Source organism: Cucurbita pepo, chromosome LG01 (assembly GCF_002806865.2).
Source record: "Cucurbita pepo subsp. pepo cultivar mu-cu-16 chromosome LG01, ASM280686v2, whole genome shotgun sequence".
Lineage (NCBI taxonomy): Eukaryota > Viridiplantae > Streptophyta > Magnoliopsida > Cucurbitales > Cucurbitaceae > Cucurbita > Cucurbita pepo.
Window position 1 is genome coordinate 15787813 of NC_036638.1, and position 104987 is coordinate 15892799.

General features: G+C 35.3%; 6 protein-coding genes across 10 annotated transcripts; 2 read left to right on the forward strand and 4 right to left on the reverse strand.

The window, feature by feature from the left end:
* Nucleotides 1–3921: 3921 nt before the first annotated feature.
* On the forward strand, nt 3922–6516 carry LOC111793287 (G-type lectin S-receptor-like serine/threonine-protein kinase At1g34300). The gene has a single exon (XM_023675149.1). The coding sequence runs from the start codon at nt 3987–3989 to the stop codon at nt 6453–6455; it is 2469 nt and encodes an 822-aa protein (XP_023530917.1). The 5' UTR covers nt 3922–3986; the 3' UTR covers nt 6456–6516.
* Nucleotides 6517–13571: 7055 nt separating this feature from the next.
* On the forward strand, nt 13572–15625 carry LOC111804538. The gene is made up of 4 exons (XM_023689389.1): nt 13572–13793; nt 14185–14451; nt 14997–15155; nt 15241–15625. Exons 1-4 carry the CDS (start codon nt 13791–13793, stop codon nt 15484–15486), a joined length of 675 nt encoding a protein of 224 aa, XP_023545157.1. The 5' UTR covers nt 13572–13790; the 3' UTR covers nt 15487–15625.
* Nucleotides 15626–16743: 1118 nt separating this feature from the next.
* Nucleotides 16744–52276, reverse strand: LOC111809366 (THO complex subunit 2-like). 2 transcript variants are annotated; one of them, XM_023695823.1, is made up of 32 exons: nt 51902–52276; nt 51578–51703; nt 50599–50640; nt 44789–44848; nt 44530–44592; nt 44006–44086; nt 40063–40134; nt 39865–39912; nt 39670–39738; nt 39436–39569; nt 37205–37280; nt 33229–33422; nt 29183–29263; nt 28899–29100; nt 28572–28817; nt 28352–28432; nt 28147–28266; nt 27998–28057; nt 27775–27902; nt 24236–24332; nt 23983–24111; nt 23409–23512; nt 22901–23081; nt 22531–22709; nt 21431–22037; nt 21182–21286; nt 20448–20603; nt 20293–20373; nt 19769–20221; nt 18517–19683; nt 17449–17759; nt 16744–17298 (listed from the first exon to the last, which is right to left on the reverse strand). In XM_023695823.1, the coding sequence occupies exons 1-32, from the start codon at nt 52034–52036 to the stop codon at nt 17229–17231; spliced, it is 5658 nt and encodes a 1885-aa protein (XP_023551591.1). In that variant the 5' UTR covers nt 52037–52276; the 3' UTR covers nt 16744–17228. The 2 variants fall into 2 exon arrangements, with proteins under 2 accessions (XP_023551591.1, XP_023551585.1); XM_023695817.1 differs by having other exon boundaries at nt 18517–19686.
* A 2483-nt stretch (nt 52277–54759) lies between these two features.
* LOC111800578 (receptor protein kinase TMK1-like) lies at nt 54760–58466 on the reverse strand. The gene is made up of 2 exons (XM_023684335.1): nt 55770–58466; nt 54760–55606 (listed from the first exon to the last, which is right to left on the reverse strand). Exons 1-2 carry the CDS (start codon nt 58060–58062, stop codon nt 55077–55079), a joined length of 2823 nt encoding a protein of 940 aa, XP_023540103.1. The 5' UTR covers nt 58063–58466; the 3' UTR covers nt 54760–55076.
* A 2938-nt stretch (nt 58467–61404) lies between these two features.
* On the reverse strand, nt 61405–69885 carry LOC111779000 (histidine kinase 4-like). 4 transcript variants are annotated; one of them, XM_023659030.1, is made up of 12 exons: nt 69290–69885; nt 68212–68666; nt 67807–68040; nt 67523–67692; nt 66922–67140; nt 66648–66834; nt 66001–66052; nt 65670–65899; nt 65455–65553; nt 64011–64720; nt 62556–63056; nt 61405–62091 (listed from the first exon to the last, which is right to left on the reverse strand). In XM_023659030.1, exons 2-12 carry the CDS (start codon nt 68548–68550, stop codon nt 61869–61871), a joined length of 2964 nt encoding a protein of 987 aa, XP_023514798.1. In that variant the 5' UTR covers nt 68551–68666; nt 69290–69885; the 3' UTR covers nt 61405–61868. The 4 variants fall into 4 exon arrangements, with proteins under 4 accessions (XP_023514798.1, XP_023514820.1, XP_023514812.1 ...); XM_023659052.1 differs by having other exon boundaries at nt 61869–62091; nt 68212–68589; XM_023659044.1 differs by having other exon boundaries at nt 61869–62091; nt 68212–68598.
* A 7434-nt stretch (nt 69886–77319) lies between these two features.
* LOC111801285 lies at nt 77320–83449 on the reverse strand. The gene is given in 8 exon segments (XM_023685279.1): nt 77320–77343; nt 77672–78463; nt 78596–79077; nt 79827–80121; nt 80257–80894; nt 81272–81515; nt 81900–82810; nt 82813–83449. Coding segments are annotated over 8 exon segments (4023 nt in total).
* Between the last annotated feature and the right edge of the window lie 21538 nt (nt 83450–104987).

Consider the following 104987-nt stretch of genomic DNA (forward strand, 5'->3'; position numbering starts at 1 on the left):
TCGAGCTAGATGACCCTAATTTGGATTAGGTCAGGACCAAATGACCCTTCTATTTTAAAAGAAAATGAAATTGGTCCGTTGTTTTCTAAAATTTTACTACGCATATGAGTATTTTCAATATTTACAGAAGATATAAACGTTATTTGCCTTTGGGCTTTGACTAATGAACATCCCAGGCCCAGGCCCAAACTCAGTTAATTAAAGCCCATTAAGTGAACAAGGGAATTTTATTTATTCTCCATTCTTTTATTTTTCATTTGGTCCATAAGAAAATGACACTTCTTTTCTTAATTTCCATGTTTTATGAAATAGATTGAAAATGTCCGTCAAATATATATATTAATCTATCGTCAGAGAATATGCAAAAATACAATTAATATTTTCAATATCATTGTCAATTAATATATAATAGAAATATTAACTAACTTGAGGTTGCTTTATCATTCTTTTATTTTAATGTTTGAATTTGTTACAAATATTTTATCCGTTTAATAAAATTTTCAATTATAAATTGATGTTCGGTATCTTTATAGATACGATACAACAAGTAAACTCTTATTTTAATTCAAATAAATTTCATTAATTTTTATAATTTCTATAATATTTTTTTTTTAAGGTTTTGTCAACATTCACATGAATATCAATATTTTCATTAAATATTTATTTTGTAAAGAGTGGTACAGGTGACATTTGGCCATAAAGACAAACATATATTACAAGAAAAATCAAAAACTAAATTAATGAAAGAAAAAAAAAAAAAAAACAAAACAAAACAAAGAAGAGAAAAATAATCCTATTTCTTTTTTATTTAATTCGAAAAGGAATTTCTTCTCAATTAAATTTTATAATTGATATGATAAGTTAAATGTGTAATCATGGCAAAATTTTGGCAACCATTATTAAAAAAATTAATTATAGTTTAATTAAGCGATTCATTTACTAATTTAAACAAAACATTTATATCTCATCTAATTCAGTAACTGATTTCCATTTTTACAAATAAATTAGGAATTTAAAACCTATTTTAAATAAATTACTATATCTTATTCTAATAATTAAAACACGTTAGACTAATTTTTTTTATTTCTTAATAAACTATTTAACGGACAATGTGAATATAATCTCCCTCGAGTTAAAAAGGATATAAATTATTAATGAATTTTAGTATTTCACTAATATATTTTTTTTAAGATTTAAGTTTATATTTTAAGAAGTTGCAGAGTTGTCTCACGTGCATGTTATTATTTGTAAACAAGACTTGAAAAATGCAGTAAGGAGAACATTTGTGCTTTGTTTTAGTCAAAAGTTAAATTTATGTGCAAGTTTAGAATCATTCAAGATTAATATGATCAATTTTACTTGTAAAGTGATTCTGTAACGGTCCAAGCCGCAGATATTGTTTCTTTGGGTTTTTACTTGTGGAGTGATTGTGTAACGGCCCAAGCCCACTACTAACAGATATTGTCCTCTTTGGGATTTCTCTTTCGGAGTTCCCGAAGGTTTTTAAAACACGTCTGCTAGTGAGATATTTCCACATATTTATTGGAGTGCTTCCGTTTTCCTCCCCAACCGATGTGAGATCTTATAGATTCAAATCAAATTTCTTAGAGTTGCAATAATTTAAAACGAAATCAAATTGATTTAGAAATTTTAGCATTTGTGAACTAAAGATGAGTTGAATTTATTTGTATGAAAGGTGGAGTTTCCTTGTGAGCGTGTATATATATAATATATTGGTAGTTGGTTTAAAATAAGGAAAAAAAGAACTCAACTAAACAATATCTAATAATGACCCATTTCAATAATAGGCCATCAATTTGTAATTGTTTATTAATAAAATAGATCACAGTTATTCCTCAACTTTTTATTTTAATTTTCAAACTCTTCTTTTTACAGAAAATTTCAAAGTTTGTCGCATTTACGACATAATAATTATAATAATAAATATGTATAATATACTAAGTTTGAATTTTGCAGCAATTAAATCCTTTGAATTTTTAAATTATTATTCTTTGAGTTTGTAATAAAAGATACACTTTTTTTTTTAAAAAAATAAAATAAAATAGACATATTTAAGCTCATTAATAAAAATACACATAAATAAACTTTAAAAAATTTCAATATTCTTAAACTTTAAAAAAAAAAAAAAAATCTAAAAAAATACACTTACGGTTATCGATAGAAATAGTTATTACTTTATTTTAAAAATACTCTCGAACTTTTAATAATGTTTAAAATGTAGCAACTTGATATTTTTTACTTAATTTAAAGTTATACATATCATGAACATTGAATGCAAAAATACTTCATTTAAACTTTCATAAAACGTCATCTTCATCTTAAAATATAGTCATGGACTTACGTGTTTCGAAAACACCTTTAAAAATGACATAACAAAAGACTAAATAAGATAAGTAAATGTTTAAGTTTAAAACATCATATTCTAGCCGAAGTCTACGAAAATAAATACGACTGCCTTATGCATGTGACATGGTCTCGAGTTGCGATGTCGTTGTCGGCTGTATAGGAATGTCTTGTCTTAACATGAAATAGAGGTAACACGTGGCCTAAGTATTTAAAAAAATACTTAGTAAGTGACTCCATTATTAGAGATTAAATACAAGAATATGCGAATGCAATGATTGGACCTATTATATCGGTCCTTTTCCTACGACACTATCCTAACGGACAGCTTGGATGTGTATCATATACTCTATACATAGCCTGTGCGTGCGAGTATGGGCTCACCAGATAGTTCGCACAACATTGGGTCTCTTTTCTTGTCGGACGAGCCTTATTTGGTAACTCCTTATGTCACTTCACTTGCATAGTGTTGTATGCATCCATACCCTCGTTATGGAATAGGGGTATCCCCAATGCATGAGCACATAATGTATGAAGTCTCAATATTTTTTCATTTTCTACATTATTAAATATAATATTAGTATCGCTTCTTTACTGGTTTGTATATACAATATTTTTATTTTCTATTTTGTTTTTGTTTTTTTCTTTCAAAAACCATCATTTTAGGGTTGAGAAGAGATAAGTAGGGAAATGATGAGAGGTTAGTGGATAGAGAGGTGGGTTAGGATTGTTTTATTTATTTATTAATTTTTTTTTTAAAAGTAATTTTTTTATATATAATTTTATTTATTTATTTATGTATTTATTTGGGTTTTTACATTAAAAAAAAAAAAACTACTCTTTAAATTTTTAAAAAATTTCAAAAAAACCCTTAAATTTTAATTTAAAAAATTGGACTATTATTTTCATACTTTTTAATGTTAATTTTTTAAAGTTTATGAATATTTTTAAAATGTAATACTGTAAAACTATTTTAAGTTGGAAGGTATTTTTTAAAATTAAAAAAAAAAATTGAAAAATATTAATGAAAGATTAGAAAATTTAATTGTATTTTGAAACTTCTTTTTTTAAATCTAAATTAATGATAAAAAATATATTTTTTGAAATGTAATGGTATTATTAAAATTCCTCAAAATTTAATAATACTTTTAAGAAAAAGGTAAAAGTAAAAGATATTTTATTAATGTCTTTTTTTTCTTCTTCGAGTTCGTTAAACAGGGAAGAAAATATGAAAAAATAAAAAATGATATAAAATATTAAAGTAATAAATAAATGTAGGCGCTGCGGCCAAGGTTGAAAGCCTACTCGTCACTCGAGGGAGCTGCGGCGAAGGCCTGCTCGACGAAGCTGCCGTGAAGGCCTGTGAATGGATGAGAGAGAGACACGAACAGATGAGAGAGAGACACGAACAGATGAGAGAGAAACTCGTGTTTCCCCACATGCTCCATTTTTCAGTCATTCCATCATCACAACTTCAAAAACCGCCGGCGGCGTTGTGTGATTCTAATTCTTCTTCAAAATTATTAACAAATCCTTAGTTGACCATACGTATTTCTTCTATCTTCTTCAACCTCCAATTAAATCTCTCTGCTTTTTACTCGCTGATTGCTCAACCCTTAACAATGTCTCTCCTTCTCGCCCTCTCTGCTCTTTTCCTTCTCTTCTTCACATCTCCGGCTGCTTCCCAGTCGCCGCCGAATCCCCGCAATTTCTCCGCCTTCTCAATCTCTCAATCCCCATGGCGTCCAACCCAAAATCTCCTTCTTCTTTCCCCCAATTCCCTTTTCGCCGCCGGCTTCCGGCAACTCCCAAAAAACTCCAATCTCTTCCTCTTCTCTGTTTGGTACTTCAACATCTCGACAGACGCTGTCGTTTGGTCTGCCAATCGTCTTTCTCCTGTCAACCGTTCGGCGTCTCTCACCATCTCCGCTTCAGGCCAGCTCCGTCTTGATGACGGCTCCGGCCGCAATCTCTGGCCTTCAAACGCTGTTTCAGTGAATTCAAATTCGACCCAATTAATCCTTCGCAATGATGGTGATTTGATTTATGCTACATGGGAAAGCTTCCAATTCCCTACCAACACCATTTTGCCCAATCAGACATTGAACGGAACCACCATAGTCTCCAACAACGGCAAATATGCGTTTGAGAAATCCGTGAATTTGACGTTTGATAAATTGATGTACTGGAATTCCGGCAACCCCTTTAAGGATTTTGAAAAGAATGGCAAAATCAACAGAGACAATCAAAACGCGATTTACCCAAATGATTATAACACGACCCGGCTGAGGAAATTGGTTGTCGACGATGACGGGAACCTCAAGATTTTCAGCTTCAACCCGATTCCCCGGCGGTGGGATGTGGTTTGGCAAGCGCACGTAGAGTTGTGTCAGATCTATGGTACTTGTGGCTCAAATTCTATCTGTATGAGTAGTGGCAGTTACAATTCCACCTACTGCGTCTGCGCTCCCGGATTCAGCCCTGATCCTCGTGGCGGAGCACGGCGAGGATGCCGTCGGAAACTCAACATATCGAAGAAAGTTAAGTTTCTTCCGCTCGATTTTGTAAATTTCAGAGGTGGGGTTCAACAAATCTCCCTGCAAACCCCAAATATTTCAGTCTGTGAAGCGAATTGCTTGAAGAATTCGAGCTGCGTGGGGTATACATTCACCTACGACGGCAGCTCCCAGTGTGGACTTCAGCTAGACAATTTGTCGAACGGGTTGTGGTCGCCAGGAATGAAGATAGCTGCCTTTGTAAAGGTCGACAATTCGGAAACAGATCGGTCAAATTTCACTGGAATGATGTACAAACTCCAATCGACATGCCCAATCCGCATCAGCCTCCGGCCGCCGCCGGACAACACAGACAACACCACCAGAAACATATGGATAATCGTCACCATATTCATCGCGGAACTAATTTCCGGAGCGGTTTTCTTCTGTGCATTCTTGAAGAGATTTATAAAATACAGAGACATGGCTCGCACGCTTGGTCTAGAATCACTCCCCGCCGGTGGGCCGAAACGGTTCACTTACGACGAGCTGAAAACAGCCACCAACGACTTCTCGAACAGCGTCGGAAAAGGGGGATTTGGCGAAGTCTTCAAAGGGGAGTTGCCGGACAAACGTGTCATCGCCGTTAAGTGCTTGAAGAACATCACTGGCGGCGATGGCGACTTTTGGTCAGAAGTCACCATCATCGCCAGAATGCACCATCTCAATTTGCTTCGATTGTGGGGATTCTGCGCCGAGAAGGGTCAAAGAATGTTAGTCTATGAGTACATCCCCAATGGATCCCTCGACAAATTCCTCTTCACCAAGCCTCCACCGTCCGATTCGACCGATACAGAGCAAGAAACGGTATCTCTCGATTGGGGTATCCGATACCGAATCGCCATTGGAGTCGCCAGAGCAATCGCATACCTACACGAGGAATGTCTCGAATGGGTGCTACACCGAGACATAAAACCCGAAAACATCCTTCTAGACAACGATTTCTGCCCGAAATTATCCGATTTCGGGCTGTCTAAACTGAGGAAAAACGACGAGACGGCGGTGAGTATGTCTCGAATCAGAGGGACGCCCGGTTACGTGGCGCCAGAGCTCGTGAAATTGGGTTCGCATTCGATCACGCCAAAGGCGGATGTGTACAGTTTCGGAATGGTGCTACTCGAGATTATCAGTGGGACCAGAAATTTCGATACGAAAGGATTAGCGGTGGAGAGCGCATTTTGGTACTTCCCGAGTTGGGCGTTCGAGAAAGCGTTCGTGGAAGAGAAAATCGAGGAAGTTTTGGACAGTCGGATTAGGAATCAGTACGACAGTGGAGCCCATTTCGGCATTGTTAATCGTATGGTGCAGACAGCGATGTGGTGCCTTCATAACCAGCCCGAGATGAGGCCGCCGATGGGGAAGGTCGTCAAGATGTTGGAAGGGAAGTTGGAGATTCCACTTCCAGAAAAGCCCTCAATTTACTTTCTTTCAGAAGGGCTGGAAGGTCATAAACAGCCTATGGGCGATGTGGTCCAGTCGGTCAATTCAATAGATCGCACCGAACTTGAATATAGTTCAACTAGTCAAAGCTTCTGATAAATCTTAGTAAACGTGAATGTTGTATCAATTTGTGATTATAAAATGTTTAATAAATATAGATTTATGATTAAAATTTTGTCCTAAGATTAGAGGGGTCGTTGTCTTTTTTGTTTGACTTCTTGCATTAAAAATAAATATAAGTTAGCTCGATCAACACCTCTTTCTTTTGGATGTTAAATGTGTGCCAATCAACCGATAAATTAGCTTCTACACGTACTTGTTGTGTGCAAGATGATCCCCATACCATTTGAACCATGTTTTTTTTTACTGCTTAAACTTGTCTAAGATAAAAGAAGAATTTACCTCTTTAAATCTTTTTCAATTTTAAATAAAACTGTTATTATTTTATTTCTTTCACGAACACAAATAATAAATTTTGAAAAATTTGCAAATCTCTTTCAAATAAATATGAATTAAGTTCTTTCATACAAATAGTTCAATTGTTACCAAATAAAATTATGAGTAGAAAAACATTACCTTCTCGGCCGGTAACATTTATTGGGACCACACAAGAGGATAGGTCTCCTTTGACTATATTATTGATGGTCACATCAAATGCAATAATCACATTAATATTTTTTTTTAATTATGTTTATTAATGTAAAATTAAATAGAGCGGTTTTTTTATATTTTTTTTAATTAATTAGAATGTTGTAGTTAAATAATATGTCATCAGAATTAAACTGTATTTTATTTATTTATTTATTCAAATTTTTATACCTGAAAAAAATTTAATACCTCGATTAAAAAAAAATTAAATGAATTTTAAAAGAAGTAAAATGTTAAAATTTAAATTTTTATAGAAAACAGGTAATAGTGATAAAAGAATCCCGATTTTCAAAATAAAATCTATTTAATTAGATAATGTTATTTATTTTATTTTAAAATATTATTTTTGTAAGAGACTAAACTAAAATTCACACCGAGTTAAAATTAACTAAACACGCCGGAACAAACTCGATTCTCTTCTTATTCTCCCAAATATGATTCGATAAAAAATAATGGACGATAGAAAAAAGTAATTTAGATATCATATATTAATTATATCAATTTCTAGTTATCGTTATCACAAATATAGCAGGAAAAAAAAATCATGAAAATCAATTTGGATAACAGGGTTGTAGAGAGCCTAAGTCAACTTGAGTTCCAAACCAATCTTTTTACGAGTTAAAAACAAAATAGATAATGTTCAATATTTTTTTCTAATATAAAAAAGGACAATATTATTTATTGGAGGCATTTCCATATGGAATCTTGTAGTGATCCTAATTTACTTATGAAATAGAGCTACTATCATATGCATGACGTGATCTTTTTAGGCGAAACATTCATTTAAAATCATTTANTTTTATAGAAAACAGGTAATAGTGATAAAAGAATCCCGATTTTCAAAATAAAATCTATTTAATTAGATAATATTATTTATTTTATTTTAAAATAATATTTTTGTAAGAGACTAAACTAAAATTCACACCGAGTTAAAATTAACTAAACACGCCAGAACAAACTCGATTCTCTTTTTATTCTCCCAAATATGATTCGATAAAAAATAATGGACGATAGAAAAAAGTAATTTAGATATCATATATTAATTATATCAATTTCTAGTTATCGTTATCACAAATATAGCAGGAAAAAAAATCATGAAAATCAATTTGGATAACAAGGTTGTAGAGAGCCTAAGTCAACTTCAGTTCCAAACCATTCAATATTTTTTTCTATATAAAAAAGGACAGTATTATTTATTGGAGGCATTTCCGTATGGAATCTTGTAGTGATCCTAATTTACTTAGGCGAAACATTCATTTAAAATCATTTATAAAACGATATCATGAACTTAAACGTTCGCATTCAAAGCCTTAAAACAAAATAACAAAAAGTATTCGATGTAAAATATAAATAAAATCAAAGAAAAGATTAAAACAATGTCTTAGTCTAACCTAAGATCTAAGAAATAAAAATGTCATTACCCTATCATAGGTTCCATGATCTTCAATACCGGTGCCTTGCCTTGTCTTTGCCTGAAATAATAGCATAAGACTTGAGTATTTTAACAAATATTAAGTAAGTGACTCAACTATTTGGTTACGAAATACAAACACATGCAAAATGGTGAGAACTATTATTTAAAATCGTTTATCTTAGGTGGATTTCCAGTCGGAGCAAATTGGATGTGTAGTGCTACTCTACACATGACCCACACATGTGAGCATGGGCCCATCAGATGGGCTCGCACACTCTTTGGATTTGTTGGTCATGCTAGCTCTCTAGTGTTGTTGTTGGACACCAGGAGGGAATAACGACTGTCATAGCATCATGATAAATATGATGATCATTTCCATCTCATAATGTACACGTTCATACTCATCATAAATGAGAAGTATCCCAATGCACGTGAACATACAATTATGTCTGAGGTCCCGCAAGACAATTTCATTCGTTACTTACATATTATACTTAGTAATATGCGTGCATAAACTCTTATAAAATCATTTCATTCATAGTATAACTTTTAATTCATAGCTTAGGGATTGTGCATCGTAAAATTTCTTATTTCAAAACACATCATAGCATGTCATAACATATCAAGGCCTAACATAATAATATCATAGTACATCATGGCATCTCATAACATAATTTGACATTTTCATTTATACCATATCTTGGCATGTCATAGTGACACATATCAAAACATCAAACATATCAACATATCACACACGTGTGATGTGCAGGGCCACAAGGCACGTGTCATCATACATAAAGCAATTATTCCAACTAAACCGACAGTAGAGCTAATTATTTGATTGGCTTAGGCTAAAATTACTAATTATTCTTTACACCGACCTTAATTTGCTCCTCAAGTTCCAATTCGACTTAAGATCCATTGTCTCAATGACATCCATCAAAATAAAATGACCATAAAGATTAGCCATCTTGTAGTCTAATTATTGAGGGTAAAGAAATATATATTTGTAATAATGTTCTACGAAACTATTTCTTTTTCTAAATTTATTTTCAGATAACTTGAAACTATTTCTTTATACAAATTTTTAGAAAAATATATATTTGTAATAATGTTCTAAAAATGAAACTATTTTTTTTTTCCAAATTTATTTTCAGATAACTATCATCTTATTAGTTGAGTGTAATTCTACAATTCTCTGTCTACCTCCACGTAAGTATTTGTCCATATCCAAGTAAGTCCTGCTAGTATAAATATTGACATTTAATTTCTAACTAAAATCTATTTGGGGAGAGGTTGGACCGATGAGAAAATCCATTTTTTAAATTAATTAATTAAAAGACTGATTTTACAGCAATAATTTGGACAACCAAGAAAATTTAAAAAAACAAGTATCATGACTTGTCCCACAATAATTGGTCCTCTGTTTGTTGGTACCCTACAAATTAGGGCAACTCAAGAAATTTGACCATCACCCACTGTTTTATGAAAATAAATAAATTCAATAAATAAATCAATAAATAAATAAAAATGAACTAATAATGAAATCTTTGTTTATATTTTCTGCCAACCAAACATAATTTAATCCCTTCCGCCCTGTCACAAATCATCAATAAAAAAGAAAAAAAATTCATTTCCTAATTTATTGCAATCATACCCTTTAAACTTTTAAATTTGAAAAATAGACCTCCTAATTTTACTCAAAATTAACTATGTGGATGAAAATTATGTTCAAACTTCATTCATAAATTTCTATAGCTACTTCCATCAAATTCACTCGGTAAAATTCCCTAGTCAATTCATATGAGGACGAGGGGTGAGACAAAGAAAGTTGCACAGTTGCGTGACAAATGCATGAAAAGCTCGGTTAGAAAAAAAGAAAAAAAGAAAAAGAAATCGTAAAACTTTAATTTTTAAACTTTTAAAATAGAATAATTTAGTTTTTATACTTTCAAATATATAACAATTTTAATCCCTATGTAAAAAAAAAAAAAATAATAAATTAAAGGATGATTTTATTACTTGATAAGTTGTAATTATATTGGATTGACGTTCTAGTGATTTTTATAGAATAATCATTTAAACTCTAATAATACTGAAGTGATTCTATTGTTAGCTTGGTTGGCGAATTATACGATGTATGATGGTGCATACCTCGTGATCCTTGCACGTATCATAACTATGATTGCAATGCTTTGTTATGTTATATTATGTTGTGCTATGCCATGTTTGTAATCTATGCTATAATGTGATTATGTCATGTCCTAGAATCATGTTTATGGTGTTGATAATCTATGATGCATAAACCTCAATACACTGTGTCATATAAGCTATGTAAGTACGAAAGGTTTGACAAGAATATGTATGCATGATTCGTAGGCTCGTTATGTTATTAATTAATAGAGGTATGACTTGCATCATAAGCCTATGTCATGATTTTAAGTTATTGAGACCTTATGCATTATTGTGTATCATATGCATCGTGCTACTTCCCTGTTATGATTAGTACGAACGCGTACCTTACAACATTTATATTCACCATGATGCCATGTGAATCCTTTTCTTTTGTGGTTTTTGATAGGTCCATGTGTGCGTGTATGGACCATGTGGAGAGAAGTACTACCAAACTGAGAAGTAACCTAAGGGGTCATGCCATGCCATGATGTTTTTATAAAAGGATAGGTCCCTCCATATCGCATGTATTACCGGACCCATACGAAATATTTTTAAATGCTCAAAGTCATAATATTTGGTATGTAATTCAATTAATATAATTTTGACTGTTGTACTTTTTTAGAAAAAAGGTTTTTGTTTTTTTTATGTATCTATTTACTTTATAGTTAAATATATTACCAAACACATTTTAAATAATTATATGTTTTTCCATCCTTCTCTTAATTTCTCTCTCCTATTTTGAATTTTATTTTTAAACCATTAATAAATAAAATTTGTATGAATAATATTTTAGAGAGGTTAAATGCTTTCTTTAATATTAGCAATTTTCATTTATTTCTTCTTCGATTTATTTTTCATACTTTTTAAAGAATGCGATAAGAAATTACTCCAAGAAAAAAATAAGATTCGGGTTATCTCATTGGTCGAATATCATAAGATAAAATCACTTGCTTGAAATTCGAATCACTCCATAAATCAGATTGATTAAGTCAAGCTTGAATAATTTTAAATATACCGCCTAAACGATAGTCAGAAATTTAGTCATTGTCGAAGAGAAAGCACAAGTATTATTTTTTCTGGGTAAAATTTGGAGCGAATATTCTCATCCATTTATGCTTTCTTAAAAGAAAAAAAAAAAAATTAAATAAACGATTTTTTTTCTAATTAACTTTCATCTAATATTTATTTAAATGGTTAATTCCTATAAGTTAATTAAATGGATAATTTGATATTTTAAAACAAAATAATATAACCTATCAAAATTATAAATTTGGATATTCAACCATTCAAAAATCTCAAATTATGTAATTCTTTATAAAAATTTTAAATTTAACATTAAAAAATGTAATTGAGGTAGGGGCAGGGATGGAGACCAAAAATATTTTCCAAACTCTCGAGTATTTTGTTTTCACTCTCTCTCTCCTTTCCCGCCTATGCCAACCACGTCCGAAAAACAGACATTATAATGTGGCATCAATGTCACATCAAAAAAGTTGTATGAAAAAAAGATAGGATTATATATATTTCCCGTATCTCATTTTAAATTTATTCAAAAAAGAAATTCGAACAGTAAATCATCCCATTACATTGGTATACGACAAGAAAAATTCTTGTACAAATTAGGCAAGTCATGACAATTGAAATTAGACAAGTCATGAGATTTGAGTACCATGGAGCGAGGTGTAAAAATAGTTGTCTACATAGATCAATAATACACGAGGTCTCAAAGATATTAATTGTTAGGGGCCGAAAACTTATGCGATAGAAAATAAAGAATTAAATAATAAGGATAATGTTTGTGATTAAGAGTTATTATTGTTTGTGTGTAGGAATATTATCAAACTTTTATTATACCCAATAATGATGTGTGGCAAATAGTCTACTCATCCTCTCAACTAACTTTTACTTAATACCAATATTTAATAATAATAAAGATAATAATAATGAAAGAAGAACAATAAAACTATGATATTCTTTTTATTTAATCATTGGTCATCATATAAAAAGCCGTTTATAAATATAGCAGGGAATTTTGTTTTTTAAATAATATTTTAAAGTAAATTAAAAAAAAAATAATGATTTAATTTGTGTTTAGTATAATAAAGTATTTTTAAAATTTCATATGAAAAAGTTTTAAAGTTGTTTTTGAAGAAAATGTTGAGGGTTAAATTATTTAAAATTGATTTTTAAGAGCTTTAATTTCAAATATTTTGAAATATATTTAAATTTTAATGTACTTCATATTTAATTTTTATGGTTAAATTTTTTAGATTTATGTAGTATTTTGGTTTAAATTACTTTTTTAATTTTAAAAATTTTAAAATAGGAAAAAAATAGCTAATAAGTATATTTTTAATAAAAAAAATTAGTGTTTTTTTTTTTTTTTTGAAAAATTATATATATTAATTTAAAAACTCTTAAGTTTTAAATTTTGATGGATATGAGAAATTAACATAATTAGAGTATATTAATTTTAAAACCAACGTTTCATAAATCAGATCAACAAAAATTGAAAACTTGGAAGGTACGATGATAAGATAATTGAAATAAATAAGAAAAGAAAAGAAAAAAAAAAAGGAACTTTTATGGTAAGTTGATAATTAAAAAATAAAAAACAAAAAAGTTGAAATACTTAAATTTGATTGGTGGATAAATATATATATGGTTGTAAAATTTAATTTTGGAAATGATAAATTTATAATAAAGAGGAAGAACGGCGATCGCGTAAATCTCGGATATTTCGGCGAAACGAATTTATTTGTCGTATCGGACCCCACACAATCCAACTCCCATCATTAACCTCGAAAAGATTACAATATCTCTACCGTCCGATCAACTTCCCATCCAACGGTCCAAAGCCCTTCGTCTTTCCCGCCGTTTGCACACTGTTTCCTTTTACTCTAATGGCTCTACTGGTCTCGCAGTGGCTTCCAAAAACATTTCACCTTCCATTTTCTACTNTATTATTATTATTATTATTATTATTATTTTATTATTATTTTTATTATTCAGTTTTCACTCTGCAGCCGCATAAACAGTCAGTCTCTATTGTCTCTTCATTTTTCTTCTCTATCTGATTTCTCTTCTCCCCTTCCCTTTTTCCCAATATATTGAAGAAATTTCCCAGAAATTCATTGTTTTTTATCGGTTTTTCGACGACCCAGAAGTGGGATTTGCTTCGATTTGAATTGTATATGGTGAGATTTGAGTTTCCTCTGTATTTTGCTGTCTTGGGGATGTTTTTCTCCAGGGGTTTTCCTTTTAATTTCTTCTTTGTCTTGTTCATCATCGAATGTTGTTTTTGGGTGTTATTGGATCACTTTGTTTGAGCCTTTCTTACAGTTTTCCGATTATTGAGGAACATGTTTGGCTGTAATCGTTGGATTTATAATTTTGTGTTTTGTGTTTTAGATGCTTCAAGTATCGTATAATTTTGGAATTAGGAGTTTAGTTGTTTGATTGTGACTGATTTGAGAGTATAATCTATTGTTTTTATTCAAACAATTGCCAGACCCTAATGATGTTTAAATTGATGATGTTTGATTTGATGATGTTTAATTTGGATTGTTTGGATTTGCATTTTGGCAGGCAGGATGCAAGATTTATCTGAAGAAAAGGAAAGCAGATTGGCTTAGTTCTCTATTGCAAAGCAAATTTTTTGGTTCTTGTGTTCATCATCAAAACAATAGAAAAAATGAAAAGAATGTGTTTTGCATAGATTGTGGTATTGCCATCTGCAGGCATTGCTTGATATCTCATTGCATTCATCGGCGTTTACAGATCTGCAAGTATGTTTATCAGTATGTCGTTCGTGTTCCCGACTTGCAGAATCATCTTGATTGTTGCAATATTCAGGTATTCCTTTGTTACCTCCTTAAATTATACAAACTTCTTGTCCTAAAGCTGTCTTTTGTCTTGTTAGCTGTTGCTTCTGGTTGCATGTTTTGATCAAATGAATAAGAAGCATTATAAACCATTTTGAAAGCCAAGGAACCATTGAATTCAACCATAAAACAGCACTGTTTTGTGTTTGGGACATTGGAATTTCTATTAGCCAATGATTAGGTTTGTCAGCGATGCGTTAGTACAAGTAAGAACGAACTACCTACCGTAGGTTGACCTAGTGATCGAGAAGAGATACGTAAACAATAAAGAGCTTAGAGCAAATATGTACGAGTCACAATGACTAACCGTGTAGGATCTAATGTCCTGTGAATTATCTTGGCAATCAAATATAGTAAGGTCAGTTAGTTGTCTGATAAGAACATTCGAGTTGCAGACACTCGATTTATAAGATGAGATAACAATGATTTAACTTGCTCATCTAAATGTATAGTTTCTTATATCCATCCCCTCCACCTAAGTTGATTATGTTAAAGTTTGGGACTTTGATTCACCAGACTTATAAGATAAATGGGGAGAAGGCTGTTCATCTGAGTCCCCGGCCACAATCGAAAGACTCGAAACCATCGACAAAATTGAAGTTTGGAGGTACTTGTGAAGCTTGTGGGAGATACATACAAGACTTGCCAAACCGCTTCTGTTCGATCGCTTGCAAAGTAAATAAAACTTTCTTTAACTTGTAGACTCTCATTCACTTGCACATAAATGACATGAAGATGTGCCATTGATGAACTTTTTCAGGTCTCTATGGTTCCAGTGGAACTCAACAATCAAAGCTGTAGATGCATCACATCAAAGTCGGATCCGAACGAGATTTCATGGAAGGAGAATCACAATGTAGAACCCAACACGAGCGAAATGAAATCGTCCATATCAATGGCTGAATCAACTGAAGAGATCAAAGCATGGCAAGTGAAGTCAGGGTTGAATCCAAGGAAGCTTTTGCATAAAAGGAAGGGCATCCCACATCGATCGCCTTTAAAGTAATACCGAAACACTAATCGTGATATCATTATGATGATCTTTAATACCCCTTTTGCTCCCAAACCCACATTTTTTGATATATGAAAGTCCTATAAGCATATAGTTATAGATATCTATATATAATAACATATATTTCACCTCTTGCATTGGCTCTATATTGGATTAGTTGNTTTTTTTTTTTCCTGTCAATTTTTTGGAGGTTGTATAGAGAAGGATTGATTGTGTTGGTTGTTGAAACAATAATCAAATTATCAACCTTTTGGATTATATCCTTTTGGTTAATCTGATCATCATGTGCTGCTGTCTTGTTTGCTGAGCATGCTGTTGAAGACATTATGATTGATTTGGGCTCTCTCTCTCTCTCTCTCAGCTTTAGTTGTCCTTATAAGCTCCATCTTTCCAGTTTGTTTCTGTTCCCTTTTTGGGCCGCCATTTTTTTTTTTGTCTGTGGCCTAATTTGATCTGTGATGGTTGTTATTTGGGGCCATCTTCTACTTTACATAAAGGCACCAATCTTTCATTTTTGTCCAAATAAGAATGTGGCCGACAAAAGGATACTCATAGGGCAATGAACTTTAAGGGGCTTCCACACTTTGGTCAATAAAATACAAAACATAACATCTCGAAGTTGAAAATAGACCAATTGGACTTTTCTTGGTAGCGAATTCGGATTTGGCGATTGTGTGATACTCACTCTTAGTATTGAGTGAGTCAAGTCATGCCAACCTATACTCAAGTCTTTGGCCCCTGTTGTAAGAAAGGTTTTTGAAAATGGGAGAGATTTTGAAAGAGAGTTCGAAAGGAAAATTGAGACAAATTAAAAACAATGTTATGACTACAAGTAAAAAAACAACACCAATGTAGCTGGGTGTATGTAAAATAAGGATTGAATATGTGATTGGGCAAAATGGAAGGGGCCGGAGCAGATCAGATCACCATCTTGGATGGGCAGAAACGGTGTTTGAAGGCCGGAGCAGGCCACCGGTTGAGTGGACAAAGATGATCGTCAGGCGCAACGAGGTGTGTTGAGATGGTGAAGTACCGAACAGAGAAGAGGAAGAGGCTGGAGCTGTATACAAGTGGGTCGGGCAGTTGCTATCTGATGTTCCAAAATTATGGGCGTGCCCATTATTCCAATCCCAATTCCTTTATCTATTATTTATTTTGTAGTGTTTATAAGAGTTTGAAGTGTTTTTAAGAGTGAGTCTTTCCATTTGAATCTAAACACCCATTTTTAACCATATTTTATTCTCACTCATGTGAGTATGAAACTCGCGAGAGATTTGATTCAATAGCACCCTCGTCTAAATTAGGGGTGAAAATTTTCTAGCAAACAGAACAGGGAAACTACAAGGAAACATGTAGGGAAAAGGCCCCATAATCACACTTATTGAAGAACTCTCATACTCACTAATGGCTTACACAAATGTACTCAGTGTGGGGCTAAGAATGTAATACAACTTTTTCCTAACCTGAGTTTTAAACAAGTTACAATAGTTCTCAGCAGCAGAAATCCACTCCAATGTCCCATCCCGTTCAATTATGAGTTGGTCGTCACTACAGGAGGACCGGGCGTTTGTCCCCTCTACTACAACAGTCTCCCTTCTCGTTTATGAATCAGTTTTTACAAGATGATCGGATGAATGTTCCCCTCCCTGTGGGCAGCTTAGATATCATGTTTGCAGTTTTACTTCATGATGAGTAGAACGATCAACTGTATGCTAGTTAGAAGGCGCTGATCGAGCTTATTTCCGGTGCCTCCGCTTTTGGTCCGCCCTCATTCTTTTATCATCATCCCATTCCCGATCGTACATTCTAAGTCCTGATTAAGGAATCAACAGGATATAGATGAAACTTAATGTAATGCATCAATTTCCAAGGCCATATTTAGATGAATGCACAAAATTTATAACTACGAATATTAATGATGAATCATGATGCAAGGAAATATGATATAAAGGATACAAATCGGCTTCACGTCTGGTCATCTTGTTGACAACTTCTTTACCATGAATTCTCAAGCCTGGATCATCCAAGTAACTGGCACGTTGCATCATTACACCCTTCCTGTCTCCTCTTTCTCGTCCATCATAAGATTGAGACACGCCACCACCAACCAGAGATGGCGGTGCGCCAACAGGAGAATACTCACCAGCCTCTGCCAATGACAGATGCTCCCTTTTAAGTTTTCGCCTCTTGGAGGCAGCAGCAGCGTCCATGTCCTCCTTCAAAAGGTTTGCCTTGTCCCTCTCCCTTTCCCTCTCCCTATCATCCACCTACACGAACAAAAGATACGATCTTCAAATCTGAAACTTGCATTATGATCTTCAAATGGTATCTGCAAGCACAGCCATTGAGGTAGGATGGAACCCGAATAAATGTACAAATAAAATGTAGGTTGATCTGAACCTTCTCTGTTCTTGACAACAATTTTTGTCAGATGGAGCATCCCTATGAAATTTGAATACGCCAACAATCATAATTTACATGACCTAAACTACGCAGTTCCATGATCAATTCCATGTTCGCAGACCTAGGTACATTTGTCAACCTAATTTTTAAACAAAAGAAACCAAAACCATCTCTAGCGAAAATCAAAGCACCTATAATTCAGAAATAGAAATGTTCACCATCTTGAGACATATTATGATAAGTTTTAAAAAGGTAAAGCTGCTTAGTTTAGTTCTCCTACACTGGCTACATCTTTTAGGCTTGGTCACACATGCAGAACTTCAGGTTAATAAAACATAACTTGCCATTGATAAATAGACCAAATATCCTTATCATGACGAGAATATTTTAAATCACTGTGGTGAGACAAAAAAAGATAGATGTATCATGGTACTACTGAGAGTTTGGGCGTTCCTCTATTCGATCAACTTTCTGAAGGAAAATGCATAAACTTATCACATTTGTAGGGATGTCAAAGTTCTTCTTTCAACCAGAGTATGGAATAACGTAACTAAATTTGCAGGCGTACAAAAAGGTACATGACGTATCAAATAAATTGCATTGAATTTGAGCAAGCATTACCTTCAATGATATCCCCACCTCTCTCTCTTCTCTCTTTCTTTCTCGAAATTCCTCCTCTCTTCTGCGTTTTGTATCATCCTGTGAAATTAAATTTTCCTCTGATTGTCTCCGTTCCTTCTCTTCGTGTCTAGGAGAAAGCCTTTGACTGTGTCTAGTAGTTCCAAACCTTCTATCTGCATCTTCTTCTCTTCTCCCACTATTAACAGATTGAGGGACCGCGTGAGGAGGCAAGGGAGGGGGAGGAGGCAAGCTCTGTCTGTGGAACCGATCATCAACATGAGACTTTTCTGTAGCTGTATCATTATATCGTAACTTACTCCTATCATCTTTATCTCTTTCATCCTTAGATTTGTCAGGATACCTATCAGAAACTCTTTCCACTTTCTCAACCGAGCGTTCTCTTCCATATCTTTCTATTGATCTGTCTCTTGTTTTTTCTACTGATGGATCATCTCCACGGGATTTCTCAGAACGCTCTGCCCGATCTTTGTAGTCCCTATCGTATCTTTCATTTACCTTATCTTTTGTTCTATCCAGAGGTTTATCTGAACCTCTGTAACCACTTTGTTCATCCATTCCTATTTTATCAGCATCTACAGATCGTGTGTCTATGGATCTATCTTTGTCAGGGTTACGAAAATCCCCATCTACATCTCTACTTTCACCATCTCCTTTCCGACGTTTACCTTGTCTGTCTGGTTCTTCAGCAGGACTAGCTCTTTTAGGCAGTTTATCACTAGACCTAGAACCACTAGCAGAATTATCATGTCTGGGAGAATGAGCAAGTCTGGAAGAAGAGGATTTTGCAACTTCAAGAGCTTCAGTACCATTTTCCTTTACTGACGAAGCCCTACTATCAGAAGTCCTCCCTACTCCACTCTCTGCCTTCAATTCAATAGCGTGACCATCTGAAGCTTTTAATGATGAGGACAAGCCTCTAGTTAATGAACTTTGCGTATAGTCATTTGGCATAACTGAAGAAGTTTTATAAGAACTTCCATGCCTACCACCATCCGTTGCATGAATTGGAAGATCCCGATCACTTGTGGAAGACCCATGATTCTTGCTAGCAGCTTTTCCAGATCTAATCTCATCTTTCGTGGTATCTTGTTTTGGTGCTTTACTAAGAATCCCAGCAGGTGCGTTTCGTTTTGCTGAAACTCTCAACTGCTAACATAGCAATATAAAAAGTCATAATTCAACATGCACACACACAATCAAATGCTGACTAAAAACTATTATGTAATACTACCTCGGATTCAGAAGAGGTCTTGAAAATAACTTTTGATGAGCCTTCATTCGAAGTCCTACTTAAGTCATCACCTGGTTTTTGACCTTCCACAACTCTTGACGATCCTGAATGCACAGAAGTTGAGGGCACAAGTGATTGGGAATCTGGTCCGTTCAATGAAGTGCCTTTGAGTTTCCCATGCCCTAGTTCAGATTTTGGAACAGAAAAACCATCTATTTTATCCGTCCTCACGTCGGAAGTTCGTGACCTCAATGAATGGTCTTTGGCCATATTTCCAGAATCTGAACTTGGGACGGCAGTAGGCTTTCCTCCACCATGTTCATTTTGGGAAGAATAAATGGAATTACTTTGGCTGGCAGCTAAATTACTAGCTGAAGACTTTGATGCAAGAGAAGGTGCAGTCTTTAATTCAAGATAACCCATGCCAAATTCTTCATCTGTAACCCATGAAGGCTGCAGAAAAAAGAACATCAATTGACCAATTAACACTGAGAATAAGAACACACTTAAAAAATGCAACAAACCTTTCTAGCAGCCAAGGCTGCGGCAACACCAGTAGCTAACACCTTCAGATCTTCTCTTTCATCACTTTTGATCTTAGCGACCTACATGAAGAGAAGAAATTCTTAGTTGACATTAACAAAATGAAATTCAATAAGAGGCATTGAAAATGTCCTACCCTTTTCTCAAGGTTGATTCCGCTTTTTCTTGTGACGGGAAAAACGTTGGAAATTTTTGTCAACATTATAAGAGCATTTCTAATTTCCATGTACTCTGTAGATTCCAAGCATTGTATGAGTAATCGTGTAATTCTTTGACTCCACTTCCAATGAACCTATAAGCAAAAACAAAAACTTAGATGAAGTGATAGAAATATAATACTACTGTACATGGAAAATCAAACAAAAACTTAGATGAAGTGATAGAAATATAATACTACTGTACATGGAAAATCAAACAAAAATTTTAACTTGCATGGCAAACAGTATTCTCAATACAGGTTGAAAATTGAACGAAAGAAGATTAAATTGAAAGCCTGCCTTCTCTATGAAAACAATTAAAAGCTCAAGACCTATATAATCAGAGACACAGAATAAAGACAACTCCTGAGAAACGAAGCCAAAGAAGATAAATTTGCATTTCCTATCTATCAAGAGATATATACATAACCTACAAAGAAGATTGGGAAGACAGCTTGTACACCATGACAAATTGATGTATTAGGTATTTTGTTTTTCTCCACAATGCATTTCCTATCTATCAAGAGATATCCGGTCATAAAACAACTTAATCTTAGACATAGAATTGGAAAAACCCACATATTTCAGGCAATCTATTATCACTCTTCATTACAATGCACATAGTAAATGAAAAAACAATTTAAGATAAAAAGAGCAGAAATTCAAAAAGTACCTTGATGAACTGGCCGTACGTTACTCTTTGACTGTTTGGATACCTATAATAGACAGCGAATCCAGGCATATTTCCACATTCACGTTCATAAATGGATTCATCACTCTGACAAAATGATTGATCAACATGAACAACTTGAGATAGGGGAGAACGCAGTAACAGAATTCAAGCACTTTTCCGAATGATGTTTAACTTTTGAAGCTGATTTGGTCTTCAGCATGATTAAAGAAAGATAAAGCGATCAATTACCTTCCAATAATAAGCTATCTTTAGTGTCTCATATAAAAACCTTCCAAGCCTGCCTGCTTCGTATTCCGTGCAGCAGCATATCATGGGTTGCAAGGTTTTACATATCAAAACATCAATATGGTTGACTGTATTGAAAAATGGTGTTCCAAGGGAATGAAGAGTGTGCACAAACATAGCACAATAGACAGCATCAGGCATACTGAATGTACAGCGGGGAAAAATACATCGCTGAAGGAACTCCATGTTAATTTTCAAAGTATCAGGGCAGGAGCTCAACCATTTATCCTTTTCACGAGAAAGTCGTCTGCGTACAGAAGCAACATTTTCTTCATGCTTATTTAGTTCATTGGACAAGCGATCAAGAGATTCTTGAATTCTTTCTTTGTCTTTCTTCCTTTTATTGATTGCAGAACTTGAGTTATCAGAAAGCTCTTCTAAAGCTTTAAGAGCAGAATGCTGCTTAGCAATTTCAGATTCATATCTACTCTGAGGAACATAAAGATCATAGAGCGTGAGACCCCAAAATGTAGTATAGAGATCTGGAGACAAGCTATTCCAAGCTTTTGGAGGTAACATAGACTTTACAGCATCGAGGAGATCTGACCACCTAAGGAAAATAGAGGTTAAGAAAATTAGCAACTGTAAATAACATTAAAATCATTAACTGTGAACACCCTATTATGCATAAGAAAGGGTGTGACTACAAGTATCAGGCTAGTGTGGCGTTTTATTACATAAATGTTTCCGAGTAACTTACACATTCATTATGTAATGACAACCTACTAGGTAATAAAAGAACAGTTAACAAAAATTAACTAGACCGTTCTGCAGAATCAACAGCCTGTATGATTTCTCTGAATGCAACAAAAAAACAAAGGCAGGAGAGATTAAACTTCTCAAAAGCCTCTTTATTCTGGGCCAAATAATTGAATACAATTCATTTTGATCCTAAACTCAGATCCTATCATAGTATTAAGGTCCTATGATTCATCAAAAGCCTAAATTCACAAAATTTCATCAAAATATCGAATGAAGAACTGAAAGTGTGTAAAAAAAGAGGGAGCTTCAAAAAAAGAAAAAAAAAAGAACAAATGTCTTACCTCACAGGTTTCCGTGAAGAACCAAGTTCCAAAACAACGTCTGCAGAACATTCTGCTGATTCCGAATCAGAATTATTGCTTGCAACATTTGCATCATTGCCATCCAGTGGCCAGAAGATATCTGAACCACCTTGACACTTAAATAACCTCATTATTGGTCGATATATCAGGAAAGCAACCTACAAAAAGGAAAGAGTCATATCAGTACTTCAATGGCGGCAAAGGAACTTCAAGGGAGAATGAGTTCTGAGAATTAACATCTCATAAAATGAGGGCAAACAAATATTAATGGTTCAATGATGACACCAACCAGACATAAAAACAGAGACCCAAGAACACAGAACAATGACACACACATACACAGACAGACCTCGGGATCTAGGTGATAAAGCTGGGCAAGCTCATTGAGAGAGGGAATCAACTGAGCATAAGCTGATGCAGGCGTAACTGCACTACTAAGAAATTCCACATATTGAAGCAGAGTTCCATGACATCTATCAAATTGTTCACTGACCATCTTAATATAAGGAGCATTTGCATTTATGACAACCCTGAAGGAAACAATAATTAGTCCACATATTTCAAAACATTAAGATACAACTAAGAGCTTGCGGCAAGACAAAAGACGAATAAAACAAATTATAGTAGCGTAGCATGCATTAAAAGCAGGCTAGTAGCAGGTAAATACATCAATGGACTGTCTCAAGCCGTTGAATTATGATACTCTTAGAGCAATAGCAGTGATAATGGAAATCATAATTGAATAGCAGTGACAGCCCAATCAGGAGTTAACTGGTTCTAGGACCCTTCTTGTTATCAAGCAGAGACATACAATGTCCTTGAAGTTTGCATACTACAAAGAAAGTAATAAAGCATACACTGAACGGTGTTGAGAAATAAGTAGCAAGAGAGGGACTGCCAATTTTGGTTCATCCTTAGAAAGCAAGGAGTCACGCAGTCTGTTGCTTGACTTGATCAACGCCTGCATTATTTTTTTAAACAAGAAACGAAACTTGTAATTAAAAAAACTAATATTTAAAAGGTACAAACTCCAAAAGGAGTGAAAGACGGTTATTCTTTTCTGACGGTTATTCTTTTCTACTGACAGAAAAAGGATTGACAGCAGATCATAATAGATTAAGTAAAAATAGAATGATACAATAATTCAAAATTAATCAACCAACCCTCATGCTCTGTAGTAGAAATGGTAAATAACTTTCAGATAACAGAGTGAAATTACAACTAGAACACAAGAAGTACCCGGTTCAAATATCTATACATATGCATTAATCTGATACGATGTCTAGACCACATCAGTATTTCTTTTAAAATGACATGCTAAAGTACATAGCTCTTTGGAGCTTAGGTCAAATATCTATGTTTGTATCTTCAATAGTGATCAGTTTCGAATTAAGAAAGGGGAAGAAATTATATTGTCCATCAACACAACACCTTGTTATTTCGAGTAACCCCAAAAGAAGTTGCTTGATAACGAAGTGTCTCACTTCCTGCCATAGCATCCAACTGTTCCTCAGTTAGGTTTTCTGTGTATTGGACATTGGCCATTTGTTGAACAAGTTCCTGATTATGTTACAAAAAGATATCCAAGTACTTTTAGTCAAGTAACAACCATTGAAGCGGTAAAATATCTAAATGCTGGGCCACATGACTAATACAAAGCACCCCTTCCAGATCTGAGAAGTACCTGCAGGAGAACAAGTTCAATTCCTTGACCTTTTTTCAACTGATTAATGAGATACTGAAACAAACCCCTTAGCTCCATAGATGGGTACTTCTTACACCTACCAGCAGAAAATTTACAAAAAAACTAAGCAGTAAATTATGGCATCTATAGGAGACAAAAGAACAAAGTATCTGATGATAAAAAGAAGCAAAAATATATAGAGAATTACTTTTCCTTAAAAAAAATGACACAGTTTGCACATCTAAAAATCCAATTTTACATTTTACAATGTTCGTAAGAATCCCAATAAATAATGCTACATTATATACAAGCATGAAAATTTAAAACCAAAGAAAAAATTAATAACAATAGAATACATGAAAATATTTCAGAACTGAGAGAGGTAAGAAAACATAAAACCTCCTTATTGATATATATGAAATTTACAAAGGAGCTATGGATATCTCCAATTACTCTACATAGAAGCAATGGAGTAATTACAACACAGATTTGACCTAATATACCAACATATCACACCCTGGGTTTAGTCAACAGTAAACTTAAACATCATTAAAAATAATTCTTCTGCATTCTAGCAAAACTTCTCCAAGGACAGAACAAAACCCTTCACCCAATTGCTCAATCCTATCTTTGAAACTGGGCTCATGGCTCTCTTTGTTTAATGCCAAATAAGACTTTTCACTAATGGATAAAAAGAAAGAAAAAAGGTTCAAGAATCCAAACTCCAAAGGGAGAGAATGGAACAAGAAACCAAAACGATTAAGAGACCTAAAAATTACAAAGTCTTGGAGGTGGAAGGAAAAGGGAATCAAATATAAAATAGGCTAACCCATTGAGTCAGTGCCACCGGAAAGAAGGCACAAATTATCCAAATATGGCAGTTCTTAGATTCTTTCTTTTTCATTTGTAAACATCATACTAGATAGAGTAAGGGCAAATCCTGCTGTTTCCTCAGGTTTTTCGGTTTTATGATTATCTATACACAAGAACAAATACTTTATCTTTTCAAGGGATTTTCAACCTCCACAGTTCCTTACATAACGAGGGAAGGACAAGATCACCTAGAAAGAGTTGACTAGAAATGGAAATGCACCGAGAATAAAAGATCACTCTTGTCCTTTCCTAAATAATAAAAACGTTGTGCTAATTCATACATCCACCTCCATAATAACAACAGGGTCTTCTAAAGATGCACATAAACAAAAGCTCCATTTTTATTTAAGAACAAAGGTTCCACATTTTCAATGATAAAAATCAAAGTTCTACAATATACTAAAGAAAAGAAAAGGCAACAGGCGAATCATATCAGTCCAATATAAATAGAATGAAACTAGTAACATGCAACTCAAAAATACATTCAAAACTCTGGAAACCAACTTCACATTACTCAAATGAATGTAGTAACAACATCACTGGAACATTTTACAGAATACTCAATGCATATACTGACAAGGAAACATGAATTTTAAGTTATCTGCATCATGCATACGTAGCACAAATATACAAAACCAAGGAATTTGATCAAATGGATAGCTTCTTTCTATGAATATTCTAGTAGGAATGTTAACATTTTTCTAGTGTGTAATAAAAGGAAATAGTTAGGAACTACTTGCACAAAGAAAATCAGAGAGATCTCATTTCAAACGTGAGCCAAATCGTAGTCTCTAAAGTTTACTATATATATCCAGATTGAACATTAATTGAAGAAATTAGAAGCAATGAATGTGCAAAGTGTCCAAAAAACTTAAATAATTTTTCTTCCTCCAGAACAAGCACATATGTTAAGTTAAAAAAATTTGTAAACGATAAAGAGGATAAGGTACTCTCAACAAAACATGATAAATCTAAAGGATATGACAAATAATCCATAATTTGACTAGTTGACAAAAATTCTACAGGCTGGTTGCAGTCAAGACTACTTTTATATATAGTGCAATCATATGTTTTTCTTTTGTTAATATTATGTATGTACATAATTACCTAGGCAGTAAAAGAAAAAGAAAGCAAAGTTCACGTCCCATTTAAACAATCCTCATTCCTTGGACGTCTGACCAGCCTCAATCTTTCAAGAAGATTTCAATAAGAGCTCAAATAAAAAATAGCAGCACAGAACTTCCCAATTGACTCTACTCAGTTTCTGTTTTACGTCAGTAGATCCTCCAATCCCTTTTTATATGTTCCATACACTATTCATCAGAAAGCATTGCATACATTGAATGTACAACTATGAAACCCATTACATCCCGACTTGGCATAAAGCTGCAACCAATGCAGGCAAATAGACAAGATATTCCTTGAAGAACGTCTTCTTTGGAAAAGAATTGCATGCTTCGAGTGCCTAGCTGATATGTGAAGTTTTCTACCGGTATAGCCATGTCAAAGTTTCAAAATCCTCAAAGAAATTGACAACTCAGAAAGTTGAAGCAATCAAAACTGATAAAAGATCTTCAAGATGACTAATCCAATTGAAAATTTACAACTCCAGGTGAAACTAGCATCTTCATGTGATTAAATATAATTAAGGAACTCCAAAGCCCCCGACCCTAATCAATTTCTGAAGGTCATGACAATATTCTTCACAAGAGCAGTTAATAGCACCTCTCTTTCCAATTTAAACGACTCTGGAGACAATGCAGTCAACAAAATAGCAATTCACCTTCATTCTCACTGAATTAGTTATGACCTAAACCCATTTGACATATTAGGTCATATAAATTACTCCCTTCCACACAAATAGAATCTGTGACCTCGTTACTTTGTTTCTCTACACATTTTTTATCAATATGTTGATAACTTGAAATATCTCAGCAGATCTTGAACAAAGGCAGCATAAGAGAATGGCTTGAAATACGAACTTCAACCTATCACACCCCATGTCTTGAGCAAAAACCAGGTTCCTTCCCCTCCCAAACTACCATATCATGAACTTGAAAGGGAAATTGAAACCCAATTTCAGTCTCGATGATCCAGCGACTAGTCATATAACCCAATTTAAATATTTCATCATACAGCGGCGGCCCAAAAAATGCCATGCATGTAGTTCACAGAGCATATCCCAGGAAGCAAGCGTAAGTAGTTGGAACAGATCTGAAATAGCTAATCAAGATACAAAAGTTGAGTTGTTCACAACACCATCTGTTTAACTGATCAACATTTGCAGGGGGTGTATGCAGCAACCGGGATATTGAATTGGCATTCCAGGAATAACCAAGGACAAATAACATGAAAAAACACAGACTGCAATGCATGTCAAAGCAACAGTTGAAAATGATAACTGATTAAATAATCACTTAAAGCAGAAAAGGATTAGAACACGCAAAACTCAAAAATATCATTAACAACCTAAAGTTTCAACTAGCATTCCGCAAATTAGTGTGGAACGTTTCCTAGACCAAAGCCAAGTAGACAAATCAATATTTGAAATTCATCTTTTACAAAATTGATTGCAAGTGTCCTAAAAAGAGCAAAACACATCCAAAGCAGCAGAAATCAGCATAAAAAACTCGAAGCATCATATGAGAGAGAAAGGAGAAACATACAGGTGACCCCAAAATGAAGCTAATGACTGGAGCCAATCTGACAGATTAAGGCCATCATCCTTCAACTTATCACGCCCTCCTTGCACCAAACGTTCAATCACAACATATTCTAATATGTCATACTCAAGCTGCATAAATCCAATAAAACGAAAAATATTAGTAAAAAAAGTCTTGAAAATTATATTTACCAAATGTATCCACGGAAAAAGAGAATTATACATACCTGAGTCAGATACTTGAATGCATCTACTACAGGAGTAATCATATCCCTATATGCCTCAATCTGCAGAATGTCATTTTCATCATGATCTCTACTCTAAAAAACAGGAAAAAGAGATGTATCTATTTGCATGTAGCTAACTCAAACAACACCTGGTGTAATATAGTGCGAAGGACAGTCAACGGATTGGCATGAGCAAGTTTTGCAACCATCCTACCCAATTGCTTCAAATTTTCCTTAGCCAACCGCTTCAAAATCCTCCGTGTGTCCAACTGAGAAGTAGTAGTTGATCGGGGTTTACCTGATTCTGAACAATTATAGAGGAAAATTAAAAAGAAAATATTAACTAACGAATACCTTTGCGGTTTGCCTTGCAGCCAAAACCATTGGAATCTTCTCATCATCTTTCTCCCATTCACCATATAAACGATACCGCACCTAGTAATGCAAAATATTTTAGATCAAAAGCAATATGATTGGATTATAATACAAAAGAGAGGAACAATCATTCAAGGTTTTCGATTATAAATGAACAAATCCTTCGTTAGAAGCAAATGGTACTGACACAATGGTATACCTCATACGGAAGAAGATTCATTACTTCCCATATTCCTTGACCAACAGCTGGATTGGCAGGTATCAACTGTAACGAAGGAAGTATACACATTCCTAAAGCTTCCTCAATTTTCAATCTAGCTTCCTTCAAGTGAAGATGAGGAACCCGGCTACCAGCTTGCAGAACAAATTCAGGATTTGAACCACTTTCCACACTGTTGACAAACTCAATTGCCGACATATAATAACCTCTCAGCACCCTACAGACCTGCCAAAAAAAATCATGTTGGAAATTATTTGAGAAGGATAATGAGAGGTGAAAGGAGAAAAAAATGGACAAACAAGTTACCTTCTGCAGCAAAATTGTATCACGGTAGAGATAAGGTCCAGCAGCTGCAAGCATCTGAAAAAGTTCCCTAGGAAGATCTATAAAAGAACCACCAACCGGAAAATTCCTGGTATCAATGCTAGCTCCCGAAGAGGTCCCAAAGCTCTGATAATAATGTTGACGAACAATAGAGTACGCAGAGGAGATCGATTCTTCAATGAACCTAACACACCAAAGAAAACGATACTGGAATCCAGACTCATGTGCATGTGTATCAATATACACTAGCAAGAAATCAGAATTACCTAAACAAACAGTTACAGATTGGAAGGTGTTCCACTGGATTGAGAGGTAAAAGCCGATTAAACAGTACATGTGCATGATACCTGACAGGGAAAAAGAATAAACCAGATGAAGCTACATTCTGCTTGGTTAAGAGGTGAGAGCTCCAATTTTTCTTTTATAGGATATGAAATTTGTATTATAGACTAAATGATGTAGGATTTTTGTGATCTTTGTTCTTTCTTGATCCTTTTCTTCAACCGTGTGTGGTTAATTGTTTTTCCACACTTCTCTTATTATAAAAATGTTTATATCTTGACAAGCTTCTAACATGTGGTAAAAGGCTTTAGTTATTGGGTTAGTTTGTTAGTTTAGTGAGGTCATTTTTCCGGCCTATATATTCGGCTGCTGTAATCATTTTTTGAGGTTAATGAAACATTTTTTTAGGTTTATTTCTTCAGCATCAAGTTTCCAAAGAATTCACAAATGTTCCACTAAGCTAAAAAATGATTACAGCAGCCAAACATGTAGGCAGTAAAAATAACCCCACTGAAATAAACAAACTAACTGAATAACGGAAGCCTACCACATGTAAAAGCTCGATAAGAAATAAGCATCTTTAAATTAAAAGAAGAGTGGTAAAACAATAACCACACACGGTTAAAGGCAATCCTACATCACTCATGTCATGCAAAAATATGATTACAAAAAAAAAAAAAAATCCTAATTGGCATAAATGTGCCACAAATCAAAATTGCAACACACTTTAAAAGCACCAAGTTAAATCACGGAGTTCCACAATATCCCCAGAAACAGTCGCAAGCAGAATGCATTTCAAATCGTTGAAGGTGAATATTAGAATATGCTAGATAGTAACAGAACTTGAAGCAAAATTTCTAAAAAAGGAGCATCCAATAATCGATTCAAATGTTGGTTTTATCATTCAAGCATAGTAAAGCATCTCTTTTTTTGCAAGACCGTTGGCTAGGAAGTTCAGTCCTGGCTCTATCTTATCCAGAATTATATCCTCTCTCAAAATTTTCAAGCTTCACAGCGTAAAAATGCGGGATCAATCTTCATCTTCATGGATTCTGGGCTTTTGCAAATATTTAAAGGAGGATGAAACAATAGAACAGGCTTTCTTCTTCTTTTGTTCTCCAGGAGGTGGTACGCTCACAGTACGATTGTCTCGAATGGGGCGGAAGGAGTTATTAACGAGAGCTTTGAAGTTGGAATTGTTCCTGGCCCATCTTCAATTTGTTGACGATATTATTTTATTTTGCTCAGGTAAGGAGTCTTTCTTCTACTGAATCACATAGGAACCTCAATTGCAACCCTGGTAAGGTAAGTAGATGGGTTAATTTTGTAGGTTGAGGTGGGTCTTTTCCTTCCTCTTATCTAGGCCTCCCCCTTAGCATTATCCAAGAACCATCCCTTTCTGAAAAGACTTGCCTCTTGAAAAAGGAAGTTTTTCCTCCCCCTTTAGTCCTAAGCCGCATCCTGACTTATTTCTTCTCTCTCTTTAGAGCCTCTCATGTCAATTGTAACTCCCTAGAGAAGCTTACGATGGATTTCCTTTGGGAAGGGGTTGATGAAGGGAGAAGTGCACACTTCGTGGGTTTGGAAACTGTGGGAAAGCCCATAACACGAGGAGTTAGAAATAGGGAACTTATGGAACCGAAACAAAGCCTTATTGGCCAAATGGCTAAGGCGGTTTCCCCCTGAGGCTAGTAATCATTGGCATTGGATTGTTGTGAGTAAAAGCGGTTGTCGTCCTTTCAAGTGATGGTCCAGTGGGGTGAAAGGTTCTAATAGAAATCAATGGAAAGAAAGTTCTTTTGAGCTCCCCGCTTTCTCTTGTTTGATTGTACTTAAGACGGGACAAAAGGGATGTTCACTTTTGGAGTTTAAACCCCTTTGGGGTTTCTTTTGTAGTTTGTTCTTTCATTGTTTGGCAGATCCCTCTCTGACTTGAGAGTGGGTTTTTCGAGTCTATGGAAGGTGAAAGTTTCAAAGAAGATTTAGATAAATGGAAGGGTTAACACCTTAGATAGACTCTCAAAATTTTCATCTCAGTTGGCAAGGACTTCTTGTTGAATTCTTTGTTGGAAGGCAGAGGAGAGTCTTGATCATTCCCTACAGAGTTGTGACTTGGCTCAGTTGGTTTTTAACTTCTATTTTGATGTGTTTGATATTCTGTCTGTCAGGCATAGAGGTGTTAGGGAGATGATTGGGAAGTTATTTCTCCATCCGCCTTTTAGCGAGAAGGGGCGTTTCTTATGGACTGCAGTGGTTATGGGAGGAGAGAAATAATAAAATCTTTTGAAGGAGTAAAAGGTCCCCTTGTGATATTTGGTCCCTTATCAGATTCTATGTTTTCTTCTCACCTTCCGTGACAAAGGTCTTTTATGATCAAATTGAGGTCTTTTGTGATTATTTCGTAGGTCCTATTTTACTTTATTGGAACCCCTAACTTTGGTTGGGTTCTTTTGTGGACTTAGTTTTTCTATATTCCCTTGTATTGTAACATTTTTTCTTGATGAAAGCTCGGTTTCTTATCAAAAGAAAAAGAAAAAAAAAAAGGCTTCACTTTCCAGTTTACTCTTTGTGGTGATTTTTAAAGATGTAATTGATACTCAAACAGGGCCTTTGGAATCTTCAGGGAGGTTTCGGTAGACAAGCATCAATGAAGAATGTCTTATCATTGTCTTTGACCACAAGGGTGTGTTAGGTATAAACCAAACTCAGAATCATCCTATCATATTTTTATTGATTGTCCTTGTGCTAAAAACTACTGGAATATGATCCTGGAAGCCTTGGGTTGGTCCTCGGTCATGCCAAGTAATATTCATGATCTTATCTCAATCTTTGGAGGGGAATCCCTTCAAAGGGGTCAAGCAGCTGATATGGTGTGCCATCAACAGTGCCTTTGGATATTTGGGCGTGAACAAAATTCTCGGGTTATCAATAATGTGGAATCTCCATTCACTGTATTATGGATCACATTCTTTCTATAGCTTTTTATTGGTGCAAGTGTCCACCACATTTTTCTAGTTACACTCTTACCTCTCTAGTCTCAATTTTGGAGATCTTTTTCTGGAACCACATTGGGTGGATGAAAGTTTCCTGCTTCTCTTTGCAACTTCATTGTTTTAAAATACCCATGTGTGCCCAGGTCGAATAACTTTAGTATATATCCTTAATAATAACAACATGTTAATCTTTGTAAATGATTGAATTAAACTCCCTAACACAATTTGTAAGGTACTCCCGACTATTTCTAGCTATAAGAAGGTACATCGCACATAATAGATCTTGTACCAATCCCTCATGCTAATAAAATTGACCAGTCCATTCTTCAAACATTACCAAGAACTTCTTTCTAGACTATTAGTATCAAGAAGGAATATGGCAACAATTTAATTTGGATGCACCAAAAAGTGAACTGAACAATAAGAAAATATGACATCTTAAAACTGATCCCACACTTGGGGGTACTTTGCCCCAACAAAGAAAACAGATGGAGCGTATATCAAAAGACACATCGAGAACAAGCGGAGGCGAAATGAACAGCTCAAATGTGGACTCACACCAGAGTATGGTACTGATATGATACTTTTGGCAATGAATGAGGCTCATGTGTGACTCGTTCCAACAACCATAGGTGGTGAAATCAACAAACAGAGACACCAAAGCAGTTACCCAAATTTCAAATTCTAGCCTGAATACCTAAACGACCTGTTAATTCCTCAACAATTTCACTTTTCAACACATGCCATTTGGCTTAATGTCAGGAGAAAATGCTCCATTTCATTTCACTCGCACATGTATAATTGGGGAAAATAATTAATACGTAACCAAATACAGAACGGAGAGAAAGAACGTTCCACTATCGCACGCATAGATGTTTCTTTGTAACTCATGCACAGATGCTGATTAAAAGAAGTGGAGTCCAACAGGTAACCAAAGCAACATCAAAGCTGGCATTTCATTGTTACAAATATACAGACAGACGGAAGACAAACATATATAACACCATGCAAAGTGAAGAAAATAAAATTTTACATACCAGTCACCCACAGAAAGAAATCCTGTAAGCAAGCCCAATGTTTGATTATTTTCCAGCTCTGGAGACCTTTCATTGACTGCCTCACTTTCCATATCAAGAGCAGCAAAAAGATCAATGCTTACATCTCCTTGCTTCTCATCATCCATTAGATCTTTTCCCGTTGCCGCAAGATTTATTTTACCTATTCTGTTAGCCTGTAGACATTAATTCAAGTTCACGACAATACATTAACATAAAAAAGAAGTAAGCCGTGGGGAAAAGGGGAACATAATATTAATTAACTTAACTGCTTAGTCTAAGCTTCTAACTCACTATAAATACTGGAATCAAATTCCATTTACAAAGGCATACATTCTAGTGTATAGAAACTGGCATGTAGCCATCAAGCTACCTGCCTTAGTAACTAGCTAGTAAACTGTACAACTAGTTAACTACTGGAAACAATGTGACAACAAGCCATTTATAAGTTCAGCACTCCTGCTCTTTTAAAGAACAGTTCATGAGTTTAAAATGCACCGTGAAACCTTTAAAACTGCCAATAAATAACTTCAAGCCAAAATTCAAAAGAACTTTTCGTTTGAAAACAATGCATTCAAGAAAAATAATCTCTCAAAACGAAAAATGAAAACAGTAACAAGACTCATTGTATACCTTGCACGATTTTGGTATCCTATTGAGTGCAAATCACAAATAAAGCCATAACAAATGAACCCAGCGCAATGACATTCTACTGTAAAGACATTTTTAAGTAACCAATTAGGAGGAACATTAATTTTATGAGAACAGTAACCAAAACTGTGAACCCAGCATAATGTGTATTCAAATTTACGAAAAATGACAGCCTATGCAACAAACTTGAAGTTCCAAATATAAATACGTATCCCTTTGACGCAATTCTCATTGCCCCTGCACAATGGCCATTGTTTCCTTCGGGAACCCACAAACATCCACCACAATGTTACTATTGAAGGATTTAACACAAAGCCAATCTAAAACCTCTTCTCCACCTCTTCTTTAATTCTAAACCATGCCACAGCCCCATTCAATCTCCCGACAACGACCGCCAAAGAATGATTGAAAGTAAAATCCACCAATGAATCAAAAACTGACACAACCTCCCCCAAAGTCTTACTTGGTCCAACAACCATATGCCCAACTTTCTTTGCTCCTGATAGAGGGGCAGTAGGAAGAAACTTCGTCAAGGCCAAAGACAACCCATGCCAATCCCTACAATTATGACCTTCTAGAATGAAAACCACACTTCTCTTCCCTTCAGATATTTTTTACCTGAACTTGCCCTTCTTATTCGAAATGAAGAAAAAGATAATCAGCAAATCCGACCTTCTCCACGCACTAAGTTTGCTAGGCTAGTGATATCCCAAAGACAATTCCCCAACCATGCCACCCTTACCACCTCCAATTCTAGACTTTTCACCTGTCTTCGCCCATTTTCTTCTACGATCACCTTCCACCCACAACTACTTTTCCAAAGGATAAATGCTTTCCAGTCTATACTAACCTCCTCCTTGTCTCTTAACCTAACACCTCGAGTGACAAAGTAATATCTTTCCTTAGAGAAATCATTGTTGAAAACTCNTTTTTTTTTTTTTTTTTTTTTTTTGGTGAAGGTTAGATTGGAAAAAAAAAATAACGAGAAACAACTTTTCATTGAAATAATAAAAAGGAAAACATGTTCAAGGATTACAAACGTTCAAAGGAAGTGATAATAAAAGAAAAAAAATACAAAATAAAGAACTTAAAAACAATAATAATCTTCTTGAAAACGGAGGAAATTTTGGACTAACCATTAAGGCCACTAAAAAACTGGAATAAGTTATGGATATGCAAAGAATCTTCCGAGAAAAGCTTTTGAAACTTGAACCAACAAAATAAATGTTGACAAACAATAAAAACCATAAAAACCTCACAATCTTCAAAGACAACTACCTCAAACAGAGACAAAAAAAAAAAAAGGCTTCTTCCAAAAAACCATTTGAAATTCAAATAAATTTTGACAAACCAACGCCTTGACCCTCACAATTCTTCAAAGACAACTACCTCAAACAGAGACAAAAAAGAAAAGGCTTCTTCCAAGAAACAATTTGAAATTCAAATAAATTTTGACAAACCAACGGCTTGACAAGAGAGATTGGTGGAAAAAAAAACTATTTAATTACAAAATACACGATGAGAGAGGAATCAACAAAATAAATGTCAACAACTTAATGAGAGAGAATTATTAATATCCGACAAATCTTCAACAGAAACAACTTAGACTTCAAAACATAGACTTGAATAAAACAATTTTCAAAGAAATATTCTCAAGGATTGGATAAAATGAAGAATGTCCCTTTTTTTGGGAATAAGACAAAACATAGACATCAATAAAACAATTTTCAACTCATTAACACCTAGGCTTCGTGAAGTCTGTAAGGGAAGCTTCAAAAATTGGTTCAAAATCCACAAAGATGCCTCGTTTGAAGATTTCTTTGGAGATGGTTAATTTCTATATTCAATGAGATTGAAGCTAAAAGTTTTAATTGATAATTTTATTGTTTTTGAAGATAAGCTTTTTATTGACAATTCTTTGGGCTTGCGACTTGAAGATGGCTATATGCAGCGATTATCCCAGTCCTTTTAATCTTGAAGAGGATCCATTGGATTCATTTGATCTATCAAATTATCCAAGTTGTTTTTATCAACATAGCGACCAACTTTTAGTTTTGGATTATGAGAGGACAAGATGATCTTAGCTACGTTTCATTTTCTTTGGGTGTTTGGTTTTGAACTCCTTATTTACTTATTTTTTTGTTAGGTTTAATTTGAAGGTGTTTGGCACGCTTTCTCATTCGGTTTTGGATTGGTGTTGGTCGTTTTGGCCCTTTTTTCTAGGGCTTGCAGTGGGTTTTTGCTTCTCTCCTTTTCAAGATGGTTTCCCTGATGATTTTGTGTCTTTTCACCTACTAATGAAAGTTGATCTTGTTCAAAAAAAATATAATGTTGAGAGGTTAGAAAGTTCTTCCTTGTTTCGAATGAAAAATAAAAGGCCTTCGATTGTGAATTGAAAATGGTTTAGATGTATGTCATCTCTACTTATAACAAAAGCTTCAAGCAGCCCCTTCTCCACAACTTTGGACAACAAGCAGCTGCAATTGGAAACTATAGCAAACAGAATGGGAGATAAGAGTCCATTAATGAATGCCTCTTATTTTCCATCAAAAATGTGAAAATACATCTGTATATAGGAGTGTTAACAAAGCGGGATAGGGATGACATGCCTTCCCCATCCTAGTTCCCTTATCCTAAATCATTCCCGATCCCCTCCCCTGAAATCATTCTCCATCCCATGCAATTTCTCTTTTAATTTTACGTGGATTTTCCCCATTAACAATTCTTTTTTAAAAAAATGAGAAAAGATTAAAATATATATTTACAATTTCACTTGAAAAGAGAAAAAATGAGGCTAAGAGAATGAGAGAAAATAAAAATAAATATTTAAGATTTTTTACTTTATTTTCTATAAAAATAAGTATGTGTGCAGGAACAACAACTACAACCTGATCAGAAACGAGGAATACCCACCCCTCAAATGTAAACAAGAACAAATTCCGACCGCCTGATTCATTGCAAGAAGAAGCACCAATTGGCACTTCTATCTTTCTTTTTCCCGCGTACAAAGTTACATTCAGCTTTATCATGTCTGACTTGAAAATAAGAATTCAATTTTACTTCTCCTCCCCCATCGACCAACTCATCATCAAAAAAGACATTAAGGGTTTTGTGCCAAGAAGAGTGACAAAAATAAGTATCTAATTGGTTCAAATAAAAAGAGGCCACAAACTCAGTACACAAAGTAGCCTACCAAGATGCAAGAAAAACTAACTAGGTCATAAAGTCCTAATCAAAGTGAATTTATATGACAGACTAAAGAATAAAGTAACGAATATGCTAACTAGAATTTACTCAATCGCAGTACCTCATCAAGTCGTTTGGAAGAAAAGGACTCATAGTGCTCAAATGCCTCCTCCTCCTTAGGAAGTAGATGTGCATATCTACAGAAATAAAAATCCAAATGAACAAAAAGTAGAGAAGTATATGATTCAAAATTGTTTTTTATTAAGATACAACTTTATGATTAAAACACCAGATGATGCAGGACAAGCGAGATAAAGAAATAGTGGATGAGAGGTCAGGTGGAATAATAACTTGTTTTCACAAGAATACTTGGGATTTATTCCAGAAGTAGCAAAAGGAAATACAAGGAATCTATCCAATTTTGTTTCATTTTGTTAAATTAAAATATGTATAATATAAAATATTAAAATCATATAGTTTTGTAATTTTTTTATGATATCCATGAGCATCCAGGCTGGCTTGCGTGCACATCAACTATTATCGCGGGACAACAACCTGAGCCTACTACATTTGGTTGTAGCTCATAGCATTTTAAATCCTAAGTATTAGGTGGCCACCAAGCTTGAATTCATTCTCTATTAGCACTTTATTATTATTTACGTAGTCGCTTTTGACCACCAAGCCAACCCATGGTGGTTTGATATTGTAAAATAATAATCATACAAAATTTATAACATAACACATGTTCCTAAATTAATAAATCATATTTAATTTGAAATTAGAACTACTTTTATGATTTAAAAATATATTATTGAACATATTTGGAACCATTGTTCAAATTAGAATCCAATTTCCAAACACATCCAAAAACATTGAAAACATGAGATACAACTTTGTTTTTCTCTGAATCTCTATTGAGGTTTGTTTTTAGATCATTAACCAAATGCATCTTAGACTTCCTGACACTATATCTATGTGTCTAACAACCTTCAAAATATAGTCATAAAAATCCTCCACCATAATCCTTATCATCACCTCAATGCCCACACCCAAAGGACAGACACATGCAGTTGGCTCCTTAACCAAAAGTCACCCATATTCTATATGGCCGACTCCACACTTCTTTTACGCACCTTGACCCAAGCTATCCTTATTAGTAAAATTGTGGTGGCCAACAATCAACTAGTACCACATCTTGGCTTGCTTAAGCCTTCCTTTCATATTCACCATTCTAAGCATTATAAGCATCACTTGCATATTTGATTCTACTACACCTCTTCCATCGGTCACACCTTTGATTAATCTTCATGATCCATTTAATAGTACCTTTTCCTTGTAGTTTTTTCATCAATAACCACTGTAAATTGCCTGTCGATTAAAATAGGGTGCTTTCTACATCTACATTCGTTTTAACTTAAATACCAACATTGATATACCATTCCTCCCAGGATATTATGTATGCTAACAAAGCATCGTAAGACAACATCACGTCTCCACTTCAAGAGTGAACATGTATCATCATAATGTTTCAACTATTGTCACGTCTACATTTATCATGACGATGAATACATAATTCCAACTAAGGAAGCCATCAATATATGGGGGCCCTCTCATTGGACTGAAGTGTGCTCCAAATAGTGATAATCCGAGTCCTGATCTCTATTCATGTCATGGGCCTTCGTCTAAGGGATCTTGAGGCCCCAGTGTAGGCCATATAACATTGGCCTGCCTGTTCATGGGTTGATGACACCATTAGATTTACGCCAATACAATACTGATGCAATGGTTCTTTTTTGTAATTCTAAGAGATATGTTCATCCTAACTTCTTTTACAGCTAGCTAACCTTTTGATGTGTAACAGAAGTAACTATGGAACTACTGGCTGTTATACCAGTCGAAGGCTACAAAAAGAATAAATGTGAGCCCCAGGCATAACTGTAATCTGATTAGACATTTAAAACGAAAAGGCTGTTAGATTTCTAAAAGATTCACTTCAACTAACTCAGCATCAGCCCCCCCACCCTAATAATAATAGTATAATTATCACTATGGGATTGCTTCAAGATTCGCATCAGCACATTACAGGACTTTCCAAAAATGAACTCCCTGCAACACATGCTCCCTACTAAAAAACGCATGCCCAAAATCAATCAGTACTGGACATTTCAAATCTACTCCACCTTAAGTTTTCACGATGAAACAACGTTCTCCATAAAGCTTTCCAAGGGCACTTCAAACGTGTTCAAGCAATAACAGACACAAGAAAATGCAAGGCTAGATTCAGAAATAAACATAAAGAAACAAAATGATTTGTATTAAACTGAAACTAGCATTAAAGAAAAAAACACTTACATGCTATCCAGATCAATAAATTTTTCCTTCACTAGTAAAGCTGCAAGTTTATAAAGCCCAACTGGCACTGGCGAGTTCACTTCAATGCGCTGATAATATTGGAATTTGAACCCAAGGATTTGTGAAGCATGAGACTGCCGAAAATCATAACATCATGAGAAACTTTAAGAGCTCATATATCAGCAAGAGCAAGATTATCAAAGTCAACTTGTCATAACTCCTAAGCGTCTCTACCTTGGGAAATATTGGAATTAGCTCCACAAAAACACTATTTTCTGGCTGAAGTTCAAAACACTCCAAGACCTGATAGAAAGGCATCAAAATAATTTTAAAACTAGCACAGTGAACTTCTTTAAAAAAATAACAAATAAAAGGAAGAAGGTAAACAGAAAATCAAAAATCAAAAAAATGAACAAGCGAATGACTCACAATGTCAAACACACGGTTTGGGTCCAAATCAAAATGCCCAATCAATGACTGCAGAAAAGTTAAAGATCAATAAATTGGAACAGTTTTAAAATATATATATATATGCATAGAAGAAAAACAAATTTGATATCCTTGTGTGTGTGTGCGCGTTAGAGATGGAGAAAGAGAAAAGACTTGATGTGGAAGTTCACTGCCAACCTTTATAATACCAATTGTTGAACCCGGCAAATTGTTATTTGAAGCGTCAGTGACATGGCAAAGAAGTGTTACCTACAGATTAAGTCAAGCATCTCAGTAGATAAAATACGAATTCACAAGAAAAATTACAAAGAATCACTCTCTTTGTTTTAATAGGCAAACCAAAACCATGAATAAAAATGTGGAAGACAGAAGTACTGTCTCCAACTGTATCGAAGAAATAGATTTCAAAGGAACTCCACCTACTTTCTTTTTTTTTTTTTTAATAAGAGAAATTCATTGATGATCGAAATTCACAAAAAGGATGTATAATTCATAGTGTTTACAAAAGACCTTCCCAATTTGTAATGAGGGAGGTATAACCATACGAAGTAAAAATATTAGACACCACTTAAATATAAAAAAATTTGAAATAGAATAGGAGTTCTATCAAGAGGTCAAGGAGTACACTATTTCTCTCAATACAATGCTCATTCCTGGACATCCTACCAAAAATACTACACTGCTCTCGTGTCCAAATTGCAGCAATAGTCAGTATTATTGATCAGAAAATTTTGGATTTTCTTTAAAGCATTGGTCCAAGAATTAAAATAATTCAAGATTACTACCATTGTTGCAAAATTATACCCATGCAGCACTCTCCTTATGACGACATACCAGAAAAATGAAATTTACATTCTCTCTTATAAAAATGATTTTGCTATTTCAATTATTATGAATGGAACCCTAACAAAAAAAGATATATTATGAACGGAAGTTACAATCGCTTTCCCAACAAAGTAAATTTAAAAAAGATGGTAACTATTTGCATGCAAGCTTTAGATGGTTTTGAGTGTTGGAGTCTTCTGGACAATTTTCAGGAAGATAAAGGTTGTTCAAGGGTTGGGTTTATTATATTTTGTGGACCTCTATAACCCTAGAAAGCATGGACACTCCATTTCAGACACTCTATTTAGGATCAAGTGTCCATGTTGGTTGTGTGTCAAACACAAATTCATCTGGACATGATCCACTCAGACATGTGTCCAGCCCACTAAAAAAATGTCCAATATTAATTTTTTTCCTCTAATTTTGGACACGGCTTAGATATAGTTGGTCAAGGCCAGATACAGCTTGGATAGGGCAAGAGCACAACTCCAGAAAAAAATTGAGGACTTTTCCATGTAAGCCCAAACTAAAAAGGGAAGAAAAATAGAGATTTTATAACAGAGTATAATCCTTAGATGTTGATCATTCCAAAAATATTAGGAACGTGGGATCATATATGCTTCCTCTAGCTATAGCCATCCAAATCATTCTATATATTTAAGCACTTCAAATATTGTATGTTTCAGTGTCATGTATTTTGGTATTTATGCTAAATTACATGTGTTTAATCAAACTACAAGCATTACATACATTTATATTCTGCAATTCTGTAAGTAAAAAAGTGTCCCCAATGAGCTTGTGTCCTACTTTTATAGAAATAGATGTGTCGTCACCTCATATATGATTCCTCTAGCTATAGCCATCCAAATCATTCTATAAATTTAAGCACTTCAAATATTGTATGTTTCAGTGTCATGTATTTTGGTATTTATGCTAAATTACATGTGTTTAATCAACTACAAGCATTACATACATTTATATTCTGCAATTCTGTAAGTAAAAAAGTGTCCCAACAAGCTTGTGTCCTACTTTTATAGAAATAGATGTGTCGTCACCTCATACCAATGTCTTCGAAAAAAATAAAAGGTTTACGGACAAGTTCATCAAGAAATTACATATTTCTCCTTTTAGTAAGAAGATGGACTATCTCTACCCCCTCCCTTTCTTCCTCCTCAACCTCCCACCCTTTCCTTATGGCCTCTTAAGTTTCATCTTCCATGGACGACAACTCCCCAATCACCCCTCTTCAAAACTACTCCAAATTGTTCGTTGTAGCCATAGACCAAAAGAACTTTTGGATTGCTTTCAACGACCACTCTCGAGGAAAAACAAAAAGATTGGCTTTTAGAATCATGTTTGTGGACAAGTTGAGAAAAAAAAAATTGGTTTCTTGAAAACGGAGCTTCTTCTCTAAAGGTGGTGGTAGGATGACTCATTAGGTTTGTTCTTAGGATGGAATCCTGATTTACTTTTTTCCATTTTTGATGTTTTATGATTGCTTTCAATGACCACTCTCGAGGAAAAACAAAAAGATTGGTCTTTAGAATCATGTTTGTGGACAAGTTGAGGAAAAAAAATTGGCTTCTTGAAAACAGAGCTTCTTCTCTGAAGGTGGTGGGGTAGGATGACTCATTAGGTCTGTTCTTAGGATGGAATCCTGATTTACTTTTTTCCATTTTCTGTGTTCCATGTAGGGTGTGTAAGGTAACTGGGAAATTGATGCATGACTTCCTTTGGGAAGGGGTTGAAATGGGGGGAAGAACGCACCTAGTGAGTTGAGAGATGGTGGAAAAGCAAGTCTTGGTGAGTTAAGTCTTGCAAATCTTAGGGTTCATAACAGACCACTATTAGCAAATTGGCTTTTGCGGTTCCTTCTCGATACAAATTCCCCTTGGTGAAGAGTTATTATGAGTAAGCACAATCCTCATCCTTTTGAGTGGTAGTCAAGTGGGATCAAAGGCTCTTACCGGAACCCATAGAAAGAAATAGCCTTGGAGATCCCTTCTTTTTTGACTTGGTTCATTCAGCGATTGGCAATGGGGGAAGGAAACGTATTCCTAAGAAGATAAGTGGGTGGGGGAACACTTCGCTTTATGTTTCCTTGTTTGTATCATTTATTTTCTATGAGAAATAGCTTCGTGGTTGATGCCTTGTCTTTTCCTAAGAGCTCTCTCTTTTTCGTCTGAATTTCGTCGTGCATTGTTCGATAAGGAGATGACAAATATTCTGACTCCTCTCTCATTGATGGAAGAGGTTTAGCTTAGGCTTGGGAGGAAAGATCTTTTATGTCAGAGCCTTGGCCAATCTGAGGGCTTTTCTTGCAGTTCTTCTTTCATAGGTTGTTGAACAAGTCTATTTTTCTTGTACGTAGAAAGTAGAAATTCCAAAGAAGAATATTTTTTTTACTTGGCAGGTTATCCACAAAAGAATTAACACTCTTGATAGACTTGTGAAAAGGTCGTCTTTGTTGCTTTGCCTGTTTTGTTGCTTTCTTTGTAGAAAGACGGAAGAAGGCCTAGATCATTTGTTGTGGAGTTGCAATTTCACGCAAGCCATCTGGGGATTATTTCTTTGGGCAGTTTGATATCAATGTGTTAAACAAAGTTGTTGTAGGTAAATAATCAAGGAGTTCCTCTTCCATCAATCTTTGTGTGAAAATGAGAGATTTTTGTGGCAAGTTGGGTTGTGTTCTTTGTTGTTGGGCCTTTAGGGAGTGAGAAATAAAAGAGCTTTTAGGGAAGTTGAGGGACATTTCTGAAGTATGGTCCCTAGCAATGTTTAATGTTTCTCAGTGGGGTCAGTGACGGAACTTTTTTGTAATTACACTTTAAGTCTTGTTTTACTTGATTGGAGTCTCTTTCCTTAATGGGACTTCCTTTTGTGGGTCTTTTTTATGCCCTTAAATTCTTTCAAAAAAAAATTTTTTTTTTTTTTTTCTCATTGAAATTTAGACCACTCCAAAGGAAGAGCTAATATATTGGAAATAGGTAAAACCTCATCCCACACATTCTGTTAAATGGAAATCCCTCCATTGGCTAGCCTCATTCCTTAAAGCGCTTGTTATTGGATAAGCATACACCTTCCACATTGAGAGAAAGCCTTCAAATTGGCATCTAACTTTATTACATGGAGTAAAACCTAAGTAACACAAAGCTGATACATACATGCGTGTATAACATAAATATGTGTGTGGAGAGAGAGAACGAGAGTTTGCTCATGAAACTAATCGACCAAGGCAACAAACTAAGAAGAAAAACATAAGAACATAGAACAAAGTAATTAATCACTATCATACCAACTTGGCATAGCCCTCGCTTTCTTCACGCAGAAGATTAAACTTTGTTTGCTGATAAAGAAGACGAGTATTTACTCTGACCTGAAATCAATAAAATGTACATACTTACATATCACCTTTAAAGGTTTGGCTTCTATGCTAAAATTGAAGCTTTATAAGTCGTATGGTAGCATAAAAACTTGTTTAATGGAGCAAAATAGAGAAACTTCTCCATTTCATTACTTTTAAATGTAGATTAGTTTCATTCCTAGCACGATGATTGGAACATATGAATCTGTTTCCATACTACAAACATAAATCCAAAACACCATCGACTGTTCTCCAAATATCATTATAAATGGAAAAGTATTTTTGATAAATCTACAAATATTATGGGAACCTAAGATTTGAACATGTTCAAAATTTAACGATCAACTGTTACAGTTGCTAAACAAATGGAAAAGAAAAAATATATATCACATCAACACCCTGGTCCAGTTGAATCAATAACAATGTTTTAATCTCATTACACAACTATCACTCACCTCTTTGCTTTTCAATTCCTGCGCCTTAATCTTTATCATTTCAGCCTCCCATAAAAATTCTTCCTAAAATCAAGCAAATCCAGTTCAGAATTTCAATCACTAGACAAATGGTGCAACCATCATTGAGGCGCACAAATGAAAATCAAATGGTCATTATGCTTGGTAGATCACAAGAATGAAACACTGTCTCTAGGTAGAGAATTTACAGTAAGAAAAATAATGAAATCCATCCGAGAAAAAATTTATACATAAATATCACCTCACACCGTTCTTGAAAAAGCCTCAATGGAACAAATGCAGATTCAACCAGCCATTTAGCCTAGAAGGAACAGAATACAATATTCAATTGGTTTAATGAGGTATAATAATTTTTTAAAATGAAATATATGGTAAGGAGAAGCAGAATAACATATTCTCCACAACAAAAATAATGAAAGATGAATATATGTATACATAGATCAGATGATAATTGTCCAAATGTAATACGTCAAGAGGATATGCAATGAAATAGCATTAAAGACCATTACAGAATTTGGTGGAAAAATAGAGAGATCAAGTTTTCAAATTCCTTTTTCTCTACTAAGAAATCCAACTACTATATAAATATTGAAAGTAACGTTGCATTATTTGAAATTAATTTTTACAACCAGAGCCAGAACGAGATAAGGACCTCTTACCAAAGAAGGTTACAGATTAGAACTTCAATTTTTGAAAAGGTGAATAAAACAATTATAAAAGGGTTTTGTGAGTGTAATCCATTCGAAAGAAACAAAAACCACATCATGATAGTTACAAAACCCCCCTGGCTATCAATGAAGGTTGTCCAATTTCTTTTCTTCCAGATTCGATTCATCACAAGGGTTCTGGCTTTATTTTTTTAGATTACAGCTACTAAACTTTATCCAAAAAATTGCAAAGAGGGTGTTATTCAAAAGGTTGCTCATCTGTTAAAGTTGTTCCAAAAGTTTGTCGCGAACTCACAGTTTAACCTAATAAATAGAAATCAAAAGCAAAACAATCTGTTGTAAAAACCAAAGCAAATTTTGATTGAACAATGATCTTCCCTTTGATACTAACAAGGTTTCTATTTATATAACCTAAAGTTTGTTAGGACTAACAACAAAGCCAAGAAAATGACTAACCAATCTTGATTAAACCAAATTACAAAAATCAACCTCTAAAGGCTAATTTAAAACAGAGCCATAAGCTTACAAAAGGACAACCCAAGGTTATTATTAAAGAGCCTACATCACATTTGCCCCCCCCCCCCCCAAAAAAAAGCTCATTCTCGAGTGATGGTCAACACTAAGGAGCCAAAAATGAAGGAATCAAAAGCATTATAATCAAAATATCAGCCACATTGAAGATGAGATTGATTTGTAAGTCATCTCGAAGCTCAATTTGATAAGCATTGTCTCTGTATTGTTTAAGAATGTGAAATGGTCCCAGCTTTCTAGGATGGAATTTGTTAAAAGTTCCTTTAGGAAGCAGCGACTTCTGTAGGTAAATCATACTAAGTCTCCCTCCTTGAATTCTTTAGCACAACGATGTGCATCTGCTGCAACTTTGCAGTTTGAGTTAGAATGGACAAGATGATCCATTACTTCTTTATAGAGTTCCACAATACATTCAGCCATATTACCAGCTTCCTGATTAAAGTCAACAATAGTGGGAATATTGGCCAAATCTGAAGTTACCCGAGGGCCTTAGTATAAACGATGTCAAAGGAACACTAGTTTGTCAAGTGATTCTTCATGTTGTTGAAGGCAAATTCCGCTTGTGCAAGAACAAGATTCCATTGTTGTTTAGGTTTGTCACCACATAGGCATTGTATTAGGCTTCCAAGCATATAATTTGTCACTTCTGTTTGTCCATCCATTTTAGGATGGCTAGTGGTGAATTTGAGTGTGGTATCAAATGTCTTCAAAAAGGTTTCCCAAAAGTGACCAAGGAATTTAACATCCCCATCCAAAACTATGCTTTTAGGTATTTCATAAAGACAGACCACGTCCTTAAAGAAAATATTAGCCACATACACAGCATCAGATGACTTTTTACAAGGTAGAAAGTGTGACATTTTGCTGAAACAGTCCGCTACAAGCACGTAATCATATACCCATTGTATCCAAGGACAAAGTCCATAGATAAGTCTCCCCAAACGGAGGTTGGAATCTGGAGAGGTGTATACAATCCTATATTTTATCCTTGACCTTAACCTGATTGACATATAACGCATCTTTGTACAAAATTGAAGACGTCTTTTCTTAACAAAGGCCAAAAAGAAACGATTAGATAAAAAGTACAAAATTTTCTGCCCAACGCCACTAAAGAGTCCACCCAAACCTCCTGCATGACCATCCTCAAGTAATTGTTCTCTTAAAGAAGTATGGGGGATACATAGCCTGTCAGCTTTGAATAAAAAACCCATAAGCAAGATGAATATTGTTGCAATTTACTTGTGTTTTGCAAATGTACCAAATTTCATGAAAGTCCCAATCATTTTCATTAAGTAAGCCAGAGAGTCAAAAGCAAAAATTTCTACCTTTGGTAAGGCTTAAGAGAGTGGCTTTTCTACTAAGGCCATTGGTTGACAGTGACTAAGGCCAGCTTCATGCTTAATAAGAAAATCAGATTGTTGTATGAACGCCAACCATCTAGCATGTTAGGATGACAGTTTTCTAAGTTTGTAGAAATTTTTAAGAATAATGGTCAGTGAATAGTATAAACTCTTTTCCCAAGAGATAATATTCCCATTGTTTGAGAGCAGGGATTAGGTTATATAATTCTTGTTTGTATGTATTTCTCCATTTTTTGCGTGAATCACTAAGTTCTCTAAAGAATACAATGGGATGAAAGTTTTGAGAACGTACAGCCCGTGTCCCAATTCTTGAAGCATCAATAATTATTGGTTTGAGTAAAATTAGGAAGTGCTAAGACAGGTGCATAGCCTCCCTTGGCATTTAGAATACAAAAACTATTGGTTTGGTATATTCCCACTGAAACTTACCCTTTTTTAGACATTCAGTGCAACTGAAACTTTGGATAAATTTTTTGATAAGAAGAGGCAAGACCTAGGAAACATTGAATGTCTTTTACTGTTTTTGGTACAGGCCATTTCATTGATAGCTTGAATCTTAGAAGGATCTACAGAAATGCCATATTCATCGACTACATAGCATAAAAATGAATTTCAGGAGTCATGAAGGAACATTTCTTAAGATTGATGTAAAGTGCATGCTTGTGAAGTGTTTCAAAAAGCTTTCAAAGGTGAAAAATATGTTCATCACTTGATTTTCTGTAAATTAAAATATCATAAAAATAGACTATGAAAGAATGGTTCAAAAATGGTTTTAAAACCTAGATCATCAACCTCACAACGGTACTTCGTGCATTTGATAAGCCAAATGGCATAACAAGCCAATTCAAAAACCCTTTGTTAGTTTTGAAAGCAGTCTTCCATTCATCTCCTAGTTGGATTCAAATTTGATGTAGCCACATTTCAAGCCTATTTTGGAAAAAAAAAATTGAGCTACATCAATAGGTTCAAAAGATCAGATACATGGGATTGAAAATTGATACCTTATATGTTAATCTTGTTATAGCCCAGCAACACACATTCTCCATGATTCGTTTTTCTTTTTAGGTGTTGGAAGTGCTCGAACAGGATATGGACTCATACTAGGTCTAATATGTCCCTTTTCCGCAACTCATTTATTTGATCATGTAAAATTGAGTACTCTTCGAGACTCATTCTATAATGAGGTAAATGCCAAAGAGTGAATCCAGGAAGTCAATGTGATGTTGAATGTCACATAGTAGAGGTAATTCACTTGGTGTTTCTAAAAGAGCAGGAAAGTCAGTATGCAACAATTGGATTTCTTCATGTACAGCCTCAAATTGCTGTGTCGAAGGAGGTTATCCCTTTAAAACAAAAGCAAAACAATACAGTTCTCTTCTGTTATAAAGTTTTTGTCTTTGACTATAGTAAATAGTTGTTTCACTGCCTTGGAATCATCTTTGGGTCCTTTTTTGTCATTAGTGTTTGTAGAGGGCAGCAACACAATTTTCCTTCCCGTCCATAAGAATTCATAAGGATTGCCCCTCCCTTCGTGAGAGTCTGGAGATCATACTGCCATGGCCTTCCTAGTAGAATGTGACAAACATCCATTTCCAAAATATCACAGATTATCTCTGGTCCTTATAATGATTTCCGATAGAAAGATGTACTTGGCAATGGAATTCACTGTTACTTCACCTCCCTTTTAAATCCAACTTACCTTATATGGATTTGGATGTTGATACACTTTAAGATTTAGAGCATTAACAAGTTTTTTGAGAAACAAGTTCTCCCTACTCCCTCCCACTGTCAATAATCACATTACATACTTTCCATTGATTGTGCATCATGTTTGGAATAAGCATATGTCTGTGTGGATGTGTCTCAAGTTTAGGAGTGAAACCACAATAGAAATCTGTTCTCCATTATAAGGTTCAAGGTGGGCAACATCTTCTTCCAATTGTTCTTCCCCTTATCCATTAACTTGATCATTTTCATCAATTACGGCCACTAATCTTCTCAAGTGATAAACAAATGTCCCTGCTGTCCGCAACGGAAAAAACTTCCCCAAATTAAGCCTGTGTATTGATTTTGAGTTTACTTAGCCACAACATCTGATCCTTTTAAATCTGGGACATTCGTGATTGTTTTTCTTCTTTTCCCTTTGAAATTGGGTTATTAGATGAACTGCCAACTTGGAATTCATTTGAATTGCATTTACAAGTGTTGTTCAGCCTTTCCCAAGTTATTCGTTTCTTTCTCCTTTTTTCATACTGTTTATCAAATTTTTCTGTTCACGTTACAGCTTCTGTCAAACACCCTAACGGTTACAATTCTATCCTTTTCTTGAATTTCTTTCTTCAATCCAGATATATACCTTGCACTTCGATATTTCTCCCCTTCAGCCAGATTGAGTCGAGCTCCTAAACAATTGAATTCTTCTTTGTATTACCCCACTGTTCCGGATCCTTGGTTACAGAGATGATATTGGTTAAAAAGAATATGTTTATAATCGAAAGGTTAAAAGCTTTCTTTGAGAAGTTTCCTCATTTGTAGTCAAGTCTTGAAAGTTCTTATTCCACAAGCTCGTCCCACCAAGTGAATGCTCCACTTTAGTGTTACAAACTTGACCTTTTTTTTCATCTGGAATCTCCATGCAATCAAAAAAGCTTTTGAAATTCTTGATCCAATCAAGAAATTTTCCAACATCTAAATTTCCATTAAAGCTCGGTAAATCTATCTTCATCTTACAGTCATCCCTACCCCTGGATTAATTGATTTTCATAAGCTGGCTGTTGGGAAAGTAAGAATTTTCTTCATTACTTGAAGAATGAAAATCATGATGTGTATCTTCCTGTCTAGGTGGATGACCCTGATTGATAATTTCTCTAAACCCTTCCTGATTCTGAATTCTTTCTTCTGCGGCTAGCTTGCAACAGGATTCACAATCTTGATTTGGTTGCACTTGAGGTTCAAGAGTTCTCTCTTCTCCCACTTATTGTCGCTTAAATTTCAACTCAATTCTTTCTAATTGAGTAGCTAAAGTAGCCATCATACATTGTATTCCTCCAATAGATTCTTCAACCGACAGCAAACATTGAATTGTTGATCTTGGAGATAAAGTTTGGGTTGGAATGGTGGTCTCCATTCTGAATGATTCTTTACCAGAAGTAGTGCTTTCCCCATCATAAGAGTCCCTTATTTGCAGTGCTCTGATACGAATTTAGTGTAAAAACCAAAGACTGAATTTTTACAAAACAATGATCTGCCCTTTGATAATAACAAGGGTTGCTATATATACAACCTACATTTTGTTAGGACTAACAACCAAGCCAAGAAAATGGCTAACTAATCTTGATTATGCCTAATAACAAAATTAAACTCTAAAGGCTGAATTAAAAAAACAAAACCGTAAGCTTTAAAAAGAATAAGCCAAGGATACTATTAAAGAGCCCACATAACTATCCAACAACATGAGGCAATAATCATAATCTCTTATTTTATATACTCACCAATTTTAAAAGACGAACACGATACTCTCCGGGTAATGTGATCTGCAAGTTAAGTAAATTTAGGTCAATAAATAGAAATATGGATACTCTCCTCATGTTCAAATATATTTTATTCATCAGAAACATGAATAACATTTACAATTCAAATGAAGCATAAATATAATTCTGCAAGTTAGAAACTTTCAACTAGAGAACTCTAAACTCAAGCAAAAGATGACAATTGTTTATCACATTATGTGTTTAGGATGGGGGAACTTCAAAACAAACAGCCAAATGGTACGAAACTAGTGCATTTTATGTAGATGCAGGGTAAAATAATTGAACCATGTTTTATGACGGTGTGCTTCCTCATCAAATTTAGAGTCATTCATTTTTGCTTTATTAAGGCAAGATTTGAGTATTTCGTTGAAGAGTTTGGGTTCTTTTTTGTTAGTTTTGTATGAGTGTGTGTGTGTGTGTGTGTGTGTAATCCCCTCTATTGGCCTGTCCTACGGCATCCTTTGTATTATTTTATTAATCAAAATAGGAGTTGGTTTCTCCTCAAATATATATAAGAACTTGAGAGTCCGCCTTTCAAATAATGAGATATTAACAATCAAAACCACTGATTTCAAAGCGCAAGGCACACTCTAGAGCGACAAAGTCTCTAGATCGCCTTAAGGAAAAAAGACGACAATAATGTGTCGCCCGAGTGACACGAGGCACACTTAATAGAATACTATAAAACATTATTTACAGACATTACATAAGGAAAAAAGATATGAATTTTTAAACCATAAAAATATTTACAAAGCTAATTAGGGGAGAAAATTGGGCGAGAATTTTTTAGATACGTTAACTGCAGGATATGCACCTCGCCATAGGCAATCGCCCAAGTGCGCCTTGAAAACACTGATTGAAACTTCTAAAATTCATCTAAGCATAAATGGAAAATGAAGCTTTGAGTTAACGAAAATATAAATAAAATTAAAATACTAACATCTTGGGCCAATTGGGTAATGACATCAGCAAAACTCGATCCTAACTCCTCCGCAGACATTTTGCCCGTGAACTCTACTGAATCCAATGCTGCTTTACACTTCTGGAACGGCAATTCACCTCGAACCTGAATTCGGTAGAATCCCATAAACAAATATATATATCGATAAAAAAATCATTGCACCACTAAAATCCCAAAAAAAAAACGCTTAATAGTTGCTAAAGAACGCAACTTCAACATATACAAACTACCAGACATATCTAAACCCAAAAATAAGTTGATAAAATATATATAATTCACACATATATCAATTAGAGTACCAACCATGGTCCAGCAAAGCTCGTAAAGGAAGCGAAGCACAGGGACAGGGTTGGGAACCCTAAAGCTCGAGTTTCCGGACTTCCATTCGCGAAGATTGCTTTCAACGACATACATACACTCAAGGGGAGGGAGAGCCATTGCCGGAAGAGGCTATGCAATCCCTTAAGAGACCCCCGGAAGAAAAATAGCTGCGTCTTGGGGGCAGGGACAGCTTCAAAAAGGAGAGTAACAGAATAGAACGATAGTCAATGGGGTTTTCATGGGGTTTTAGTATGACCGTACCAGATAAATTAGGGTTTGAGAATTTTTAAGAATTGTGGAGGAAGGAGCAGCGTACAGGGGTTAAGGAAACTGGAAATTTGGAAGAGGGAGCAATGTTGGGAGACGCAATTGATCGTTCATCCAGCGGACGGAGATCGAATGGGCTTTGGGCCCCAGATAATGGTTGTAGTTCATGGGCCTTGTTTTGCGAAGCCCATAGTTCCATTTCACTTTCTAAAATTATGAAAATAATAATAAGTTCGTTGAATTATGTTTTATGTTCTCACATCACTAAATTTCTGGAAATAACATATTTCTATTTTTAGTTTATTTAGATTTGAATTCGAAGTTTTGAAATTAAAATTTATATTTAATGGATAAAAAATTATAATTTATAAAATCATTCACTTTGTTAAAATAAATGTATTATTAGTTAAATGGTAGGTAAAATAATACATACTTTGTAAATTAATTGATAATAGTTTTGATTCCGTTTATATAAATATATTATCAAAACATACTTTCAACCATGGTTGAATTAAGTCTCGTAATGTTATCAAACGTATCAAAGGCCGCCACTAGACGGTGTGTCGCAATCATAAGATCTCACACTAGATGGAGAGAGGATCGAATCATTCCTTATAATAGTGTAGCAACCTCTCCCTAATAGATGCCTTCAAATATTATTAAGCATTTCACTTATTCTAAGCATTCCTTTACTGAACGAAAAATCCTAGTTTAGCATTTCACTAATTTTTCATCTTCTATCTCACACTCCATATGTGTTCAACCTACTTAAACTAGTTTTACTTTGTTCAATATCGTCTATACTTCGATTCACACTATATATTAAAAGTATCAAAACTCAAATTCATACATAACACAGTATTAAAATGAAAACGTGCATGAATGCATGTCATAAACAAGTAGCAAACTAAATTGATTATTTTAGTCTTACTATGAATTAGCGAGACCTTATGGACCTATAAATTAATTTTTATTCATTAACTATAGGCCACTCAATTTTAGGATTATAGACGAACTATTATGCACTATAGAACAAGTTGTATTCATCGATATAATCATTACAGACAAATTGATTTTTTACGAGTTCTTCGTAATTATAGTTAGGTTAAAAGTCTATCTTACCTCTATAATTACATATTTCACATTATGTACTACAAATTTTCTAATGAACAACTCGTTTATGATTCAACCATAAGTTAAGTTTGAGCAAATGAGGGGTAAGTGACCAATGATTACATTCATACCATAGTTATCACAATAGATAGAATGACTAAAAAAAAGTTTAAAAGAATTGAAAATGACTACTTATACCAACAATTGAGCACTTTTCTCAGTGATATCAGTTTTAGAGCACAAATCTCAACAACCTTCCCTTTTTTGTTGGGTGGTTGACTTTTTTTTTTTTATAGGTCGGTCTGTTTTTATCCCATATTTGATCTTTTTTCTGTCCTTTAGTCAATTTCCGTTAATTTACCTATTATTTTTAATAAGAAATGTAAAAGCCTCCATACTCACTAATTTCAATAGAATTATTTTTTTTAAATCAATAATATAAATTAACTTACCAAATTAAAATTACATTTTATCGTTTTTCAATAAAACGGATACGTTTGGGCGAATTACGTGAGATGAAAAAAACCGTAACTGCGGTGACGGTCAATTTTACACATCAATGACAGGCAGGGAACCAGATAAGCCCCACCTACAGTTCTTCGCCACGTGTCGCTTTGCCAAACAACTGTGACGTAACGAAACAGTGGGCGTTCCCCTGATTCTGCTAAGCTGGCGCCTCGATAGGTATATTTGTTTTTTTTTTCTAATTAATTCCTAAATTTACGCACTGTTGGGACAAAACGGAATAAAATCGTAATCGGACATTTGTGGGCCCGCTCAAATCCCTCAAACAAAATTTTCCATATTTGATTGAAAATAGTTTGTTTGACGTGGACCAATGATGTGGATGGATGACGTGGACAAATCATGAATTTTGACTCAATTTATGAGACCTGGACCATGCCAGGACATTGTCATGACTACTTTGTTTTGGTTTCTCTTGTTTTGTGTACTCTCGCCGGTTTATTTGATTTCTCTAAAAAGACTCGGTAACCATGAAAATGTCTTCTTTATAAACCTATCAACCTTTTGATTAGCCGACGTGGACTCTTTTCCAAACAACCCTCAACAATTCTTCCTCGAACAAAATACACACCATAGAGCCTCCCCTAAAGCCTACAAAGCTCTCAAACAGTCTCTCCTTAATCGAAGTTCGATTCCTCTAGAGCCCACAAACAAAGTACACCATTTGTTCAACACTCGAGTATTCTATTGACATGATTAAGTTAAAAGGTATGACTCTGATACCAAGTTAACGACCACGATTCTCCACAATGATATGATATTGTCCACATTGAGCATAAACTCCCATGGGTTTGCTTTTGGTGAAACCAAAAAACCTTGTACCCATAATCAACCCCTTAAATAGGCGACGTGCGACTCCTCTCCCAACCATCCTTAGCAGATAAATTAACTTAAATTTATGAAATTTCAATTTTGTATTCAATCACTAAACTTCATACATAAAAAATTTCTCGTTTCTTCTAAATGTCCAAGGAGTGCTGTCAAAATAATAATGAGCTTGAGCTAATACAAACACAAGGTTCAGCAGCAGAAAGGAAAAAACTCGGGCATTCTGTAAGGGAATTTCCTTCCTAAAACCTTATAGATGTGGACGACACTAAAATATCCAAGAACACGGGAAGGAAACATCACAAGCCTTACACAAAAGGTTCAACACTACTGAGGATTAAGCAACAAAGATTAGAGAGGCTAAAGAATGGACAACAGAAAGCAGCTAAGATCAATAAAAAAAAAACTCGAGTTTCTCTATAGCTCACCGTGCATCGGCAGACGTAAACGAAGTTACAAAACCAGATGGGCGGTTCGGGATGCTGGTTTGTGTGTTGTCTCTACTTGGAAGGAATGATGATGAAGACATATCCGTACCGCTATCTCCTTCGAATGCCTGCCATTTCTTAAGCGCCTGTGGCAATGACATCTCCAAATCAATTGCAAACTGCTCTTCAGATGATGGTTCTGTTGGCTTCCAGACATCAACTAGAGACGAAAGCACGTTGACTACATGACTCATGTCGGGCCGCTGGAATGGCTCCCTTGCACAGCAATGACCAGCCAAGTCTGCAACAGTGGTGATGCTGCCAAGGGTCTCCTCGTCTATGTCGATTGAAGGGTCTATGGCCTTTGGAAAAACTTCCTTGTTAATGTACATTCTGCGGAACCATGTCACGAGGTGCAAGCTCTCTTCTGGCTGACTATCGTCGAGTGCTTTTCTACCAGATATCATCTCCATCAGGATCACCCCGAAGCTATAAACGTCGACCTTGGTCGTAACTCGTCCAGTTACTGGAATAGAATGTCAGTATATAGCATTAGGAGGCGTTAGTTTCTAAAAGCCTATTGCTAAGCGAAACAAACAGGTTCAGCAACATAATCCCTTACAATAAAGACATTCTACTCAACTAAATTCACGATCTCAAACACAATCAGACAAGAGAAGAGTGCATACCTGCATATTCTGGGGCAAGATAACCAAATGTTCCTGCAAGTCTTGTTTCGACCGACGCTTTCCCTTCAGGAGCAAGACGAACCAATCCAAAGTCAGCTACTTTAGCCCGCAAATCATCTCCGAGAAGAATGTTCGATGGTTTAAGATCACGATGGATAAAGCTTTGATGTGCTAAACTATGCAAATACTCAACACCCCTGGCTACATCCAAGGCAACAATAAGCCTTCTTTGCCATTCAAAGGGTTTAAGCCCTTCTTCTTTCCAGTTAAATAAAAACCTGCTAAGAGTCCCCTGGGGCATGTACTCATAAACTAGAAGCCTCTCATTCCCATCCAAGCAATATCCAAGAAGCGCAACCAAATTTCGATGCCGAACCTTAGTAAGAACAGCAATCTCAGCCTTGAATTCATTCAAACCCTTCTCACCAATGACTCCAGACTCCATTCTCTTCACAGCAATCTTCGTACCATCGTGCAATTCCCCCTTGTAAACAGTTCCAAAACCCCCTTTCCCCAATATATTCTCGGGGCTAAAATTATTTGTTACATTCCTTAAAACTTGAATCGAGATAACCAGGTTACCTGCCTCAACCACATGGACATCACTAGGTCCAGCAGGAGGGCTGCTGGTTTCAGGCGCATCGACTCTAGCCTGCGTAAGTGTAATCTTCACTGAATTTTGGTCTCCAGAATGACTAGGATGTACCACCACTGTATTTGGACTCGGCACTCTACTACCATGTCTCTTATTTCTCATGTAAAAGAAAATCACAGTCCCAACTATTAGTAGAACAACAAGAACACCAACTATGGAACCAACAACCACCCCGGTATTACTTCTCTTATGAACTTTATCAGATACCTCACCCGAACCGGTACCAGAGGGTGATTTCCCAGTAGGAGCACTGGGGCTATCCTTCCCAATATCTGGGTTCCCCTGCGTGTTCACAATCACATTTGTCCTAAAACCAGGCACTTTACCATAAAGCTTATTATTGGAGACATCTAATTCTGTAAGATTAGGCATAGTAACAAGCTCTGTTGGTATTGTGCCAGAAAGAGAATTATTAGAGAGAAGCAGCTTTTGCACAGATGTAAGCAATGAAAAGCTAGGCGAAATAGTGCCCACAAGGTCCATATTTCTAAAGTTAATAACAGTTATGTTTCCAGGGTTGCCAGTACACATAACGCCCTTGAAATTATTACAAGGATCATTGCCTACCCAGCCCTGTGCAAATGCTGTTGGAAAACCCATTGACTGTGCAACCGATAACAAAGCAGTCACAAGGGGATTACAAGGTTCACCCGGAGAATTCGAGCAAAAATTGTTGGATCCAGGACTCATGTCCAGATGAACATTAGGATTAAATGCAGGGATGGGTCCTTGAAGCATATTATTCGTCAAATTCACAATCACAAGGGATTTCAAATTTATCAAGGATGAAGGAACAATACCCGTAAGCTGATTATCCCTCAAACTCAAGTTCTGTAATCCCTGAAGGTTTGAGAAATCCGGCAAAGGACCTGAAAATTGGTTCATATTCAACCAAATCTCCAGTAAATTTGTCATGTTTTGCAGTACGGCAATGGAACCGTTTAACTTAGAACTACTCTGTTGTCCATTTAACCAAAGTGACTGAATGGAAGAACTCGCAAAGCTCGCTGGTAATCCACCTTCAAGAAAATTACCCGCCAAATGCAAGCTTGTAAGAGTCGGAAATGTAGTGCCATCGAAAAATCCAGGGATTACACCAGTTATATTAGCGCTATTTGCTGAAAATTCCTGTAGCCCAGAAGACTCTCGAATGTTATCAGGGATTGTCCAGGCCGCGAAGGGATTGTTGTCGATGTATATCGATTGCAGCGCCGACTTATTGGCGAAGAAATCAGCCGGCATGGAAGTGAAAAGATTATCATGCGCAAGAAGTATTTGCAGTGAATCAGGAAGATTAGGAAACGGCCCACTCAGCTGGTTGCCCTGCACCTCTAATTGTACTAACGCCGAGAGGTTGAAGAGCTCCTTTGGAAGTGATCCCTTGAGTTTTTGGTTTCCAATTTGGATTTTCAGCACTCGATTCTGAGAATCGCAATTCACATACTGCCATTGACAGTAATCCGAACCAGTCCACCCAAGAGAACTCGGGGCTCCAATACTAGTCCTCAAGAGATTCATCACTGACCCATCACCACCACCGCCGGCAGCCGGCTGGCCGTAAACAGAGGAACCCAGAAACAGGATACAGAACACGAACACAAAAAGGAACACCCCAAAACCCGAATGGGGTTCCCTCATTTTTTTTTTTTTTTTGCAATCTTCGTCAAGAAACTAAGAAAGAAAAACAAAAGAGACGAAAAAGGGAAAACAATCAAAATCCTCGCTCTATGGTAACCCAGAAGAAAGAAAGAACAGGAACCCAGAACAGGGTTTTACTCAAAATGAGAAGGAGAAAAGAACCCGTACAGCCGGCATTGGATTAAAACCCTTTTCTCATCTTCATGAATTGCGTTTATTTTTGTTCTCCAGAAGGGAGGACGGAGGAAAACGCGGCGGAGATGGTGGGGAGAAGAAAATTGTGATAAATGCAAAAGCAGAGAGAGAAGAATAAGAATGAAAGAGAAGGAGGAAAGGCGTTAAGGAAATGAGTAAAGAAGAGAGAGAAACTGGGGTGTTTGGGAAGTGGGAAAATGGAAGAAAAAGAAAACGACGTGTGGGTCCAGCTCAGAAAATTCGACACTGCTAACCACAGAGAAGAAAGCATGATGCCGCCATGGAGAATGGAGAGGATAATGCTTGCCCATCCATTAATACTTTTCCTTTTAAGTCTTGTTTTAACCTAATTGGTAAGTTTTTTATTTTATTTTTTTTAATAATTAATTATATATTAAATAAGGATTTTTTTTTTCTTATAAAATTTTAATTTGTTTGATTTCTAAACTTTCAAGTCAGTGTCTTGGACCAGTAATTCCAGCACCACACTTTTTCTAGATAACCATTGTAGCATGCCTAAATGTCGATTCTCGTTCAATTTTTTCCATTTAGTTTTTGAGATTTGGCCTAAGTTTTGTTTTTAAGAACCCTGGGTAAAAAAACCCTTAATTCTCTTATCCATTTTCGGATGATTTTCGGTAGTCCGTTTAAGTGTTTAATTTACTTAAAACTAGGAATTTGGTAATCGTTAAAATTTTATTATGATATAAAGTGTATCTCTTAATAAATGGCGAGAGTCGATTAAGAGACTTCATGTATATTTATGAATGACATGCTTTCAAAAAAATTTAATTGGTAAGGTCTCTTAGAACTCCCAATCATGCACCTGACCTAATTTGTACAACTCACTCAATAAGTTAATTGTCCATATTAGCCACACAAAAATGACATGTCTTGACACATGCGATCTAGGTCCCATGTGTGCATGCTTATTGTATGTATGCATGTCTTACTTCATTAAAGGGGGTTACTTACTTATTTTTTTCCTCAAATAATGACAAGGTCGTACGTTGACAAGTCATTTGTAAATTGAGCCAAAGAGTTCATATCAACATAAATTTTCACATTTTGTCACTAAAATGGTTTCCCTTATATATTTTCAATTCCATTTCGTGTTATTCACTTCATATAATGTAATAATTTTATATTACTTCTTTTTAAAATATCGAAGTTATATATATTTTTTATAGGCTATTCATTTTAAATAATTGGTGCTATTAGGTTTAAATAATTTGGAAACCTTTTAAAAACCCTCAAATTCAATCGTAAGTATCAGTAATAAGAAACCAAATCGACCTAACAACTTACTTGACGAACACTCTCTAATTCAATCAATTTGAATTAAATATCGATCAACAAAAAGTCTCACATTAGTCCAATCGGAATAGAAATTGACAAGAATCTCAAACGATAAAAGTAGATTGAATATGAACCAAGAAGGACTATTCCGCTAAATTATTTATTTAGCAAAGTCAAATGGGTGCATCAACCTCTATAAATAATTGCTTCAAATTCGTGTAAATCTGACATTACAAAAGATCTTGTGAGAATAAAAAAATGAAATATTAAAATCTAATCTAATCATATGCAATCAAGAGTGGGGTCGTTACCAATAAATAAAGAAATCTAAACTTCATATAAAATTTATAAAACCATGTGCCATCCCTTCTACTTTACTTCAAATTTGAAATCAATATTTTAGTTAATCAAATCCGACCAATTTCGACACTTTAATCACTTTTGACTACATCTTCAAGGTTTATAATTCTTTGTTCGATATTTGAGAATTCTATTGTCATAGCAAAGTTTTTGGCATGACTCTGATACCATATTAAGAATCACAGATATCCACAATGGTACGATATTGTTCCCTTTGAACATAAGTTTTGATGGCTTTGCTTTGGGCTTCCCCAAAACGACGGATACTAATGGAGATGTATTCCTTTACTTGTAAACTCATGATCATTCTCTAAATCATTCCTAACCATTCTCGACAATAATTTCTTAAAACTTTTTTTAAAAAAACTGAGAACAATAATTAATATATTTAATTTTTAATATGAAATAAATAATTATTCAAAATTTGTGTATCATACTAGTCAAATACAGAAAATCAAATTTAATTTAAACTGCAAAATAATATTATTAATGAATATGCTTATGTATTAATTTAACCAAAAAGAAATAAAAAAAAACATTATGATTTCCAGAATGGCATTCGGATGGTTCACATGCAATTAATGAGGCGTTGCGCATTTACTTCAAACATTCAAATTACGTGTTCCAATTCACAAAATAATAATAATAATAATAATAATAACAATGTACTCCAATTCACCATTAGGTGTCAAAATAAAGATGTAGGCTGGATAAGGAAACATTCTTTGTCTCCATTTTATTTTTAATTTTCACGAAATTCTTATTTATTTTTTTGCAAATTTCTAATATCCATTTAAACTAAAACTTCTCACTCTACTCAACATTTAAAAATAAATAATAAATTTTGTAAGTATTCTCATCTTATTTAATTCATAATATAATATTAGATACGTCAAATATAGATAATAATGACATAAATTACGTATAGTATCTTTAGAGTTCTATCGAACCAAATTTTGGTATCCATTTAATATAAATATTTTTTTTTTCTCTTTCAACGGAAACTGACATCTAAAAGTAATTAATAAAAAGACGAGTGCTACCAAGAAAATAATTAAAATGTATAATAAATTAAAAATCTAAATATCAAATAATTTCGATACGAAAAGATATTTTATTTTGCGCCATATTTTGCCATTTAAAGGAATGCGTGCATTAAATTAAATATTTATAGGTCACCATATAAATAGAGTAATTTCATGATTTTTTTTTTATTTTGATAAAATATACCAATAATATAGAAGATTGAAACATTTATCATTTTAATCGATAATATATATTTTATATCAAATAAATTATGTTAATTTTGTAGTCGTAATATTCTTTCAAATGTCGTAGTACTTCTCTTGACCTTTACATGATATTGAAGTAAAAATCTATAAGAACACTGGATGAAAACTCGACAGAATAATCAATATACTTAAACTAAAATTGAAAGATAACGTAACATGTTGTCAATTTGAACATAGCTCAAGGTGTAATCGGATATTCAAATCGTCATCCTTTCACCATTAAAGACGTTACATATTTACATCCTTTGTGTTCAACAAACTTATGAATGAGCTCGTTGTAAACATTTAGCCAGAAGACAGTCCTAAGCCAACAATTTACAGTTTAGTTTCTTCCCCTTGCAACCATTTATACATCCATTAGGGGATGGATAGCTCTATTGTAGTATACAGGTTGGTACTCATATTCTCTAAATAAAAACAAAGCATTTAGTTGGTTAGAAATGGCAATGGCTAAGCCTGAATCTCAATACCAGTCGAGAATTCCCGACGCTGTCGTCAAACTCGGCTCTCCATTCACCAGCAAGAACACAGTTAGCACCAGGAATGGTGTCAAAAGTTGCTGGTATTTTCTAACCCACCAAAAGGAGGTCAGCAATGGAGCTTTTGCCTCTGGTTTTGTGCAGCTGATGATCATTTGGCATCCATGATGTCTTTGATGGGCTATGATTTTTGGAAAATCTTGGCAACTTCCTTGTATAGATTTTCTTCCTCAAAGGGTTTCGAGACGTAGCCATCCATTCCGTATTTCAGGCACTCGTCATAGGTAGCATGAATCACGTCTGCAGTCATTGCTAATATTGGTACATGCCACTCGCTTTCGGTTGTAGATGATCCTTCGTTTGCCTTGCTCTCCATCATCCTGATGAGACGAGTCGCCTCAAACCTGCAGTTTTGACAAAATATACGTATAATTTACTCGTACTTTCATGGAGAAAAGAATGAAACTGTATCAGCCCAACTCCACATCTAGCAGATATTGTCCCTTTCGGGTTTTCCCTCAAGATTTTTAAAATGCATATGCTAGGGAGAGGTTTCCAAACTCTTATAAAGAATGCTTCGTTCCACTCTCGAACCGATGTGGGATCTCACAATCCACCCCCTTCGGGGTCCAACGTCTTCACTAGTACACCGCCCAGTGTACACCTTCTTCAAGCTCAATGTCCTTGCTGACACTCGATATGGGATCTTACAGAAACAATGGCTCAAAAACTTTCTACCTAACTTTTGGTCTGAGTTCATGTTTTTTTTTTAGCTAAAACAGCAAAAGGAGAAATGAAGAACTATGCCATTCTAATGAAAGACCTGCAAGATTCAGAGAAGAAATGAAGAAAACTTGTTAGAACATACCCATCCATTTCAGGCATTTGAATATCCATGAAGCAAGCATCAAAATTGTGCGGTAGCTCAAGCAACTTCAGTGCAGCTTTCCCGCTTTCTGCACACTCAACATCTGCACCTACTTTCTTCAGAGCGCCTGCAGCGACCCTTCGGTTTACTTTATTGTCATCAACAACTAAGATTCTCTTGCCACAGAGAAGGCTCTGAAGGAAAACAGAATCATTTGGTAGGCCCCTTCCTCGCCTCTGGTTCTTAACATCAAGTACTTGTTGAAGACAGGCAGCAACCATACTCGCCCTCAATGGCTTCATGATCACAGTGTCTGCAAAACCAGCTGCCCTTGCCTTGTCTAGTTCTGCAGTGGTGATGTTTGTAGCAAGAAGTATCAGTTTCGGTAACTTAAACGAACTCGCATTCAGTTTCCAGTTCAGTTGATGAATGATACCACATTCCTCATCAGACTTCAATGTGTCTTTTTCAACTAAGATCATATCTGGAAGGAGTGTGCTTCTGCAATATTGAGATAAATAGTTCCAATAAGCTAGTTGCAATATAAATCATCTGCAGAAAGGTCCACTAAACAGACAAAAATTCTTGGTGAATCTACGCGGGGCACTAGGTAAATAGTATTAGAAACCACGAACCTCCATAATGGTATGATATTGTCCACTTTGAGCACAAACTCTCATGGCTTTGCTTTTGGTTTCTCCAAAAGGCCTCGTACCAATGAAAACGTATTCCTTACTTATAAAACCATGATTATCCCCTTAATTAGCCAACGTGGGACTCCCTCCCAACAATCCTCCCCTTGAACAAAATACACTATAGAGCCTCCCCTAAGGCCTGTGGAGCCCTCGAACAGTCTCCCCTTAATCGAGGCTCGACTCCTTCTCTGGAGCCCTTGAACAAAGTAAACCCTTTGTTCGACACTTGAGTCACTTTTGACTACACCATCGAGACTCATAACTTCTTTGTTCGACATTTGAGAATTCTATTGACATGACTAAGTTAAGGGCATGACTCTGATACCATATTAGGAACCACGAACCCCCACAACGGTATGATAATGTCTACTTTGAGCACAAACTCTCATGATTTTTCTTTTGGTTTCCACAAAATACCCCATCCCAATAGAGATGTATTCCTTCCTTATAAACCCATAATCAACCCCTTAATTAGTAAATGTGGGACTCCCTCCCAACCATCCTCAACAAATAGTTCCAAAACTTTGAGTTCTCTTTTGATAAGAAATTTATTTTCAGTTTTCAACAAACAAGAATTAAGCTTATAAACTAGCTGTTGGCTAACTTGACTTTGTTTAACAGAAGATAAACATATAAATATTATCAAAGGGATCCTCGCAGTTTTCAAGTGTTCAACTGAATGAACAAGAAAAAGCTGATCCCCCTCGTCCTCATTAGCTATGAACCTCAAAGATCTCAAGAAAAGATTACCAGGCCTTACCCTGGTGCTATGGAGCCATTTTCTTTGCATAAAGAAGCTGCCATGTTGATACTACTGGTGACTTCAACAATGATACCAAGTCTCTTCAAATGATATCTGGTTACAGAAGCTCTAACTGGTTTCCTGTCAACTATTATTGCTTTCATTCCCCTAAAACTGGGAGGAAGTTCTTCAGAGCTGGGTTTTTTCATGTCATTCATTGAATTTTTCTTGCACTTTCCTAAAACAGCAGTGAACGAAAACGTGCTACCAATCTGAGGCTGACTTACGAAGTTGATCTGACCACCCATTAGTTCAACTAAACATTTGCTGATACTCAAGCCGATGCCAGTTCCTCCGTAATTTCGAGAGGTCGAGCTATCTGCTTGCATGAAGGGCATGAAAACTCGATTTTGGGCATGTAAAAGGATCCCAATTCCAGTATCCTCCACACTTACCATCAATGTGACATGACCACAATACTCATTAGTTACTGCTGGGTTGTTTGGAGAAGCATTCGACTGAGAGTTCTCATCAGCAATTTGATGTTTAAAGTTATCCAAATTGTTCTGATTATCAGCTGCCTCACGTCCACTTAAAGTTTGAAATTCACGACCATCCGATATAAACAAGTCACTATCTGACATTCCATTGACATATTTTGTGTCGATGGAGCCTTTTGAGTGATCAGCTAGATGTACTTTAACAAATATGTGTCCCCTTTGAGTAAACTGCAGAAACAAATATATAAAAAATTATTTCAATGGTGTTTGCTACCATTTAGACAATATATTGTAGACCAAACGCACCGCTAACAGATATTGTCCGCTTTGGCCCGATACGTATCATTGTTAGCCTCACGGTTTTAAAACGCGTCTACTAGAGAGAGATTTCCACACTCACATAAGGAATGCTTCGTTCCCCTCACCAAGAGATGTAGATCTCATAATCCACTCACCTTGGGGTCCCAACGTCCTCGTTGACACACCGCTCGGTGCCTGGCTCTGATACCATTCGTAACAGCTCAAGCTCACCGCTAATAGATGTTCTCCGCTTTGGCCCATTACGTAATTGTCGTCGGCCACACGGGTTTAAAACACGACTACTGGGGAGAGGTTTCCACACCCTTATAAAGAATGTTTCGTTCCCCTCTCCAAGAGATGTGGGATCTCATAATCCACCCCCTAGGAGGTCCAACGTCCTTGCTGACACACCACCCGATGCTTGGCTTTGATACCATGTGTAACAGCTCAAGTCCACCGCTAACAGATATTGTCCGCTTTGGCCCATTACGTATCGTCGTCGGCCTCATGGTTTTAAAACACGTCTATTAGGGAGAGGTTTCCACACCCTTAAAAGAAATGCTTCGTTCCCCTCTCCAAAAGATGTGGGGTCTCACAAATACACTTCAAAGAAAGAAAAAAGGACAGCACCAGTCAGACAGAAACTTGAACAATCCACTTACCTTAACAGAGTTACCCACAAGATTTGTTATGATTTGTCTGAATCTTCCTGGGTCTCCAATTACAATTTCTGGAACTTTATCAGATACAAAAACTGCCAGCTTCATTTCCATATCATCATTGCAAAGAGCAAGAAAGTCAATACTTAACATGACATGTAAAGAAACAGCCAAAAAACATGTTTGTTTGAAAAATAAATGGTGTCCACGTGTCCTACCTCCAGACCCTTTTGTCTGGACTTCTCGGAAAATAAAGACAGGACATCATCAAGTATTGATCGAATGTCAAATGGAACTGCTTCCAGTTCTAATTTTCCAGCTTCAATTTTTGCCCGATCAAGAACCTCATTTATTAATGCTATCAGTGCCCTTCCACAAGCTTGAGCAGTCTGAGCATAATCCTTCTGAGTTGAACTTAAATCCGTGTCCAGAAGCAGAGCAAGCATTCCTGAAATTGATGCTCACGAAAGTATACAAATCTGAGTATTTGTTGTACATACAAAATCAAGCATTTCAGCAAAAGCGAAGATTGACAGGAAAATAACTCACCAAGAATGCCATTCATTGGTGTTCTAATTTCATGAGAAACAGTTGCAAGAAACTGAAACCAAAATAAAAGAGATTTAAATCAAGAGATAAAGCATCATATAGATGGGTTGACTAGGTTACAACATGCAGGTGATTCAATGCAGAATTCCATTCCTTTTTATAGATGATCGTGGAAGACCTCCAACTAACATGCAACTCGACAAATCCCACTGACATTGGCATTGAAGAACTGTTACTATGAGTCCCTCATCGATTGGAGAGGGGAATGAAACATTCTTTGTAAGGGTGTGGAAATCTCTCCGTAGCAGACACGTTTTAAAAACCTTGAGGGGAAGCCTGAAAGAGAAAGCTCAAAGAGGACAATATTTGCTAACGGTGAGCTTGGGCCGTTACAATGTTTCTGTATGATATAGAGATTTAGTTTGTGTTAGTGATTCAACCTCCTATTATGCTATTGCTTTCTGCTTCATACTAGACACTGTTATAAGCCTATTTTTTAATACAACATACTTCAACCTGAATATCAAGAGTCTGATGCAGAACTTGCACCCCAACTATCACTTACTCTACCCCCTAAATTCTGTCTGTTTCCTTCTCGCTTTAAGTCTCTTAATTTTTTAGTTCCTATTTGAACCGATTGATAGTACCTGGGATTTTGCAACATCAGCAGCCTCAGCTCGAACTTTCAGTTCCTGCATCTCATGAAAATCATCTTCAACCTTCACGATGTGAGTTGCTGCACCGTATAAAATATATCCAACTAATAACCCGATAACGAAGAATAAGAATGCAGTAGTCAGGGCAGTCCAGGATGTGGGAGCCTTCTGCTGATATCTGCTCCATATCCACATGAGAAAAGCCATAAGACACCAAGCAAATGATCCACATTAGAGTAGTAACTAATATGGCAGAATTCTTTACCTACAAATCATCAGATGCTTCCTGAATGGATCTCCGAAATCAAGGCTACTCCCATGCAAAAGAAACTTATCACCATCTTGATATTGATGACCGTACATGACGAGGGGGTCAGAAGAGTTCGTAACATCATATACGTTTACCAAAATGGCCTGATTCCCTGCAAGCTGCCCAAGCAAGTTCTCCACAAGTGACTCGACATCAAAAGCTCCACCAACGTAGCTGCGTTAAGATAAGAAACAATTTAACATATCTGGCACATATAATTTCACCTGTCAGACAATGCTCAAGCTCAAGAGATTTGAAAATTAAGGTATATTTCGATGAGAACACAAATTTCCAGGCCAAAAATTTCAGGGTAAGTATAGAGCCAATAGAAAACCAGCCTATAACATATTCAAAAGATCAAAATCAGAAAATGTGAAAACCAAACACCACTAGGGAATTGAGAGTTTGTGAAGGACATCCCACAAGAATACAACAATGGAGGCAAACTTCTAACGATATTTGGCAGGTAATTGTCTATGTTATATACATATGGATGAACAAACAAATCACATATGAACTCACATTCCTAATAAAACTACTTCTTATCCAGACTGACCCTGCTGTTGCTTCTATACGTTCTTCTTCAGTTGGTATAGATGGAAATTTGGATTTGTAAACGGGAAACGTCAAAACAACTCCAAGATGATGTGAGCCCAGCAGCCTGAAGGGGCTTGTTAAGACAGCTTTTCCTGTTGCTCTAGCCCTCAAAATATTTTCGCGGTCCTCCTGCATCATATCAGCCAGAAGAAATCTACCAAATGAGAGAGGAAAAACAATACAGATAGGCATGCCACTTTCATCCAACATATAAGCTTGAATAGCAAGCTCATTTTGCTCTACCTCTCCTGACATCATATCCAGTGATTCAATATAAGAGACTGTTTCTTGAGAAAATATAACTGGTGCATATTCATCTCGAATTGGGGAAGGTTCTCTTTTCATTGTTTTTATCATCCACCCATGTTGCTTTTCGAATATATCCCTCTCTGAATGAACCACTCTCTGTGCATACGCCACCCCACTGAGTAGAGGCCGTTCGAAAGCTGTTCTGGCTGTGTATTCTGCAAAAGTCTCCTGCATTGTCGTATTTCAGGCTCGTTAAACAAACATATCATTGAAAAGAATACAATACAATACCAGTATCTTCAAGAAAACACAGAGAAATGAACTTGTACATCATGGAGGGTTCAGATTTCCCCCAACTATAAGAAGAAAAAACCAATGTCCAAAGCTTGAAGGACAAACCTGATCAATTGCAGAAGGGGTCTTGAAGTAATGAAAGGTGGAAACAAGCACAGCCAAGGCATGAACATGGTTGACGCTAACACTGAACTGATCTTGCAACATCCTTGCCCTCTCTTCACACATGCTCCCCAACACTTCATTCCTTCTCACTTTATTATCAGCATCCATGCCATTATAGATTAACATGCTCATAAATGCCATCCCCATAATCCACAGCAGAAGATACTTACGAAGCCAAGCCCTGTTAGCTTGAACAAATGTGTAACCCTTCTTTGTTGTTCCCATTTGCTCATTCCACTTGGCCACAGAGTTGTGGTTTGGCTGCATTTTCGAACCCATCTTCCGTCTTCCTCTTTCACCTCTTGTTCTTCATTCCCCCTACCAAAACTAGGCCAACCTGAATTAGCAACATTCTTAGCTCACTTTCTTTCTGTAAATTCGTTTGACAGTTCCTTCTGCAATTAAACAGAAAAGAAAAAGGTAGACAAAAGGAAGATCGTCACAACAGCATTTGACCTGTTGAATTTAAGGCTCAGAAAGCAAAACCAAGAAAAAAAAACCCCATTTCCCTTTTTAGAGCTCACCAAAACCCATTTCTAGCCTAGGGAGGAAAGACAATCAATAAAGAGAGCCTTTCAATTCCCGGAGACAAGCCTGACTCTCACAAAAGATGGGGTGTTCTTCTTTTATGGTAAACAATAAAATAACAGCCTAGGGAGAGAGAAAGCCCACATTCCAAAGAATTCCTCGCTCATATATGCTTTCGGGTCAATGAGATCCTTGCGTAACAAGAAAGGAAACTGAAACAATAAAAATACAGAGCAGAAAGCTAATCATGTCCCTCTACGCCTCCTCCTCCTCCAGGCGTGAAGCTCAGTACCCCGTTTCATGTCCATTAACAATCAAACTTACACAGCTGAACCCCTCAGCTCCCAAGAAAAAATCACACGCGCGCAGCGTAGAACACAAGAAGAAACACAGAAACAGAGCAAAAAGAAAGCAAAAACAAAAAGAAAAGGGAAAGGGGAAGGGAAAGTGGGTTTATCGAAAGAAACAATGCTTTTGCAGATTTGCTCACCTGGGTATCAAAAAAGAGGCAAAATGTTAACAATGAAACGAATGATTCGCTTGCGGAGATGGAGGAACACGAAGAAGGTCCTCCAAAAAGCGATCCGGAATGGCTTTTAGTGTAGAATAACACATGGGGTTTTTCTGTTTCTCCCCATTTTTGTATAATTCAACAAAATGAAATGAAAACTTTAAGATTGTGAAGGATTTTCTCGGATACTGTCCTGACTTTTCTGTCTCCCTAATCGCTACCCTTCCCTATACTCTTTTACTATGTCGTCTTCTTTCTCTCTGTCACCGCCTCTATTCCTCCCTGTCTTTGTCGACTGAGTACAACTATGGCTTCAAGAGAACCCCATGAAAAAACGATGAAAATACCTTCAACCAGAATGAACCCAGAACCACAAAACTCAAAATTTATGCTCTGTTTTTCCACACTAAAATCATTATGAAGTTAAGTAAAAGAAAAATCGTCCCATTTTCAATCTCTTTCCCGCTGGGTTTTTGTTGACATTTTTATTTGCTTTCTTCTCACTGTGGGAGAGAGAATCAAATTGGTGGAAAATGGGAAGACTAAAATCTCCATCGCAAATCAAATCTGTGTGATGATGACAAGCCCACAATGCTCCGTCTTATTCCCTCTTAATTTGCTTTTAGCCCTTTTCCCCACCAATTTTTTAAACTTATAAAAATGAAACGATCTTTTATGTTATATTTGATGAATATCATCAAGCTCATCCACGTTTGAAAATGTAGATAAAAATTTAAAAGAGAGAGAATTAGGTCTCTTGAGCAATGATGTCTTTAAGCTTTTNAAAAAAAAAAAAAAAAAAAAAGAAGAAATTGAGGAGCGACAAGCAAACTAGTTTATATTTAAAATTTGTCAACGGATCTATTGGGAGATTATTGAATTAAATCTAAAATCTATCATTGGAGAAGCTCGAGTAAATAGGATTATTATCTATGGATTGTGACCATAATATATAAGTTTTGTTATTACGGTATATAGATGGTCCATTCAAGCATCACCTGTAGAGTTTGAAAATTTGTTAAATACCACGAAGTCATGACTAAGTAAATGTGAGGCATCACCGTTCTATACAAGTAAAAGTCAGAGGAACAATAAGCAACGTGGATACAAAGTGGCAACAAAGGAAGAAGTCACCAAAGAATTGCATAACGTGAGAGAGCTCAGAACAACGACAACAAGAGTTCTCAAGATGAGATATTTGAAAACATTTGTTACCGGGGCAGAAAAAAATGATCACAAGTCCAAGGCCCATTGGTCTAAGTCCATCNAAAAAAAAAAAAAAAAAAAAAAAAAAAAAAAAAAAAAAAAAAAAAAAAAAAAAAAAAAATGATGATGAATGAGATGGAGAGATACTATATGCCTTACAAGAATATGAGCTAACACTTATAGCGGTGATGAGAGAACTTATTGATTATGAGAATGACTGGATCATTGATTCAGGATGCTCAAACCACATGATTGGTGTTCAGAAAAAAGTTTTACAAGACTTGAACATTAGTGAAGAAATTCTACAATAAAGAACCGGAGAGAAAACTGTACAAATTTGTTCAAGTATTGATGTGGTTGAAAATCCAGATGACACTGATTTTGGTGACCAAGAAGTGACTGAACTAAGCAAACCAGGTGAAACGGAAATGACACCTCAAAAAATTAGTTAGTCAAAAAAGAATTCGAAGGTCAAATCCAAAGTATGCTAACACAACTATTATAGAAGATGAAGTTAAAGAGCTAGAGATGTATGAAGAAACACCACAAAACTCGGCTTGGCAAAAGACGATGTAGTAAGAAATTATAACCTTGGAGCACAAACTTGGGAACTAGTGTCAAGACTAGAAGATGTCAAACCTATCCTTTGCAAATAGGTTTACAAAATAAAGCATCCCCGGACGGATCAATCGAGAGATAAAACACCCGACTTGTAACTCGAGGATTCTCTCAACAATATGAATTAGACTAGGATGGAACGTTTAATCCAATGATGAAGATCACTCCTATACAAATCTTGCTAGTACTCGTTTCAAGTAAAGATTAAAAACTATGACAAATGGATGTGAAGAATACTTTCTTGCATGGACAGTTGGATCGGGAGATCTACATGAACCAACTAAAAGGATTTCATAATGCAGCTTGACGACTATGGTCTTTTGTACAAAAGAAGCTAAAAATGCAAGCTAGTTAGATACTATAATGTAAACTATGTAGGAGACCACGATACCCAACTATCAACGACTGGATAAGCGTTTAAACTAGGTTTAGAAATAATTTATCGGTCCAGCAAAAAATAACCAACAATATTATTGTTAACTACCAAAGCGGAATACAAAGCAGTGGCTGAAGTAGCTCAAAAAAGTACATAGTTAAAACTCTTAGCAGAAGATTTGTACTAGAAAGTTGAGTATCGATACCATTTCATTGCGACAACCAATTTGCGATCCGTCTAATAAAAGATTTGATGTTTCATGCTAGAACAAAATATATGAAGGTGTGTTACCATTTCATTAGACCGAAAGTTCTAAAAGAAGAAAATGGACGACTAAGTGGTAGATCTGTTTACCAAAAGGGTTGAATAATGTCAAATAAGAAGGTTTGACTATCAAATCAACATGGTACGACAAATGAAGATTAGTGCTGAGAGTGTATGTTAAAATATCATCACTAAATGAAACCGAGTAATGGTATAAATCCATTGTCCAAATATTTTAAGAACTATATATTTTAGGAATAAATATATTTAGATATTTTTATAAAGATTTATATATTTAGAAAAATAAAGATATTTAAATATTTGAGAACCCTACAGATTTGGAATAATAATATACTTTTTTTTTCATATTAAATTAAATGAAAATTTGAATTTTTTAATTTAAACCTAAGTCAAACCATTAATAATACATGTATGTAAATGGGTATGATTGGAGTTAGTTTGCTTTTAATGGTAATGTCTTTAATCATCCTTTGTGATTCATTAACGCCAGACATATGCTTTTTACGAGGCATTAGTGCTCATATTTTTAAACACCTAATTCCTTTAATTAAGGACAAATCATCCTTAATTAACTTACCAGTCACCATGGTATCTTTTAACTTTCCATTAATATATATATATATAGATTTATTTATTTATTTATGAATGAACAGTTACAGAGTGATTATGAGAATATGATAATTAAAATAACATAAAAATATTGAAAGTTACTATTTATATCAATGCACATTTTTTTCGGTGGTTCAATCATAAAAACTCCTAAATTAATCGTGTTTTGGTGCAATTCTATTCTAGGTAGTTTTCTGGAAATTCTTTTAGAAAGTATGTGAGTGAGAAAAAGTGAAACTAAGAGGACTCATAGCATGTGAGATAGTCTTCACTTTTAAGAGCGAGCTATCAGTAATGTGACCATGTCGCACGAGAATATTATGGCACAAAGATGCTAAATTCGAATTTCAAATCATCGGTTTAAAAACGGTCTCTGCACTTTAAAATTTTGTAAGTTTGATACAACAACTCAATTATTCAAATCCTAATTTATTTTAATTATTATCCGTTTATAGTTTATGGTAAGTGTTCCTTTTGATATGACATCTCACTATGAAAAGGACAATTCATATTAGACCTCCCAAGATTTAGAGCATTTTTTTTTTTAATTTGTTCTTCTTATTAATATTTTAAAATTTAGTTTTGAGTTATATTTTAATTATTGATTTGACATCGTTTAGGCCCACTGAAAATATTCTCTATTTTCTGTCGCTTAGCCCAATGGGCCCAAATTAAGCACCATTATGGCATTGGACTCTACCCAATTGTGAATCTCCTGATGGGAGTTCTCAAAATTGTCTATCATCTCAACTTCTTCGCGAACATAACAGTGTCACAAATTTTTCATCTTCCCAACTTTATTATATAGTTTCGATTACACTTTCGTGGGTCTTAGTGGGTCGTACGAAAATAGTGCATATACAACTATGTGTATGGACGTGATACACATCTCGAACTAAAAAGACTAGAGCCCAAAGCCATAGTTTTAGGTCCCATTAAAAAGAAATTTCATGTTTCGACCTTAATAGTGAGGCTACTTGCTATGTATTCTATAAATACTCAACCGTTCTTATAATATTTTTCTAAAAAGACATTCAATACATAGTAGCTATTGCATTTATATATTAGATTTTGGGTGTGTTTTTCTTTTCTTTAAATGTTATGAACTCACGTAAGAACTCGATATTTTCTTAATCCCGTGATTTATATAAGACTATGAATAATGTTTTACTATTTTTCTCGAGATCTTGAATCTAAATCAAGTACGTCTTCACTTATGTTCATTGATTTCACGTGTTTATAATATTAAGAACATAGAGAGTTGTGACATGCATGTAGAAGCAGTCAACATCGTTAGACAAGATTTTTTTTTATTTCAAAATGTTATGGCTTGACAACACGTTGGTTTAGCTACCTCAGACGTACATCTCGACTGCATAAAGAGCCTTTAAAGTTAAACAAATGGTCTAATAATTTATGGTGATGTTTGAAGGAAAGAGCTAAATTTGTATGAAGGTAACATGAGAATGTTGGAGTTGCATCAAGTTGTTGTTGCTCCGCGAGTAGATCCAAGATTGGTTGAGTATGAGAGTGAGGTAGATCATTAAGAGTTTGACCCTCACTAGTGACTATTTTGTCCATGTCTTTTTTGAAGGAGACATGGATTCTAATGATGACGATTGTATAATGAGTTGAATGTATTATTAGAAATTATTCAAACCACTAGGGGTGGTATCCATAATGATTTTATGATACATTTAGAAGCAGACACATTTCTTGTAACAATCCGACTTTTCTATTAAAAGTAAAGTTGTTATTGCATGACATGACTATTAAGTGTAGAAACATTCATTTAAAATAATTTCAAACGATGCCATAGATTTATGTCCGAGGTAAAACTTTAAAAACACACCAAGAAAAACGGTAAGGCCGAAAAATAAATAATATTATCAATCTAGGGTTAAGTTGATTTGTTAGGAGATTATTAAACTAAATTTCAAGTATGTCATTGGAGAAACTCGAATGAAGAGAATCATTATCCATGGATTGCGAAGAAGCTTTGTTGTTGCTGTACAAAGATGGTCGGCTCAACCAACACTGGTAGAGTTTAAAAATTTGCTAGCCAGCCAAAAATCCGTGACTAAGTAAATGGGAGACATCACGCTGAACAATGAAGAAGAAGCACTCTACACAAGCAAAAGCTGGAGCAATAATAAGCCAATGGATACAAAATGGTGACAAAGAAAGAAGCCACCAGGCACAAACTAACTTAGAGAGCTTAGAAGAACGACAACAAGAGTTCTCAAGGGAAGAGATTTGAAGGTATTTGCAACAACGACAAAAAGAAAGACCACATGTCCAAGAAAAAGTTCGTCGAGAGCAATGTGGCAACCTCCAAAAAGGAGATGAATGATTAATGGGATGCAGGGGTACTATGTGCCATAGAAGAAGACGAGCTAGCGCTCAATGCGATGATGGAAGGACATATCGATTTCGAGAATAACTAGATCACTGATTCAAGATGCTCATACTACATAACTGGCGATCAGAGCAGCAAGCTAGCCCTCATAGAAGGAATTATTACTAGATTTAGGCAAGATTAAAGAAATTCTACACAAAAGATGGAAGAACAAACTAAACACATTTGATTAAGTGTTGATGTGCCTAAAGATCCAAGTGACATTAATATAGATGAGTAACTGTGTTATTGGAGGTAATATAAGGCCACACAACTGATTGATTAATGGTAGATCTTCTACAAAGTTTACACGTTTATTCCATATAGAATCATCTATTTTGCATAGACGAAATGTTACAAGGAGATAGTTAGGTTTCATGGTATACATGTGTCGATAGTGTACGTCACGGATTTCCACAATAGTATGATATTTCCACTTTGAGTATAACCTCTCATGACTTTGCTTTTAGCTTCCTCAAAAGGCCTCGTACCAATGGAGATGTATTCCTCAAAAGGTCTATGTAGCCCTCAAACAGTCTCCTCTTAATCGAGGCTCGACTCCTTTTTCTGGAGAAATTTCTTTGTTCGACACTTGAGGATTCTATTGGCATAGCTATACTAAGGGCATGACTCTGATACCATGCTAAGAATCACGGATCTCCACAATAGTATGATACTGTCTACTTTGAGCATAAGCTCTCATAGTTTTGCTTTGGGCTCCACAAAATGCCTCATACCAATGAAGATGTATTCCTTACTTATAAACCCCGTGATCATTCTATTAATTAGCCAACATGGGACTCCCTCCCAACAATCCTCAACAATTCTTCCATTTAAGCGTGACTTAATAATTTTTCTTTTAATTTAAATCGGTTTGAGACATGTTAACCATATCTAAGTAAGAGTTATGAATGCTAGAGTTTATACGTGTATCTCGTGATATAGAACCAATAGCCTTAAAAAAAATTCAGAGTCTGTTTAAGCTACAATCAAGGCAAGCAATCATATTATTGAACACTATATGCTCGGTTCGGTGAACTTTTAATATATAATAAAATACTATTTTCTAACAAGAACCATTTTTATTATAATGCATGTACGCCAGGTATGATGTGACACGAAAAATTGATGATACTCTCAGTAATAAATAAGGAAAGTAATCTAGCCACGTAATTAATAGAAACGATTCACGAAAGAAATGATTATAATGATGCATCACGAATTATAACGTATGCTCTCTTAGCTGTGAGACCTCGTCCATATTTATGATTACGAAAAAATGAGATTGTAAAAACTTGACAATATAGCCTTGAAGAAGAGTGACAAAATGGTAGCCACGAGGAAAAGTAGCAATATGGTCACGATCATGTTTATGTGGAAATATGGTTATTTTTAGTGATACGACCGATAAAGGAAAAGTTACTTTTTTTTTTCAATTAGAGGAAAGATATCATACACAAATGATGGTGTTTGCTTCAGCGGCCATAGATAGTTCAAACAAACTTATATCGACACGATAATCCAATTATAATTAAATAACATTTTATTTGCTTTCTATAAAGCATGTATTTCTTTATATTTATATATAAAATAAAGATCCCCAAAAGAAAATTGTATGAATTAGAAGAACATATAATGGCTATCTATTTACATGACAAGACATGATTTGATGTTGTTTTGGATTTGTATAGAAATGAAAAGGTAGTGGGGATGATTTGAAGGCTTATGGCTCAAATTTTGAAAGTGGTTCACTAGTCCTGATATGGAAATCAACCCAAGGGAAAGTATGGAACGGATTACCTTGATGATCAAGATCAAGAGTAAAGAAAACTCGTTTCTAAACTCGTGATTCGAATCACTCCACAAGAGGTTTGATCAATACCACTTGAATGACTCTACATGCAAGTTCTAAACACAAGAATTTGCAAAGAAAGTTTAGCTCTCAACAAAGCTAAAATAGAAATTCTATTCTCAATTCCAAAATCTGATGTCTAATCAAAGAAAAGAAGGCTTTATATAGCCTTTACAAACCTTAACCTATGTGATACATAACTCCAAAATTAAATGGGCTAGTAAATGAGAAATACCCATAACCTCCATATTAAAATGGCTAGTTAATGGTGGAATATAGTAACCTATGTGGGTTACAATATAACCTTAACTCCTATATTTAAAACTAGCTTAAATATGAAAACAAATAGTTAAACTATAATTAAATAATGCAAATAATAAAATGGGCTTATTAGTCATCCTTGGACTATTGATAAATTCAGCGGAGTTCATTAAATGCAACTTAAAGTGCATTTAATTCATCTCTGTCTTGAAGCTCAACTTTGCATAACATATAAGGGAGGTCACCAACGTCTTCTAGAATTTCCTTTGATGAGCTCACCATAGCTTGAATATAACTGTATAAGGTTTGTTGTAGCTTCTTGGCTCTCGTCCTTGTAATCGGACCTTGAGGTATGGAAATTCCTTGGTCGTGGTTCATATCATTCTCCCCCTCTTGAGAAGGACTCATCCTCGAATCCAAGCCATCACCTACATCAAAAGGACTCAAATCAGCAACATTAAAAGTTGCACTAACACCGTACTTACCTGGTAAATCAATTTTATAAGCATTGTCATTGATGCGCTCAAGAACTTGAAAAGGTCCATCTCCTCGTGGTAAAAGCTTAGATTTTCTTTGAGTAGGAAATCTTTCTTTTCGAAAATGCACCCAAACCCAATCTCCTGGCTTGAAGATGACAATCTTACGTCCTTTATTAATTCGGGTGGCAACCTTGGAATTTTGTTTCTCAATTTGTTCTTTTACTTGCTTGTGCAATTTATGAACAAACTCAACCTTGGTATTTGCATCAAAATTCACAAATTCTTTTGACGGTATAGGTAACAAGTCAATGGGGGTTAAAGGATTAAAGCCATAAACAATTTCAAAAGGTGTGCATTTAGTAGTGCTATGAACAACCCTATTATATGCAAATTCTATAAATGGCAAACAATCCTCCCAAGTCTTAAGATTCTTATCAATAATAGCCCTAAGCATAGTAGTCATGGTTCTGTTAACAACTTCAGTTTGTCCATCCGTTTGAGGATGACAAGTAGTTGAATATACGAGCTTAGTTCCTAACTTACCCCATAAAACACGCCAAAAGTGGCTTAAAAATTTGACATCACGATCACTAACGATGCTTTTAGGAATGCCATGCAATCGTACAACTTCCCTAAAGAACAGGTCTGCAATATGTTTTGCATCATCAGTTTTGTGACAAGGAATAAAATGAGCCATTTTACTAAATCGATCAACCACAACAAAGATGCTATCATAACCTTTCCTAGTCCTAGGTAAACCTAAAACAAAATCCATTGATATATCAATCCAAGGACCATTAAGAACCGGTAATGGAGNGTTCATATCATTCTCCCCCTCTTGAGAAGGACTCATCCTCGAATCTAAGCCATCACCTACATCAAAAGGACTCAAATCAACAGCATTAAAAGCTGCACTAACACCGTACTTACATTGTAAATCAATTTTATAAGCATTGTCGTTGATGCGCTCAAGAACTTGAAAAGGTCCATCTCCTCGTGGTAAAAGCTTAGATTTTCTTTGAGTAGGAAATCTTTCTTTTCGAAAATGCACCCAAACCCAATCTCCTGGCTTGAAGATGACAATCTTACGTCCTTTATTAATTCGGGTGGCAACCTTGGAATTTTGTTTCTCAATTTGTTCTTTTACTTGCTTGTGCAATTTATGAACAAACTCAACCTTGGTATTTGCATCAAAATTCACAAATTCTTTTGACGGTATAGGTAACAAGTCAATGGGGGTTAAAGGATTAAAGCCATAAACAATTTCAAAAGGTGTGCATTTAGTAGTGCTATGAACAACCCTATTATATGCAAATTCTATAAATGGCAAACAATCCTCCCAAGTCTTAAGATTCTTATCAATAATAGCCCTAAGCATAGTAGTCATGGTTCTGTTAACAACTTCAGTTTGTCCATCCGTTTGAGGATGACAAGTAGTTGAATATACGAGCTTAGTTCCTAACTTACCCCATAAAACACGCCAAAAGTGGCTTAAAAATTTGACATCACGATCACTAACGATGCTTTTAGGAATGCCATGCAATCGTACAACTTCCCTAAAGAACAGGTCTGCAATATGTTTTGCATCATCAGTTTTGTGACAAGGAATAAAATGAGCCATTTTACTAAATCGATCAACCACAACAAAGATGCTATCATAACCTTTCCTAGTCCTAGGTAAACCTAAAACAAAATCCATTGATATATCAATCCAAGGACCATTAGGAACTGGTAATGGGGAGTATAAACCATGTGGTTGAAGCCTAGACTTAGCTTGTTTACATGCTATGCAACGAACACAAACTTTATGAACATCATGTCTCATTTTAGGCCAAAAACAAGTCAGCAAAATGTTCAAAGTGATTAAGAATTTTGTTTCTCAATTTGTTCTTTCACTTGCTTGTGCAGTTTATGAACAAACTCAACCTTGGCATTTGCATCAAAATTCACGAACTCTTTTGACGGTATGGGTAACAAGTCAATGGGGGTTAAAGGATTAAAGCCATAAACAATTTCAAAATGTGTGCATTTAGTAGTGCTATGAACAACCCTATTATATGCAAATTCTATAAATGGCAAACAATCCTCTGAAGTCTTAAGATTCTTATCGATAATAGCCTTAAGCATAGCAGTCATGGTTCTATTAACGACTTCAGTTTGTCCATCCATTTGAGGATGACAAGTAGTTGAATATACTAGCTTAGTTCCTAACTTACCCCATAAAACACGCTAAAAGTGCCTTAAAAATTTTACATCACAATCACTAACGATGCTTTTAGGAATGCCATGCAATTGTACAACTTCCCTAAAGAACAAGTCTGCAATATGTTTTGCATCATCAGTTTTGTGACAAGGAATAAAATGAGCAATTTTACTAAATCGATCAACCACAACAAAGATGCTATCATAACCTTTCCTAGTCCTAGGTAAACCTAAAACAAAATCCATTGATATATCAATCCAAGGACCATTAGGAACTGGTAATGGGGAGTATAAACCATGTGGTTGAAGCCTAGACTTAGCTTGTTTACATGCTATGCAACGAGCACAAACTTTATGAACATCATGTCTCATTTTAGGCCAAAAAAAATGTTCAGACAGCATATCATAAGTTTTAGAAACTCCATGGTGTGCCATTAAACCACCTCCATGAGCTTCCCTCACAAGTAGCTCACGTATGGAACAAGATGGTATGCAAAGTTTGCCTTTTCGGAACAAAAATCCATCTAACAACAAGTAATTATCCACAATGAGTCCTTTTTCACAAGATTCAACAAAAGGAGCAAAGAACATGTCATGTTGATACAAATCCTTTATGTGTTCAAAACCCAACAACCTAGCATTCAAAGTATTGAGGAGGACATACCTTCGTGATAAAGCATCGGCAACAATGTTCTCCTTACCTTGTTTATATCTTATGACATAAGGGAATGTTTCAATAAATTCTAACCACTTAGCATGTCGTCTGTTGAGTTTATTTTGTACTCTCAAATGCTTTAAACTTTCATGATCCGTATGAATAATGAACTCCTTAGGCCAAAGATAATGTTGCCAGGTTTGCAATGCACGAACCAAAGCATAAAGCTCTTTGTCATAAGTTGGATACCTCAAAGATGCACCAGTCAACTTCTCACTAAAGAACATTAAAGGTCTTTGATTTTGCATTAATACAGCACCTATCCCTACTCCACTTGCATCGCATTCAATTTCAAAAGTAGACTCAAAATTAGGTAATGCAAGCAAAGGAGCAGAACTCAATTTTTCTTTCAAAGTATTAAAAACAAGTTCTTGATCTTTCTCCCATATAAAGAATACATTTTTCTTAACAAGTTCATTCAAGGGTGAAGCAATTGTACTAAAATTCTTAATGAACCTATGGTAGAAACTTGCAAGACCATGAAAACTTCTTACCTCACTCACATTTTTAGGTGTAGGCCACTCTTTTATAGCCTTCACTTTCTCCTCATCAACCTCAACACCATTAGATGAAACTACAAACCCAAGAAAGTTAACTTTTTCCATGCAAAAGCTACATTTCTTTAAATTTACATACAAACATTCATTTCTTAAAGTAGTCAAAACATTGCGTACATGGGTAATATGATCATCTAAAGATTTAGAGTAAACAAGGATGTCATCAAAATAAACAACCACAAACTTACCTAAGTATTCTCGTAAGACATGGTTCATTAGTCTCATGAATGTACTAGGTGCATTAGTTAATCCAAAAGGCATAACCAACCATTCATAAAGAACCATACTGGTTTTAAAAGCTGTTTTCCACTCATCCCCAATAGACATGCGAATTTGATGATAACCCGATTTTAAATCAATCTTAGTAAAAAGACTACATCCATGAAATTCATCAAGCATATCATCTAAGAACCATCTTTCTTAGGTACAAGAATAACTGGAACAGAACAAGGACTCAAACTTTCACGTACATACCCTTTAGCAAGGAGTTCACTTACTTGCCTTTGTATCTCTTCAGCCTCCTTTGGATTAGTCCTATATGCTGGTCGGTTTGGAATGGGCGCGCCAGGAATGAAGTCAATCTTGTGTTCAATCCCTCTAAGTGGTGGCAAACTACTAGGCATCTCCTCAGAAAATAAATCTTCAAACTCTTGCAAAAGCACAACAAAATCACTAGGCAAAGAAGGGTTAAGCATGTTAGTAAAGTAACAAGACCCCTTGCACATAAGTACAAGAATAGTCTGGTTAGAGAGCAAAACATTCCTAGCCTCACTTGATCTAACATACAAGCTTACTGATTTGGCTTTTCTCTCTTTTTTTTCTCTAGGCTGAGTGTTACTCTCTTGCTTTTCACTCAAGCTCATTTTTTCACTTGATTCTTTTTCAATCTCTGCTTTTGCATCAGCCTCTTGCCTTTTCTTTTCAAGTTTGCAATGATCAATAAATACATCTTTTGGAGACAATGGAACAAGAGTAGTTTTTCTACCATTGTGAGTAAAAGAGTATCGATTTGCATACCCATCATACATTACCCGACGATCAAATTGCCATGGCCTCCCCAGTAGTAAATCTCCAACATGCATGGATACAACATCACATAAAACATCATCAACATATTTTCCAATAGTAAATGAAACAAGAGTTTGTTGAGTTACCCGTACTTCCCCACAATCATTCAACCATTGAAGCTTGTAGGGTCTTGGATGTGGTTGTGTCTTCAAATTAAGTCTTTTGACCAGAATGGAACTCACAACATTGGTGCAACTACCGCTATCAATGACAACACTACAAGGTACAGATTGAACAAGACAACGAGTTTGAAACAAGTTCTCTCTTTGGTCTAGGCCGTCCTCCTTAATGTGGGTGTTTAGAGCTCGTCGAGTAACCAAAGATATATGTGTAGGGTCCTCTTCGCTAAACTCCTCACTCTCATCAGTTTCCTCATTTATGTCGTCATGTGCCTCGTCATCCGTAACAATTTCTCCCTCCTTGATGGTCATAATTCTTGCATTTGGGCAATCTCTACTATAGTGTCGTACCCCTTGACATCTCCAACACTTTAAATCTCTATTTCGAACATTAGACTTTTCTACTTTTTCTTTCCCTGTTCTAGAACTCTCCCCTCTCTCAAATTTAGCTTGAGGTTTCTCATTAATCTCTTGATTTCTATGCTTATAATCAATGTTTTTAGTATCTTTTTTCCATTTAGAAGTAGAATTGGAAAAAGTTTTAGAAGAATACCGTTGAGACCTTCGTTGGATTTGCCTCTTGATCTTAATTGCAATGTGTAACAACTCCTCAATATTAGAATAAGGCTGTAAATCAGTCTTGTCCGCAATCTTTGTGTTTAACCCATTAAGAAACCGCGCCATGAGAGCCTCCATTTCCTCATCGAGTTCAAGTCGATCCATCAATGTATCCATCTCCTTGTAATAATCCTCACAGATTTGCGTCCTTGTTTCAATGCTTGAAGCTTTTGCGCCATGTCCCGTTGAAAATATTGTGGAACAAAACACTTCCTCATGGACTCTTTGAACTCGACCCATGAATCAATTGGTGCTTCAAGATTTCTTCTCCTACTTGACATCAATTTATCCCACCAAATTTGAGCATATTGTTTGAATTGAGCAATGCATAACAGTACCTTCTTTTCATCACTAAAATTATGACAGTTGAACACTGAGTCCACCGTTTTCTCCCATTCTGGGTACTCATCTGGATCGGTTTTGCCATAAAACTTGGGAAGTTTTAATTTGATGCTCCCCACGTTACGATCAATTCTATCATCATAAGGAACTCGTTGTTGTAAATTATGATACCTTCTTCCATGGTCTCTCCCTCGCATCAAGCCATGACCAACCGCATGTGGATTATCCTCGTGGTGATCAAAATTGTCGCCCTCATATGTATTGGTTGAGGGTGTAGGTAGTGGAGTCCTCTGTCGAGCTTGATTTTGAATCTCCAATCTTCCTATTCGATCAGTCAACTCTTCTATTCCTCGAATTAGTCTTTCCATGGTTCGTTGTTGTGCTTCTCTCAATCGTGCATCAGTAATGTTAGTATTGTCGTCTGGATTTTCCATGCTACAAAAGAAAGGTAAAAGAAAAGAAAAGGACCTCACAAGCGCTCCCTCACGTGTATTCACTCGTAAATGTAGTTCACTCGTGTTTAGCACTCAACACTCGAATCAATGTGTCACTCCCTTACAAACTCACCCTCACAATTGAGCACACACAAATCACACTCCAAAAAACAAATTGGGATGTGAGACAAGCTATGTTGTAGAGCTAAGTGCAATTCAATGTGAATGAATAGACCGCACACTCAACACATAAACAAGGGTATTGAAGGAGCAATCCGAATAACGACAAAGAAACGAATTACAGAAAGAAAATGATTAAGGACTAATTTAGACGTAGGAACATATGAGAGTTACATATAATAATCAAGAGGAAAAAAGAAAGACATTTAACATCAATATGCTTTCTTTCTTTCAATGTTTTTTTTTTTCTTCTAATTGGCAAAACCTAATCAATTTACCAACAAGAAAATTGATTTAGAAGATCTTAAAGAAGAATATAGTGTTGATAAGATCGAGATCTAACACTTTAAAGAACAGAAAAAAAAATGTATTTTTTTTTTTTTTTTATATTTTTGTGATAGAATATAAACATTCTACACAAACTGAGAAAAAAAAAATAATAAGAGAATTAAAAGAGATAAGCGCAATGAAACATATATTCGATCTTGAGCCTGAAGCTCTGATACCAAAATGATATGGAAATCAACCCAAGGGAAAGTATGGAACGGATTACCTTGATGATCAAGATCAAGAGTAAAGAAAACTCGTTTCTAAACTCGTGATTCGAATCACTCCACAAGAGGTTTGATCAATACCACTTGAATGACTCTACATGCAAGTTATAAGCACAAGAAATAGCTCTCAACAAAGCTAAAAATAGAAATTCTATTCTTAATTCCAAAATCTGATGTCTAAATCTGAANGAGAAGACTCTATGTAGCCTTTACAACCGCCTATGTGATACATAACTCCCAACATAACTCCCAAATCAAATGGGCTAATAAATAGGCTAATAAATGAGAAATACTCATACCCTCCATGTTAAAATGGCTAGTTAATAGTGAAATATAGTAACTACGTGGGTCACAATATAACCTTAACTCCTATATTTAAAACTAGCTTAAATATGAAAACAAATAGTTAAACTATAATTAAATAATGCAAATAATAAAATGGGCTTATTAGTCATCCTTGGACTATTGATAAATTCAGCGGAGTTCATTAAATGCAACTTAAAGTGCATTTAATTCATCTCTTTCTTGAAGCTCAACTTTGCACAACATATAAGGGAGGTCTCCATCGTCTTCTAAAATTTCCTTTGATGAGCTCACCATAGCTTGAATATAACTGTATAAGGTTTGTTGTAACTTCTTGGCTCTCGTCCTTGTAATTGGACCTTGAGGTACGGAAATTCCTTGGTCGTGGTTCATATCATAGGTCAATTCATTAAATACTTTGTGAGAAATAGGTTGTCTCTTTAATCACCGACATCGTTCCCTATAACTTGAATTTTAAGAAGTCTTCTCATAACAAGTGCTATTACTGAACATATTAGATGGCAAAGGTGATAAATCTAGAGAAGTTAAAGGATTAAATCCATACACAATCTTAAAAGGTGAACAATGAGTGGTGCTATGTAAAGACAATGTGGTTGTGTCTAGACTTAGTCTCCTTACATTTAAGCCAATAAAAATGTTCCCAAAACATGCTATATGTTTTAAATTCTCCAAAATGTCCTATAAGTCCTCCCCACGAGCCTCCTTCACAAGTAACTCTCGAATAGAACACTTAAGAATACAACGTTTACCCTTCCTAAAAAGCATATCATCGAACACAATATGATCTTGTACGTGTTACCTTTCTAAACATTGCATATCATATCATAAAATTTAGATTTCTCAACTTTGTACCATTCAATCATGTGTTTAAAATCAAGAAGTTTTACAGTAAGGGAAAGAAATAAAGCATACCTTCTTGATACGGCATCTGCGACCACATTATCCTTTCCCTTTTTGTAATGGATTACATAAGAAAATGTCTCAATGAATTCCACCCATTTAGCATGCCTCCTATTTAGCTTTGTTTGAATTTTGAGGTGCTTCAAGCTTTCATGATCGGTATGGATAACAAACTCTTCTCCTTCTCCTATTTAGCTTTGTTTGGCTTTTGAGGTGCTTCAAGCTTCCATGATCCGTATGGATAACAAACTATTTTGACACAAATAATGTTGCCAAACTTGCATAGCCCTCACAAGTGATTGTAACTCTTTGTCATAAGTTAGATAATTGACTTGTGCTACATTAAGGTTTTCATTAAAGAACATGATTGACCTTTTTTCCTAAACAACTCCCACTGGCATCACATTCAATTTCAAAAGTTCATCAAAGTTAGGTAAAACAAGACAAATTGCATTAGTTAATTTATCTTTTAGTTCATTGAATGCATTCTCTTGTTTTTCATTCCATTCAAATTTCACATGTTTTTTAACAAGTTCATTTAATGGTGGTGCTACGCTACTGAAATTCTTAATGAATCTCCTATAGAAACTAGCCAAACCATGAAAAGATCTTACCTCGATTGCATTTGTGGGTGTTGGCAATTCTCTGATAGCCTTTACCTTTTTTGCATCAACTTGTACTCCATTCTTTCCCACTAAGAACCTTAGGAAGTTGACTTGGTCTAGAGAAAAGCTGCACTTTTTTTTGAAGTTGGCATGAAACTTTTCTTATCTTAGTTTAAGCAAATTTTTCTTTAACATTCAAAGCTTTTTGAGTAAACAAAGATATCATCCAAGTATAAACAACAAGTTTACGAATATAGTCTCTCAAAACATGATTCATTAGCCTCATAAAAGTACTTGTGCATTTGCAAGACAAAATGGCATAACGAGTCACTCATCAAGCCCAAACTTTTTTTTGAAAGCCGTTTTCCACTCATCAATACATATATTATTTTTACTTATTCTCGAGTAATTTTTAACTGTTTGGAAGATAATTTTTTAACATCAATAAATATATTATTTTTACTTATTCTCGAGTAATTTTTAACTTTTTGGAAGATAATTTTTCATATCTTAAAAAACAAAATCCACTCATCAATACAAAAAAAATAAATAAATAAATAAAATAAATAAATAATAATAAATAGATAGTCTACCTTTTTTCAGCTGTGTGAGCTAATTACTAATAAACCAATTCTACCGTTCTTATACCAGCTCTGCTAAAGATTGAACCCAATATCTCTACCACCTTATACATTGGGCTACAGAGTCATCAATACTTATATTATTTTTATTTATTCTCTAGTCATTTGTATATGCTCTACTCTAAAATGTTTTATAGGTCATGTATCGACTTTGCTAGGGGTCGAACACTACAACAAATAATAGATACGATAGCTTACGAAAAATGCTATTATAGACTTTTTATAGCGTTTTTCGTACGTCGTGACAGCCCATGTTATTAAAAGTCTAAGACTTTTTATAGCGTTTTTTTATAGCTATAATGAATGCTATAATAGATTATAAAGCTATAGCTTATATAAGTTGTTGTGAAAACCTTTTATAGCACTTTTTTTAGAGCTATAATATGTTTAAGATAATAAAATATTATGCTATCTTTTAACTTAAATGTTATAATATAATATTTAAAACTATAATTTTATGTTATAATAATACTATTTAACCTTTAGGTTCAACAATATTTTCTTTAATACAACCTAACTCAAGAGATTTCCATTCCTAATTGAAATTTTATAATGTACACATAAGTTTTAAAAAATGGAAACATATTACTAAAATCTACAAAAGAATAGAGACAATAACAGTGTCCAAGCTCTGTTCTTCCAAATCTTTTAACATGTTGAGGAGCCGATTCCTTACTAGTGCATTATCTTTTTAGGAGCAAGCTCTGTTCTTCCAACTCTTTGAGTAGGCATAATATCCCAACTTTACCATAAAAAATATTGTTTCCAGCCGCACGTTCACTCTCTTTTATCGCTTTGTTCCTCCTATCCTGTGTACACAATCAATAATAAAGATATCAACATTGCTTTCATGTGCCTTTTGGACTTAGCTTGATTTGTTAAGAGAAGAAAATCATAATTACATTCATCCATCATAACCTCTACAAAACACACTTTTGTTATCCAATGCAGTATTATAGAAATTAGCAAGTGAAATGAAAAGAATGAAACATAAATTAAGTATCCATTTCATTATTACGAATATTGCAACAATATTTCAGAATACGGCAAAAACCAACACATTTGTACCTGAATTAGGGACTTGGAATAAAGTATGACCTAAAGATGATTTGTTCAATTGACATATTCAAGTTCTGAAACAAACTCATTTCTGGTGGAATATTGGCTTTAAAGTTGTTCCATGAAGGATTCAAGTATCGGTAGAATCTCATTTTGCCGAGAAGTTACCTTCTAATCTATTCCTTGACAGGTCCATCCTTGTGAGTTTCTCATATAGCTTGTTTGATCCTACTGAGACTAAACCAATCAGCTCGTTCTAAGACAAATTAATCTCCTTTAAACCCAGGTCATGAATGGCTGAATTGATTGCTATGCAACTTGAGCTCTTTCAGGTTATGGATAGCTTAAATCCCTTGTGGTAAATGCAATGTGTTGGGGACAAGGCTGGACCCTCTTCCGGTTCTCTCTGCTAGCCCCAACCCATCGAGGGAAAGCTCGGAAACTCCATTGATGGGGTTGCATTTGACGAACTCACTATTTTCTACCAAATTTGTTCAGGGTCTTGTGTACCGACTTATTGGGGATCGAACCTAGAATCTCTGGTTTCGTAGATCAGCGCCTTATTCATTGGGTCACAGAGTCATCAATACATATATTATTTTTATATATTCTCGAGTAATCTTGGTTTCGTAGACCAGCGCCTTATCCATTGGGCGAGCTACTCTACTACTAAACTGGATCAAACACAAAATCTCTGGTTTCGTAGACTAGCGCCTTATTCATTGGGCCACAGAGTCATCAATACATAAATTATTTTTACTTATTCTCGAGTATTTTTTTAACTATTTTGAAGATAGTTTTTCAAATCTTTTAAAAAAAAAATTGATTTGTAAATCATCAATACATAAATTATTTTTACTTATTCTCGAGTATTTTTTTAACTATTTTGAAGATAATTTTTCAAATCTTTAAAAAAAAAATTGATTTATAAATCTCAATTAAATGTTTGAAAGTCATGGTTATTTGGTAGCTTTTAGAAAGTCATGGTTATTTGGTAGCTTTTATAATGTGTGAGATATTTATTAATAAACCAATGTTATAGGTCTTGTAAAGACCCAGAATCTTTGGTTTCGTAGACCTGTGCTTTATCTATTGGGCCACCATTGGGCCACAAAGTCATCAATATATATATTATCTTTACTTATTCTGGAATAATTTTTTACTATTTTGAAGATAATTTTTCAAATCTTAAAAAAAAAAAAGAATTGATTTCTAAATCTTAATTAAATGTTTGAATATTAATGGATAGTCTACCAAATATTTTTAGCTTTTAATGTGTGAGCCAGAGCTAACTACTAATAAACTAGTTTTATGGGTCATGACCCGACTCTACTAGGGATCAAAACCCAAAATCTCTGATTTCGTAAACCAGCACCTTATCCATTGGACCATTGAGTACATTATTTTTATTTAGTTACATTTTTTATTCTATAATAATTTTTAACTATTTGGGAGATAACTTTTTAAAATATATATTGAAATTGAGCTTTTAATCTTAATTAAATGTTTGAACATAAATAGATAGATGTTTTAAAACCTCCTAGACCAACACTTTATCCATTGGATCACATAGTCATCAATACATAAATTATTTTTATTTAATTATATTTTCTTTTATTATTGTTTATTATCGAGTAATTTTTAACTATTTGGAAGATAATTTTTTAAAATGTGTAAATTTTAATTAAATGTTTGAAAATAAATAGATAGATGTTTTAAAACCCAACCCTAGTTCTTACAGATGAAAGAAGAGTGTTGATGCATATTTTGTTCGAACACTCACCATTGCAAAAAAGATGAAAATTCATGTTGAAAACATAAACAAGTGGTGATCATTCTAAAAATCTTGAGATCAATGACCTTAAGGTTTGACTACGTTCTATGTTCGATTCAACAGTCTAATAACTTAGACATCTTAACTATCAATGAATTGTAACCAGCTTGCTGGTACATGAGCAAAGATTGAATGAATGTGGAGGTGATGAACAAGCACTAGAATCGGTGAAATAGAAGACGATCGAGCTTGTAAATTTTTTCGAGGAAGAGGTAGACATTCATTCAACAAAGGTATAGTCGAGTATTATAAGTGTCATCAGTTAGGATATCTTAGATATGAGTGTTCTCAATGGGAGAAGGATTCAAATTGACAAGTTTATGTCTAGTACAATAAATCCTAAGGGAAGTGTCTTGGAGAACCAATTAAGAAACATAACAAGAACTCACGACAAGAACTCACGACAAGAACAAGAACAAGAAAAGAAAAATGTGGTACCCTAACATATCAAGGATACGATTAAGAGCCTACAAGTAAGTTGCTTACTGAATCTTGTACTCATTCTTTATTCTCCATTTTTTTTTTCAGGTAATAAGGAGCTGGTCGTCATTCAACCTTTTTGAAGCAGGTTGGGAGCAGACTTTGAAGCAGGTGCCATAGACAAACCTCACCCGTCGTCATTCAACCTTTTTGTGTCGTCCCTTAATTTGTGTTTTAACTGTCGTATTGTATTTTAAAATACTTTGTATAAACTTTATTTTGATATAAGGTATGTTTTTTTAACGGAGTCCAAGGTTAGCTAAAAGTGTAAACTCATAGATCGTGACGAACGTTGGGACTCCTATCTCTTGTCCGAATCGACTACAACTTCTTTCATGGATTATGAACGCAATCTTCTCTAGATTAACATTCTCAAATTTCATAACCTAACTCTTAATATTTTTCACATATTTAAACGAAATTCGAGAATCTAGATTCAAGAACTTTACCTTTAGATTTTTCTCATTTCTTGACGGTTTTGGACGATTCAAGAGTCAAGAATGCTTCTCCTCTAGGTTCTGTGAAGAAGGCATGGTTGGAATCGGACTTCTAGTGGCCGGAGCTGTTACCTACTTCTATTTCTCTCTAGAACTTTCTTTCTCTCTCTCTCTCTCGATATATATATATATATATGTTTCTTTTCCTTTAACGATCTGCTGCTAACCTTAATTTTAGGTGCTTAACGAGAAAGGAGGCAGATGGACCAAATTACCCCTCGAGATTGACTTGGACCATATTTCTAATTTTCTATGATTTTTCTTCTATATTTTTATAAGTTCTTTTATTTCTAAGCATTTTTCTCTTGTGCTTCATCTCAAAATTGGGTTTTTAAGACCTTCATCAAATGATTTATGAATGATGCCTCTCTAAATATAAATCTAATAGCATTGTTAACTAGGTTTTGACTCTTAAATTCGGCTCCATCAAATAGTTTATCAATGATTCATCTGTGATGTCTAAGTTTAAATTAAACGAAGTTGAAAATAGGGCTTTGATTCGTAAATTAGATTCAATCAACGGATTACCATATGCTCGTTCAAATCCAACGAGTTAAAAATAGGGTTTCAACTCCTAAATTGGTTAAATTAAAGGATTTGACATTGGTTGATCTATGATGCAGTCAAATCTTACACAAAAGAAGTGAATATTTTCAATAATTCGTAATTTATATGAATTTACATATACATGAACAAAACACTAGTTTAATAGTTTGACGTAATATATAATGTATTTATTCATAAACACTACCTAGCATACATGATACACGTACTTTCATTCTCACTACATAACATTCATGACTTTTATGTACAAATACTGTTTTCCGTACACGGAAAAAGAGAGAGAGTTATGCTTGCAAGAGAGAAGTGAGATTGGTAGAATTAAAACCTAGAGTAATTATTAGTCGCAAATCGTTTTTAGAGTTCAAATCCATTTAAGAGATCTACGAAAGATCGTAAGCTGTTTTTTTTTTTTTTTTTTTTTTTTNGAGGGAGAAGATAGTCTGACACAATAGAATCTCAGTTACTTTGTGTGAAATAGGTCCATTCATTAAAAACTTGGTGAGAAATAAGTTGTCTCTTTGATCATCAACTTCGTTTTCTATAACTTGAGTTTAAGAAGTCTTCTCGTAACAAGTGCTAAATGACTCCCATCTTCCAATTCCTCATTCTCCTCGACTTCTTTTTCAACTAGCTCATTTTGGTCATTTTCCTCACTATCTGTGACAACTTATCCATTCTTGATGATCATGGCTCTCTTGTTTGGATAATCGCAACTAATGTGACCAATTCATTGACATTTCCAACATTTTATGTCTCTATTTTTTTCTCGAACCTCCTTGTATTCATTCCACTCAGCTTTGTTCTTTTTGTAAAATTCATACTCGCCTCTAACCTTGAAATCTATCTTTTTGCATTATCTTTTCGGTATTCATTCTTTTTCCAAGTGTTGAAAGTAGTAGACTTAGAAACAGCATATATTTTGGAGTTCTCCCTCCCAATCTAGCTGCCTTCAATTTTGACAGCAAGGTGTAACAATTCTTGCATATCAAAGTACGCTTGCATATCCACTTGATGAGCAAGTTGTCGGTTTAACCCACCAAGAAATTTAGCCATTGTATCTTCCTCGTCTTCATCAATGCATGCTCTATTCATAAGGGCCTCCATTTCTTTATAATATTCTTCAACACTTTTGGATCCCTATTGTAGAGTATAGAGTTTTTGCTTGAGTACTCGAGAATAATGCTCAGGAATGTACCTTTTTCTCATTAATGTCTTCAATTCCTCCCACGTTTCAATTGATTCTTTATAATTTCTCCACCACTTTGATTTCAAAGATGTCCACCATATAATTGCGTAAACACAAAATTCAGCCACATCAAACTAACTTTCTTTCTTCAGTGATTCTGTTGCGATCAAAATTATACTCAATTTTACTCTCATATTGCGAATACTCCTCTGGATTGGATCTCCCATAGAAAGTTGGAATTTTAAGCTTTACTCCACCGACTCCTCTCTCTTCTCCTCTCTCTCAATTCTTTTTGGTGCTAAAATTTATCTACTCCTTCTTCTGCCTCTTCCTCTCTCTCGGCCGACATCTCTCCCTCCCCTATGCCTATGTCCCGCTAAAAGGGTGACATTGTCATCTTCTTAATTTTCAACTTCTTCATTAAAGAGTACTTTCCTTCCTTGAAGATTATCTAAAGCTATTTCAATTCGTTCCATTTAGCCTGTCAATGTACTGATAACTTGATTCAAATGAGTAATGCTTCTCTCCACCTAGCTTCATTGATCTCCCCTCCATTTCCTCTTTCTTGTTTCATGATTGTACAAACATTAGTTAAATATGTTTGGATCTCACACACTCAACTTACTAATTTTACACTTAGAGACACTCGTATTTATTACACACAAAGGTAGGTTGTTTGAGAAAGTGAGTAAATTATGATCAAGGTACGCTAATATTATAGATAAAACAATTTTAATAGTAGCAAACTATTAATATATAGATAAAGCAATTTTGATACTAGTAAATTATTCAAGGAAATGAAGATGTTAATTATGAAATAAGAGCAAAATAAAAAAAAATGATCAAAAAAAGAAGGACGCAAACATATTTTTGGATAGAATTAAAAAATAATTTACAAAAGAAGAAAGGTTGTTAAGATTTTGACTAAAAGAATGATCTAACATCCATTTTTACAAAATTCAAGAAAATTCAAGTGTAAATTTTATACCTATATTATGTATATTAAACACAAGGATTTTAGATTTAGATGGTTTAAAAAAGTGTGAATCGAAGTTTATTTGATGTTCGAATAAACGTACCAATGATCTAATAATGATAAGAATTTATAATAAGAATATTAAGAAACAAAATTCTTGACATTTTTTTTTCTTTTTTTCTTTTTTCAAGATCAAATTTTGATCTTTAAGAAAATAAAAAACAAATTCAAAAGACAAGAAAATAAATGGATATATTTGAAGAAAAGATAAATAAATGAAAGATAAAATCAATTATAGGGTAGGCCCAAAGATGCAACTTAGGTTCTATATCAAGTTCATAAGACAACCCTAATCCTTAACCCAAGGATCAAAGCTTTTGTTGAAGCAAAAACGCTTGAATCATAGAAATTAACCCCTCTTAATACAAAATTTGGATCAACTAACAGATCAGCTAGAGTTATATTACCTATCAAAAAAATCTAGAAGAAAGATTTGGAACCTTGTTCTAAATTAAGTCACTCCACACCATCGAGGCTTGATTGATTGACTCAATGCAATCTACACAAGAATGACATGAAACTTAGAAATGACAAAAAGAATGATGCTCAAATGTCTGACGGTGAAATTCTCAATTTGAGCTAAATTTCATATCAAAATTTGTCTTTTTGCATAATAATTTGTGGTTATTTATAGTTTCTCCACAAAACAAACTTCCCATAACTGAGTGGCTCTCATTTACTCCTACCACTCTTCAAATTTAATATATTAAAGTAATAAATAAAGTTTTCTAACAAATTATAAATCAATTCAAATTTACAGTAACTTCATTAGCTACCGGTGCAAATATTCACTCCTGAAGTTCTAAATGGTCATTCATCAATCGAATCAGCTTGTAACACATGAAATAATGGTTTAACCGAGCCTATCAAATTTTGTAGATGAAGAATGAAGACTAGATTCGTGTAATAGGTGCATGTGTTCCTTATCCTTCATTGTCATGAATTGCATTATTAGAACATCAAAATGAGTTTTTTTTTTTTTTTTTTTTTTTTTAAATTCTTTTTGTCTTTTTTTTTTTTTTCATTAATAATCTTTTTTAAAATAATTACATAATTGGGGAAAAGTGGGAGTTATTTTCAAAAATTCCAAAATTCAATCTCAAATTGTGTGATCTTTTTTAATATCTTTTTATGGTTCTAACTAATATTATTTAAATCAAACCCATTGGGAAGGAAGAATCTAAGCACTTTTCTTTAATATATTGGAAAAATTAGGATAACATAATTACCGCATTAAATTTTTGTTGCATTTTTTATTGATATTTTCATATACGCATAAATTTGATATCGACATAAGACGATAATTCTAGTATATCGTAATTTTTTTTTTATGAAACATATAAAATAAATAGCAAATGTTACTGGTGTGAATATAATATAAATTATAGACATTTTAATTTGTTTAAAAATGATTAAAAGTTAAATTATAAGTTTAGTAATTGAAGTTTGAAGTTGGTATCGGATAAGTTTCTAATTTTTTAATGTCCAATAAATTTTGAAAAAAAAAATAAAAAGGTTAAAAGTTAATAGTGCTATTATATATAAATTTTAATTTTAGGTTTAATAGAGCCCTAAACTTTTAATGGTCTCTGTTAAACTTTAAAAAAATTAAAAAACATTTATAATCTAAATTTATAATTTTAAAAGTTAAGAGAAGTTAAGATGCTTACAAAGTTCAAAAATTAAATTTATAATTTAATAGAAAAGAAAAAAACTTAAAAAAATTCTAAATTTATCCACATCATTATTTTTCTATTTTTCTAATAGATATAAAGATTTGAAATTACTATATTTTTAACAATGGTTCAAAATTGGTTTGAAATTATATATTTATAAACCGTACAAGTACCGACTAAATATTAAGTTCAATATAAATTATTATTAATCAACTTTAAACGTGTTTTGTGTTATTTATTTATTATTATTTTTTTTTTGTATAATTATTATTTTACAATATCATATAATTTATAATATTTTATATTTATAACTAAAAATGGTTTTAATTTTTATAATATAAATCTATAATTAAAATTTAGAAATTCAAAATTGGGATACAATAAAACATTAAAAAACGTGTTATTCTATTACAGGCAATTTTACAAACGGAGAATAAAAGAAAAAAAGGATTTCATTGTCAACCACAGCAACGATAATGACACAACTCAAACAACAAAATCGCTCCTTCGAGTTTACCTTAATGGCCCTACCTTTAATGTGGAATTTAAATTAAATGGCTCTTACCGTAAATGCAACATCAATTTGTCATTCATTATCGGGTGAAAAAACGAATACAAAGGAAAGAAAGGAAAAACAATTATGAATTAAATATCTTATACTAACCTATGCTTTATTAATGCGATTACAATTCAACCTTTACTAGGCATGCAAATGAAATTCAACCTATAATAACTTATGCTACGGATGGAAAACAAACTATCCTATGCATGTGTCACGGTCACGGGCTGTGCAATGTTGTTATCGGTCTCACATGGGTGTCCTACCTTTATCTGAAAATGTAGTAGCACAAGGCTTGAGTATTTCTGAAATACTCAGTAAGTGACCCCTTATCGGGGTTATGCAACAATCACATGCAATGAGATGACCGGACCTATCCTTCAATCTATCTTCCTACAGTGCTATCCTAATGGGTAATTTGGATGTGTACCATATACTCTACACACAACCCATAGGTGCAAGTATGGACTCACTAGTCAGTTCGCATGCCGCTGGACCACTTTCCTTGTCGGGCGAGCATACTCTAGGAGCTCATTAGGCCGAACACCCGTTAGAACTAGTAACCGTCATGGCAGCGTTATGTAAAACATAACGATCGTTCTCCTACCCTTGGGTGTACGCGTCCGTACCCTTGTGATGGATAGGGGTATCCCTCCAATGCATGAGGTCCCCAATACTTCTACTTTTATCATTAGTAAATATAACCCCGCTATCAATTTCATTCATATCATAATATCTTTCATTTTTCAGTTTTCCTATCATGCATAATTCTAAAGAAGTTATATTTCATGCTATAGTTCGTAATTTCATGTCACACATAGCATACTGTTTTACATACAATTTAGGAAGCATAACATCACATCATACTAAATCACACGTAAAATCAACACTAAAACAACATACATTCACATTTTACAAGCTTATATATTAAAGCATATCAGTCTAACATACAATTTAATGACACGTGCGAATCCACGAGCATGTGCCAACATACAGTATACAAATACGTAACCTACGATAGGAGAGTCACTTACTTGGTAGGCCTTAGTCGACGTACTCCCCAAAATATATATGTAAGCTCCTAACTCCTCGTATACGTCCTACGCTTTCGTTGGTGGTTGGTTCGTATTGGATCATTCGACATCTTCGTTAGTATTTCACAAACATAATTAATTTTCCAATGTGAATTTGTGAAATACGATCTTATTTTACGTTAAATGGGGTCAAAATCATGCCCGTGAGGGCCGGAATAGTACCAAAAAGGTTGGAAATGGGTTTTTCGAGCCGTACAAGTCGTCAGAGCCGAGGAGGTGTCGCGCTGCAGACGCGACACATGGCAAAACCAGAGAACGACGCGTGNCTAATGTGAATTTGTGAAATACGACCTTATTTTACGTTAAATGGGGTCAAAATCATGCCCGAGAGGGCCGGAATAGTACCAAAAAGGTTGGAAATGGGTTTTTCGAGCCGTACAAGTCGTCAGAGCCGAGGAGGTGTCACGCTGCAGACGCGACACATGGCAAAACCAGAGAACGACGCGTGTGCAGGAGGTTTTGGGTTGAGGCGCGGGTTATCGGGCAGGTCGGACTTCGGTCACGGGTTCTGGTTGCCATGGGCTACTGGATGTTGGTTGCAGGTGGGCTGGGTTGTCAGCATTGGGTTTTTGGGCTATCGGTTTGGGTTTGGTTTGTGTATGATGGGCTAGGCCGAGGCGCAGTTTGGGTTGGGCTGAGGCATGATTTGAGTTTCAATTGGGTTGGATTTCTGTTCGGGTCATAGGTCCGGCGCTCGGGTCGGGTTTGTCTTCTTTGCCCGTTTAATAGAGGAACTCCAGTGATCTCTCTCTCTCCTCAGAAACATCTCTTTGACGTTCGTTTTTTCCCGGTTTTCTTTTAGTTTCGGGTCTTCTCTCCTCCCCCTTCCCGTTTCTCGTGTTTGTTTCGCTCATAAAGGTCTAAGCCTCCCAGATTTGAGAAGATCCAAAAACTGATGTTCTATCTTCATTTTCCGACCGTGTACGACGTGTAAGCAACGCCAAAATCTATCCCTGGTGTGTGTAAAGGTCTCTGGGATTTTTTCGTGGCGTATATCAGAGGTTCCGACGTAGATTTTGTTGAAATTTAAAGTCGCTCTAATATCAATTTGTTGAAATTAAAAGTCCCTCTCATACCAATTTGTTGAAAATAACAATTTTCTCTAATACTAACTTGTAGAAAATAAACGCTCGCTCTCAAACTCACTAATTTAAATAACTCTCACAAAGTTGTGGAGGAGATCTCAAGAGGGGGAGAGAAAAGAAGACAAAGAATTCTCAAAATACTTTTTTATTGCTCTGTAGTTCTTTTATCTACAATTACAATCAGAAACAAAACGTATTTATAAGTTTTCTAGCTAAAAATGGCCATTAGAATCCCACGTTTTCTAACCCATAAAACCGCTACTCCCTCACATAAATGTTTGACCTTTTGACTGAATTTTAAAACTCAAATTAACTAAAAATTAGAAACGGCTTCTTTCCCTCTTTTTTCATTCAAGTTTATTCCCAACAAAACTCCCTCATAAACTTAAATACTCTATTCAATGGTTCCACCTGCGCCGTTTTCGTTTTCTCGAGCTTAGTCGTGGTTTCTTCAATTTTCTCTCCTTGTCCTCGAGCTGCAAACTAAGTTTATCCTTCTCTAATGAGACTTCATTTGGATCTTCTCGAGAACAGCCCATCTGAGAAACCAACTCTTCATTTCTCCCGTTCTCAGCCACGCTTGACTTAGACATCATGACTTCGTTCAGTTTACTTAATTCCCTTCACAAGTCCACAACGACATTTACAGCTAGCATTTTTGCTTCCTCCATTTCGGCTTTATCACGAGTGAGTGTCTCAATCGTGTGTCGTAAATTCATTGCCTCCTGTTGGATTTGGTTCAGGTTCACGTCGAGTGAGTCTCTCTGTTGAGTCAGCATCTCTATATCTTTCTCCTCCCTCACTAGCTTGTCCACTAGATCCTTCATCTCCATGAACAAACCTTTCTCTTTCTCCACACCTTCTTCAACTTTCTTCGTAAGATCAGAGATTACCTTCCCATTCTTTTCTTCTCCTGTTTGAGAGAGAAGGAACTCTCACTCAACTCAACCATTTCTTTCTCTAACCTTTCAACTTTTGTTTCTAACTCTTTCTTTTATTCTTCTATTTTCATCCTCTTTCTTCTTTCTTCTTCGAATTGTTTTTCTAGCCATTGGACTTCTCTCTCTTCGAGCTCGGGCTCTCTACTATTCGGTTGCTCATCTTTATTCGATTTTCTCATCTCTGCTATCAAGATTTCGCCACATCCGCTGTACATCACCTCATTTCTAACAGTTTCCATCGCCTCACGACTGTCGCTATTGTCTTTTGCGCCGCCGTCTCCTTTTGTGTTCAGCTCTTCGTTTTGGGCCATCAAGAGAATGCCTCCATTTGTTTGTCATCCATGGCTAGGTTGATGGTTTCTTCCACTTTTTCCTCGACTCGACAATCTGTTGCATAATGACCCATTCTGCCACAATTGTAACATTTGTCGTAGTTACAATTATTTGCATAGTGGCCATATTTCTAACATTTGTAGCACTGAATATTTGATCGGCCGCCTCTTCCTCGACTGCGTCCTCTTCCACGCCAATTTTCTTGGCTCGATAGTCTCTTCTCATTATAGATTTCTTCGTAACTGTTGTCTTGACCACCTCGACTATTCCCGCAACTTCCACGACCTCTACCTTGAACATTTTGAGTGTAGAGTACTTTTTCATCCTTTATTGATGCCTTCGTCTGAAGCGCTTGATCGAGTGGCTCCTCCTTTTTTTTCTTACGTTGCTCGTGTGCCTCGAGAGAACCGGCAAGCTCATCGACTGTGAACTTTGCTAGGTCCTTCGACTATTCTATGACATATACAACATTCTCGAAGTTGTCTGTTAACGACCTCAAGATTTTCTCCACAACCCGCGTCTCGGGTAACATTTCTCCATTTCGATTTAGCTGATTTGTCACGGTCCGTACACGTGTAATGTAGTCAGATACATTTTATGACTCCTTCGTCTTCATGCTCTCCAACTCGCCACGCAGAGTCTGGAGACGCACTTGCTTGACTCGGTCGGTTCCTTTGAACACCTTTTCTAGAGTGTCCCACGCTTCTTTTGAAGTAGTTGCCTTTGCAATCTTCTCAAAGTCCAACTCGTCAACAGCCCGAAACAGCATGTATAATGCTGCCTTATCCTTTGATTGTGCTTCCTTTAGCGCCTTGTTTTGTGATGCCGTATAACCCGTGGTATCCTTCGGTTCTTCGAAACCTTCTTCGACCACCGCCCATGCGTCTTGCGAACCGAGAAGAGCTTTCATTTGGATGCTCCAATTCTCGTAGTTCGTCTTTGTCAATCGTGGTAGCGCCATTTTTCCCATCATGTTCGCCATCGGCTCTAATACCAATTTTTTGAAATTTAAAGCTGCTCTGATACCAATTTGTTGAAAATAACAATTCGCTCTAATACTAACTTGTAGAAAATAAATGCTCACTCTGAAACTCACTTGTTTAAATAACTCTCACGAAGTTGTGAAGGAGATATCGAGAGGGGAGAGACAAGGAGACAAAGAATTCTCAAAACCCTTTTCTATTGCTCTATACTTCTTTTTCTCTCAATAACTCTGACTCTACTTGCTCTACTATTACAACGAGAAACAAAACCTATTTATAAGTTTTCTAAACCGCCATTAGAATCCCTCCTATTCTAACCCATAAAACCATACTCCCTAAAATAAATGTTTGGCCTTTTGACTGACTTTTAAAACCCACATTAACTAAAAATTAGAAACGGCCTTCTTCCTCTTTNGCTATTACAACGAGAAACAAAACCTTTTATAAGTTTTCTAAACCTAAAAATGGCCATTAGAATCCCTCCTATTCTAACCCATAAAACCATACTTCCTAAAATAAATGTTTGGCCTTTTGACTGAATTTTAAAACCCACATTAACTAAAAATTAGAAACGGCCTTCTTCCTCTTTTTTTTTCATTTAAGTTTATTCCCAACACATTTTGTAAGATTTGAATTCGCAGAGTTTCGTCCGTTTTCTCTCTATCTTTCTCGTTTTCTCACTGTCTTTCTTTTGTCGTCTGAGATGGCTGAAGGTCGGGTTCATGTGGTTGGTGATCCAAGGGGCAGGCGCGGTGAATCGTGGTCATGTGGGAGCGAAAACTCCAGCGTTCGCCGGAGTTTTTAGGTTCCGTCGGCGACTGCAAGCCCGTTGAACCTTTTTTTATTTTTTTATATCTGATCCGTTATAAAATGACCTGACATTTCATAGAAGTGACCACTGTTAAATGTAGAATAGGTCATATCTATACATAGTAAGATAATCTACTGATTTCTTTGTTTGTTTCTATGGATTAAGAGAATCTACTGATTTCCCGGTTTGTTAACAAGGATCAAGGCTCACTATGTAATCCTCATTGTACACATCTATAAATACATGAGGTCGTGACCTGTATAGGTTACAGTGTCATTCAACCTAACATGGTATCAGAGTCAAGAATTATTCATTAACAATGTCTACCATATCTTCTTCCTCCTCCCCATTCACCATCTCCAACATGATCTCATCTATCATGGTGTCAACCTTTGGCCCAATCCCTCTCTACCACGCTGCCACAATCCGTCTCACCAAAAAACTTCATCATATGGCGCACCCAGCTCCTCCCCTACCTATGGAGTACGAAGCTTATGGGATACCTCGATGACACCATTGCCTCACTTGCTAACCTGATATCTAATCCGGCCTACGATCTGTGGTATGATCAGGATCAACAGGTCCGTAGCGGCCTTCTCTCCTCCATGTCGAAGGAGATTCTTTGCAATGTGGTTGTCGTTACTACGTCCAAGGAGGCATGGGATACCCTTCAGTGGATGTTTTCGTCGTCAACTTATGCTCGCACAGTTTAGATTCGTGTTGAGCTCGCCACGTCCTAGAAATGTGATCTCTCTGTTGCAAATAATTTCTGCAAGATCAAAGGGCTAGCCACCGAGCTGGGCACCGCCAACTTTGCCTTGCGGGATGATGATGTTATCGCGTATCTCCTCGCTGTTAGTTTATTTAATCTTGTATTAACTGTAATTCATTTTATTTACTGTTTGTATTTCAATTTATGTCAGTTGAGGGAAGTTATTAGCGGTTAAGGGTAGTTATTAGCGGTTAAGGGTAGTTATTGGCGGTTAGTGTGGCTATTCTGTCTATATATGTATTGTGTAACAAGTTGAATAATGAGGAAGTTGGTTTATTGTCTCTCTCAGTTGTATGAGTGTTTTCTAACAATTGGTATCAGAGCCAAGTTACATGCCAAAGATCATGTCGTCGAAGTCTGCAACAAAGGAAGGTCTGGTATCACTCCAATACCCGACGTTATCGAGAACCAACTACTCAGCATGGGCTATGAAGATGAAGGTCTATTTGCGTGCTCAAGGGGTGTGGGACGCAATCGAATCAACTGAGTCTCTGGATAGTCTTGATGAAAGGAAGGATCAAATGGCCTTAGCAGCTATCTATCAAGCAATCCCTGAAGAGATGTTGTTTTTGTTAGCAGAGAAAGAGACAGCAAAAGAAGCATGNTATTTTAGCGACGTCAGCTGCTTGTCAAGGAATATGGTTAGGACGTTTACTGAAAGAATTGATTTGAAGAATGTAAGAATGTGAAGATCGAAATACAAGATTAAGGGGATGATTTGTTAGTTTATTTAATCTTGTATAACTGTAATTCATTTTATTTACTGTTTGTATTTCAATTTATGTCAGTTGAGGGAAGTTATTAGCGGTTAAGGGTAGTTATTAGCGGTTGAGGATAGTTCTTGGCGGTTAGTGTGGCTATTCTGTCTATATATGTACTGTGTAACAAGTTGAATAATGAGGAAGTTGGTTTATTGTCTCTCTTAGTTGTATGAGTGTTTTCTAACACTCGCTGGTCTTAGCCCTGACTATAATCCCTTCGTCACCTCGATGAATACCAAGAGTTAAAGCCCGCACACTTGATGATGTGTTTGCACATCTAATGGCGTTTGAAGCTTGCCAACTACAACACCAGGCTGAACTGTAGTTAAATTCTTGATCTTTGGTCAATTATGCTGGTCATGGTGGTCAGCAGATGAATCGTGGGCGGAGGGATCGTGGTCGAGACTGTTCTCGAGGTGGCACGCCCTTTCATCCTACTGATGATCATCGTGACCCTTCTACTCGTCTTTCCTGCCAGATCTGTGGCAAAGTGGGGCATACTGTCGTTCACTACTTGCATAGGATTGATGAGTCCTATCAAGATGAACCAACTTGTGCGGCACTGGTGGCTACTTCCTCTTACAAGATTGATTCGAATTGATAGAGCGACACAGGCACCACTGATCATATCATTAGTGACCTAGATCGTCTCTCTATGCGTGAACGCTATCATGGAGATGAACAAGTTGAAGTCCGCAATGAAGCAGGTTTGCGTATTTTGCATACTGGTCATTCTTCAATTAATACTACTGCTCGTCCTTTTGCATTGCGTAATATTTTGCATGTGCCTGAAATTTCCAAACATCTTCTTTCCGTCCATAAATTTTCTCGTGATAATGACGTATTCTTTAAATACCATCCTTGGCATGTTTCTATTAAAGATCGACGATCGAGAAAAAGTCTTCTATACGGGAGGTGTGAGTTTGGTTTCTATTCTATTAAGCCATCTAATGTCGATGATCTCAAGCATACTTTAGTGAGCAGATTTACTACTCACATCCAATGGCATGCATATCTTGGACATCCTTCATCTCTAGTAAAGTCAATTTTGCGTCTCAATAATATTTCGTGTGCTAGTAAGTCACCTTTGCCAGTTTGTAATGCGTGTCAGTTAGCAAAAAGTCATCAGTTATCATACACTAGTTCTTTTCATAGGTCATCTTCACATTTAAAACTGATTTTTTTTTGGATGTTTGGGGTTCTGCACCTCTCCATCTGTTGGGGGGACTTTAAATATTATATCAGTTTCATTGATGATTTCAGTAAATTTTCGTACATCTATTTGATGCATGATTGTACAAAAGCTCCTCGTATACTTTTGCAATTCTAAGCTCATGTTGAGCACCTCCAAGATACTAAAATAAAGTGTGTCCAGTCTGATTGGGGTGGGAAATATCAGAAACTTCATAACACATTCTTTTGTTCCCTTGGAATTGCTCATCGTGTTTCGTGCCCTCAACAAAATGGGTCTGCTGAACGCAAACACTGTCATATTGTTGAAACTTGCCTAGCCCTTCTAGCTCATGCTGATGTACCTATTAAATTTTGGGATGACGCGTTTCTTACAACCACATATCTCATCAATCGTCTTCCTACTCGTTTCATCGATAACAAATGCCCCTTAGAGTGTCTTTTTCTTACCTCACCCAATTATTGCTTGTCAACGTTTTTGGGCCTGCTTGTTGGTCTCATCTTCGTTCTTATAACAAACAAAAGCTCTTTTTTCAATCCAAGGAATGTGTCTTTCTAGGCTACAGTTTTTTACGTAAATGGTATAAGTGTCTTGACACCAATTCTTGTTGTGTCTATATTTCTAGAGACGTCATATTTGATGAGAATATTTTTTCGTTCAAGAAAGCCCCACCCAGTTCTTCCCCAACCTTGCAACCTACGCATAATGCCCCTGATTTGTCCACCTTTCATTTGGGTAACAGCAATACTAATTTGGAGAATGATCATATGCATATATGTGTCCCTATTAACTCTTTGGATGCAGTAAATTTGGTGCTTACATCAGCTTCGGGATTGCCGCTGCAATCCTCTACGTCGCTACCGCGCGAATCGGCATCGATTGTTCTACCAATGATTGGGGCCTCAGATCCTCTGCAAGCAGATGATATTATGCAATGCCCAATCGGATCCTCGGTTGCTGGTAGACCGACTGCTGTAGCACCGATTGCTCCCCTTGCAACAGCTGGTACGACTGTCCCCTCAGTTGTGGATCCTCCACCTACTACCCATCCATATGGTACTTGATTGAAGCACAATATCAAGCAACTCAAGGTGCGTACAGATGGAACAATAACATATTTTTCTGGTTCGATTTTCTACCTCTGAACCTACTTCGCATATTATTGCTATGGAGCATCCCCTCTAGCGTCAGGCAATGAATGATGAACTTCAGTCACTTCTAAAAAATAAGACATGACACTTAGTTTCTTCTCGTGCTAGCCTTTTTAGGCCGCAAAACTCCCAAAAAGGAAAGAAGGACGACGAACAAAGAGGAAAAGAGAAGGAAGAGGACCGAAATCGGCAACGAAAACGCCGCGGGAAGGAGAGAGAAAACTCGCCGGAAAATCGGCCAAAGTCGGGTAAGGAAGACGAGATCCACGGATCCGGGTCAACCCGAACCCAGAACCCGGGAGAGCCAGCCCGTTTCCCCC

Coding starts and splice junctions, on each gene's coding strand:
- LOC111793287 (XM_023675149.1), top strand. CDS start 3,987: ATGTCTCTCCTTCTCGCCCTCTCTGCTCTTTTCCTTCTCTTCTTCACA.
- LOC111804538 (XM_023689389.1), top strand. Junction 14,452..14,996: donor TTGATTGTTGCAATATTCAG/GTATTCCTTTGT, acceptor TTGATTCACCAG/ACTTATAAGATAAATGGGGA. Junction 15,156..15,240: donor TCTGTTCGATCGCTTGCAAA/GTAAATAAAACT, acceptor GAACTTTTTCAG/GTCTCTATGGTTCCAGTGGA.
- LOC111809366 (XM_023695817.1), bottom strand. CDS start 52,036: ATGGCTCTCCCTCCCCTTGAGTGTATGTATGTCGTTGAAAGCAATCTT. Junction 24,333..27,774: donor GCTTCATTTTGGGGTCACCT/GTATGTTTCTCC, acceptor TTCTGCTGGTAG/GTGTAAGAAGTACCCATCTA. Junction 21,287..21,430: donor AGATAGCTTATTATTGGAAG/GTAATTGATCGC, acceptor TCATTTTGTCAG/AGTGATGAATCCATTTATGA.
- LOC111800578 (XM_023684335.1), bottom strand. CDS start 58,062: ATGAGGGAACCCCATTCGGGTTTTGGGGTGTTCCTTTTTGTGTTCGTG. Junction 55,607..55,769: donor TCTTGCCCCAGAATATGCAG/GTATGCACTCTT, acceptor ATTCTATTCCAG/TAACTGGACGAGTTACGACC.
- LOC111779000 (XM_023659030.1), bottom strand. CDS start 68,550: ATGGGTTCGAAAATGCAGCCAAACCACAACTCTGTGGCCAAGTGGAAT. Junction 66,053..66,647: donor CTGATGTTGCAAAATCCCAG/GTACTATCAATC, acceptor TTTTGGTTTCAG/TTTCTTGCAACTGTTTCTCA. Junction 65,900..66,000: donor ACCAATGAATGGCATTCTTG/GTGAGTTATTTT, acceptor CATCAATTTCAG/GAATGCTTGCTCTGCTTCTG.